The 127,570-nt window shown below is 58.1% G+C and overlaps 6 protein-coding genes across 26 annotated transcripts; 5 read left to right on the top strand and 1 right to left on the bottom strand.

The window, feature by feature from the left end:
- The first annotated feature begins 20,749 nt into the window (after nt 1-20,749).
- LY6D (lymphocyte antigen 6 family member D) lies at nt 20,750-22,372 on the top strand. Its single transcript, XM_017641029.3, has 3 exons — nt 20,750-20,869; nt 21,594-21,692; nt 21,872-22,372. Exons 1-3 carry the CDS (start codon nt 20,818-20,820, stop codon nt 22,102-22,104), a joined length of 384 nt encoding a protein of 127 aa, XP_017496518.3. The 5' UTR covers nt 20,750-20,817; the 3' UTR covers nt 22,105-22,372.
- Nucleotides 22,373-40,816: 18,444 nt separating this feature from the next.
- LOC108389425 (ly-6/neurotoxin-like protein 1) lies at nt 40,817-44,361 on the top strand. Its single transcript, XM_017647906.3, has 4 exons — nt 40,817-40,949; nt 41,784-41,977; nt 42,171-42,272; nt 42,469-44,361. The coding sequence occupies exons 2-4, from the start codon at nt 41,926-41,928 to the stop codon at nt 42,663-42,665; spliced, it is 351 nt and encodes a 116-aa protein (XP_017503395.1). The 5' UTR covers nt 40,817-40,949; nt 41,784-41,925; the 3' UTR covers nt 42,666-44,361.
- A 159-nt stretch (nt 44,362-44,520) lies between these two features.
- Nucleotides 44,521-52,437, top strand: SLURP2 (secreted LY6/PLAUR domain containing 2). The gene is made up of 2 exons (XM_073220591.1): nt 44,521-46,218; nt 50,396-52,437. The coding sequence occupies exons 1-2, from the start codon at nt 45,959-45,961 to the stop codon at nt 50,763-50,765; spliced, it is 630 nt and encodes a 209-aa protein (XP_073076692.1). The 5' UTR covers nt 44,521-45,958; the 3' UTR covers nt 50,766-52,437.
- Nucleotides 52,438-60,699: 8,262 nt separating this feature from the next.
- On the bottom strand, nt 60,700-65,018 carry THEM6 (thioesterase superfamily member 6). 2 transcript variants are annotated; one of them, XM_037023294.2, is made up of 2 exons: nt 64,521-65,018; nt 60,700-62,201 (listed from the first exon to the last, which is right to left on the bottom strand). In XM_037023294.2, exons 1-2 carry the CDS (start codon nt 64,872-64,874, stop codon nt 62,088-62,090), a joined length of 468 nt encoding a protein of 155 aa, XP_036879189.1. In that variant the 5' UTR covers nt 64,875-65,018; the 3' UTR covers nt 60,700-62,087. The 2 variants fall into 2 exon arrangements, with proteins under 2 accessions (XP_036879189.1, XP_017521401.1); XM_017665912.3 differs by having other exon boundaries at nt 64,362-65,018.
- Nucleotides 65,019-65,304: 286 nt separating this feature from the next.
- Nucleotides 65,305-91,008, top strand: JRK (Jrk helix-turn-helix protein). Of its 20 annotated transcripts, XM_073230221.1 has the most exons (6): nt 70,062-70,175; nt 70,378-70,597; nt 72,070-83,967; nt 85,875-86,445; nt 88,835-89,282; nt 90,718-91,008. In XM_073230221.1, the coding sequence occupies exon 3, from the start codon at nt 72,487-72,489 to the stop codon at nt 74,128-74,130; it is 1,644 nt and encodes a 547-aa protein (XP_073086322.1). In that variant the 5' UTR covers nt 70,062-70,175; nt 70,378-70,597; nt 72,070-72,486; the 3' UTR covers nt 74,131-83,967; nt 85,875-86,445; nt 88,835-89,282; nt 90,718-91,008. The 20 variants fall into 20 exon arrangements, 15 of the variants coding, with proteins under 15 accessions (XP_073086329.1, XP_073086328.1, XP_073086322.1 ...); XM_073230225.1 differs by having other exon boundaries at nt 72,070-86,456; nt 88,961-89,282; XM_073230230.1 differs by having other exon boundaries at nt 72,070-86,456; nt 89,170-89,282.
- A 9,006-nt stretch (nt 91,009-100,014) lies between these two features.
- Nucleotides 100,015-103,576, top strand: ARC (activity regulated cytoskeleton associated protein). The gene is made up of 3 exons (XM_037023175.2): nt 100,015-102,099; nt 102,357-102,500; nt 102,745-103,576. The coding sequence occupies exon 1, from the start codon at nt 100,292-100,294 to the stop codon at nt 101,480-101,482; it is 1,191 nt and encodes a 396-aa protein (XP_036879070.2). The 5' UTR covers nt 100,015-100,291; the 3' UTR covers nt 101,483-102,099; nt 102,357-102,500; nt 102,745-103,576.
- Nucleotides 103,577-127,570: the final 23,994 nt, after the last annotated feature.

The following is a 127,570-nucleotide window of genomic DNA, read 5'->3' on the forward strand; positions in this document are numbered from 1 at the left end:
CTCACGGCACTTCCACCCTCCTCAGAGGCCATGATGCCTGTGCAGACACGCAGTCCCTGAGGGTTCTGGGTTCAGGGAATCTGTGATGATGGCCAGACTGATGGGGGCATTTCACACCCTCTTGCTGCTGGGTCCCAGGCTGGCCTTGGAAGCCCCTCTCCTCCAGCTAAAGAGACCAAGGCTCTGAGCCCCAGTGCTGCCCACCGTCTCCCAGCGATGAAGCTGTGCGCCCAGGCCTTGGAGCTGATGCTCTGACCTCGCCAGGGCTCACCTCCCTGCTCCCACAGACACCTCCGGAGACCGGCTCCCTCGGTGGGGAGGCATCTGGCTCAGGGGCCACTCGGGGTCACGCCCCTACACTCGGCGGCCAGGGCACAGCAGACCGCAGTTCCCTGCTTCCCAGGCCATGTGTGGATGGACAGATGCCGGTCTGCTCTCCAAGGGTTTGCAGCCCTCCTGAGGCCGCTGGGACTCCTGGGATAACTACGATCACCACCAGAGCTCCTGGCTGCTGATCAACCACACGCTGGGCACCAGCGGCACTGAGTTTGAGTCCCCGAAACGGGCCTGATGGTGGTTTATTCAGGAGGAGAAGGGTGCCTCTTGGACATGAGGAAAGGGAGGCAGTGTCCAGCCAGCTACACTGCAGGCCGCAGCCCCCTCCTTGGGACCCCTCAGAGCCGTGTGGCCCCCTTGCCTCTGAATCGTCAGGGAGGGAACGTGTGGGCTCCCTGATGCCAGCTGGCATTGTGCAGTCCTCAGGGACTGAGGGGGGCATTAATTCCCCAGCATTCCTGGCCTCCTTGCTGGGGCAGAAATGGGATCCAAGCCAAGAAGTGCCTTATCCACACTGGCAGCTGGGCACGGAGCAAGCTGGCCAACTGGGGGCACAGAGAGACGCCCATCGTACCTGCTGCCACATCTCATTAGGTCTGCACAAGTGCCCTCCAGGGTCGGCATGCAGGGCCCCTGTGGTGAAGTGACAGTGGTGAGTGGGATGCTTGGCCGAGGCCTTGTGGCCAGGAGGGCATAGCCAGGCATAGGAGCCGGGCATTCCTTCCTGCCCCCGGAGCCTGGGGTGCCCTAAATAGCATTTTTCCACTACCTGGAACTGCGGGAGGCACATGCAGAGCCATTCCTTGCCATACAGGCCTGGGCCCTTGTCACTGCTGTGGAAGCCAGTCCCAGCCACAGCCACTCCGAGTGAGGCTGAGCACAGAGACCACGAGTGTCTGTGGGATGAATGGGTGAATGACTTCGCTGTGGGGGGGCCTCTCCCACCATCTCCTGCTGGCAGGTTGACAAGGCCCACTGGGGTCCAGGGGCAGAGGTCAGGCCTCTGCAGCAGAATGAGTAGGCTGTGTCACCCGTGGGGCCTTCCGGCCTCCAGGGACAAGCTGGCTTCTCCAGGCCCCAGGATTGGTCCTGTAAGAGCCACAGTGACACAGGGCCCTCCAGGTGGCAGGCTCCAAGTGAGGCCTTCAGGCACAGAAAGGTGCTTCCTGTTCATAGGGTGACCCCATGGGTGCACACAGCTGGCCAGGAAGCATGGGGTGGAGCACGGGAGCCGGGGCATGGCTGTGTCCCTCAGCTGACTGGGCACCTGAGCTCTCCCACACGGAGCCTTGGGGATGGAGACCCCCAGGGCAGAGCTGGGGGCAGGGCTTTCCCCCTCAAAGCCACCCCAAAGGTTCCCAAGCTAGCGTGGTCTCAGCTGTCCTGCTCTCCTGGGTGCAGGTCGGGGGTGTGGCCCTTGCTGCCCTGCTTTCTGGGGTCCCTTTTCCCACTGCATGGGGCCCTCCCTGCCTCTCTGCTCCTGTCCCTTGCCATCTTCCCAGATGACTTGAAGCAAGCCCCGTGTCTCAGGGGCCCACAAAGCACAAAGCACCACCCTCCCCTTCACTGCAAACATTGTCACCTGTTTCAGGAGTGGCCACTTTCCACACACTCTTCCTTAATTCACAGGACAGCTCTGGGGAGGGGTACCCTTATCACCATCTCACTGACAAAGAATTCAGGTCTGTGGAAGGAGGAGGCCACATAGCCAAGACAGGTCAACCTGTTTGCTGATGCCAGGGAAGGGGCCTCCCTGGCATACACCACTGTGGGGAAGGGGCCAAGCCCCCCAGAGGTCCCCAGGCACTCCTCCCCTCCCAGAACAAGTCTGCCTTCCTCCCGCCCTTCCATGCTGTTTTCAGCCCATGATGTGGGAAGCACCCAGGGCACCCCAGGGCGGCCAGCCCACTGGCCAGGAGAGCTGGGCTTGGAGGTGGTGACCTTGCTGGGTGACACCATGATGTTGGGTCAGGGGCTGCCTGGGCCTGGCTCACAGGGATCAGCGCACATGTGTGTGTGTGCCTGTGCATGTCAGTGGGGGGAGCATGGCCGTGCAGGCTTGTGTGCACTTGGTGTCAGCATATGCATGTGGGCGAGGCAGACGCAGTGTGGGCAGCTCTCAGCAGGGGGCTTCCCATGTGCTGAGTGTGCATCCACTGGGCACCAGTCATGGCGTTGCTGCCTAGGGCCCTTCTGAGACATTGGCCCAGCCCAAGCTGGCTGCTCATGGGGTCATCCAGTACATGGTCTACTCGGCTCCCTGCCTAGAAGGACCCCTGAGGGGCCACAGCCTCAGCTTCAGGAGCAGGTGCTGTTGGGATTGGGGCTCAGGTCCATGCCCACCCTCTGCTCTCAGCTTCCTGCCACCACTCCGCCCAGTGCCCTTCTGAGCTGCCAACCTCAGGCACCAGAGGGAGCTGGGCACAGGGGGTCCCTGGGCAGCGTACTGCACAGACCAGAGCCTAGCCCTTCCCCTACTCCCTCCAGGCTCTGCCCAGCAGTGCCACTCATGCCAGGGTTCTTGTTCACAGAGTCAAAGAATGAACTTAGCAAACACTCACAGTAGGAGAGCAAGTGAGAGGCTTTTATTTAGAGATAAAGTGAGAGGACAGAGCTCCTGGCTCACACCAGGAGAGGACAAGAGAGTCCATGGTGGTGCCTTGTCTAGGGGATTTATAGGTGGTTGAGAGACAAATGGCTGGGGATGCAGACCCACTAAATGGTCCCTAAATGCTTATCTTTGAAGAGAGACTAAGTTTCTTATCAGTCTTCCGGATTATTTGCAGAGTTAACATGATAAATGTACAGCTTTGATTCTTTCCCAGGACAGCAGCTTCTTGGTCTGGGAGCATATCAATCAAGACTGCCTGTCCTCTCCCAAGGTGGGCTGAGTTACTGTCTGTTATGTTAAGAAATCTATTTTTTTGACTTCTTGGATTTTAAAATGCAATCTTATCTTTAAGATGGAGTTTTTCCTATTTTTACTATGTTGTTTGTGACTGGGCTCACTTGCCATATTAATTGCCCAGGTTGTAAATTACTTGATTAGGGGCTCGAGGAAGAAAATGCAGCATCCGGGTAAAGTTAAAGAAAATAAGCTGGGCCTTTGAGCAGGCGAAAGTAAATTTTACAATAACATGATTTAATTGACACAATGAAGACATGGGCTATGCTGATCCCATTTTCTTGTCTGAGGGATGTTCAAACATTCCAGGCCAAGCTACTCCTGGCTTTTTAGTTTTTTGGGGTTTTTTTTGTATCATTAATATGCAGTTACATGAGCATCATTGTGGTTACTAGATCCCCCCATTATCAAGTCCCCACCACATACCCCATTACAGTCACTGTCCATCAGCAGAGTAAGATGCTATAGAGTCACTACTTGCTGACTTTTTAGTTTTAACTAATCTCATTGAAGAATGCTTATAGTCCTAGTTTGATATTTTACTTTAGAGAATTAATGTGACTCTGGCTTTGATTAATTGTTTAACATGGAGTTTTGGTAGGGGTCTTTTTCCAGAGGCCCTCACCCTACTCTGTCTAAACCCACGGTCCCTGACTCACCACAATTCTCACGATATGTGCCACTCCCGTGTGCACACCCTCTTGGCATCTGCCTGTCTGCTGGGTCCCCGCTCTGCCTGGTGAGCTCCATTAACCGTTGCTGGCCCACCTCCAGTACCCCTTCCCTGGGAGGCAGGCTGAGAGGCCCTGCTCACAGCCCAGCCCCACCCTGCGGAGGAAGGCAGGCTGGCCGATGCAGCCTGAAGGATGCTGGCAGCTGGGCACCTGCTCATCTGGTTGCCACCTTCTGGCTCCTGGAAAATACCAGCTGCCCAAGCTCAGGCATCCCCACATCCTGGCTCCTTGCTGCCCAGAAAGCTGGGCCCCAGAGTGCCGTGACTTGTGTGGACGCAGCTACTGGACTATTGGTTGCTTTTCCTGCACATTGTGAAGATGAGCAAACCACCAAGAGGGGCCTAGAGCACCTCTTTGCAGCCTTTGACCAGCCACAGGTGATTTAGAGGGATCAAGGCACCCACTTTACTGGACCTGTGTTACAAGGATGGCTGCAGCAGTTAGGAATGAAGTGGAAATTTCTTGTACCATATAACCCTACCGGGGCAGGCATGATAGAGAGGTACAACTGTTTCTTGACCAATAGTCTACAGGGCTGGTCAGTTCACCTATGGACAGTGCTACAGTGTTTGAATGAGAAGCCCCATAAAGGAGCTTTGGGCCCTGTGGATATACAACTATATGTGCAAACCAAAGGAGAGCTCTTGAAGCCAGGATATGGCCAGCAGAGCAACATCCTGCTGCCAGCCCCAACGGCACTGAACCCTGGAGACACTGCTGAATGGACTTGGCCCTGGACATTTGGACACATGGACCAGTGATGGCTGGCCCTTCTGCACCTTGGGAGAAAGGCCTGGAAGCTGCTTCCTGTGTGTTCTGGAAGTAACAGCAGAGTGGCCCCCAAAGGTCACAGTAATGTACCCAAATGTCCAAGAGGTTATTTTCTCTTATAGTCCTCGTGGTTTGGGCGTGCCCCCTGGCTGTTGCTGCCACGTGATGACTGCTCTGAACCCTCTGCCTCTTCAGCTACTTCCTGCCTATGAAATGGACGAGCTTTGGACTTAATCTGCATAAGACTTTGAACCTGGCTGAATCTTCTGGTTTGAGGATTATCATGATTTTATTGCTGTTCTATTGTTATATCATTAGTCTGGTCACAATGCTCCAGTTTTCTTGCCCAGGGACCATTGTGGAAGAGGGGGAATTAGTAGATTGTAAGGTAAGATTTCTGGGGGGTGGTCTGTGGGTAAAATTGTAATATTTCCAGAATATCTTGCCTGGTTTTAATGCACATGCATATCAACAGGCATTCCTCAGGGGTGGAGGAGTGTTCGTGTCCATATCAATGGGTAATTACCTGGACAACTGAGGCCTTATCTGAACCTGAGAGGTTAGGGGGAATGCTGGTTTGCTTCTGCTGGAGCAGGTAAAGAGAAACGGCCCCAGATGGCAGTTTGTAAGCAATAAACAGATTCTAAACTTTATTTCTCCCTTTGACTGATATTGGTTTTAGAGGCATTTTGCCCTGGGATTTCCTCTCCCTGGAGTTACATGCCTGTAAAACCCCAGACTCTAAACCTTTCAGAGGTCACCTGCACTTTGTAAGTGTGTAACTTTAATAAAACTTTCCCAACCTTTCGGTGCGTTCCTCTCTCTGGGATCACCAGCACTCTCCTTTCTCCAAATGTGCACCTTTTGCCTTAAATAAACTTCTTACTACTCAATTTACAAAGTTTTGTCTCTGAGCTTTTCCAGTGCTAAGTGTCTTTATTACTTTGCTTTGTCATTTTAATCCTCCTGATTTAAGCTCAAACCTTCACTCCCTCTGTCCTATTTCAGATAAGTAGGGAGGGGCTGCTGAGAGCTCAGATCTGGGCCTGCAAATAACCATCACCTGGGTGACCAGGTTGGAACTGCAGCTTATGGTCATGCTTTTTAGTAGCCTGCCTGAAAGTTCCTTTCTTTGTCTCTAAGAAGTTTGCAGAACATAATCTCACCCTGTCCAGTGCTCTGTGGGTCCCCCAAATCCTGGGGTAGTAAGGACTCAGTTCCCACGCAGAGCAGATCCAAGCAGACACTGGATGCCAGGTGACCCTGGCTTAAGGAGTTAGCAGGGGATGTGCCCCAAGCCATGTAGCAGTTCAATGGACGTCCTTTACTATCCTAATCTGTATTCCCTGACACTCCCACTTGAATAATTTCCTTCCTCACCTTGTACACTGACTTCCCTGAGTCTCCGAACAGACTCCCCGCTAACATCTCACCCCTGAGGTTGCCCGCATTTCTAAGTGTGTAATTTTACAACTTTACTCTGCTTCACCACCGTGTCTCTGCCCTTCAGTTCTTTGTTGCTGTGGTGACCAGAAACAAGGAAAATACACAATGCCCCCCAACAATATGGCAAAACCTTGGAAGTTCTAAAAAGAGTTAAAAGAAAAAACGTTCAAATAAAATAGAGTTGACTAATATACCATCAAAACAAACAGAAAAGTCTACTGTGAATTTAGATCCCAGGCTTCTTGGCACTTACACCAGGAGGTGGCTGGGCAAGTGGAGCCCCAGCCCTAGGTGGACACCCTGCGCGGCAGGGGCCCCACGTGAGCACGTGCTTGCAGCCTGTGCACCAGCGCCACCTCCCACCCCACCAACGAACCCCCTGGCCACCCTTGGGCCTAGGGATGAGCACCCAGCAGCTCAGTCCATCCCCCATGAGTGGACAAGGAAGAGGCCCTGCAGGAGACCTGGGAAAGAACGTAGGCTCCAGACAGGGTCATGTGCCCCAGGACCCCAGAGAGGGCTGTCCCCACAGACCACAGTGCCCATGCCTCCTTCCTTCTTCCCAGCCTAATCTGGGCCTCATGAAGACTGCAGGGACAGGGAGGCCAGGGCTCAGGATGGAGGATCAGGCACAGAGGGGCCTCTGGGGCAGTGCAAAGAGGAGCCTCGCAGCGTGAGTCAGGGTGGCTCTGCACTCCCAAGCTCATCTCCAGCTAAATTGCTATGTTCGACCTCAGCCAGGAAGCCACCTGTGGCCATATAAAGGTCCTCGGCGCTGGCTGCCCTGCAGTCCTAGCCAGCGGATGCCAAGTGATGAGGTCACTCCTGCTCTTGCTGCTTCTGGCCGCCCTGTGCACTGATCCGGGTAAGGGATGGGAATAGACAGGTATCGGTGGGGCTGGCTTCCATCTGAGGAGTCAGGGATCCGTCTAGACTGGGGGCTATCAGGAAGGAGCAGGGCCCTGGGGCTGTTCCCTGACCAGCCAGACATGGTTTGTATCTGGCTCTCATGGGGGCAAAAGACCCTGGTGAGGGGCTGAGGCTGCAAAACTTGGGGCCAGGCAGTGGGACCTGGGGTCCAGCCAGGGTGACATAGCATCCTATTTTCCTGGAACAAGGGATTCCTGGGAGGAGGGGCTCTCAGTGCTAAAAACCAGGAAAAATGCTTGGTCACCCACTTCCAGGCCCAACTGTGCCCCTCCCTGATGACCTGGCTGTGACCTTGAACAGAGCGCCTACCGCTTTTGGGGCCACCGGAAACGGGGCCTGCGGATGGGGAGATACAGCCTGTGATTGTCAGCTGACTAATTATCATCTAGGGTAATCGGCCCCACCAGCGTCCCCTGAGCTTGGGGGGTTGAGGTGGAGCCCCAGCTGTCCGGGGCGGCCCCTGTGGGGAAAGGAGGAGGGCCCGCAGCTGGAAGGGGGCACCCTGGGGATCAGTTCCTGCCGGAGGAGGCTGGAAGGACAGATGGGGGCCCTCAGGCAGGAGGCTGGCTTTTGGACTGAAGAGGGTTCACACCAGCCGCAGGCGGGAGCAGGAGCTGAGGGACCCTGGTGAGGAGGGGTGTGGGCCAGGATGCCTCCATCGTCCAGGCCTAGCCTTCCTGGTAGCTGGCGCTGGGACAGCACCTGCTGGGAGCCAGCCTCTGCTCCAGGGACCTAAGGATGTGAGCCATTAACTCTCAGCACAGGAAATGACAGAGGGACTTTCTGAAACTCTGTGAGGGAAACTGGCCCCACTATCACCTGGGACTTAGCTGCAGACGGGGGGTTAGGAATGGCCAGGGCTCACCCCCAGACAGAGGCCTATTCTTCTTGAGGGTCCCAGAAGCCTGACCTGGGAAGCCTGTCCTCTGAGCCGGGCAGGGGTGAGGGTGGGGGTGGGGGTGCTCTGCAGGTCTGGGCTTGACCACCTGGCTGCCTGTCTTGCAGCTACAGTGCCCCCCTCTCTCCACACAGGGGAATGGGCTTGGACATCAGCTGCCCCACATGTGGGAGGTGCTACCATCCCCACCCGCAGGCACTGGCTCGGGTTTGAGTAAGCATGCCTCGCCCAGATATGCTCACTGGAAACCCCCACAGGGCATGCTTCCCAGAACTTCCTTCCCAGGAAAGCCCCTTGTAGGGTGCCCCCACCACACCACAGCCCTCCCCCAAAGGGCTCTCTCTTGTGGCGTAGGACCCCCACCTGACAAGTTGCTCCCGGCTTGCCCCCTGCCCACCTGCCCCACCACAGCTCCTGGGGACTGACAGCTTTTCAGAGCTATCCCCCACCTGCCAGGCGGCTGCTTCTGCTGGAGGTCCTTTCTCCAGCTGACAAATGGAAATCTATCCGTCCATCCAGGCCCAGCTCCAGGGCCACCCACTCCAGGAAGCCTGCCCAGATGGCTCCCACCCTCTGTCAAGACTGTGTTCCGCTCCTCCAGGTGTCCCACACAATGTCCTTTGCACCCTTCAATCCGTCCCACTGGGGCTATGCCCCTGGGTGGCCTGTGGGGTGTCCAAGCCAGGGGTCTTTTCCTGTGTCCCTGTCATTGGGACTTGGGGTCAGTCGCACAGCACACAGGGGTGGCCAGGACCAGAGAATTTTGCTGCAGATGCCCTATCAATGGGCCTGAGTGTTCCTTTCTGTTAACTCAACAGCCCTGAACACCTACTGTGTGAAACAGCCTCACAATCACTGCTGCCCTTGGTGCAGGCAGCAGCCCTAGGCCTGGAGCCCCCAGTGAAGAGAACAGAGCCTGTGTGCATTTTGTTCCCCAGCAGGGCTTGACAGCCTTGAGCTAGTGGTCCCACCTTATAGGTGGGAACACTGCGGCTCAGAGGGGGACAGGGACGGTGGGGAGCAGGACATCTGAAGCCACCCACTATGCATCATGCCCTCTGTCATCCAGGTGGTAGCCTGCAGACTCCCACGCCCCAGCCTGCATGCCCACTCCTGCTCACAGCTGGGATTAACATGTGCAGGGCCAGAGGTGCCTCATGGGGGCAGGCCTGGCAGTGGCCATGTGGCAGGGAGCCCGAGCTCAGCCCGGCCCGGGTCCAGGCCCCCAGGCTGCAGCCCAGACCACGCCTGTGCCTCCTTCCTCCGCCTGGGCCTGCGTGGCCATGCATGCTGTGGCTGTGAGAACTGCACGTCTCTGGTGGAGTCCCCCAGACTGACAAGTACTGTGTGATCCCTTGGGCCAGAGAGCACCCCACCCTGCCCTGCCCGCACACTGGCCCTGCTCTGACCTGGCCCTAGCCTGATCCAGACCCCGCAGGTCCAGCAGGGACCCCCCAGTACAGCCTGTGCTAGGCCACAGGTGGCAGGGACTGACGTGTCCTGCTGCAATACTCATTGATTTGAGTCGGTCAGAAACAGCTCTGCCAGGAACCTGTAACATTATCAGTGTTAAGGCCAAAAAATAGGTTTCCCATTAAATTTGAGTGAGTCTGTGTGAAAGACTGGGGAGGGAGGCAGGGAGCTGGTGGTACACGGATTTGGCAAAACATGGGCACAGAGGGAGGCAGATGCCTGGGCCCCAGCCCTGAGCAGCAGCTGGCCCGTGTGCAGTCCATGGCCCCCTGCAGCCCTGTGACCTCTCCCTCTGACACCGCTCACTGCCTCAGGGGCGCTGCCCTGCCTTTCCCTGCCTCCTCCAGGTGCCCCTGGCTGTTGGCCTCCCCTGCACCCCTGGGGCAGGCCCACTTCTTCCTCCAACCTCCCAGGACCCCCTCTGCAGATCTGGCTCTTCCCTGAGCCTCCTCAGGCTGAGTGGGGCGCAGAGCTCTTGAGTAGGGCCTGATGGTGACAGGGACAGGAAGGCCAGGGGAGGTTACATCGGGGGGTCTGCGCAGGGTGGGGAGGAGCCATGGCAACTTGGGAGTGTGGGGAGCCCGACAGGGCAGCAGGGATGGGGCGGGGCCCTGCAGGGATGAGGGGGCCCTGGAAGCTGCTGCAGAGTCGTCTGCATTCGAGATAGAGGAGGTATGGGGTGGGCGAGACCGGGGCAGTCGGGAGGCCCTAGGCTGGCAGCTGTGTCCGTTTTCCCCCCTGCAGGTTTCTGCCACTGTTGCGGTCATGTCCATGGAGGCCCTGGCAGTGTCCCCCAGGCTCCCCCAGGGAGCTCTGCCATGGAGGGCAGCCAGGCAGCCTCACTGGGGGTAGGGGGCCATCCTCTGGGCCACAGCCCCCTGTAAATCCTGTTGGTGACAAAGGCCCTTCCCCTGGGACCCAGCCTGACCATGGGTAAGGGTGCCCAGGCTGACGAGTGAGGGTGTGCTCCTTGGAGGGGGCTGTGAGCAGAGGCCCCACCAGGGTGGGGAGGGTCCTAGAGCAACTGGGGCACAAGGACCAGGGATCCTGGCCGAGTGCAGGCACGGGAGGATAGCTGGGGGCTGGGGCCAGGGTGGTCGCTTCTTTGCGCTCCTTGGGCCACCCACAGTGCTTCCAGCAGGCCATGGGGCCTCCCTGAGCCCCATCTTGTGTTGGGAGCTGTAAACGCCTGCTGGCTCCCTGCACCAGTCCTGGGGCACAGGCTAGGGGGCGAGGCCTTGGGTCTCAGGCTCTCCCGCTCTGGGCCTCTGTGTACCTGGGGAGCAGGGGGATAAGAGGGCCTCCCTGGGGCATCCTCACAGCAAAGAGCCAACCAGGTCTTGCCTGTGATGAAAATCCACACCAGAGCCTGCTGGGCTCCAGGCCCAGGGCGATGAGCCGCCTTTGGGGTCAACCGTCCAATAGCGCAGCAGGGTATCCCGTTTCTCCGGCCGGGAACCTGGCGCTCTGCACCTAGCCAGAGGAGGAAGCACAGATGACGGATGTCACAGGCTCTGCTGGCGCGTGGGCAGCACCTCTGGTGTTTCATCCACAGCCACTCAGAAAGGCTTTGAAAATACTTCCCCTATTCCGTGCCATCCATGGAAACACAGCCCTTTCAATACCTGAGTGCGGCCATGACTGATCATGCACGTGAATTGAAGAATTCGCTCCTGGAGTGACTGGCATCTGCCCAGATGCCCCAGGCTCAGGAGGGGGGACTGTCAGAGGTGGTTTGCTGGGGCAGGGAGGGAACCGCTGCCCTCAGCCAGTCGACCTTGGCCCCAGGCCCTCGGAGGTCCTGCTGCCCTCTGACCCTCCCAGTCTGGGTGCAGTTTCTCTGTCCCTCTGCTTTGCTAGATCCTTCCCGGCAGTGGCAGCTCTAAGGTTCTAATTGCTGCAGCCATGAACGCTGCTATCTGCCCATGACTGAAACCTGACATTTATTCAATGCTGTTCATTCACTGGACCCCCAGCAATGGGAGATGAAGACATTAGGCACAGAGCCAGGTACCTCCCGGCCCAGCCCTGGGTTTCTGGGTCAGCTTCAAACAAGAGTCGCCTCTGTCAGGGTCATAGCTTCAAGCACAACCTCACGCTGGTGCATCCTGGTCACTATGCCCTGCATCCTGATGTGTCCCAACAGTGCGGGTGGAGGGAAGCTGCTGGTGGTTCCCCAGCATGGTTCACCTCTTTGTTTTTTTTATTAAGGTATCACTGATATACACTCTTGTGAAGGTTTCACAAGAAAAACAATGTGATTATTACATTCACCCTTATTATCAAGTCCTCCCTGATACCCCATTGCAGTCACTGCCCATCAGTGTAGTAAGATGTCACAGAGTCCCTATTTGTCTTCTCTGAGCTACACTGTCTTCCCCGTGACCCCACACATGCCATGTGTGCCAGTCATGATACTCCACAATCCCCTTCTCCCTCCCTCCCCACCTGCCTGGGTTTCTTTGGTAACCACTAGTCCCTTCTCGGAGTCTGTCTGTGGCTGTTTTGTTCCTTCAGTTTTGCTTCATTGTTATACTCCACAAATGAGGGAAATCATTTGGTACTTGTCTTTCTCTGCCTGGCTTGTTTCACTGAGCATAATACACTGTAGCTCCATCCATGTTGCTGCAAATGGTAGGATCAGCATGATTCACTTCTAAGCAGCCTGCACCCCTCCTCTGAGGAATCCTATTAGCCGTCCACACTGTACAGGTGCAGAAGCCAGAGCAAGTGACAGATGAAGGCAGCTGCCCAGTGGCCTGCCACTCCCTGGGGCTCCTGCCAGCCCCTCCTCCCTTTCGAGCGGGCAGCACCGTCTCCCAGCCTCCTTGGGGCACCTTCTGTGTCCCTGAAGGTTTAAAAGCAACTGTGCACGTTGCCCTGTGTCCTTATAATCCCTTGCCTGCCATCTTAGAAGGCTTTCCAGTCCCAGAAAGAGATAAGGAGTGCGTGCAGGGCCTGGCATTTCCTCTGACCCTGAATCTCAGAGCAGAGACGTGCTCCACAGGTCCGTCCGGGGAGAGGGGCCGAGGGTTGGCGGTGGGGAGGTACTGAGTCACTCTGACATCAGATGTCTCAAGGAGCCTGGTTTGAGGGGGAGGCAAGGCTCCCCAGACCCACAGGTGCCAAAGGCAAACCCTGCCAACAGCAGCAGGCCCTGGGGGACACTCTCGAGTTGGCCTCCAAGAACCAGAAGTGGGCTGTGCCAATGAGCTGTGGGCCCCAGGCTGCAGGGCCTCCTACGCTGGCTGGGTGGCGGGGCCTGGAGCAGTCCCCCATGGGGGTCCTCTCTCCACAGCCAGCCCCAGGGGCAGCATGGTCGTGAAGTCCTGCACCCCGATGTGCCTCAACAGCACCGTGTCCTCGATGGCTGTGCCCTCTCTGTGTCCTGCTGCCGGGGCGGCCAGTGCAGCCATAGTGGGACTGCAGGCTTGGTGGGCGGCCACAGGGCCCTGTGGGGCAGTGCCTCGGCCAGCCTGCTGTGGGCCCTGGTGCGGGCAGCCTGGTGAGCCCCTACCAGGGGCGGGCCTGCAGCTTCTGCCGGCTCTTAGCTGGACTCCGGGTGCGTGGAATCATGTGCCCAGCGCCTGCGCCCCCCCCCACCCTGGCAGGAGGAGTCCCTGTGCTGCCTGTCGCTCTTCCCTGCTTCCCAACGGCCCCCCAGCTCTTGTCCCAGGGGCAAGGCTCTCTCCCTGGAGTCTTGGGGGGCCCTGGCCCCTGGGAATGGGAAGAGTGCCTCCAGCCACCCCATTTGGACTCCTGCTGGGACTCTGCACTCAGGCCCCTCCAAGGAGCCCCCTGCGCCCGAGCTGCCAGCAAGGGACAGGTGGGAGGTTTGGGTTTGGGGTTGGGCCAGTCCAGCAGCCATTCCCCATTCATTCCCTCGTTCAGTCCTTCACCCACTGGCCCAGACACATCTTCCCACACATGGCAGCCCCACGGGCTCTGTTGGGTCCAGGCATCCCGAGGAGAGCCAGCCAACACCCACCTCCCAGGCGTCCCCCTGGGGCACAGTGTGCAGACAGTGCCCTCAGTCCAGGGGTACCAGCTCCTGCCAGGGGAAGGCAGGCCTTGCCAGTGGTGCCCTGGCCGGGGTGGGCCAGCTCCCCAGGACTCTGCCTGCCTTGGGATTGGCGCACCCTCCCGCCCCCAGAGGCACTCCCTGCCAGCCCACCCCCAGGGTCCCATGTGAGGGGAATAAAGCGACAAATCCTCGTGCTCTGAGGTGATTAATCTGTGGGGGATGCCTGCCCCCGTAGGTCACAGGCAGGCAGGGCACTTACAGAGGGGTGGGTAAAATTCTTGAGACACAGGCTCAGATGGGAAAAGCACAGTCCTCGTTGTCCCAAAGGTGGCAGAAGAACGCTTTCAGCAGATCCCTCCGGGGAGCCCTTCTGAGCCTCACTGTCCCCATCAGAGGTGGTCAGCCCTGCAGGACGCCCCCAGCCCCTCACCCCCAGTCAGGGCACAGCCAGGTGCCCAGAGCTCTTTCTGCGTGGCAAGGACAGAGGCCCCGGCTCTCTGGTTTTGCCCCTGCATCTCTGCCCAGGGCCCTTCCCCGGAGCCCACCCAAGGCCTCAAGCCCACAGCTCCCTCAGGGGTCGCCCTTCTCGCAGGCTGCGTGGCTCTGCCCTGCCCACATGCCTCCTTTCCCCGCCCCCACTCCTCTGTCCCTCACATGCCTCCCTCAGTGACTAGGACCAACAGGCCGCGTGAATGGGGATGGCGCCGTGTTGCCTGGCAGAACCTGGTGGAACCTGGCTCCCACAGCTCAGGCGTCAGGGCAATGGGGCGTCGTGACCGCCGGGAGGTCCCCTGGCTGGGCATGGGTCTCGGTTCTGATCCAGGGGCAGGCGAGCAAGTCAGAGGCCCAGCCCCGGCTGCCGCCCTGCCTCAGCCTCCACCCCTCCACAGCCCTGCCTCCAGGCGTGCAGGTCCCGGGAAGTTTTCACAAGCGCCCCAAGGAGAAGAGGGCCCTTTCTACTCCCAGCAGCCACCTCTCTGACCTTGCAGGGCCACTGCCCCCCAGCACCTGCATGCCTGACCTGCTGTGGTCCCATGCCTGCAACAGTGCTGTGGTGGCCATTCTGACAGGGGCACCTGGGGGCACAGGGGGCAGCGTTCAGGCCAGTGGGAGGGGCCCCCCATTCATGCACGGCTTCTGCCAGCTGGGTCTGTGCCTTGGGCTGTCTGGAGGACAGGGTGGGCTGAGGGGCCTTGCCTTGAAACAAGCATGTCAGGATTCTCTAGGGGGCCCTCTGAGCCGCCAGCCAGGCTTGCCAGCCTCAGGGGACACAGGAGGAGGTAGGTACGGGATCTGTGCAGGGCGGCCACCCCAGAAGCAAAGATGAGGCTCGGGGTTGGGCTCCCCAGGCAGCCTTGGAAGCGGGCGGGTTCTTTTCTTCAGGAGGCTGGAAATTTCCTCTCTCCACCCTTCTGATGAGTCCCCCTCCAGGGCAGCCCCACCCCTACAGTCCCCGCAAAAGCACCTGGCGCCACACAGTGACCCATAGCCTCCACCTCCTCCATTTAGAAGTCAGGGTGGGGCAAGGGCGTTTCTTGCTTAAGAAGACAATGATTGTCCCTTGCTACATACAGACAAGAAAACCGAGGCACAGACAGGTTTCCTGAGGCCCTCATGGTTTACAGACCACCTGCCACTGAGTCCTGAGTTCTCTCCACCCCTGCCCCACTCCACGGTGTCCCCATAGTCATTAAATCAACGGCAGCGGGCACCTACTGCGTACTAGGGTCATATGGGTGTAGGGATACCCACAGGGACAGAACAGGCACGGGGCCCAGCTAGCAGGCTTATCTGCAATGGCGGCCCAGAGCCTCGGACAGGGGCTGCAGAGGACAGTGGTGGTAGAGGGAGTTGGGGGCCTCTCCGAGGGGAAGGTTAGGGCTGGGAAGGCGGCGGGACAGCAGGTGCAGAAGCCCAGAGGTAGGAAAGCTGGACTCTTAGGAGGTGTGCTGTGGGGACACCAGGGTGGGCAGCAGCAGGCGTGTGGAGTGGGGATCATGCGACGGGGACCTCTTTGACCCCAAGAGCCCCTGACCATTGCTGCCAGTTCAGGCAGGAACGCTTTCGGGTGGTGTGAGGGGGAGACCACCAACCCAGAGCTAAAGCTGGGCCTGTTGCTCATGAACTGCCTGAGGGGGCAGGGAGACCAGAGCTGGGGCTGGGCTGGAGCTGGGGCTGGGGGGTCACACATGCCCTGGGCTCATGCGCAGGGCTGGCTCCTCTGCCCGGGCATGGTGGGGGCACCTGGGCCTCCACGTGTCACATTCCACCCACCCAGAATTCCTTGCTCCCCAAGGCGCCAACCCTTCTGCCTTCTTACATAACTTCCCAGACCGAGATGACGCAGGCCCCTTGGTCCCTAAGCCCTTGTGGTTGCAGCGATGAGCTCCCTGCCAGCCCAGCCTGGGACACACCCTTCCTTGGGGGCCCCAGAGCAGGTGGCAGCAACACACAAACCCCCTGGAGCAGACTGTATCTCAAAGCCACATCCCCAAGGCCTCCAGGCCAAGCAGAGAGTGCCCAGCCAGGCTGCTCCAGCCTCAGAACTCAGGGGCTGCCTGAGGCTCCTTCGGTACCACTAGTCCCCAGACCACTGGCTAATGCGGGTACGGCCGTGCTGCCTCCCATCACCCACAGCCGGAGGTGTCAGGAGGCTTTCCGTAAAGTGCAGGGCTTCGGTAGAGGTCCAGGCCTGAATCTGGGTCCCAGTGGAAGAGTAAAGCCCTTCCTGTGTAGCCACCCTTCTTGGGAGGACCGTCGTCCCAATCCAGAAATGACTGTTTTCTCTTGTCAGGGGCAGGTATTTATGTAAACAGAGGGGGAAGAGGACAGAGGAGAGGGCGAGACATCACCGCAGCTGTGTCCTAGAGGGTATGAGCGGATGAGTGGGTGGGTGGAGGGATAGGTGGAGGGATGATGGATAGGGGGGCGGTGGAGGGATGGGCGGGTAGGTGCTGGGAGCAAGCAGGGCGGAGGAGTGAGGAAGGAACCTGTGCTCGCTGCCCCGGCACCCACACCCGAGCTGTCCTGTGCTGAAGAGTTCACAGCACAAGCTCCAGGCCACAGTGGCAGCAGGTGCCCTGGGTGTGGCTCGGCAGCAGGGCGGGATCCGCGCAGACGCTCTGCCCTCCCCTAGAGCCCTAGAGGGAGCTCATCGGAGGGACACACGGAGAATGAACCCCCCCCACGGAGCCAGGTTTATCAGGCTCTCTGGGGTCCGCAGGCGCGGGTGGCCACACCCTGCGATCCCGTTCTGCTGAGTGCCTGCGGCGTGGGGGCCTCATGCCCCCCGGGTGCGCCCCTGCCCTTCGGCAGCCTCTCTCCCCACACCTTACGGAGGACACAGCTCACACCCTGAGAGCTTTCCCCCCATCTCCCCGTGCCCTGAGTGCCAGCGCTTCCCAGGGACATGCCACAGGGGCCGACAGGCAGGGCCTGTGCCAGGGCTCCGTGGAGCGGTGTCCCAGTGCTGGTCCTGGGTGCCAGTGTGCCTGGGGCGCTGTGGGGCCTCTCTCAGGGGGTCACCTGCCAGGCCAGAGAGCTGCTTTGTCTCTCTTGGCCCTCAGGAGCCCAGGGCTCCAGCCCAGCCCTCCCCAGGGCAGGGAAGGGCTGCCCACGTGGCTGCCCCCTGGGTGTACACCCTGGCAGAGTAGGAAAAATGGCCCTGCACGGATGAGGGGCCAGCACAGAGGGGCAGCACCAGCCCTGAGCCCCAGCTCGTGGCCCAGCCCAGGGGCATGAACTGCACCCAGAAGCCCTGCCCAGCAGTTCCAGGAGGGCAGCTCTGAGACTGGCTGGTGTGGCCAGGTTCCCAGGGGATAATCTCAGGCAGGTGGGGCCAGGTCAGGCCCACGGAAGCACGTGAGAGGCCCACGTGTAGGCCTGCAGTCTGTTGTGTAAAGGTGATTCTCTGGCACCGGGAGGGAGTTGTGAGGAGAGCCCCAGGCCAGGGGGCCAGGCCCAGCGCTGGCTCCCACCCCCTGGCTGGGTGGCCATGGGCAAGGCCCTGCCCTCTCTGCGTCATTCCAGGGAGGCCCTGCCAGCATGTGCACATATGTGGCTGAAGGGGACAGAGCAGCCCGAGGGAGATGCTACATCACTCAGCTGCCTGACTCACTGCGGGGCCGCCCTGCTGCCACCGGGAAGAAGCGAGAGACAGGAAGGAGGGTTGCACGCCCAGCCCACGTCGGGCAGACCCAGGCCCGGACTCCCTGCCACGCTGCCCTCCCCTGCTCCACCCTCTGACCTTCGACTGCTTCCCGGCCCCGTCACACTCACGGCAGTGACAAGGGGTGCACGGCAGAGCCATGCTTGTCTGTCCGTGCCTTCCAGCTAGTCTGGGGTCCCAAGGGTGGGACCCTGCCACTCCTCTTGGTCTTTGCCATGCTTTTGGTGCCTGGCACACAGTGGGTCCTTCTAAAGAGTTGTGACTGAGTGGGTGCAGAGCCCCCGGCATGTGGCACTTCCCCATTGATGGCTGGAAGTTGAAGAAGCCTCATGCCTGGCCCCAAGGTTGGGGGGCCCTCTGTCCAGGCACCTGACTTTGCATAGCCTGGTGCCTACCCTCAGCCCCAGGGCAGGGCTCAGGGAGCCCCCGTGCTGCACTTTGAGAAGGTCCAGAATGGCTTCTGTGCCACACTGAGCCAGGCACTTCCCTCTGTGGGCGACACACGCTTTGTGTGACTCCCACGTCCTGGAGGTCTGGGCCTTGGTTCCTGCCTCTCCCAGCTCCCAGGTGGAGACCCTGGCAGAGGGAGGCACAGGGAGGGGTGAGAGCAGAAGAGCCCCTGCTGCAGGCAGAGGCCTGGGCCTGTTCAGCGCCTGCTTCCTGGCCGGCTGAGCTCAGGGTGCAGGCAGAGCTGGGGGCTGTGCTATTCTCTCTCCACCTCTCCAGCGTGCCAGTCCTGCTGCCAGCATCCTGCAGGTACAGACAGCCAGGACCCAGGCTCTGAAAAGCAGCGTCTTTCTCCTGCTGGAGAGGAGGAGGGGAGAGGGAGCCAGTGGTGAAAGAGGTGCCAGGTTCTGCCCCATGCCCAGAGTGACCTGGTGCCAATCTGGCTTCTCTGGTCCTCATTTCCTCACCAGTAAAAAGATGTTGGAAGGAGGCCGACTTAAGGGGCCATGACAATTTCTCTTTCCCCCGAATCCTGACTCCCAAGACTGGAGTCAGGTCGCTGCTTGCAGGAAGCCCTCCCTGACTGCACTGTCCCATGACTCCCAGTCCTCTGAGAAGGCCTGCTCTCAGAATCACCCACAAATAAACTGCCTGGGCTGTGTTGATGGTTCTGCTAGGAAGCCCCCAGACACCTCACATTCTGGGGGGCAGCCCCTCCCAGGACAAAGGCCTTCTTCCCACAGAACCAGACGGGCAGTGAGCAGAGGCCACATGCTACACTGAGGTGGAGGTGCCCTGTGGATAGGCCAAGCGCAGGGCCCTCTCCAGCCCCAGGTGAGACCTCCACTCCTGGTTTGCACAGTGTCCTTGGACCAGGTCCAGCAGGAAATCCAATCCCTCAAACTTGTTTTTCCAGCAGCTTCCATGCTCTTGGTGCAAGTGAGTCACCTCTGCACAGCCGTCACCCCTACCCCATGCCAGTTACCACCCTGTCCCTGAGCCCTGTGTCCTGTTTCCCAAGGCCTGGGAAGTGTCCTCCCTCTCACCCGCCTCTGAGTGTCCATGCCTGATGGACATGGGGAGGTCTCAGAGCTTGGAGCAACCTTTTCTCTCTGGGTGTGGGCAGGGTGACCACCACATTACTTGCCTCATCAAGCAAGATGCCAGCCGCCCTAAACCAGGCCCCCAGGAGCCTGGGAACAGTTTGCAGGGCTGCGGAAGTGCTGCTGTGGGGCTGGCTGGGGAGCTCCCACACGCACACCCCAGGGTCCCTGGAGGCACTGCCACACCGCCCCTCCGCCTTTGGCCAGGTCCCACCAGGTCCAGTAACTGTGTCTGGGAGGGCAGCACCTCTTTAGACCCTGGCACTGAAATGTGGCCCTGACTTACCCGCATGTGGCAGGGGAGAGGAGTCCGCTTGCCAAGGGGCAGGCTGGAAGGAGGGCCTGGGGATGGGAAGCCCAGATCTGATAGGCCAGAGCCCACTATGCCCCCGAGAGCCTTAGACTAGCCTTGACCCCTGCCCTCCCTCCAGCAAGCGTTGCTCACCCCCTTTCCTCCACCTGCCATCCTCACTGGCACTTCTCCACAGGCAGGGGTGGTGGCTGGGGTAGGCCCAGGGCTGATCTCTGTCTGTGCCCTGGTCTCGTCATCAGTGTAGCCCGCAGGGCAGGGGCAGGACAAGCCTCTGTGGGGCCCACCCATGCCACCAGCAGGGTCCACCTAGCATGGCAGGGCAACAGTAGGGTACCAGGGCCAGCAAGCCGACAGGGAAAACGGGAGAGGGGCACTGTGCCCAAAGGCTCTGGGAGTCCCTCCTGGGAGCAGCACAAGAGGGTGGAGGTGGGAGGGGTCTGCCCAGCAGCCTCCTGCCAGACCCTGCAGGCGGTAGGGCCCCGGGCGCCGGGCCAGGACGAGCTCATGGCCTTGCAGGGACCAGAGCCAGACCCAGAGCAGGAGGAAGGCAGCTGCTCCTCGAGGAGGGCAGGTCCCAGAACGTGTGAAGGGAGCCACTGGATGGGGGTCCTGGGGCCACAGAGGGTGGGAGGCAGGGTTGGGGGGGACTCGAGGGGCACCCGCCCCTCCTCCACTGATGCATCAGCTCCTGCCCTGGCCAGGGCTTCCCTCTCTGCAGGCACACCCAGCGCCTGCCCCTGTCCCAGTACAGATCCCCCTCCACCCCCAATATCCTGACAGGACATTTTGCTTCCCTGGGGATCCTTTTCCCAGGGGTCCACTGGATGGACCCTGCAACCAGAGCCTTCCTCCTGTGTCCCCAGACCTGTGGGCACAGCCCTGGGCCCCCCCCCCAGACACCCACACAGGCTGTGGCTCTGTTCATCCTACCTGAGGGTGGCGGATGCGAGGGAGGGGACAGAACCGCAGAAACAAAGTGATCCAGGGATGGACCCAGGATGGGAGAGGAAGATGCCACCATGAGCTGAGGCCTCTGTCCAAGCCCAGAGGGCAACGTGGCCAGGGGCAGAGGTCCCTCCAGCTGGCAGGGGCAGGTGTGTGCTGGGCTGGTGGGTGAGAGCCGGCCAGGGTGAGGCACATGCGTCCTGGCTGATACCTGCACGAGGCCTGGCTGACTGCCCGCTCACCCCCGCCCCTCCCACCGGCATCCTCCCAGCTATAAGGCCTTTGGAGGGGAGGGGCTGCCACAGCTCCTGGAGACACCCCAAGATGAAGACAGCCCTACTGCTCCTTGTTGCCCTGGCCGAGGCCACTGGGCCAGGTGAGGGGCTGGACCGAGGGGCTGGGGTCGGGGCAGGGGCATGGGTGGCAGCTTTGGCTGCAGGCAGGACGCTGCAGTTGTTAACCTTTGGGCTCAGAAAATCCTGAAATTGTGGGTTGTCAGATTCAGAACTGAAAACAAAGCGAACCTCACCCTTTAACTTAGTAGAGTCAGACTTAGAATTTTCAGCATAAGAGAATTGGTCCATGGGACCAGGCATTCTAAGAGGGAGTGACACTGGGAATCTCCTCGAGATGCCTCCCCCTGGGGAAAGACCATCGCCAAGGTGATCCAGCCCCTCCCCTCCTGTCCCTGGGGCCCTCCCAGGTCAGCCCTCCCACAGGCTCAGCACACCACGCTGACAGTCCCGGGAGGGACAGGGACAGGGGCCTGTCCTGCAAGCTGCCCTCAGCAAGTCCCAGAGCTCGGAGACGTCCCAGGACAAGGGTCTGTCCAGGACACGCTGTACTGGCCCCCTCCTCACTATTCCTCTAGACAATCTGGGGGTCCCTGGGCTCCAGCAGACAGGGACTGTCCCCCCCGCCTCCTGAGGTTGTGCTCTGGATCCAAGCCCTGGCAGGGCCTGGTGGCCTCAGGACTGGCCTGGGGCTAGGCAGGCAGAGGGCTCCGCCCAAGAGGGGTCTTTTCAGGTAGTGATCCCAGGGTCCCGTGTCCCTGGGAGGCCTCCTGGGGGCCAGCTGAGACCCTGACACCCATCCCCCAGCCTGGGCTCTCCACTGTCACATGTGCTCCAGCTCCACCAACTGTAAAAACCCTCAAGCCTGCCCAGCCAGCTCCCGCTTCTGCAGGACCGTGACCAAAGGTGAGCAGCCCGGGGACAGGCAGGACATCCCGGAGCTCGTCCAGGTGCCCCGGGGGGTGGGGACCATCTCCGGGAAGGTCCGTGATGGTGGGGCCAGTGTGGGACTTGGGGTGCTGGGGACGTGCTGGGCGGCCGTGGGTTGGGGGTACTGTCCAGCTTGACCACGCCCCCGTCCCCAGTGGAGCCTCTGCGGGGGAACCTGGTGGAGAAGAGTTGCGAGGAGTCCTGCACGCCCTCGTACCACCTGCAGGGCCAGGTCAGCAGTGGTGCGGCCTCCACACTCTGCTGCCAGGAGGACCTGTGCAACGCGGGCCCCCACAGCCATGCACCCACCCGTGCAGCCACCTGCTCCACGCTGGGCCTGGTGCTGACCCTTGGCCTCATTGCCCTTATCTTAGGGCCTGGCCTGTGACCCTGGCAAGGGCTCCGTCCCTTCCCCGCCCTGCCCCTCTCCCACCATGATGGGGCCTCAGACACCCTGAGCCAGGACTTCCTTGGAAGGTCTGGGGCCAGGCTCTGCAGACGCACAGGACCGATGATTTGGAGCCAGCCCCTCCCTGAGCCGTGGGAGGGCAGGGGACAGATGGCATCCTGACCCCCTTCTGATTTCATATTCATTCTGTTTGGTTTCCTTTATTTCTGCTCAAACCTCTGCATGAAAATAAATGATGGAAAACCAGTGTGGTTGTGTGTGTGCCAGTCCAGGAGTGTGGGGGTGCAGAAGGGTCCATGGCCACATGGCCCCCATGTCCCAGGGCTGGGCACCCAGGGCCAGGCTTGCTGCATTCCTCACCTTGGAGGGGATACGACCCTCTCCCGGCACCCCCTCTGCAGCCCCAGATGAGAAGAGCTCTCCTGGGGGGGCTGAGTAGGAGCTCAGGGTGGAGCCTTCAGTGTCCCTGCAAGGCCAGGCCCCGCCATGGAGGCTGAGGGAAGAAGGGCCGCTAACCGCTCCCCCACCCCGGACACTCCCCCAAGGCTTTGGTCCAGGAGCCTCCAGAGAGGCTGGCTTGGGGCACCCCAGACTGCAGCTGAGCCTCATAACTGTACAGACACTGCCTACCCCAGCCATGGCCAAGGTAAGTCCAGCTACCTGGGATTGACCCCATCCAAGGTGAGCCGTGCAGCCTCCTCGGCCAACCTCATCAAGTTGGAGGGAGACGGTGTGTGAGACTCTGACCATCTGGGCTGGGTGCCCAAGGAAGAGCACAGCCCCCGAGGGCCTGGGCTCTGGGCCCTGCAGCCTGGATCTGAGCAATCTGAACTATTGTGCCTCGGTGGGCACCCAGCACCTAGCAGATGCCCAAGCAAGCAGCATTCCTCCCACCCCCAGGTGGAGCAGAGGCTGCAGGGGCCGTGCCCCCCCCTGAGCCCCACTGCCCCATGGCAGGCACTTCTGTGGTGGCCCCCCAGCAGCAGTGCAGGGCAGTAGCTGGTGAGGAGGGGTGAGTGGTACAGCCTGAGCCCAGGTCCCACAGTCACCCCTTAATCCCATACACAGCAAGGTGAGTCTGCACAGCCCCTGCCCACACTGGGGCCCTGTGGCTGGAAAGGCGTGGCACCCAGAGGAGGGCAGGCCAAACCCCTCCCTGAGCACACGCCCTGTGCGCCCACCCCCACTTCCCAGGGCCAGCTGGGTCCATCTGGTCCTGACCAGGCAACCCTGAGTGGGCACCCCAGTCCCTTGCCTCAGTTTCCTGTGTGTGCTGTGCCCTTGGCTCTGTGCCCCCTGCTCTGATCTGATGACCAGAGCCTGACCCAGTCAAGGAGGATCTGGCCGGGCTCACTGAGCAGGAAGCAAACAGCCCAGAGGCCCTGCGTTGAGTCAGTCACCGCGGATTCTCAGAAGAGCCACACAGACTCTCACTTCCTTTCAGTTCCTAGCAAAGTGGCAGGGATAAAAAGCCCCTAACAGACCACCTGGCTCACTGCGAGTGAACCTAGCAGAGTGGCGCGATGACGGCCTCAGCCTGCAGCGCCCGACTTAAAAAGCTGCCCCCTCTCTGAGCATGCTTTCAATTTGAACTGAAGGCTGTCTCCCCCATCTGCAAACTGCTTTTTTGCAGAAAGTCTCTCCATGATCAAATTTCCTGTTTTCCAGAGGAATTGTCAACAGCACTCACCTGGAAGGCAGCACCCCTCAATGTCACCTACGGGTGAGGACGGCCACCCTCACCCTCTGCGGGGTTGCAGGTCGGTCCTGTGGTGCTCCCAGGGGCTGTGCCAGAACACTCCCAAGGGCAGGTCCTGGGGCCAGTGCGCCCCCTGGTGGCCACCAGAGAGCTCAGCATGGAGAGGATCCTGCCAAGAAGAGAGGATCCTGCCAAGAGGGAACCCTCTTCCCTCACTCAGACCCCTCTGTGTCCCCCTGCCCAGGGCAGGGGGTAGAAAGCCATAATGGAGCATGCGGTACATGGAGGTCGGCAGAGAGCAGAGGGCAGGGTTCACAGGCAGACGCCATCCTGCTGGCGAGGGTGGAAGTCCCACAGCAGGCTGCACGCAGCAGGGCTTTGTGACAGGGAGGTCCCCCCGGAGTGAGGTGTGGTCTGTGCTGGGCCAGCCCAAGACGGGAGGAGAGTGCCTCCAGGGCACTAGACTCTGGAGAGGACCTCCCCCATCCTGGAAGGCCAGGGTGCGGCCAGCAAGCAGCAGGATGGAAGGAGCAGGATTCCCCAGAGTCCCAGTAGGCTCCATGGAGCCTGGCCCCTAAAGGGAAAACAAGGCAAAGTGGGGGAAGCCGGGAGGTGGTCAGCAGCCCTCACATCCCCAGGAGGGCCAGCCGTCTCTGGTCTGAGTGTGTCCTCGAGCGGCAGGACTCCAGATTGAAGGTCCCAGGCGCAGAATGGCCTTGCAGGGAACAGTCATGGCTCCTGGGGTGTCTCTGGCCTCCAAGGTCTCCATCCCATCTCCTGGCCTCTTTGCTGCCTCTCTGTGACCCCACTGGGCTGCCCCACAACCCCTTCAACAGTCCTAGATGGAGAGGCTGGCCACAGGGGTTCACTAGCCACCCCCTGGTTCTTAGCACCCAAGGAAGGGCTCCTTCTGCCAGAGCCCCAAGCCTGCAGCCCGTGTCAGGACCAAGAGGTGCAGGGCTGAGCTCATCACAGGGCCAGTACTGACTCTTCTGGCCCATCTGGAAGACTAAGAGGTGATTTTCTCTTTTCTGTAATAGAAATGTTAAATAGAAATGTTAAAAGCAGTTAAGCACCATTTTCAGACAAAGGTCACTTTTGGGGCATTTTGCAAAAGCAACTGAGGGTGCTTTCTGAGATGGATCACCAGACACCCCCTGCAACCTGCTTCAACGGTTGTCCCCAGCCACTCAGGCCCACATTTCCCACCAGACAGGGAGGGGGTTACCCTGTCGGGTCAGAGGGGCCGACAGGCATATGACCAAGAGCCACAGAGGAGGTCGGAGAGCTGCCCCTGCCTCCTGCTTCTCTGGCCAGCCACCCTGCTCTCTCTGGGCTGTGCATAAGCAGGCCTGGGGAGCAGTTGCCATGGCCCCTTCTCTTGGAGGTCAGCGATGCCCAGCCACCCTGCTCTGGGTGTGGCCAAGGCCAGAAGGGACCGAGATCAGCAACTGCCACTTCTCTCCTTCCAGGCAGCCTCCCACCTGCTGAAGTGGGGAGTCCAGACAGGAAAGGAGAGCAGTAGAGTCCCAGCCTGTGCTGGGGCCCCCAGCCAGTGGGGCCCCCTCCCCCAGAAACACTGCATGCCAGAGTGCCAACATTGTGCCAGGCTTCTGCCAGGGGACCAGTGCAGAGGAAAATGGTGACCACACCCAGCCCTGGAAATTCAATCAAGCAGACTTAAGTGGGGCCTGGGGGGCGGAGGCTCTGTGGGGTGCTTGGCTGAGGGATGGCGGAGGCAAGAGGCCCAGCCAAAGAAGGAAGGCAGGGCCCCACGTGGCCTTCCCAGAGCTGACCTGGTGCCAGCTCGGCCTATGTCTGTGGCTAATTTAGGGGCCTCATGCGGGTGCCATGGTCTGAGGCACCCATATCCTCTCAGCTTTGCCCCCTTGTGGCCGGTGCTTGGAGGCCTGCCCCTATCCTCCCCCCCATAGTTTTTGTCACCATCTAACATACTTTCTTCAGCTTAATCAGACTTAAGTACAACAAACTGTACATATGTAATGTACACAGTGAGAGGAGTCTCAATCCATCATGTGCCTGTGAGATCACTTTGCCCCGGAGCTGCCTGTAGCCCTTTATGCCAGCCCTCCAGCCCTTCCCTGCTCACCCTGCCCCGGGCAACCGCTGCTCTGGTCTGCTCTCAGCAGGGTCACGCAGGATGCCTCAAGCCTGGAGGCACGCTGACACTCACCACATTCTTATCACTCAGCCTGAGTGAGAGATGCATCCCGGTCGTGGTGTTTGTACTGCCCCTTTCTCGAGGCTGCAGTATTCATGGCATGGATGCAGCAGTATTTGTTTATCCACTATTGATGAACTGGGGGTGTTTCCAGGCTCCAGCTCTCGTGGATGACATTGCTGTGGACGCCTGTGAACAAGTCCTTGTGTGGACAGATGTCTCCATTCCGCTTAGATAACCAAGGAGAGAATAAAGATCAGAGAAGAAATAAACAAAATTGAGAAGAATAAAACAATAGAAAAAATCAATGAAACCAAGAGCTGGTTCTTTGAGAAAATAAACAAAATAGATAAGCCTCTAGCCAGACTTATTAAGAGAAAAAGAGAATCAACACACATCAACAGAATCAGAAATGAGAAAGGAAACATCATGACGGACCCAACAGAAATACAAAGAGTTATTAGAGACTACTATGAAAACCTATATGCTAACAAGCCGGAAAACCTAGAAGAAATGGACAACTTCCTAGAAAAACACAACCTTCCAAAACTGACCAAGGAAGAAACACAAAATCTAAACAAACCAATTACCAGCGAAGAAATTGAAGCGGTAATCAAAAAACTACCCAAGAAAAAAAACCCCAGGCCAGATGGATTTACCTCGGAATTTTATCAGACATACAGAGAAGATATAATACCCATTCTCCTTAAAGTTTTCCAAAAAACAGAAGAGGAGATAACCAAGGGGAGGAACGGACAGGGCAAATGGCAGGTGTCCTTTGGTTTCGCAGGACTGGCAGACTTTCCTCCCAAGTGGCTCTCCCTGCTGTGTTCCCACCAGCCGTGTAAGAAAGTTCCAGTTGCTCTACGTCCTCACCAACACCTGGTGTTGTCAGCCTTTAGACGTTCCAGGACGTCTTCTCATGGTTTGCCGTCTGTATATCTCCTCTGACAAGGTGCCTATTCAAACCCCTCTACTCCCTTGATTCCTTTGGGTTGTCTTATCATTTGTAAAAGCTATTCATATATTTTAGACATGACTTAGCAGATGTATGTTATGCAAATATTTGCCCCAGTGTAGCTTGCCTTTTCGTTTTCATAACATCGTTTGGGAGCAAACGTTTTACATTTTGATGAAATCCAGTTTATTGATTTCTCCTTGTATAGTGAGTGGATTTTAAGAAAAGTTTGCCATACTCAAGGTCACTAAGACTTCCTCCTACGTTTTCTTATAGAATGTCTGTAAGTCTAACTCCTATGTTAGGTCTAGGATCCATTTTAAGTTCAGCTTGATGCATGGTGTGACATACAGGTTATGATTCAGTTTCATCTGTTGAGTCCCTTGGTTGAAGAAGTTATGGCCTCCACATTGAAAGGACTTGGTATCTTTGCCAAAAGTCAGCTCACCATGTACATGTGGGCCGTTTCTGGACCCTCTGTTCTGTCTCATTGGTCGTTACATCCATCTTGACACCAGTATCATGCTGTGATTATAAGGCCTAAAATCAGGTGGTGTGAGACCTCTAAATTTTTATCTTGTTGTTTGTAATTGTTTTGGTTATTCTAGGTGTTTTGCATTTCCATATAAATTTTACAATTAGCTTGCCAATTTCTACAAGGAAACATCCCTTGGACTACTGATTGGGATTGCATCTGATTCGTAGACCAGCTTGGGAGAATGTCCATCATAATATTGGATCAGTGAATATGGCATATCTCTTCAGCTTGCCAAAAAAAAAAGGAAATCCCTTTTTTTTTTTTTTTTTTGTTTTTAGGATAAGCATACAATTTGTTGTCCAAACTGGGACACTTTTGTGAGTGAAAAGGACTCTAGTGATAATTACAGTGGGACAATTGAAATCCAGAACTGTCCCAGACAAACTGGGATATGTGTTCACTCTGTATATAACCACAACGTGCCTTAAAATAAACTAAAAGCATAATATGGGACTAACATAATGTGTTCAGGCATATATGCTTTCTGATGCCTGTCATATTATAGGGATAGTTTTTATAGTATATAAAGAATCAGATAAATGACATAGTTTTCAGTCAATTCTTCAAAAACAATTGTTTCTTCTGGCCAGAGCTTTGAAAAGTGAACAATTAATTAAAGATTAGCACATCAGGAGAGCACCTCTATAGAACAATGCAGACTAAAAACAGATTCATATGCTTTAACAACCAGGAATAATGGGTAGAATCTGCATCTTCTATTACTAGAATTGGTAGTCTCTTGTAAAGATATTTTCTAACACTTTAATTCTAGGAAGATTGAAAAAAAGATAATCTCTCATTTATGTGGATGATAATTTGCAGACAAAATGAGAAGGTAGTTTAACTAAGACTTAGTAAAAATGGTGCTTTATGTTTTTTCATTGCAACTTTAGAAAACAACTTAACATTGAATAGACCTTAAAAAGATCAAATATTATCATTTTTATTTGGTATTTCAAGCAATATTAACTACTTTTTTTCTTTCTGAATTTACCTGTCTTTGCATTTAAAGAATGGTTCAGTCTGTTTTTTATCCAAACTGATAATATCTGCTTTTTTTTTTTTTTTTTTTTTTTTTTTGAGAGGGCATCTCTCATATTTATTGATCAAATGGTTGTTAACAACAATAAAATTCAGTATAGGGGGGTCAATGCTCAATGTACAATCATTAATCCATCTCAAGCCTAATTCTCGTCAGTCTCCAATCTTCTGAAGCATAACGAACAAGTTCTTACATGGTGAACGAATTCTTACAGAGTGAATAAATTCTTACATGGTGAACAGTACAAGGGCAGTCATCACAGAAACTTTCGGTTTTGATCATGCAATATGACCTATAAACCATCAGGTCAAATATGAATATTCATTTGATTTTTGTACTTGATTTATATGTTGATCCCACATTTCTCCTATTATTATTATTATTTTTATTTTTAATAAAATGCTGAAGTGGTAGGTAGATGCAAGATAAAGGTAGAAAACATAGTTTAGTGCTGTAAGAAGGCAAATGTAGATGATCAGATGATCAGGTGTGTGCCTATGGACTAAGTATTAATCCAGGCTAGACAAGGGCAGCAAAACATCCACGGATGCAGAAGATTTCTCTCAAAGCAGGGGGGGTGAGGTTCTGAGCCTCACCTCTGTTGATCCCCAAATTCTCACCTGATGGCCCCCCTGCGACTGTGCCTGTCTTAGGTTGTTCCTCCCTTGAGGAATCTTACCCGTCTCTGGCTAACCAGTCATCTTCCGGGGCCATACAGGGAAATGTAAAGTTGGTAAGTGAGAGAGAAGCCATATTGTTTGCAAAGGTTAGCTTTTTACTTCTTTGCAGATTTATGCCCTGTGGCTTCTATGCCCAGCACTTGTCTCGAGGTATCTTTACCACCTGGAGGAATTATGATACTCGGTAAATTCGATATGAGGCACGAATTCTATTTAAGGTTTGTAATTAGGAAGGAAGAAGAAAAGCTATAGATGTAGCATATGAAGGAAACTTGGGAGGATTGATTATTTCTTTGACATATCTTCTTGTATAGTACCTTAAGTATGTATAGGTTTTAAACTACTAACTAATTTGCACACACATATTGACATAATAGGAATACGGTGACATAAACAAAGCAAATCTATAATTACCAGCCATCTCCAGTGAAGCCAAGAAAACCATTTAGGCACCCTAGGCATTTGTGAAAATTTATCTATGATATGATGGATATTTTCCAACTGTACTTGAACCATCAGACAAATTGAAGCAGCCCATTTCTGGGATCTGTTCACATCCCATATGTTCTTTTAACCATAGATAGTCTATAGTCATGAGATTTTGGGGTGCTACAACTTGCACCCCTCCCAACTCCTGGTTGAGTTCCAACAGTACAGATCCAGTCAAATTCGTTGTCTCACTGTATGCACATGCCAGCCTAGACATCTCCCTCCTCCTTCTCATGGCAAGTCCAGGAGATGGTGGGCTGGATGCAGCCACAACCGCAGCATCGTCCGGATCCCTGTGGAGGCTTTTTGATGATCATCCCCCGGCATGAGTCCTCCAGAGAGTGCTGATGCCGGAAGCTCCTCCTCATATCGTATCTTAGTTCATTTTCTGGGTATCCAAGCTAGGCCTTGATCTTCTGCATAGAAACAAACAGACCCTTTGCCCACACTTTGACATGCCCTCTATACCACTGTGCAGAACTCATTGGAGGTCAGCACACAGTAACTGCTTTTTTTTTTTTTTTTTTAATTAAGAGAAAGGAATATTATCAGAAAAGAGTACCTCCATAGCTGATCATCTGACACCCTTTAAGTGATCAACATTAAGGATATTTAAAGCATGCGTTGATCTTTGATTTACCAATAGTTTTATCCTGTTAAGGAGTAATCCCCCTTTTCTTTCTTTCTTTCTTTTTTTTTTTTTTAAATTTTTAATCTACACTTACCTGAAGAATACTATGTTTACTATGCTCTCCCCTATATCAGGTCCCCCCTAACAACCACATTACGGTTACTGTCCATCAGCTTAGCAAAATGTTGTAGAGTCACTACTTGTCCTCTCTGTGTTGTGCAGCCCACCCTCCCCTTTCTCCCTCCCCCCCATGCATGCTAATCTTAATACCCCCCTTCTTCTTCCCCCCCCTTATCCCTCCCTGCCCACCCATCCTCCCCAGTTCCTTTCCCTTTGGTACCTGTTAGTCCATTTTTGGGTTCTGTAATTCTGCTGCTGTTTTGTTCCTTCAGTTTTTCCTTTGTTCCTATACTCCTCAGATGAGTGAAATCATTTGGTATTTCTCTTTCTCCGCTTGGCTTATTTCACTGAGCATAATACTCTCCAGCTCCATCCATGTTGCTGCAAATGGTTGGATTTTTCCACTTCTTATGGCTGAGTAGTATTCCATTGTGTATATGTACCACATCTTCTTTATCCATTCATCTACAGATGGACATTTAGGTTGCTTCCAATTCTTGGCTATTGTAAATAGTGCTGCGATAAACATAGGAGTGCATCTGTCTTTCTCAAACTTGATTGCTGCGTTCTTAGGGTAAATTCCTAGGAGTGGAATTCCTGGGTCAAATGGTAGGTCTGTTTTGAGCATTTTGATGCACCTCCATACTGCTTTCCACAATGGTTGAACTAATTTACATTCCCACCAGCAGTGTAGGAGGGTTCCCCTTTCTCCACAGCCTCGCCAACATTTGTTGTTGTTTGTCTTTTGGATGGCAGCTATCCTTACTGGTGTGAGGTGATACCTCATTGTAGTTTTAATTTGCATTTCTCTGATAATTAGCGATGTGGAGCATCTTTTCATGTGTCTCTTGGCCATCTGTATTTCTTTTTTGGAGAACTGTCTGTTCAGTTCCTCTGCCCATTTTTTAATTGGGTTATTTGTTTTTTGTTTGTTGAGGCGTGTGAGCTCTTTATATATTCTGGACGTCAAGCCTTTATCAGATCTGTCATTTTCAAATATATTCTCCCATACTGTAGGGTTCCTTTTTGTTCTATTGATGGTGTCTTTCGCTGTACAGAAGCTTTTCAGCTTAATGTAGTCCCACTTGCTCATTTTTGCTGTTGTTTTCCTTGCACGGGGAGATATGTTCAAGAAGAGATCACTCATGTTTATGTCTAAGAGGTTTTTGCCTATGTTTTTTTCCAAGAGTTTAATGGTTTCGTGACTTACATTCAGGTCTTTGATCCATTTTGAGTTTACCTTTGTATATGGGGTTAGACAATGGTCCAGTTTCATTCTCCTACATGTAGCTGTCCAGTTTTGCCAGCACCATCTGTTGAAGAGACTGTCATTTTGCCATTGTATGTCCATGGCTCCTTTATCAAATATTAATTGACCATATATGTTTGGGTTAATTTCTGGGGTCTCTAATCTGTTCCACTGGTCTGTGGCTCTGTTCTTGTGCCAGTACCAAATTGTCTTGATTACTATGGCTTTGTAGTAGAGCTTGAAGTTGGGGAGTGAGATCCCCCCTACTTTATTCTTCTTTTTCAGGATTGCTTTGGCTATTCGGGGTCTTTGGTGTTTCCATATGAATTTTTGAATTATTTGTTCCAATTCATTGAAGAATGTTGCTGGTAATTTGAGAGGGATTGCATCAAATTTGTATATTGCTTTTGGCAGGATGGCCATTTTGACGATATTAATTCTTCCTAGCCATGAGCATGGGATGAGTTTCCATTTATTAGTGTCCCCTTTAATTTCTCTTAAGAGTGACTTGTAGTTTTCAGAGTATAAGTCTTTCACTTCCTTGGTTAGGTTTATTCCTAGGTATTTTATTCTTTTTGATGCAATGGTGAATGGAATTGTTTTCCTGATTTCTCTTTCTATTGATTCGTTGTTAGTGTATAGGAAAGCTACAGATTTCTGTGTGTTGATTTTGTATCCTGCAACTTTGCTGTATTCCGATATCAGTTCTAGTAGTTTTGGAGTGGAGTCTTTAGGGTTTTTTATGTACAGTATCATATCATCTGCAAATAGTGACAGTTTAACTTCTTCTTTACCAATCTGGATTCCTTGTATTTCTTTGTTTTGTCTGATTGCCGTGGCTAGGACCTCCAGTACTATGTTAAATAACAGTGGGGAGAGTGGGCATCCCTGTCTGGTTCCCGATCTCAGTGGAAATGCTTTCAGCTTCTCGCTGTTCAGTATAATGCTGGCTGTGGGTTTATCATATATGGCCTTTATTATGTTGAGGTACTTGCCCTCTATTCCCATTTTGCTGAGAGTTTTTATCATGAATGGATGTTGAATTTTGTCAAATGCTTTTTCAGCATCTATGGAGATGATCATGTGGTTTTTGTCTTTCTTTTTGTTGATGTGGTGGATGATGTTGATGGATTTTCGAATGTTGTACCATCCTTGCATCCCTGGGATGAACCCCACTTGGTCATGGTGTATGATCCTTTTGATATACTGTTGAATTCTGTTTGCTAATATTTTATTGAGTATTTTTGCATCTACGTTCATCAGGGATATTGGTCTGTAATTTTCTTTTTTGGTGGGGTCTTTGCCTGGTTTTGGTATTAGGGTGATGTTGGCTTCATAGAATGAGTTTGGGAGTATTCCCTCTTCTTCTATTTTGTGGAACACTTTAAGGAGAATGGGTATTATGTCTTCTCTGTGTGTCTGATAAAATTCCGAGGTAAATCCGTCCGGCCCCGGGGTTTTGTTCTTGGGTAGTTTTTTGATTACTGTTTCAATTTCTTTGCTTGTAATTGGTTTGTTTAACTTTTGTGTTTCTTCCTTGGTCAGTCTTGGGAGGTTGTATTTTTCTAGGAAGTTGTCCATTTCTTCTAGGTTTTCCAGCTTGTTGGCATATAGGTTTTCATAGTAGTCTTTAATAATTCTTTGTATTTCTGTGGAGTCTGTCGTGATTTTTCCATTCTCATTTCTGATTATGTTGATTTGTGTTGACTCTCTTTTTCTCTTAATAAGTTGGGCTAGAGGCTTATCTATTTTGTTTATTTTCTCAAAGAACCAGCTCTTGGTTTCGTTGATTTTTGCTATTGTTTTATTCTTCTCAATTTTGTTTATTTCTTCTCTGATCTTTATTATGTCCCTCCTTCTGCTGACTTTAGGCCTCATTTGTTCTTCTTTTTCCAGTTTTAATAATTGTGATGTTAGACTATTCATTTGGGATTGTTCTTCCTTCTTCAAGTGTGCCTGGATTGCTATATACTTTCCTCTTAAGACTGCTTTCGCTGCATCCCACAGAAGTTGGGGCTTAGTGTTGTTGTTGTCATTTGTTTCTATATATTCCTTGATCTCTATTTTGATTTGTTCATTGATCCATTGATTATTTAGTAGCATGTTGTTAAGCCTCCATGTGTTTGTGAGCCTTTTTGTTTTCTTTGTAGAATTTATTTCTACTTTCATACCTTTGTGGTCTGAAAAATTGGTTGGTAGAATTTCAATGTTTTGGAATTTACTGAGGCTCTTTTTGTGAGCTAGTATGTGGTCTATTCTGGAGAATGTTCCATGTGCACTTGAGAAGAATGTATATCCTGTTGCTTTTGGATGTAGAGTTCTATAGATGTCTATTAGGTCCATCTGTTCTAGTGTGTTGTTCAGTGCCTGTGTGTCTTTACTTATTTTCTGCCCGGTGGATCTATCCTTTGGGGTGAGTGGTGTGTTGAAGTCTCCTACAATGAATGCATTGCAGTCTATTTCCCTCTTTAGTTCTGTTAGTATTTGCTTCACATATGCTGGTGCTCCTGTATTGGGTGCATATATATTTAGAATGGTTATATCCTCTTGTTGGACTAAGCCCTTTATCATTATGTAGTGGCCTTCTTTATCTCTTGTTACTTTCTTTGTTTTGAAGTCTATTTTGTCTGATATTAGTACTGCAACCCCTGCTTTCTTCTCACTGTTGTTTGCCTGAAATATGTTTTTCCATCCCTTGACTTTTAGTCTATGCTTATCTTTGGGTTTAAGGTGAGTTTCTTGTAAGCAGCATATAGATGGGTCTTGCTTTTTTATCCATTCTATTACTCTATGTCTTTTGATTGGTGCATTAAGTCCATTTACATTTAGGGTGACTATTGAAAGATATGTACTTATTGCCATTGCAGGCTTTAGATTCGTGGTTACCAAAGGTTCAAGGTTAGCTTCTTTAGTATCTTACTGCCTAACTTAGCTCGCTTATTGAGCTGTTATATACACTGTCTGGAGAGTCTTTTCTTCTCTCCCTTCTTATTCCTCCTCCTCCATTCTTCATATGTTGTGTGTTTTGTTCTGTGCTCTTTTTAGGGGTGCTCCCATCTAGAGCAGTCCCTGTAGGATGCCCTGTAGAGGTGGTTTGTGGGAAGCAAATTCCCTCAGCTTTTGCTTGTCTGGGAATTGTTTGATCCCACCATCATATTTAAATGATAGTCGTGCTGGATACAGTATCCTTGGTTCAAGGCCCTTCTGTTTCATTGCATTAAGTATATCATGCCATTCTCTTCTGGCCTGTAGGGTTTCTGTTGAGAAGTCTGATGTTAGCCTGATTGGTTTTCCTTTATAGGTGACCTTTTTCTCTCTAGCTGCCTTTAAAACTCTTTCCTTGTCCTTGATCCTTGCCATTTTAATTATTATGTGTCTTGGTGTTGTCCTCCTTGGATCCTTTCTGTTGGGGGTTCTGTATAATTCCATGGTCTGTTCGATTATTTCCTCCCCCAGTTTGGGGAAGTTTTCAGCAATTATTTCTTCAAAGACCCTTTCTATCCCTTTTCCTCTTTCTTCCTCTTCTGGTATCCCTATAATACGAATGTTTTTCCTTTTGTATTGGTCACATATTTCTCTTAGTGTTGTTTCATTCCTGGAGATCCTTTTATCTCTCTCTATGTCAGCTTCTATACGTTCCTGTTCTCTGGCTTCTATTCCTTCAATGGCCTCTTGCATCTTATCCATTCTGCTTATAAATCCTTCCAGGGATTGTTTCACTTCTGTGATCTCTTTCCTGACATCTGTGATCTCCTTCCGGACTTCATCCCACTGCTCTTGCATTTTTCTCTGCATCTCATCCCACTGCTCTTGCATTTTTCTCTGCATCTCATCCCATTGCTCTTGCATTTTTTTCTGCATCTCTGTCAGCATGTTCATGATTTTTATTTTGAATTCTTTTTCAGGAGGACTAGTTAGGTCTGTCTCCTTCTCAGGTGTTGTCTCTGTGATCTTTGTCTGCCTGTAGTTTTGCCTTTTCATGGTGATAGAGATAGTCTGCAGAGCTGGTACAAGTGACCGCTGGAAGAGCTTCCCTTCTTGTTGGTTTGTAGCCTTTTCCTGGGAGAATAGCGACCTCTAGTGGCTTGTGCTGGGCAGCTGTGCGCAGACAGGGCTTCTGCTTCCTGCCCAGTTGCTTTGGGGTTTATCTCCACTGTTGCTGTGGGCTTGGCCTGGCTGGGGCTGTTCCTCCAAAATGGTGGAGCCCCGTTAGAGGGGGAGCAGCCAGGAGACTATTTATCTCCGTAAGGGGCCTCTGTGCTCCCTGCTGCCCAGGGGGTTAGAGTGCCCAGAGATCCCCAGATTCCCTGCTTCTGGTCTAAGTGACCTGTCCTGCCCCTTTAAGATTTCCAAAAAGCACTCTCCAAACCAAAACAACAACAGCAACAATGAGAGAGGGAACAGAAAGGAAAAAAAAAAGAAAAAACACGCGATTTTTTTTTTTTTTCCTCAGGTGCCGGTCCCAGGCACCCGCGCACTGGTCCTGCTGCCCTGTCTCCCTAGCACCAGGGTCCCTGTCCTTTCAAGGCTTCCAAAAAGCACCCACCCACCGGTCCCGCAGGGAAGGAACGCTCAATATTCTTTGTCCTCAGGCACTGGTCCCACGCACCCGCTCACCAGTCCTGCCGCCCTGCCTCCCTAGCACCGGGGTCCCTGTCCCTTCAAGGCTTCCAAAAAGCACTTGGCAAAAAGAGAGAAAAAAAAGGGGAAAAACGCGCGATTTCTTCCGTCCTCAGGTGCTGGTCTCAGGCACCCACCCACCGGTCCCACAGGGAAAAATGCGGGATATTCTTTGTCCTCAGGTGCCGGTCCCAGGCACCCGCTCACCAGTCCCGCCGCCCTGCCTCCCTAGCACCGGGGTCCCTGTCCCTTTTAGGCTTCCAAAAAGCACTCGCAGAAAAGAGAAAAAAAAAAGGGGAAAAACGCGCGATTTCCTCTGTCCTCAAGTGCCGGTCTCAGGCACCCACCCACCGGTCCCGCAGGGAAAAACGGGGGATATTCTTTGTCCTCAGGCGCCGGTCCCAGCCACCCGCTCACCAGTCCTGCCACCGTGCCTCCCTAGCACTGGGGTCCCCGTCCCTTCAAGGCTTCCAAAAAGCGCTTGCCAAAAAGAGAAAAAAAAAAAAAAAAAGGGGAAAAACGCGCGACCTCCTCCGTCCTCAGGCACCAGTCTCAGGCACCCGCCCCCAGGTCTCGCAGGGAGAAACGCGGGATATTCTTTGTCCTCCGGCGCTGTTCCCAGGCACCTCCTCACCGGTCCCGCCACCCTGCCTCCCCAGCAACGGGGGCCCGTCCCTCTAAGGCTTCCAAAAAGCGCTCGCCAAAAAAAAAAACTGCTCCGGTTTCTCTCCACCCGCCGTGAGCCGGGGGGAGGGGCGCTCGGGTCCCGCCGGGCTGGGGCTTGTATCTTACCCCCTTCACAAGGCGCTGGGTTCTTGCAGGTGTGGATGTGGTCTGGATGTTGTCCTGTGTCCTGTGGTCTCTATTTTAGGAAGATTTTTCTTTGTTATATTTTCATAGCTCTATGTGTTTTTGGGAGGAGATTTCCACTGCTCTACTCACGCCGCCATCTTGGCTCCCCAACCAATATCTGCTTTTTAATTGGACTGTTTAGACCATTAATATTTAGTGTAAGTATTGACATAATTGGATTTAAATCTCCCACCTTAGCTTTTGTTTCCTATTTATTGCATCTGTTTCTTCATTTCCTTTTCTTTTCTTGCCTTCTTTTGGATTAATTGAACATTTTTAAGACACTTTTTATCTTCCTTATTGACTTTTTTTGGCTACAACTCTTTGTTATGTCTTTGCCGGGATGGCTGTAGGTTTTACAATATATATGCATCTTTGACTGATCAGTCTCCATTTAAGTAATATTATACCACTTCACATAATGTAATAATCTTACATTTCCCTTCCATTCTTTCCCTTCCCACATATTATTGTTGTCATATATATACTTCTAAATATGCTTTTTTAATTACATTAGAAAACAATTTTATTCTGAAGATAAAAGAGACATGAGAAGATCAAGTTTTACAATTTTTATATAGCATTTCAACCAATATTAACTACTTTCTTTTCTTTTAACCCTTAATTATTGATTTTTGTTTTAAGCAATTATCTTTTGAGAAAAATTTAATAATGAAAAAATTCTTTAAATATCCCACGTATTTTCTTTTTCCACAACTTTGATTCATGTGTTAAGATTGTTCTCATTCTAGTCTTGGAAGGTGATACATAGGTCACCATGTGCAGGCCTTCCTCTTTTCCCAGTATGAGCTTAAGTGCTGCTTTCCTTCTAAATGCAGCTTTAGCTGCGCCCACTAGCTTTGCTATGTTGTGTTTTCATTTTCATTCAACTGGAAATTCTTTGTTTCCTTTTGAATTTCTCCTTGTTTAGAGATATGTTGCTCAGTTTCTAAGTATTTGGGCACCTTATGGACACGCTTCTGTTCTTATTTTATAATTTAATTCCACTGTCGTCCAAGAAAATAATTTGTATCATTTCAAACCTTGTACATTTATTGAGACTCGTTTCATGGCCCAGAATATGGTCTGTCTTGGTAAATGATCTGAATATACTTGAAAAGAAGGCTTCCTTCTGCGGGTTGGAGGGCCCTCCACCCACCAAGCAGGGCACGGGACCGTAGGGGCGCCCCCGTCCAGTAGCCTCCCACCAGTTTTTCAGTGGCGAGAAGTGAAATCTCTGGCTAAAAGGGTGGACTTTCTTTACCGTTTTCAGTTCTGTCAGACTTTTTTTTCATGTAGTTGGAAGCTCAACTGTTAGGTGCATGAACACAGAATCGCCATATCTCAGGGAGGAATCCTTTATGGCTGTGTCATGTCCCTCTTTATTCCTGATTATAGCCTTTGCTCTAAAACCCACTTTGCCTGATATAGACGGAGGCGCCTCTGCCTTCTTTGGGCCAGCGCAGCACATCTTTCCTACGCGTGGACTGTCAGCTTCTCTGCGGTTTTCTATGTGCAGTGCGTTTCCTGAGGATGGCACATACTCGGCTCTTTCTCTTTTTATCCAACCTTTTCTTAAATAACTTCTGCTTTTTAACTGGGGTGTTTGGGGCACTTCGTGGGCTTACTGGTGTAGCTGGGTGAAGTCTCTCAGTCGGCCATGTCCTCTGTCTCACTGTTCTTCCCCTCCTCCCTCTTTCTCTGCATTCTCTTTGATTAGCAGATCAATTTTTCGTGATTTGATCTTATCTCCTCTGTTGCTTTAGTAGGTAGAGCTCTTTCATTTTTTCTTTTTATGTGGTTCCTTTCGTGTTTCTAGTGCACATCTTTAACTTATTCTAGTTTATGTCCAAGAAATACACCATTTCTCATGTTATGTAATACATTTATAACAGCACACTTCTGTTTTCCCTCTGCTGGCCTACCTCTGCTATTATCATCATACAATTTCCTTCTACATTTGCTAGAAATTCCATAATACATTATTATATTGCTTTAAGCAGTCACTACCTTCTGAAGTAATTTACAAAGAAGAAACTCCCTTCTTCCCATTCTAGGTGTCCTTCATTTCTCTGTGAAGGTGTGTGCGTATGGTGCGACCGCCCATGCACCTGCAGGACAATTCAGTTCCTATAGGGCTGGCACCACCGGGGAATCCCTCCGGGCTCTGCATGTCTGAGAAAGTCCCTGTCACCTGCACTTCTCAGGGGTGCTCTTACTGGGCACAGAATTCTTCATTGCTCGTTTGGTCGTGCTTTCTGGCTCTTCAAACCTGGCTTCATGGTACTGGCTGCCTTTTGGCCCTCGATGCCTCCTATCACCTGCTGGTGCCATCTGCCCCTCCCTCTGGCTGTAAAATCAGATCGTAATGCATGCTGGTGCAGTTTTCTTATAGTTCTTGTGCTCAGCCTTTTGGGTTTCTGGATTCTGTGGGTTCACAGTTCTTGCAAACCTGAAAATTCTTGACCATTATTCTTTGAACTGGTTCTTTCCCTTCTCCCTCCCCTCTCCTGGGACTCAGATCTCATGTATGGGTCCACTTGAGGCTGTCCCACAGCAGCCTGAGGCCCTGTCCATGTTTCCAGCCTTTTTCTGTGGCTCCTGTTTCACAGTCACAACACCTGCTTTGCAAGCCCATGATCCTCTATCCGCAGTCTGATCTGCTGCTAGTCCCCACCAGTGAGTTTTTCATCTCAGACCCCTTTTTCATCTTTAGAAGTTCAATTTGTGTCAATTTGTGTCTCCTCTATCTTCTTAAATATATAAAATGTAATATGTTTTAATGCACTTATCTACTCACACTATTGTCTGTGGCACTTGGTTTTTCCTAAAGACTTTTTTCCTTATATTTTCCTGCTTCTGTGCATGCCTGGTGTTTTCAGTTGGTTGTCAGACATTTAGTTGGATGACTTTTACATTGTTGGGAGCTAGATTATTTTTTCTTTTAAATCATTTTTAGTTTTGAGCTAGGATGCGATTAAGTTTCTTGGCAACAACTGGGCTCCTCGAGGCTTGCTTTTACACTTTGTCAGGCGGGATCACGTATGGTCTTTAATCTCCGGCTGAGTTGGCCCCAGGATTGAGGCAAATTCCTTCTGAGCACCCGCCTCTCGCCCACCCTGCCGAGTACTCGGACACTGTCCGAAGGTTTCCCCGCCGCTCAGCGGGTGAGTTGTCCCGGCCCCCGGCGGGCTCTGGGCGCAGATTTGCCGGCTCCTCCCCAGCGGTTCCTCACGAATCCTGGGGCAGGTTCGGCAAACGCCTGTGCGGACGACGCCCGGCTGCGGATCCCGGAGCCTCCGACCTCCGCCGCGGCCCTGCCGGTGAACCCTGGCAGCCTCGCCTCCCGGCCCTGCACTCCGACCCCGCACTCCGGGAGGCGCGGGCTCCCTCGGGGCCCTCCCCACGCCGCGGCCAGGGCTCCTTCGCTCCAGGATCACTGCTCGGTGCTGCCCGCCGGCCTTGTCTGAAAAACGTGGCTTCTTTTTTGCCCCATTTCTTAGTATCCAGTTCCTCTTAATTCACGTAGCTGGCCACCCACGGTGGCGGACGGGCTAGGGTCCCAGCCCAGCAGAGGAGAAAGCCCGTGGGGGGCGGGGCCTGGCGCAGCCGGAGCAGGGGGCGGGGCAGGCCCGGGGCGGGGGCGGGGCCTGCGGTGATCCCAGAGCTCCGAGGCTGCGGAGCTCGCGGTGCGGAGCTGTCACCGCGGGGCTCACCGACAGACGCGCTGTCAGACCCAGGGAGGGGCCGGCGAGCGGCCGCGGGTGAGTCCCGGGCGCAGCGGAGGCTCATTGTGGTGAAGGTCACAGATGAGGTCGCCCCGACACCCTCGCCCGAGCTTGGGACCGCAGTGTTTTGGGCGGGCCTCTCCGGGAGGGGGCGGGTAGTGCCGGAGCCTCAGGCCCGGCCTTACTCAGGCCTTTGGCACCCCGAGGTCGACGACCGGAACGTGGGGCATGGAAGAGGGAGCTGTTGTTCTCAGGAAGGGGGAGCCTCATTTAGCCTCCCCGGGACTGGGACGCGGGCCAAATATCCCCGTGGGGGGCGGGGGTTCCCAGCCTTTCCCCCGAATCCTTTCCCAGAGGGCGGGCACCTCCATTCCGGGCGCCAGATCCCGATCGTGCAGCCCTGCCTGTGGCTGCCCTCGTGTCTGGGGGCTACACGCAAAGGCACGTCCGCGCAAGCTGGACATTGCTGCCCGGAGCGCCCGCGGTGGCGAGGGCTCAGACCTGAGAGCCGGACGGGCCTCTGCAGGTCTCCCTGGCAGAGAGGCCCCCAGCTGGGCCCTGAAAGCAGCAGGAAGTGGGAACCCAGGAGCAAAGGGGAGGGGGCGCAGCTAGGAGAGACCACCCCTCAGGCCCAGTCCTGCCCCAGACTGTCACCCGGTACCACGGCTGGGTGCCAAGCTCGCCTCGCCTCTGCGTGAAGCCCCACCCCCGGCCCACACCTCCTCCCGCACCTACACAGGTCTCCTGCATCTGCACTGTCTGGTTGGAGCGTCCCACCGTGGCTCTCTTCCCTTCCCACATCATGGTCTCCTCTCCCTGATGCCCAGGCTGAGCTGTGTGGCTCCTCTGTCCTTGTCGCCCCCTGTGCAGGGCTGCAGCAGCTCCAGGAGGCCAGGCGCTGTCAGAGGGCAGGGCGTGTCTGAGCCCCTCTGCCCTGCCCCGCCCCAGCCTGAGCTGACTCAAGGACCGGCCGTCCACCACCTACTTCTGCTCTGCCTTCTCGCCTCCAGGCATGGCGCCCCTGCTTGCCCTGTTCCTGGTGGCCCTGGTGGGCCTACCTGTGGGTGAGCTGGATGGAGGAGGGGATACTGATAGACTGTTTGGGTTGAAAGCGGGGAGGAAAGCCTGGAGCTCCCAATGGCCCCCTCCTGCACTGTTCTGCCCTTGAGGGGATGGCACCTGGTCTGACAGGCTGGAGGAGGGGTCTCTTCCTATACTCTGACCCCGTTCCCCTTCTGCCCACCCCATGGCTCCTAGCCCAGGCTCTGGACTGCCACGTGTGTGCCTACAATGGAGAGAACTGTTTCAACCCCATGCGCTGCCCAGCCACGGTCACCTACTGCATGACCACACGCACCTGTGAGTCCATGGGGTGCCCCCAACAGCCTTTACTGAGGAGCATGTGGGGGCACTCTTCCCTGCCCATTGGGGGACAAGAGGGAGGCTCCCATCTGCCCCCAGGAGTCTTTCTGGTTGAGGGGACCCTGCTGGAGGGCATGTGGGGGTTGGGCCAACCCCTGGTCCAGCCCCTCTCAGGGTCCTGGCCCCCCTGCAGACTACACCCCGACCAGGATGAAGGTGAGCAAGTCATGTGTGCCCAGCTGCTTCGAGACGGTGTATGACGGCTACTCCAAGCACGCGTCCACCACATCCTGCTGCCAGTATGACCTCTGTAATGGTGCGGGCCTCTCCATGCTGGGGACCCTGACCCTGGTCCCCATACTTCTGGCTACCCTCTGGGGTCTGCTCTAAGGCCCCACCCACCCACTCAAGGACAAAGCTCTGAGAGGCACAACCCCCACCTGACCCCCTGTCCCCTTGAGATTCCCAAAGCCACACCGAGGACCGTCTGCGAGACTGAACCTCCCCAGCTAACAGGGCCTTTGCTCCCAGGCCAAGATCTTTCATTTTCAAGAGACTGGTGTGTGGCTGCACCTCCCAGAAGTGTCTGGCCTTGATGGGAGAGGTTGGCCCCTCCTCTGTCCATAGATGGGGGCATCTGGGAAAGTGTGGTGTTCATGCGGGGTCCTCAGGCAGTGAAAGAACATGGATCTGAAGGGAGCCTTGGCCCACTTCTGCAAGCCCTGGGAGCAGGGCCCTGCTCCAGTCTGCCCAGTGGGTGTGCTGCAGGGTAAAGGGAGGGGAGGGACCCATGAAGGTGCAGGTAGCCCTGGGAAGGGCTCTCCGGGGCGCTAGGAAGGCTCTCTTTGAGCCTCTGGTTATGGCCAGGAGCTGCCCAGGGCAGGTGGCAAAGAGGGCCCGGTTAGGAAGGTCTTTGTCCCTTCAGCTGTCCAGGGAGCAGTGCCAGGCCCATGTGTCCAGGCAGCCCTTGGCGGGGGAGAGAGGTCTCTTGGCCTAAAGAGGCTCCCAAGGCCTCTCCAGCTGGTTCAGGTCCTGGGAGGGGTCCTTTCTTTCCCCCTTTGCCAAATCCTTTACCTCCCCCAGCCTGCTTTCCCCCCACCCCCCACTGGCACTGGGCTGGGGTGCAGGGCCTGAGGCAGCTGGCAGGCACGTGGGCGCCCGGTAGGCAGGCTGGCTATATTTGGTGGTGCCTGAACACTGACTCCAGGGCTATTTTGGGCTGGGAAGGAAGGGAGCTGAGCGGTGGGCTGACTCGGTCCTGGTCTTCAGCCCCAGCAGGGCCTGGCAGTGGAGCTCGGCCCTTTATGGAGGGAGGCAAGCTGCAGCTCGGTGCCCTAGGGGCTGCACCCATCCAAGTCAGAAGCAGGGTGGGTGGGGGGCTCTATCCTTAAGCCAGAGCCGGTGCCCCTCGTGGACACTAGGGACTGCATTGGCCCACAGGAGGGCAAGGGGAGGCAGAGTCAGGGATAGAGGAGGAGGAGAGGGAAGAGGGTCCTGGGGCAGAGTAGTTGTGGGCAGAGGAAGCCAGATCCACCCTGAGCTCTCATACCCAAAGGACCCTCAGGGGTGGGCATCCTTGGGGAAGTGATTGGACTCCCCTACAGAGCAGGGTTGGGGCCAGTGCAGGCCCTGGCTGGGAGGGAGAGCAGAGGTCGGCACACCTGGGCCTCCAGCCCCAGCTGCCCATGACCTTCAACTCTGGGAAGCAATCATTATACCCTGCTTATATGAGTTCTGTGTTCTGAGTCAGGTGGCATCCTAGGCCAGAGCTGGCAGGAGCCACTGCACCAGGTACTCCCTCCCTCCCACTAGGTGGTGATGGGTTAGAGCTCTGCCTGGCTGCCAGTGGGCTGGGGCCTGGAGCACAGGAAGCCCGGATGGATAGGGAGTTGGGGGTGTGGATGGGGTTGCTTCTCTTCTGTCCCACTTCCAAGGTCTGGGCACTTCTCTGCCCCTGCTGGTGGCTCATGCATGGGAACTGCCCTCAGGCCATAGCCCCTGGCTTGCTCATGTTGCGCTCCTCAGAGGAGCCCCATCAGAGTAATGACGATTCATTACTCATCAAATGAATAAATAGGTGAATAAACCTGTCTGTCCTTCTTTGTCCCCGCCAGCCACCTCAGTCTGCACTCAGCTCTGCCTTTCCAGGCTGGTCGGGCTAGTCTTGGTGGCTCTGTCAGTCCTGAACTGTGTCCACCCTACCTTGCCCAATCTGGACCTCAGAGCCAGCCCTGGCATGGGGCCAGGGGACAGCCATGGGCAGGGAAGAAGCAGGAGAGATAGGAGGCTCCTGAGGCTCACTGGGAGTACCTCGTCCCTCTGAGAGGAGTCCCTGGGGAAGGCTGAGGCAGGCCAGACCCAGGGAAGCCATCCCACCAGCCAAGCTCCTGGCTCCTGACCTGCCTCTGTCTCTCTGCCCAGGAGCAGGGTCTGACTGAGTCCACCCAGCTCCCAGCCCCAAGGACCCCACCAGACAGAGGGGTGGACAAAAGCCACTTGGGCAATCAGAGCAGACACACAGGGGCCCTGGGATGGCAGAGCTGGTCCCCCGAGGGCAGTCACCTGCTCTGATCCTGCAGTGCCCCAGCCCCTGCCAGCTCTGGGTGGATCACTTCTCCTGCATCTGGCTCTGGCTTTCATTTATCCTAGAGCTCCTTTTAGTACTAAGGGCCTTTCTGTTACCCCTGCCCCTGGGAAAGCACCCAGTAGTCCTGGGCCCCAGAGTATGATTACAGTGGTAACCATGACCCCTCGGCCCTCCCAGCAAGGCAGGCAGGTCCCAGCCCCTTCTCAGGGAAGGCCCATTTGTCAGGCAGGATGGCTGAGGGCACATGGGGGCTCTTCAGAGGGCAGCTGGTCATCTGACTGACTCTCGGGGTGTCCTGGAGAAGGTTTCCAGTTCTACCCAGCACTAAGCTTCCTTTGCATGTTTAGGAGTGAGAGGTGGTGTGGATAAAATGAGGGTTCCTGTGGCCAGGATTCTCACCTGGCCCTGGTTGACTAGCTCACTGCACACCTGTGGGCAATCTGACTCTGTATAAAGAGCTCCACCCAGTGCTCTGGGCGTGACACGGTGGCACGGCTGCAAGACTGCAGGAGAGCAGGGCAGAGGCTGGAGTGGTGGCAGCACCGAGGACAGAGGCCCAGAGGACGGCTGTGCAGGACGACTGTGCAGTGAGGCCCAGAGGATGGCTGTGTGGACAGAGGGGCCCAGAGGACGGCTGTGCAGACAGAGGGGCCCAGAGGCAGAGACAGGCTTGCTGCATGCACTCACTCTGAGTGAATGGGATTCTAGTGACTGACCTGCCACCTAGAAATAAAGTTGGGTATAACCCTTTCACCCCCAAGAACGTTTTGCTGTCAATTTCTTTGGTCACATTGAATCCATAGCAAACTTGCCTGGGGCTGAAACCCATTGGCAAGACAGGTGGGTTCATCTGAGGGAGACCAGAGGCTCTGTGCTGAGGGTCTACCCTGAGCGAGCCTACCTTCTGTGATCCCCAGTCCTACAACCTGAGATTGATTATCCCACCTGATGGGCAGGGAACAAGCTTATGGGATTAAACTAGCCTCACCTGAGGGCTCACAGCCATCAAGCCTTGGGAGCCAGCTGGACCCCAGTGCTGCCCAGGCCCCAGCCCAGCTTCTTGGCTGATCTGACCACAGGGTGACTCAGACTGTGGATGGGGCTGGGCGGGAGCAGCAGCAGGTATAAGAGGCAGCTTGGGCTCCCTGGGAGCCTCACCTCTTCTCAGAAGAACATGCAGTGGCTCCTCGGACTCCTGCTGGCTGCTGCCTTGAACCTGGAGCTGGGTGAGTCCAGCGCCTCCTTCCCTGTCCTCCATCACTGCTCTAAGCCCATCCCTCCAGTCTTGGCCACCACTGAGCCCTGGGCTGTGACTCTTGTCTTGCCAATGTCTTGCAAGTTCACTATGGATTCAATGTGACCAAAGAAAATGACAGTAAAATGTTCTTGGGGTGAAAGGGTTTATTACCCGGCTTGTTCTCCCAGCAGTAGGTTGAACACTAGTGTCTCTGCCTCCACCAGGAGTATTGGGCCGAGCTCTCTATATAGTGCAATAATAGCTTATTGCCTACAGATGTGGAAGCAGTAGCTTAGCAACAGGGCCAGTTACGTCATCAAGTGGTTTAAGTTCAGTGAGGATCTTGGCCATAGGAACCCCAACTTCCCCACACTCCACCCCTCCAGGACTCTCACTTTACAATCTACACACTGTCAATCTTCTGCAATGGTCCCTGTGTGAGAAAGCTGGAGCACTGTAACCAGATTCCACAACAGCAACAGAGATTAACAAAAATTTAGAGATAATTAGGAAAATTAACATACAACAAGATTTTGATACAGGTAACAAAAAGTATAATAATCCTTAAGGCAGAGGAGGTCCCTAATCCACAAAGACCTTAGGAGTGATAAAACACATTTTAATGACACCAACATAGGCCAATCTTGTCCATCAGGTAGGATGCATGCAAGAGAGTGGTCCTGGGATAGGACTGTAGCAGGAAGGGGGCCTCGTCCAGGTCTAGCGTACCATACTTTTACTCCTTTCCCTGTGGGGGTTACTGAAGGGTCTATATATAGTGCTACTGGAGGTGCTTGTACTGGCCATAATGATGAAACAAAACTCCCTGGTAAGATGCTCCTACCTTCCTTCTGGCCATTCAGGATATACTACTGTGACCTTTGGGGGCCACTCTGCTATTATTCCAGGAATACTCAGGAGGCCAGCTTCCAGGCCTTGTCCCCAAGGTGCCAGGAGAGCCAGGCATCGTTGTCCATGTGTCAAAAGGTCAAAGGCCATGTCCACTCAATGGAGTCTCCGGGGTTCAGTGCAGTTGGTGCTGGCAGCAAGATGTTATTCTGGTGGCCAAACCTCGGCTTCAGTGATTCTGCCTTGGTTTGTACTTGCAGTTCTACAGGGGAGGCAGCCACATGTGTTAACATGTCTGTGGGGCTCAGGGCTCCCTTTTGGGGTCTCTTGTTCAAACACGATAGCATGGTCCATAAGTGGACTGACCATCCCTGCAGACTATTGGTATCTGACTTTAGTCCGGATTTTAACAAGCCATTGTGCCTCTCTCTCATGCCTGCTGTGGTAGGATTGTATGGCACATGAAACTTCCATTGGATTCCCAGATGTTGCACCCATTCTTGCAGTGTATGTCCAGTAAAATGGGTGCCCTAATCACTCTCAATTACCTGTGGTCGGCCATAGGTGGCAAAGAGACACTCCAGGCCTCTTTTGGTCATCTGCTGGTCTGCACAATGGGTAGGAAGAGCAACCAGAAGTCCAGTAGCTGTGTCCACACAAGTCATGGCATACCGATATCCTCTGACACAGGTAGAGGCCCAATATAGTCTATCTGCCATCTGACGAGGGGTATAGGCCCCTTAGCTATTGTCCCATGTTGCCATGGAACTCAGTGTAAGTCCCTTTTAGAGCATATGACACACCCTTGTCGAGCTCTCCTAACTTCCTCAAAGGCCAAAGCCAAGCCCCACCGACGGGCTACAGCCCACATTGTCTTTTGCCCTGCATGCAACAAGCGCTGATGTAACCATTGGGCTACATGAGAGACAGGCTTTCCTTCTAACCAACACATCTGGGCCAATTTATCGGCTTCATCATTTCCTGGGGATGCCAGTGGCAAATGACCCGTCACATGGTATACTGTAATTATTTGAGTCTGGCCACAGGCCCATAAGTCTTGCCACAATTGTTGCCCCCAAAGGGGTTGGCGACCAACCAGCCAGTTGGCATGGTACCAGATTGGTAGCCACAGGGTCAAGCCCTGATAGACAGCCCAGCTGTCAGTGCAGACAACTCTAGGGGAGGGTCCTGGCTGATCAGAAGCCACACAGCCCACAGCTCTGCCCATTGGCTGCTCTTCCCCTCACCATCTTCCATCTATATTGTCTCAGTCTTAGGATGGAAAGCCATGGCCCTCCACTTTGGGGGCTGCCCACGGCTGGAGCCATCTGTGGACCATGCATCTTCAGGTATAGGGGCTCTTCCCTCCCAATAGGGACTCTCTGCTGCTAATGGTTCAAAAGCAAGTTCTTCCTGCTTTCCACTGGTGTATGTCACCGGCCCCAATAAGCGTTGGAGCTCTTCACTCAAGGGGCTACTAGAGAGGGCAGTACGCTGCTGCAGGTAAGCACCCCACTTGGCCAGTGTGGGCGTTTGTGCCACACCACTCCCTGGCTTTTGGGTCCAATCTCATACCCAACCCAAGATGGGATAGGTGGTTATTACCTTTATAGGGGCCATTCCAGTGACGGGTTCTGTCGCCAGCAAGGCGTGATACAAAGCAGCCAGTTGTTTTTCTATCAAAGTGTGTCATACCTCTGCCCCTTTCCAGAGTTGTGACCAGAATCCAACGGGTTGGCAAGTTCGTTCAAGCCGCTGCCAGAGACCCCAGCCATAACCATCTTCAGTGACATGAACATTCAGCTCACAGGGCCTTGATGGGTCTGTCACACTCAAGGCCTGCACGGCCCTGACTGCCCATTTTGCTGTAATTAAAGGCAGATGCACATGGCTCATCCCAGTCCCACCTGATGCTCTTTCATACCAACCGGTATATGAGCTTCAGAATTTGTGCCAACTGCAGGATAAACACTCTCCAGTAGCCTAGAAGACCCCAAAACTCCTGTAGCAATGCTACAGTTGTAGGGGTAGGAAAGGCCTGGGCTTTGTCTATAACTGCTTCTGTTATAACTTTGGTCTTACCCGAACAGACGACCCCCAAGAATTTTACAGACAAACCAGGTCCCTGAACCTTGGTGCTGTTCACAGCCCATCCTTTCTCCTGTAGATGTTGCAGCAGTCTAGGTGCTGGACCTTCTAGATCTGAAAGAGAATCAGAGGTGAGCCTGAAATCATCAATATAATGGTACAGCCGCACAGTTGGTGGTTTCTCCCATGTAGCCAAGTCCTGGGCTACAAGTCCATGACAGATGGTGGGGCTGTGGAGGTGTCCCTGTGGGAGGATGGTGAAAGTCCACTGCCATCCTTCCCGCGTGAAGGCAAATCGTTCCTGACTTTCCTGCTCAATGTCAATGGAAAAGAAGGCATTAGCAAGATCTACCACAGGGTTGGGCACCACCGGCCGGGCCCCAAGTCCACAAGACTGGAGGAACCAGAGAACTAGAGGGTGGGAGGGAGTTTGATGCAAGAAACAGCAGGGGAGGAAGAGGACAGAAAGGAACAGACACAGAAAGGGACACAGGGACAGGCAGGCAGAACCGGCAGGGCAGAGTGGCTATGGGGCATGGTGCCCTGCCTGTGGCTGGAGGGCAGGGCTGATGGGCAGATCTTTATACAATGAGCTTAGTATTTCAAAAAACACTGAGGTTGTTCTCACAGGAAAAAAAACAAAACAGAAGCTTGCTAGCCTCCCAGAGCCACCCTCCTGGCTCAAGGGTTTCTGTTCCCATGTTTCCCTCCCTGCTGAGGCTCCTCACTCAGCCGCCAGAACTAAGGCCCCTGTGCATCTCAGGACCCCCAGAGGCATGTGGGCATGGCCAGGTCTTGGGGAGCCTCCCACTTCCCCCATCACAAGCTCACCCGAATGCCCTCTGGGTGAGGCCCAGAGCCCAGGCCCCTGCCTCTCTGCTCCGCGGGTGTGGAACCCCATCCTGCCCCACCTGGCCCAGGGCCTACCTGGGCGAAGGGATTCAGACAAGCCAGCTCCTGCCCCTGCAGTGACGTGCTGCGCCCGGGGTGGGTCACCTATATTCTGAGCAGTCCCACGGGACATCCTGAGAGAGAGGATGGCGGAGTCCAGTGTCAGGACCTCACCTGGCCCTTGGCTGAGACTTGGTGCATGGTGACCTTCTCAATCCCATATCTTGGGGGACCTGGAGCAGTCAGGCACTTCGAGATGAGGGACTAGGGCCCCTGAGAATGGGAGTGGGTGCACAGTGATGCAGGAGGTGCTGCAGCTGTGCCCTGTGTCATCCTTCTGTCCCTCTGCCTTGGCTACAGCCCAAGCCTTGCAGTGCCACCAGGGCGAGGGCTTCAGAGGGTGCTTCCACAAGTCCATGTGCCTGCCGGGCTCCAGCCACTGTGTCACCATCACCACCTGTGAGTCAGGGACATGCAGGGTGGGCTGGCCAGCGGAGGAGACCCTGGCTTGGAGGGGCCAGAGCCTGATCCAGACACCCAGCAAGTCAGGAGCAGAGCAGGGACAGTGCCCGCCCCTCGGTCCGGGAGAGAGCCTGAGCAAGGGGCTGGGGGGCGGGCCTCGGCTTGGCGGCTGGGGGCGGGGTATGCAGGCAGCTCAAAGCCTCAGGGAACCTGCAGAGCTTTTCTCCTGTCCACCCCAGAAGTCCACTCCAGCTTCAAGGACCTGTCTCTGGTCACCAAGATGTGCTACAGTGGCTGCCCTGACATCTCCACCCTGGGCCTGGGCCCCAGTACGTCCATCGCCTGCTGCCAGGCCAGCCTCTGCAGCCATGACTGACTGCCTCCTCCACTCCCAGCTGGTCACACTGCCCTGCCTCCCAGAGCCCACAGACCAGCCCTGGACCTCAGGCAGCCTCTGCTCCTGCTGCTCAGAAGGCAGCTGTGCTGGGGCCCTGGGGCTGGGGGCCCACAAGGAGCACCCTAACCCAGGGCAGGGGTCAGGCGGCTGGAGACTTAGGGGCTGCGCAGGAGTGGATCAGAGGAAGGGGACAGGCCCTGGGCAGAGGGAGGGGCCTTTGGGGCATAAGGAGATGGGAGGGCGGCGTGAAGGTGAGCAGACAGGTGAGAGGGTGAGCCTGGAGGCAGCCCCCCACCACATGCAAACACACGCGTACACACGCACATCAGCAAACACTTAGTTGTGGCTCCAGAGAGCCTCGGGCTGCAAGGTGGAGCAGGACCCCAGCAAGGGAGAGCACGCTTCTTCCCCAAGCACGCCGCCTGGCCCTCTCCTTGGCCTTTCTTATTCTCACCTTGGGAACATTCTCATGGAAGAAAACATGAAAAAGACAATGCAATCAGAGAGGTGCCCACCCAGGAGGTGTGCTGTCCCAGCAGAGAATGACCCAGCAGGAGTGGCAGGGAGGGTCCTCGCAGGGGGCGGGGAGGCTGGGGAGGCCCCAGTAGGCCCCCATGGAGCCAGGGCTGCTGACAGCGGCTCCTCACACTGGCAGGGTACACGGAGCCCTGGGAGCGGGCTCGGGGACCACCCCAGGAGATCACAAAGTCGGCTCCCACCTTCCCTCTTGTTGCATGGAGAGGCATTCAAATTGAATCAAAGATTTAGATCCAAAAAGAGATTTTTTAAATGACAGTTCAGATAGAAAAGAAAGACACATTCTTCAAATAATTGAAACAGTTACCAGATTTTGTCGTAGGTGTACCCGAGAGTCAGGACACACGATGTTCACACACTTATTCATGGGTGTCCACAGCCCCACTTTTCATAATAGTCAAAACATGGAAACCATCTAGATGCCCATGAATGAATAAGCTGTGGTCCACCCAAAGCACAGGGTGCCACCCAGCCATGAAAAGGAGCGAAGCCCCAACATGCTTCCACAGGCATGAGGCTGGAAAGCGTGACGCTCAGCGCAAAGAGCCAGGCATGATGACCACATCCTGTGCGCCTCCATGTGTGCAGGGTGCCCAGAGCCAGCAAACCCGCAGAGACAGGAGGTAGGTTAGAGGCAGCAGGGGGCTGGGGTGACAGCCTAAGAGCAGGGGCCTTCCTTTCTGTCCCTGAAACCCAGTGGTGAGGGTGTACGCCTCTGTGGAATCGTACGGCACGTGCGGGACATCAAGAAAGCTGTTACAAACTAAAAAGAAAAAAAGAAGAGCAATTTTTAAAAAGGAAAACAAGACACAAAATCCAGACTGAGAAATATTCATGACTGCATGAAAATGTAAAAGAAGTATGTGAAAAATACTATAAACCAAACTAAAAAATGGAAGGCAAAGTAGAAAATATTTGCCATACATATGAGAAAGGGATGATTCTTTTCCTATATAAAGAATGTTTACAAATCCACGAGCAGGGGCCGGGAGACCCGAGGAGCATAGCTCACTCAGAGCCAGAGGGAAGGCACGATGTTCCCATCCACAAGCAGCCACTAGGCCACGGGGCCAAAGGGCAGGGGCCTGCCCTCGGTGCCTGCTGGGAGACGAGCCACCTGGGGACAAAGTGGCATCATCTGTGAGACTCTAAGACGCCCCCAGAGTTGTGTTGAAGGCTGGCTCCTCAAAATGTCACAGGTGTCCCTGAGAGAGGGCCCCTGGACACACAGCCACGGCCTCCCCACTCCTGGGGCTTGAGAATCTGGTTTAAAGCAGGTCTCCCGAGGGAGGACTTGGTGAGACCTGGGTAAGGACCCTGGTAAAATAGTTGAGGATTTTGAGGCAGGGGTTCTGGGTCTTGGACTGCAAGCTATCATTTTATGGTTTCTGTTGAAGGGTCAATGGGTCTTTAGGGAAATTCCTGCGATGAATGGGATCTTCCTGGAAATCTGGAGGGGCTAAGTGTGGTGATGGAAACTGGGGAAGCCCCCATCTCATGTGCACTGAGCTCAGAGACACACAGGGAGGAGGAGGGAGCGGAAAGGTCACGGCTGAACGGTGTGAACGTGCTCACTGCACCAAGTGCTCATCAGACTGTGAGCAGCCTAGAGGCTGGCTGGCACAGAAGGGGCACTACATTAGGGCACGTCCAGATTGGACCCCTTCAGGAAGGACACAGAAGAAATGGGCTACGGTGGCTGCCTAGGGACACTTTCACACAGTTCGGGCACTTTGATCACAACATATAAACACAGACTTAAAAGCTACCACTCTGCACTGCCACACACCACACAGTGGCATGAGTGAGTGGGAGGCTGGGCAGGGACATTCCTGGCTTTTCTGGGGGGTTTGAAGAGACAGGCAGGCTGGGGAGGAGGCCATGCCTGACATACGGAACCAAAGTAGCAGAGCTCTGACCCTGGTCACATGCTGACCTTGGCCCTGGTCACACCTTGACCCTGGCCACACGCTGATCCTGACCTGGATGCCCCTATAGGAAATGAGGGTGTAGGCCTCTCAGCAGGGAGGCTCCTAGCCCAACCCAGGCCCTGGCTGGGCCACCTTCCTCCTGCCCTAAGTGGAGCTGCAACTTAGCAGAGAGGCTGGGCCTGGGGCACCTGGTGGGCTCAGGCAGAAACCCTAGGAGGAGCGAGTGCCTGGGGCCAACCAGCTGTGTGTTGGAATGGAAAGCATGTGGGGCCCTGGGTCTGAGGACAGAAGGATCTGGGCTGATCTGGGGCAGGCAAAGGAACTGGGCTAGGCCCGCAAGGAGCCTGAGCGTGTGCTAGGTGTCTAATCCAGTTAGTGCATCCAGCACCATGCAGGGTTACAGGGTGGCGGCCGGTGAAGTGTAAAATCAGACAGGCCCGCTGTTGCCCCGCTTTCACCCAGCCCTTGCTAGGTGGCCAGCTGCCAGGTGTCTCTACCTGCAACCAAACATAGTGGGCAGTGTGTCCCTCCAGAGCCGTGGTGAGGACAGCGAGAGCCAGGAGCAGAGCGTGTGACGCACGCTATGCTAGGGGTGACTGAGACGCACCACCCACCTGGGCCCCACCCAGTGCCCGGGGAGACGCAGGCAGGAAGACCAGGTCCAGATGGGGTGGATCCTGCAGGGAAGACAGACGTGTGGAAGGGCCACGGAGAGGCGGTGATGGGAGTCCCCAGCCAGACAATATTACTGCATTCTGGCAGCTGTAGGGCTTGGAAGAGGGGTGACAGGGTCACAGTGGACACACCCTGGGGGGCCAAAGTGGAGGCACCGCTCAGAGTCCCGTCTAAATCATCAGGCAGGATGCCCCTCTGCTGCCGGGCCTTGGCCAGTGCCTCCCTGTCGCTTCCCTGACCTTCACTGGGGCCGAGTGAGGCCTGCCCAAGGGCAGCCCCATTAGCCCTCAGAAATTAAGGTGCATCTGCCTTCCGGCGGGCCCGGGTTAGTGTCTCCAAGGCAGCCCCCGCCCAGGACCTCTCTGTCTTTGCCCCCCGAAGCCTCCCAGCACACTTTGGCTGGCTGTCCCTGCCGCAGCCTCTCGCATCACAATGCCCCACGTGTCCACCCCAGAGGAGCCGCAATCTGGGCACTGGGGGCCTCTGGGGGGATCTGCCCGGGAGATCGAGGAGCCCCAAGGTGGGAGGGGTGCCCAGCAGAGGCAGGAGTGGAGGCCAGAGGGGCCCTGCCCTCCGCTACTCCCTTCCAGCCATCTGGGGGCCATCGGAGCACAGTGGCGGGGGGCCCAGGTGGGGAGGAGGAAGGAGGAGGTGGAGAGCCCCAGGCTAAAGGGAGTATAGAGCGGGGGTACCCCCAAACCTGAGAGGTCACCAGGACACGGGAGGTGGAGCAGGGAGGAAGAGGGCAGGGTGGGGGACGACAGCACTCTGCCAGGGGTGGTCTCCACAGCCCTGCAGCCCACACCCTCAAAAAAGGATTGCTCTGTCTGGCTGACCCGTCGGGTGGCCACACTGAGTGTCCGCTGTCTGGTGAGTGGGGAGTGATGCCTCGGGACTGGACCATGTGGGGGCTGTGGCTGGCCAGCTTGGGTGAGCTCAAAGAGGGGCACAGGTTGGGGGACAGTGCCCAGTGGTGTGGGGCGAGTGGAGGGGAGTGGGAGACAGGGGTGGCCGGTGGGGTGGGGATGGCCCAGAGTGGGCACTGGGGTAGACAGGGCCCCCGGCCCACGTGAGCATGAGGAGGGGTGCGGCATGAAGGGCCCCTGGGGCTGAGACTGGTGGGTAGGCTGCTGTCGGTGGCCAAGGCCCTGGGTGCCAGCTGGGAAAGCATGCTTGGCTGGCCCCGGGCTCCCAGGCAAGGCTCTGAACGGGGGATTATGACCTCAGGATGTCTGCCTTGGCCGGCATGGGGCACAGGGACCCCAGCTCAGAGTTCTGAGTCTCCCTGGAGGTTTGCTTGGTGGTAGCTGGACCCCAGGTGGCATGGCCCCCTCACTCCTGGGCCCCAGGACGTGAGCTGGGAAGGCAGAACTGCCTGACCATGACTACCTCTTCTTACCCGGTGGTGGCCCTGCAATGCTACACCTGCCATGGCCCACTAGCGAGTCCAGCTGCATCCCCATCACTACCGGCAAAGCCAGCGAAGCCATGTGCAAGACCACGTCCCACTCTCTGGGGACAGGTCAGCCAGTGTGGGTGGACAAGCGGGGCCCCTGCCACCACTGGCCAAGCCCGGAGCCCTCTCCTGCTCTCCCTTCCCCTTCCTCCTCTCTCCCTAAGCCCCCTTCCTCTAAAGGGAGCCAGTCCTCAGCCTCACGTGGGCGGCGGGGTCCCCGGAAAGTCATTGCCCATCAGCAAGGAGCCCCAGTGTGTCTCCGTGCATCCCTGCCATGGAGTAGGCACTCTGCCAGTGGTGGGTGGAAGAAGAAGGGGACACAGGATCATGGAGGGACTGTGACCAGGATGGCAACCCCAGAGTGGGCCCATGGGTGGCCCCAGGGCTGGGGCTTGCAGGCTGTGAAGGATGGGACTGCTGGGCCAGCCATGACGAATGGTATACCCGCACCGCACAGTGTACCCCTTCCTGGGGGAGTCCATGGTGACCAAGTCCCGCACTGGCAAGTGTGTCTCGGACATGGACGGCATCGGCCATGCCCGGCTTGCGTCCTGCTCAGCGCTGACCTGTGTGCTGTGGACGGGCCCCCGCTCTGGGTAGCCCCCGCAGCCTGGCCCCCACCCTCATGCTGCAGCCCAGCTCTGAAGGCCTTTGAGAAAGCCACTGCCACCCTCACCAGGCTCCTGGCCCCACTTCCTGGTTGGCCTGCCCCTGAGGCCTGCTGCTGCATTCTGGCTCTGCCAGCCCGGGCCTGTCTGCCAGGCCCCTTTCTCGACCCCTCAATCTCTGGGCCCCTCTGCCCTGCCTGCCTCTGTCAGTCCATCTCTCCTCCATCTGCCTGCGATATGGTCATCATGATGGTCATCAGGCCTGGGACACCCACACAAACCAGGCAGGTGTCCTGAGGGCTACAGGCAGCCTGACTCGGGTTGGGCAGCATTGCATCCCCCAGAGCTGGGTCAGGGCTGGCTCTCTGAGGAGGGGGCATTAGGGACAGGCTTTGAATTATGGGGAGACTGGTTGGGTGGAGGACAGAGCGCAGGCCAGGACTGGGGGTCCAGGAGTGGCCTGGATCTGGGATTGCTCCATGAAGTACCTACTGGCAAGGCCTTACCCCATGGTCAGGCTGCATCATGTGGTGAAGACCAGCAGCCCAGGTGCCCGCACCCACCACCTGCCTTCTTCTGGCTCACCACACCACTCCCTGGGTGCCTGGGGCAGTTGGAACTCCAGTACAGGAGGGCCTTCAAGCCACCTCGGCCTCGGGCTGGCGCCACATTCCCCAGATCATCTTTCCTGCTGCTTTCCCTACAGCTCTCATCCTCGGAGGGCCGCCTGGCCGGCACTGGGCTTGAGATGCAGTGGCCACACGTGCATGCATGGTCCTACGAATGCACAGCAACGGGCCCAGCACTTAAGGGAGGACATGACCCAGTCCTCCTATCCAGCGTGGGGCCCTTCCCTGGGGTCACCTGAGGGAGGAGGGGGCAGGCGAGTGGCAGGAGATGGCATGCCCCCCCCTCTGCCCCCTGCTCCGGCAGCTTCTCCTGGACTGTTGGGTGAGTTGAGAGTCCTGGGAGGGGAGCACAGCACCTCCATCTCCATCTGAGCTGAGATGGGGCTGAGATGGGGCTCTCTGGACCCACAGTGCTGAGCCTAGAGAGCCCTCTCCATCAGCCATCACCCCCTTCAAGGACGTCCTGCTCCTAGATGCAGGGAGGCAGTGGCCAGGGCCTGAAGCAGGATGTCCTGGCGAGTGACTCACGGTCAGGTGCCCTCAGGGACACCCTGTGGTTTGGGAGAAGACACTGGTGGCCTGGAAAACCCCCTCCTGGGGTCCTAGGCGCCCCCTACCTCTGCTTCCTTTGGGCAAGGCCTGCAGTCCTGGGGGCTCAGTGGTCCTGAGCCCGCTCTTGGGGGTGGGACCCCCACAGCCCCATGAGCCCCACCACTGGCTCTTGGACACAGGCCAAACAGTGTGGCCCCCGCCCCCACCTGAGACTTGGGCAGACTTCCAGAGTGGCAGGTGACTAGGAGGCCAGGATCAGTCAGGTGTCATCTTGGATGCCCCTTGGGGCTATAACTCAGCTTTGACTTTGTCAAGGGTTGTGGGGGCTGGACACTGTCCTCAGTCACCTGAGTGTCCCACACAAGTGAGGAACACTTGGCCTCAGAGCCTGGGTTGAGACTCTATAACACACAAATACGGGAAGGCTGTGTGCCCCTCCCGGCTGCCACTCCCACCTGAGCATCCCCCGCTGTCCCCACCTCCGGGGTATCAGGAAGGCCTCTGGCTGAGGAGGACCTCATCGTATGGGCCTCACACCCATTAACCTGAGAGGGGCCTGGCAGCCCCAATCCACGCCCCCTGCTGCCACCCCACACCTCACCAGGCACTCAGCCTCTTCTACTGCTGGCCTGACTCCCCCACTCCAGGCCACCACCCTGGTGGGTACCTACGACAGGTAGACACCAGGTATAGGACGCTGGGAGTGTACAAACTGGCCTTGGCCCTCACTGGGTTTGAGATGGATCCAAGTCCAGGCCAGGGCCTGCAAAACCAGGCTGCAGTTCCTGTGTGGCCTCCCTGTGGGCCGGACCAAGCTGCCAGGTGGGCACTGGGCTGGCTCTAGCAATGAGGGGTCCAGCTACCCGAGGGCCTGTGAGCGATGTGGCCCACCGCCTAGTCCTGCCAGCTGCCTCCACTTCATCCTGTGCCACCCTACTGACTCACATCACCTTGCTGCACCCTGGAGTGGGTGCCCGAGGGCTGGGTATAAATCCCCCGGGGTGCGGCACAGGCTGCCCCGTCTTCCTGCTCCCGAGCACCGAGGAACGGCCCCTTTCCCGGCCCTGATGCCGCTGCACTCGCAGCAGCCTCCAGCTCGCGCTCCCGTGAGTAGGGCAGGGGGCGCTGATGAGGAACCCCATCTGGGCCTGGCCCGGCCCACCTCCTCGGTGCTCCTGAAGGCCCCCCTGGGCTCATCTCCCTTACCCTGAACGAACCCCCAGGGCCCTAGAGCCTGGCTTTGCCCAGGACAGGAGTCATGGCCCCAGTCTCCAGGCAGGGAAACCAAGGCTCAGGTAGAGGGGCGTAGTGTTTGGGCCTGCTGGTCAGAGCCCTGGCCCTTGAAGAGTCTCAGGACGGTGAGCCACCTCTCCCAGGTAGGGGCAGAGGAGAGGCACTCCAGGTGGGCGTGTGGGGAATGGCCCGGAGGCTGGGCATCCATGGCCTCTCCCCCCATCCCCAGGTTGGCTCTGAGGCCTGGTGATGAGGTTCTGCCCCATCCCTTGCCCAGCTGAGACCCTCCAGTGCTTCATGTGTGAACAGCCCATGTCCATCTCTTCATGTAAGAATGTCACCCACTGCACGCCTGAGGACATGGCCTGCAAGACCATGCTGGTGCAGGTGGGGTCAGGTGAGGCCAGACCCCGGCAGTCTGGGGTGCACGGTGGTCATGTCCCCCAAACGGCCTTCAGGGCTGCGGCAGGTCCCCTAACCAGTTCTGTGGTGCTGGGGTGCGGCAGGGCAGAGGTCCCCTAACCAGTTCTGTGGTGCTGGGGTGTGTGTCCCTTAAGTGAGCAGAGACGCCCCAGTGCCACACACACACACACACACACACATACACACACACACACACACACACACACACACTGGGGTGTGTGTCCCTTAAGTGAGCAGAGATGCCCCAGTGTCACACACACACACACACACACACACACACGCTGGGAATGAACCAGACACACACACACACACACACACACGCTGGGAATGAACCAGACACCACACACACACACACACACACACGCTGGGAGTGAACCAGACATACACACACACACACACACACACACACACACACACACACACGCTGGGAATGAACCAGACACACACACACACGCTGGGAATGAACCAGACACACACACACACACGCTGGGAATGAACCAGACACACACACACACACACACGCTGGGAATGAACCAGACACACACACACACACACACACACACACACACACACACGCTGGGAATGAACCAGACACACACACACACACACACACGCTGGGAATGAACCAGACACACACACACACACACACACACGCTGGGAATGAACCAGACACCACACACACACACACACACACACACGCTGGGAGTGAACCATACACACACACACACACACACACACACACACGCTGGGAATGAAACAGACACACACACACACGCTGGGAATGAACCAGACACACACACACACACGGTGGGAATGAACCAGACACACACACACACACACACACGCTGGGAATGAACCAGACACACACACACACACACACACACACACACACACACACGCTGGGAATGAACCAGACACACACACACACACACACACACGCTGGGAATGAACCAGACACACACACACACACACACACACACACACACACACGCTGGGAATGAACCAGACACACACTCACACACACACAAACACACACACACACACACACACACACGCTGGGAATGAACCAGACACACACACACACACACACACGCTGGGAATGAACCAGACACCACACACACACACACACACACACACGCTGGGAGGGAACCATACACACACACACACACACACACACACACACACGGTGGGAATGAGCCAGACACACACACACACGCTGGGAATGAACCAGACACACACACACACACGCTGGGAATGAACCAGACACACACACACACACACACACGCTGGGAATGAACCAGACACACACACACACACACACACACACACACACACACACGCTGGGAATGAACCAGACACACACACACACACACACACACACGCTGGGAATGAACCAGACACACACACACACACACACACACACACACACACACGCTGGGAATGAACCAGACACACACACACACACACACACACACACACACACACACACACACACACACACGCTGGGAATGAACCAGACACACACACACACACACACACACACACACACACACGCTGGGAATGAACCCCCACCCCCCCACACACACACGCGCGCGCGCTGGGAATGAACCAGAAACGATGGGATTGCAAAGTTTAAGGACTGGGGATGAGGAGAGGGCCAGGGGCTGGAAAGGGGTTTGAGCAACTCCTTTCTGGCCTCAGGTCCACATTCTGTGGCAAGGGGACAAGTCCTGCTCTGCCAGAGGGTCCCTAAGTTCACAAGAGCCCAACAAGCCTGAACAGACACCCACACCAGAAAACACCCCAGTGAGCAGCCTGCTGCTTCCCTGGGGGTCCAGAGCTTCAGAAGTGAGGACCTCACCCAGCACATACATGTTTAAAGCCGTTTAATCTTGGGCTTTCTTTAAATAAAACAGAAACATTGCAGCTTTCCCACTGTGGCTATAAGGCAGACAACAGCGTGGAGCAGGCGAGGAATCAGGGGTGTTACCGAGCTCCTAGCCCCAGCTGCTCCGGCCTGACCCCTGTGCAGGAGTGACCCCACGCCCAGGGCCGTGATCCCAGTGTCCCCTGCCAGCCAGGGAGCTAGGCCAGGAGACAGAGCCCCAGGCAGGGTGCACCCAGGGCCCTTGGTGCGCTTGGAGGCTCTGGGCTAGTTCCTGCTTCTCTCAGGCTCCCCTTGTTCCAGCTGAAAGGCAAGGGATTGCGTGGCCTTGGCCAGCATCTCTGCAGCCTGGTGACCCTGTCAGGGAGTCACACAAGCAAAGCCATGGAGCCCCTCCCCAGGGCTAGACCATCAAGGGGGCAGCACAGTAGAAAGGAAAGAATTGACAGAAGGGCAGCATGTGGGAGAAGGTCAGCCCCAGTGGGAGGGCAGACAACTGAGGAACTGTAGGCCCAGAGAGGGCAGCGGTCTTCCCACAGTCACACAGCGTGGCCATGTGGGCATCAAGGGGTGCAGATGGGCAAAAGTGGGAGCAAAGGGTACTCAGGCAGACCCTACTCCCTGCTCCATTCCCTCCTTGGCAGCAGGCCCAACTGGGACACCTCCAGTGACAGGAAGCTTACCCCCTCCACATTTGACCTATGTCATCTGGGCTGACTGGTCCTAGTACGCGTTCTGGCCCTGCCCCCACCCCAGGGGGAGCCCAGGTGCTCTTCCTTCAGTCTGCCCCCTGACTTCCCAGACTCTGCCCCCCTCCCTGGCAGGCAGAGATTTGCCTTAAAATGCTGCGCTGACCCTCCGTGGCTCCTCACTGTACCTGGATCAGGCCCTGACCCACTCCAGGACTGCTCAGGTGCCACCCTGCCATGCCCCCCAAGTAGCTCAGACTCCGGGCTCTGTGCTCAGGATCGCTCTAGCTGACCCCTCTGCTCCAAGCATTCTTGGGACTTGGGCCCATGGAAGCATGGCTTCACCTGCAGGGTGAAGTTGGCCCCCTGACTGCCTCCCCCAACAGCCCACATGCCAAGAGCCCTGGGCCTCCCAATTTGCCCACTGTCCCCATCCTGAGGGCAGAGCTGGGTGGGGCATCTGTGTCACCCCATCCCAAGCCCAGCGTGGGGCCAGGCACAGAGGGGTATCAATAATGGGGTTGGGGGAGGGCCTGAGTGTGTGAAGTGGGCTGGGCTGGTCGAAGGCCAGTATGGCTTGGACAAAGCCCAGCCCGGCCAGCCCATTCTGCACCCGACCCCCTGGCAGGTGGGGATGGGTGGACAACTGCCCCAGGTGGAGGCTGGTGGGCAGGGTGTGGTGGTCACTGGTCCTTGACGACGTCACTGAGCCCACTCTCGGCCCGGAGCAGCTGGCTGCTGGCTTCGTTGTAAGCGATCCAGTGCTGCAGGTCTTCCGGAAGCTCAGGGGGCTCCACCTGCAGGAGGAGGGGTGAGACTCTGTGGGCCCCCTGCTGCCACAGGGGTACAGGGACGGGTGCCCAGCCAGGTTGCCGCCACCACACTGGGCCTCTGCTCAGGCTGTGCCCCAGACCCAGGTGCCCCTTCCCTGATGCCCTCATGGCCCCTCAGCACTTGCACTTCCTCCATCCTAGCTGCCAAGACGCCACCTCCTCTTTACCAGACCTGTGTCCCCCACAGGGATGTGCCTGAACCCTCCGTGTAGCTCCAGAACCCAGGCAAAAGCCCCTGGGGCTGGCTGGTTGGAGAGGGCGGCAGCAGGCAGGAGCCAGGAGGCCCAGGGAGCCAGAGGCCATCAGGGTCCCCAGAGAAGGGGGTGTGGGGCAGGGAGGTGGCCGGCAGGACCGCTCTGCCAGCAAAAGGCTTAGCAGGGACTGTGAGCCCCTCTCCTTCTCAAGTACAGCAGAAAAGCTGGGCTTTTCCCCAGCTCTGCTCCAGGCCTGACCACTGCACTGCCTCCCCTGCCCACTCAGCCACAGCAGCTGTCCCCGGCCTTCTCAGGGCATCAGGACGGTCAGACAAAGGTGCTCCCACCTGGAGCCCTGCCCTTCCCTGCAGATAGGGTAGCTGCCCAAGTCACATGGCCAGTCTGGGCCTAGGCTCTGCTCAATGTCCAGGCCTGGCTCTTGGGAGCCTGTCCTCCCAGCCCAGCTGTAAAAACCAGATCAAGACTCAGCTCCTGCCCAGCTCTACTCCCAAGGCCAGACTGCCCCACACCAGCCTTTCAGCAAACAGGATCCCTGGGCACTGCACTCAGCCTGCCCCATACTATACCTGAAACTCCACTTGCCCACTCCCCACCCCCCAGGCTCAGGCTGCAAACTGGACAGCTCCTGGCCATCAGCCACCCTCCTGCTCACAGCTGGGCATCTGCAGGGTATCCCTGCCATGCGGTGGCATCGGCCTTCTCATCTGTCACGTGGACCTCGCCTGTCCCCCGAGACCCTCCTAGCCCGTGCCTGCCCACATCACTCGCACCTGCCCTTGCAGGAAAGCCTCCCCATTTCTGCTCTCCCCACCTTTTGATCCCAGCTCACAGCCCATCAATTAAAAGCCTTGATGGCCAGCCACTACCTGTGCTGGCCATCCCCTCCTGGGCCACCCCCCTCCTGACACACCAAGGGTCACACAGAACAACCCCCATCCCTATGGGGTAGGAGGAGATCGAGGCCCTTTGGGTAGTTCCTGACTCAATCAGGAAACCAGGGCTGTGTCTGGGGCCCGTCGTGCAGCCTGGGGCAGTCCCATTACCACAGGGAGTTTTCTTTTTAGTTTACCCGCTTCTGATACAAGGGAAAGGCTGGCCTCTCATGATTAGAGAAAGGCTGTGTCCCTCCTCTGCTCAGGAGGTGCCTGTCCAAGGCCAGAGAGGACAGCGCCCTGCCTGAGGGCATCCAGGGATTGGGGCAGGCCCTGGCAACCATCGCAGCAGCGACACCCTGTCTGTCCCCAGGGCCCAGTTGCCATGCTGCAGGAGCCAGCTATGCTGTGCTGTGTTGGTGGGGACCAGGCCCTGAGCAGGGGCCTGGAGCCCAGGCTGGTGCTGCAGTCCTCTTCTCTGCAACCGGAAAAGGCACAAAGCAAGTAGCTCCCCAGGGCTTACTTCCCCAAACTCGGGTGATGGTGGCCCAGCCCCTCAGCTCCAAACTGTGTGCTGTGGGGAGGGGGTGTCTCAGGTCCTTGGGAGCTGCCAGCATCCTCCTCCACTGACAACCCCCATCCTATGCTCAGAACCAAAGACCAGAGAGGGTGGCTCTGAACCCCAAGCCACACAGTGGCACCAGGACTTAAGACTTCTGTAAGAGGCCTGTTCTGGGCTTCCTTGTTCTGAAAAAGCTGGAGGGTAGGGTGTGAAGCCCTGAGGGGTCAAATTAAGAAACGGCAGAAGGGAGCATGCAAAGCCCGTCTATGAGGAGTTAATTCAGGAACCCTGGAACATCCCAGGAAGAATGGAATCAGTCCAGGAGGCCCTGGGTCCCAAGGAAAGGGCTGATGCTCTACTCGGCAGGAAAGGGGCACCCCAAGAGGTGTAGGTAACAGAGCCCTCTCACCCGGGGACAGGGCAGGAGGCCTCGGGATCCCGCGTGGGGCGTGCACCCGGGGACAGGGGTGCTCACCCTGCGTTTGCACAGGTGCTGCACGACGCGCTCCGGGGAGGTGCCCAGCACGTGCTGGCGGGAGCGTAGCAGCGCGCAAACGAAGCCGTCGCGCAGGCTAATGAAGCGCGCCTCCAGGTAGAAGGCTCGGCCATCCCAGCCCAGTAGGCGGGTGCGCACCTCGAAAGGCTCCAGCAGGCGCAGCGAGCGGCGGTAGCGCGCGCACGAAGCCGCCAACACTGCGCGCGCCCCGAGCTCATGGAGCGCCCCAAGCACGCCGCAGCGGGCAAGGTGCGCAGCGCGCGCCACATCAGCCTCGCGCAGGTAGCGCGCGTTGTTCATGTGCAGCAGCAGGTCCAAATCCGAGGGCAGCACACGACCCGCGTAGCTCTGCTCGGCCAGCAGGTCGCGGACGCGCGGCTGCAGCAGGCGCGCGCGCAGCACTGCGCACGGCACGCGCACCAGGTACCATCCGTCCAGCAGTGCGAAATAGGCGAGCGCCAGGGCCAGCAACGCCACGAGCAGCGCCAGCATCGCGGCGGCGGCTGCAGCAGCGGGGAAGGCGGCAGTCCAGATTGCGGAAGAGCACGCGGCGCTGGTGCCTGCGTCCACCGGGTCCGCCTGGAAACCGGCGACAGCAGCGCGGCCGGAACGAACCACCTCGCGAGGCCGGCTCGGGGGACGCGCTGGAGGCCGCAGCCCCGCCCCGCCCCGACCCCTGCGCGCTCAGTGGTTCGTCCCGCCGGCGCGCCTTCGCTTTTCGCCGGCGGGCAGGGCGCGGGCACCACAGCGGCACCTGGCGGGCGTGCCCTGCGCTGCGGGCTCCGGAGTGTCGGGTGGTAGGTGCATCTCACCGCTGGCTGGCAGCGCGATACCCCGCGCCTCTCCCTGGACCTTGAAGACTCGGACTGACCCAGGAGATTCGGTCCCTCATCTGCTCAGAGTCAAAGGCTCCAGCATTTCCGCGCCCAGGCTGCGGGACTTTGCAAGAGAAATGGACACATCCTGCCCCCGCGGCGCTGCTTCCAGACTTACTGAAAACCGACCTTCTGCTCCAGAACTTCCTTGGGTCTGTAGGACAGGATGGAGCCCCAGCCCCTCCCCATTTCTCCTTCTCGCTGTGCCCCGCCCACCTCGCAGGTTCTCTACATTGATATCCATTGTCCTGCTCGCCTCTACTTGGGGGACAGCTGGGGGCAGAGCTCCAGGTGAGTTGTCACCGCGCCCTGGATGCACTGCAAGCTGCCCCAGGGGCGACAAAAGCCCCTTCTTCCTGCTGTAGCCTCCCTTTCTCTTCCACCTGGCCTTCCCTCCTCCCTATCACTGCCCCTTTCTCCTCTGGGCTGGGTCCTCTCTTTGGGTACCCCTGGGACCTCCCTTGATCACCCCCTGGCCGTGGCCTGTGACCAGCCAAGGTCTCAGCTGGCTGCAGGGCCAAGCCAGCAGCCCGCTCGGGGAGGATGACCTTCCTGGTGACAGGCTGGCAGCAGTGGAGCAGGGCAGCGGCACATCATGTCATCTGGCAAGGGGGAGGCTCCACTGCCCACTGCCAACACACGGTCCCCAGGCTGGTGCAGCTGCCCTGCCAGGATGCACCCTCCCCCTCCTTTTGTTCTTTCTGCTTCCTAAAGGCAAAGCCTGCTCAGGGCGGGGGCCACTCTCCCCACCGACAGCCATTTCTCAGATACTCCCAGGGAGAGGCCCCGGGCTGGCTTCTTCCCATCTCAGAGAAGTGTGGCCGGAGGAGGGAGCCCACTTCCTCAAGGTGCATTCAGCCCTCCATCATTCAGCCAAGGTGGAGGGGCTGCCCTCCTGGGCCCGTGGTCCTGAGTGTGTCACAGGCCTTGAACCACTGCAGATGAGAGCAGCAGGCTGCAGAGAGGGTACCTCAGGCAGGGGCCGTGCTGGAGAAGGTTCCTGGAGGGTATGGGCACCAGCAGGCTAGCACACGGGTGTGGCACCTTGGGGTATGTGTGGCCGGGTTGTGGCTTAGCCCTCTCTCCTGACCTTACTGAATCCCTGCCCGTATGGGACTGTTAACTGCAAGTGAGTCAGAAATGCAGTGTCAGCCGCCTCTGTGCCAGGAGGAGGTGAAGGGGGTGGCACTGGGCTGGGCATTCTCCATCTGGACCCCCGACCTGCTCTCCACCCTGTTTGTGTCCTGGGATTCCATAAGGGTCCCCAAAGGGCTTCTGTCAGCCAGGTACCTGAGGGTGAGAGGTTCAGAGGTCAGGCCATCTCTTCTGCTGGGCCACTGTAGCAGTAGCTGTGTTCTTGGTGGTCAGCCTGTAGTAACTGTTCCTTACTCTCCACCCTCCTAACCCAGAGGTCAGCTTCCTATGCTGTTGGCCTGTGGGCAGTTGGTAGTCCCCAGTGTCCCTCTCAGTGTGACCCTCTCTTTGTAAACAGTCTCCCTGTGACCCCTTGGAGTGCCCAGCCAGCTCTGGCGGGTACAGTGTCTCCCCTATGGCCCGGGGCACCTTTCATTTCCTGAGACTGTCCTGGCCCTGTGGAGGGCATCTCTGACCTCAACCTGCTTCTTGCCCTTGATTTACCCCTGGAAAAGGCCCTGGGGGCATGTTGGGTTGGGAGGGTGTTTCAGGAGGGGTGGGCAGTGGGAAATGGGCTCCCTCTCCCAACTCACCTGGGCCGTGGGGGAAGCCAAGGGGCAGATGGGCCCTCCCGGTGGGAGGCAGCCCCCACCATGCATATTGAGCTCTGGATCAACATGACACAGTGGGACCTCCTTGGGACCCACAGCGCCTCTGGGGTCCACCCGGCCAGCCCCTTGGCATCCACCAGGCTGAACTCTTTCCTGTGGAGATTGTCTCTCCTTTGGCAGGTGAGCAGCCTGCGGCCCAGAGAGGGGCAGAACCTTGCTCAAGGTCACAGGGAGATGGTGTGGCATCTCGGCCAGGGGGCCTTCCTTGTCCACTCTGCCTACCTGGAACTTTCTCTCTGAACAGCCCATGCATCCCACAGTCCCATCAGCCCGGTGCCTCAGTGGCTGAATGTCTGGGACGTCACTGTTCCCGTGTGCGGTCGCCTGCCTTTCTGCCCTCCCCAGCTCACTGGGACTGGGGGTGCCCGGGACCAAATCCTCCCTTATCTGTCTTTATATTCAGGGTACCCACCGTGAGCCTGCAATAGTCATTCCTCAACGACTGACAGATTGGTGAGTGGTTGCTGATCCAGTCTGATGCGGTGTGGTTACAGTGAGGTGGTAGTTCTCAAATGCGTGCTCTGTACCCTGCGGGCATTTGCCTGAAGCAGTCCGGTTGTCCAGTGGGGTGACTGTGCTGGGTGGCTACGGAAACCATGCTGTGTCCCAGGGGATGTGGAGGGCAAAGTATTATACCAAACAGGATTGTTCTTGAGCCTGAAGAGCTAATGAAACTGCCTTGCTGCGTGTGGGGCTGCTGAGGACTGCCACCCTTTCTTCCTCCCTGCATCTCCCTGTGGGAATGGGCCCGTCCCACTGCACAGGACTTGCCGGTTTTGCAGGTTCCCGGCTAGAGAGGAGTTGGGTCTCAGATGGCTGTGCCTGGAGCACCCCCAGATCTGATGCAGGCAGTGTTTAGATGAGACTGCTGAAGTAGCTGGGCCTGGGTGTGGCTGCAGCATGGCTTGCCTTAGCCGCCTCCCACTCCTGCTCCTTTAGAAAATTGGTCACCTCCTGGGACTTCAGATTTTTCTATTCTCCCTTGGCTTCCCATCTACCACCTAAAGACCATGGGTCCAAACCATTCGGGTCCCCTGGAGATCCTGTGACTCACACAGCCTGGGGTTTTCCTGGCTTTTGCCAGGATGTGAAGGTGGGGCTGGAAGGGCCAGCAGTGGGAGAGCAGACCCCACCTCGCAGGGCATCCTTGGCAACAGACCATCAAGACATCCTGGGGCTGCCGTGCGGTCCCACACTTGAACAGACATCATTCTGGATGAATTTATTTCATGAAAAATTAATGTAAAAGATATAAAGATGGTGTATTAATTACAAAGCTTAAACTGATTTCACCTTCTATTTTTGTAGAATTTTTCCTTTAGAAAATTGCCTTCATAAATCAGGATGTAATCCAGGCCCTGCCAGATCGCTGAGATGTGGGAGGCATCCTTGGTGCCAGGCTCCCCATTTTGGATTCTCGTGGCTAAGGCCATGTCCTGCAAGCTCCTTGTGTGTGTGTGAGCATGTGCTGGCGTGTGGACATTGTATGTGAGGTGACAGGCTACAGGCAGAGGGACAACATACTCAGTAGGAACTCCTGAGGGCTTGGAGGGGGCAGTGAGCCAGGCTGAGTGGCCTGGTGGGGGCAGGGCTGTGGAGACCAGTGCGAAGGAGTGGTTGGGGGGTGGTGATAGGCTCCGTCCGACTTTCTCCAGCAAGGTGCTGAAGTGGGCAGGCGTGTTCTGGGGCTCAGCCCTGTGGGTTGGGGGACAGTTGAGGGAAGCCCTGTGTCAGGCCCCAGCAGACACCAGAGGATGTTCCTCCTTCTTCCTGCCAGAGTGGACTCTGTCCTTGAGACAAGGCCCAAGGATCCTATAGTGATGGGGAAAGCCTATAGGGGAGCCCCATGCCTGTTCTGGGAGGCGCATGTAATCCTGTGTCCACGAGGTGGCAGCAGAGTGCCACCCACGGAGAGGCCGCTCAGGGAGGAGGGGCCTGGTGTCCAGTACCCCTCACGTGCACGTTACACTCGGTGCCCCAGTCTCCTCTGTCAAACGCGTCTACCTGTAGTATCCCCACATTTCTTAGCCACAGAACCGCAGACAACCAAATGGTTGCCGTTTGAAGCCACAAGTTTAGGGGTGCTCTGTCATGCAGCAGTAGGTGGCTGTTACAGCATCAAGGGCAGAAGCAAAGGGCCGAGGGTTGGGGCCACTGCAAGACCAGAGCTGCTCGGACCAGGAGAGCAGTTAGGGTGTGGAGGGCGGAGCCGAGCTGCTGGTCGGGGTGTGAGGGGTAAGGGACTGAGAGAGTCAGGAATGATTCTGGGTTCGTCAGCCGAGTGAGTGTAAAGTTGGGGAGCCTGACAGGCCTGGAGGAAGGGAAACCAAGCTGTGGGTAGGGCTGTTTCTCCATCTCCAGGGCAAAATGGATTTGGCTGCCTTACCAGCTTCCGGAGGTGCCACCACCCACAGAGCTCCCCACCTGGGCTCCCCTGCCTCCTTTTCTCTGCTTCCCTTGTCATATTGTCCTGGAATCTGTCCCTCCTGCCTGCCTCTTATAAGGACCCTGTGCTGACCCTGGGCTGATCCTACCCCCATCTGTAGCTAGGCTCTTATTCTCATCTGTGAGGCGCCTGTTGCCGTGTGAGGTCACACACTCTCCAGGCGTCCTTGGGGGGCCATTGGTCAGCCCCCACAGTGGGCACTCCAGCTGCCAGAGATTCACATTTGTCTCACGTGCAAAACAGATTCATTCCCCCCTTAGTTTCTTAGTTTCCCTGAAGTCTCCCCCAAAGCCCCTTGCAGCATAAGCTCAAGTGCACGCCGCCCGAGCCTCTCCAAAGTCTCAAAGGGCAAGGCGCAAAGCCTCCACGTGCCTGTGGACAAGGCTCCTAGTAAGCGAGCAGGAAGTAAAAGAGCTGGGCCGGGTGTCGCTGCCCCCCACGGGAAACCATCAAAGCAGATCTGAGGACAGCGGCCTGCCCTCCAGCCGACCCCGGCCCAGGGTTACGAGAGCCCGGTCACAACGAGCCTGCCATCCCCAGCGAGGCCACAGAGAGGCGGGGCCTCCGGGCGGCCTAGAGCGCCCCGGAAGTGACTGGGAGGGCGGCGGGGCGGGCCGGCAGAGGGCAGAGCGGGACATCCGGCCGGTGGTGGCGGCTCCGGGCCGAGGTGAGTGTTCCCGGGAGGGAGTGGGCAGTGTGGCCTTGCGCGGCTGGGCAGCGGCCCCGGGAGCTCGAGGCGTCCGGCCCTCCGCTGTCGCCCCGTGGGGGCCGCCCGCCCTCAGCCTGCAGAAGGGGTTGGCCCCGGGGGCCCCTTCCTCCCGGAAGGAGCCAGGCACAGCCTGACGACCCCTTCGCTTTGGTTTTGGCAGTGGCGCCAGACTGAGCTGTCACCTCGCACGTGGTCCCCGGGATAGAAGCGCCTTTAAAACAGCCCCGGGACGCCCCCCTGCACCACGGAGGCGGCTCTGTGCGACCACCCGCCTGCCCCGAGAGCTGCCGGCGGGGCGCCCCCAGTCTCCGCCCCGCCCAGCGGCCCGTCCCGGCCGCCTCGCCCCTCGCGTCAGACTCCAGCTGTCGTCGGTCTCCAGAGTACGTGTTTTTGAGTATTTACCCCTCATCGTCCCCGACACCTTCCACACTACCGGGGCTTCCATGAAAAGGTAGTTCCTCACTCCCCCGAGTCCCTCTGGCTCTTTCGGAAGTCCGCTTAGTTCCCCTAACACGGTAAGGGGTCGTACTGGTTGGGCGCCTCCTTTCCTCTCCTGCCCACCTCTGTCCCCTTACGCCCTCTCCCAGTTTTTTGTGTGTCCCCTGGGCCTGAGTGTCAGTGCTTAGGCTGGAAACCACCTGCTTTGTTGGGCACGTTAGGGTACCTTTTGGTTTAAGAAGGTGTTTCAGAAGTAATGCCTGAATTTCATTTTTAAAGGAACATATCTCGTGAGCCAGGCTACTGTGTTTTCAGCGGCCTGGAATCAGCCTGCACACACAGCATGTCAAGCACGAGGAAAGGTCCCTGATGAACCCATTTCTGGCGCGGATCCTCCCCCCAGCCATCCCAAGCCCCTCCTCCTCCCTCCTGTTGTGCTGAGAGTCAGTCCCTTTCCAGTTATGGGGGCCGCGTGTTTCCTCCTGGTTTCTAAGGTGTTGCATATTAATTGTCTCCTCAAGGGTGGATTATGGCCTCTACTTCCCCCTGCTCCCCACAGGGCCAAGCAGTACAGAGGCCCTGTTACAGCCAGTAAGTCGGTTGAAAACGGGGTCCGTAAAAACCAGCTGCTGCACTTTGCAGACCAAGAAACTGACTTGGGAGAGCGAAAGGAGGCTATATACCCAGACCTAGCCAGATAGAATTTGAATTTGGGGCTCTTCCTACATTTGAAAAAACTTTATTTTTTCTTGTGTTATAGTCTCAAAGGGCTGCATTTTGTGCTTCATACAGGAGTAATCCTGTGGTCTCCCCACTTGCGTGAAATTGGAAGAGGCAGCCAAAATAAGGGTCTGGGTGGGAGGTGGGTGCAGAGTTCCTGTCTAGTCTGTCTGGGCAGAGGGGTGTGAGAGGGCTGGAGGCCAGTCATGAAGGAAGTGAGGGGACACAGCTGGCTTGGGGGAGAAGCAGGACCGTCAGAGCAAACTGGTGAGGGCAGAAGCTCTGCCCTCCTCACAGGCTGGAGGACGTGTGTCCCCCCTGGCAAAGTGTGGGCAGGGGCGGTGACAGACTACCAGGCCTGTAAGGATGTGTCCACGGTGGCGCAGGAAGGCGTGTGGGTGCTTTGGGAAACTTTCAACGTTTATAGAAGGATGGAATTGTCCGGCTGGGACCATAATGACTCAGGTCACGTGGTAGAAGCAGGAAAGAGTCTGTGCCTAGCAGCCCGGGGGCTGGGTAGGGTTGGGCAGCTGCCCACACACCGAGTCATTTGCTGGCCAGCTCATGTATTGGTCGTCTCTGCAACATTTATTTCTGTTGCAGCTTCTCAGGATGTCTAAAATAATGACATGCTTACTTACAGTGGCCTTGGTACATGCTCTGTAACGGCTTGCTTTCTTCTCCTGTTTTCCAGTTCCTAAAGCACTGTATGTGTGAGGCAGCGTGGTGAAGCCGGGAGGGAGGCGCTGCCGCTCAGACAGTAGAAACTCCATTGCTGGAACCAGCACCAGAGGCCCCTCCACTCTGGTCCGTGCATGAGAGGGTGAGGGGCCACAAGCTCCTGCAGGGAAGGCCAGAGTTCCCGCTGTGGAGAAGTTCAGGGGCGGTGTGAGACTTCCCCTGCCGAGTGGACCAGGAGCCAGCAACGCTGCTGGGAGCCCAGGAGACAAGGGACAGCCGTGGCTGCTGGAGCTGAAGGGTGGAACAAAGGAGGGCTGTGGCTCTTGGTGGCCAGGGTTAGCTGAAGAAACGGTGCAGGCCACGTGGAAGGAGGTGACAAGGGAGCTGCCTGGCTGGGCCTCCCCTGCCACTGCGACAAGCCACCCTCCACATGGCCTCCAAGCCAGCTGCTGGGAAGAGCCCCGGGGAGAAGCGCAAGCGGGTGGTGCTGACCCTGAAGGAGAAGATGGACATCTGTGCACGCCTGGAGAGGGGCGAGAGCAGGCGGGCGCTCATGCAGGAGTACAATGTGGGCATGTCCACCCTATACGACATTAAGGCCCACAAGGCCCAGCTGCTCCGCTTCTTTGCCAATTCCGACTCCAGCAAGGCCCTGGAGCGGCGCCGCACCCTGCACACGCCTAAGCTGGAGCACCTGGACCGCGTCCTGTACGAGTGGTTCCTGGTGAAGCGTGCTGAGGGCGTGCCTGTCTCGGGCCCCATGCTCATCGAGAAGGCCAAGGACTTCTACGAGCAGATGCACTTAACTGAGCCCTGCGTGTTTTCTGGTGGGTGGCTTTGGCGGTTTAAGGCCAGGCATGGGATTAAGAAGCTGGACGCATCCAGTGAAAAGCAGGTGGCTGACCACCAAGCAGCTGAGCAGTTCTGTAGCTTTTTTCGGAGCTTAACTGCTGAGCATGGCCTGTCCCCTGAGCAGGTTTACAATGCCGACGAGACCGGCCTCTTCTGGCGGTGCTTGCCAAACCCCCCTCCAGAAGGTGGGGCGGCACCCGGTGTCAAACAGAACAAGGACAGGCTGACTGTCCTAATGTGCGCCAATGCCACAGGCTCCCATAAAATCAAACCCTTGGTGATTGGAAAATGCAGTGGCCCCAGGGCTTTCAAAGGCATCCAGCACTTGCCAGCGGCATACAAGGCCCAGGGTAACGTGTGGGTGGACAAGGAGATTTTTTCTGACTGGTTCCATCACATTTTTGTCCCTTCGGTGAAGGAGCACTTCAGAACGACAGGTCTGCCTGAAGACAGCAAAGCCATCCTCCTGCTGGACCACTCCCGGGCCCACCCTCAGGAGTCCGAGCTGGTGTCTGACAACATCTTCACCATTTTTCTGCCTGCCAGTGTCACTTCCTTGATCCAGCCCATGGACCAGGGCATTCGAAGGGATTTCATGAGGAATTTCATCAACCCTCCTGTCACGCTGCAGAGCTTCCACCCCCGTTACAACATGAATGATGCCATATTCAATGTGGCCTGTGCCTGGAATGCTGTACCCAGTGACATTTTCAGCAGGGCCTGGAGGAAGCTGTGGCCCGCGGTCCCGTTTGTGGAAGGCTCATCTTCTGAGGAGGAGCTTGAACGCCTCAGAACTAAGCCTCGTGATCCGACTTTCGCGCACATCCTCGAGCTTGGGAGAGAGGCTCCGTACCACCCGAGCAGCAGGCTTCATCGGAGCCTGGCCCCTGAGCATCGCGGGCCCGGCCTGGAGGCTGGAGAGGGGCATGCCGCCACTGCAGGGCTGGCCCCGGCCATGGGGACCTTGGAGCAGGCTGAGAAGGACAGTGAGGAGGCGGCCTGGGAGCAGGCGGCCTTGGCCTTTGATGCTGTGGTGCGCTTCGCAGAGAGGCAGCCTTGCTTCACGGCGCAGGAGGTGGGGCAGCTGCGTGCACTGCGCTCGGTATTCGTGAGGCAGCGGCAGGTGAAGCGGCGGCGCCTGGCACTCAGGGCTGTGGTCAAACTTGAAGCCCCCCAGGAGTGCTCCCCCCTGCCCTGCTCGTCCTTGGTGGGCAACCACTGACGGTGGGCTGCACTCCCCAGGGCTGTGGCTGTGAGGCCAGATCAGGCGCTGGTGGAGAGCCTTACCCAGAGGGTGAGCGCCTGACTTGGTGTCAGTTACTCAGGATAGCCCAGCCTCCGTGTGCAGTTCATAAGCTCTTACCTGTCCCACCACGTGAATGTGAGATGTCCAGAGGGGCCCTCCAGACCTCCGCATACCAGCACTGCCTGTGGCCAGAACCCAGGGTGGCTGGGCAGACTGGCCTTATGTTTGCTGAGCCTTCCTGTGTCTGAGGGTGGAGATATCTCCCCATCCGTCCAGTATGAGAAAGGCCGGTCCTCAGGCTGACCAACAGAAGTCCCTGCTGCCCCTTGACAAGGTTAGCATCTCCTCCTCGGGGCTCAGCCTGCTGGTCTGGTAGCCATCCCTGAGGTAGGTAGGCCCCAAGGGCAGGTGGCAAAGGGCTGGGTCAGTGTTGGACCTCCGTGGCATAGCCCCTGCTCGTGTCCTTACAGGCAACAGGTCACCGCCCTGTTTGTGTGACCTTACTCAGCATGTGGAAAGGTCCTGCATTTTACTGGTAGGTCCCACCCTGTGGGCTGGAATCCCAGCGTGGAGTGGGCCACACGCGGGGTTGGTATGGGAGACTTGCAGCTTGTAACGGTAGGAGTGACCAAGTGGGCCTGCCTGTTGCCTCACTGTAGGGCCACGAGGCTCGGCCTGTGTTTTGCAGCATGGCTCCAAGTCCAGGGTACAGTCTGCTGTCCACATTCCCCAGAGTTCTGTATTTACGGCCTTTATGTTAATAAATGTTGATCAGCCTCTGAGGTCAGCCTTAGATTTGCACATACGTAACAAAAGCAGTAAGGCAGGCTGCACATCCCCTGGTAATGTGCAGGAAGGTTGGCGTACAGGGGGTCACGTGAAAGCTGGTCCTGGGAGCACACGGTTAGTTCCCACATCTCCTGTTCTCGGACTCGTGGCTTCCTGCCGCCCTCCTGGAGCCCTGATTACGCGAAGCCCTTCTTGGCGCCCCTGTGAGTGTCGTGAAACGGCTGTACTTGGTGTTCTCGTCACCGTTTTGCCCTGGGATTCCATCCCCTGCTCTAAGGTCATAGCAGCTGAAGTGGCACTTCGTCTTCGCTCCTGTTTCCTGTGTTTGTGCTGAGAGACCTTTGTCCCTGAGAGCTGTGGGGCTCGTGCATTTGGCCTGTAGGCCACTTCTCTGGCACTTTTACATCCTCCTGAACACTGGTGGTGGTCAGCGCTGACAGGGCCGCATGCTGCGGACCTGTGTGTTGTGCTGTGCGTGTGCATCCGAATGCTAGAAACCAACAGGCCGTGTTCAGAGGCTCGTGGCCAGTTCTCTGGGCCAGGTCGTGTCCTCGCTGTCTTGTCTGCTTCCTTCGCAGGTTGGGGGAGCGTCTGTGCACTTGGGCACTTTTTTGTCACTTCCAGACTCATGTACCCCCGGTGATGTTGAATTGCAGCCGCTTGAGGTGTCGGGAGTCACACAGGAGTCACAGGGGGGCTGACCTTGCACCCAGGGGTGGGTGGCATGGAGGGACCGACGGGCTGGGAAGCAGTCTGACCCTCTGCCCAGTGCGGCAGCAGGTCCTGACTGGGTGGGTAAAGCCAGGGAGGGTGGATGCAGGCGGCGTTGTGGCTGGCTCTCCTGGGTGCCCTGTGGGTGCTCCGTCTCGTCAGACCATAGGCCCAGGCTGTTGACTCTTGTCATGCCCGCATGACCTGTCTGGCCATGTCATGGCCAATCAATAAATGCTTGTCAACGGACCTCCAGAGCACTGTGTGGGAGCACCCAGCCCAGCCTGCACTGGCAGTGTGTGTGTGGCCTTTTGGGGGCTTCTCTGTACGGTTGGCCGAGCCTCCTCCCATCCCTGCACCCCCCTCACAGAGTGGCAGTGTGCCAGGTGCCTTCACTGGGTGAAGGAATGCCTAGTGGCCATCACAGGGGCTGTGCACCTCATGCCCACCTCCCTCCTTGGGGCAGGCAGCACAGTGCGCAGGACTCGGTGGACCTCTTCCTAGGACTATTTGTCCATCTTGACTATCCCCTTCCTTGGCGGTCAGAACAACTTGGCAGACCAAGGCTGGAAAGAAGCTGTGTCCCTAGCTGTGCCACAGTGGGACTCTGCTACTTCTGACTGCTGTGTAAGGGCTTGGGTGCCCCCAGGACTGGCCAGGATGCAGGTGTCAGCTGCCACCTGTTGAACAAATTAGGGGTGTTATTCTTGGGTGTGGCCTGCAGCGCTGGGGCCCAGGGAAAGGAGAACAGTATGGTGGGAGAGTGGGGCTCTCCTGACAGGACGGGCAGCCCCTGGCTGGGAGCTCCGTCCCTGAGCAAGGCCGAGCAGAGCTAGACTGGCAGGCCTGTGCAGGTGGGGCTCTGGCACCCATAGAGGCCAGCCTACAGTACCTGCTTCCAGGTGGGGTCTGCAGGCCACTCTGCACTGCCCTCTGTGGGTGCCCCAGAGGAGACATGGTATCAGCCCTAGGAGGCTGTCCTGGCACATGAGGAGCTGCAGGGGATACCCTCACTGCCAGCGTTTCCCATGGGGCGGGGGGCAGACAGGGCCTGCCCAGGGTGCATCTGGGTGCCATTCAGCGTCGGCACCGTCCCCCACAGTCAGCCATGGTCTGTGGTGGGGTGTGTGAAGGAGACGGGAGCCCCAGCACACATTTGTGGGTGCAGGGTGGTAGGAAGGGACTGGCGTGGGGAATGAAGGGATGAGAAAAGGAACCTGGGAGCTGCAGCCCCCACTAGGACCTCTCCTGGCCCGTCCTACCCGTCTCTGAGGGCAGAGCCCTTGGGGGCAGCTCAGGGCCACTGTAGGCATACGGGCTCCGGGGGGGCCGGGGCCGGGGCAGGCAGCAGAGTTGGGCCAAACAGGACCCACCCATGCTGTCCCTGAAGGCCCGCCTGACTGCACTGGGGAGGAGGCAGCCAGGCCAGCTTCCATGGGGCTTTCCTGGTGCATAAAGGTACTTGTACCTCAACCGCCATTTAGCACAGAGCACAGCATGTATTAAGTACCCAGACGCATTGTGCTCAGTCTGAGGCGAGAGGATGGTCAGGTGAGGCCCCCGTCCTGCCTCCAGTGAACTTGGGTTTTCTGAGAGGGATGAGGGCTGCTGAGGAGGCTGGTGGCTTGCAGCTGGGGTGTTAGTTGATCCGTAAGGGCAGTAAGGAGAACAAAGGTCCCAGCCCGCTTCGGGTCCAGCCAGCAAGTCCGGGAGGTGATCCAGGTGGAACCAGGCTCCTGCCATGTGTCAGTGCGGCTCCCATGTCATTTTTCAAGGCAATTTCTCCATTCCCCACCCCTGACCCCAGTGTTGCACCAGCCTAGTCCAGCCTCCTTTGTTGTGCACATCACTTCTGCTCCATCCCTCGGACAGATCCCAGTTATTGGGGCACTTCCAGCTGCATGGGTGGCCAGACAGTGTACATGTAGTGAATAGAGAGCACACACTGGGGAGTGGGTCACAGCCAAATCCAGGCCAGGTCTCCTGGCTCCCTCCCACCACCACACCCTCGCCAGCAGTCACTTGCCCAGGTCTCGGTCCCTCCTGTGAGGACACAGCCCGGGATGTGGAGGGTGGAGGCGGGCATCAGCACCTGACCATCAGTGGGGCAGAGGATCAATACTGAGGCAGGCCAGGAGACCTGGGGCTGCTGACCCTCAGCAGTAACTCAGCTTCTGAAGCAGGGCTGGCACTCAGAGACATGGCATTGTCCTGTCTCCCAGCACCAGAGCCAAATACTGGAACTTGTAGAGAAAGGCAAGTGGAGATTTACTTACAGGTTGAACTGCAGGCTGGCTCTGGGTCAGGAAAAACATCTCAAAGACTGGTCTCAGGATCTGTTCTTTCAGAGGAGTCAAATTCGGCTGTGTTAGTCTCTGGAGAGGTTCATGCCCAGGGTATCATGTAAAACAATGAAACAGCCGAGAAGTCAGCCAATAGTGGTGGACCTGGGTTGCCAGGGGTGGGCAGGGAGGTTTGCTCAAACCACGGTGCTGCGGGGTGACCGGGCCTGAGGCGCCTCAGCAGAGGCTCAGCTGCGAGGGGAGAGGCACAGCACTGACTGGCCAGCAGATGCCAAGCAGGGTACACAGCAGGTGACAGTAACCACACTGCTACTGCATGTTGCCTACAAAGGGCGGCTTTCCAGTACAGTGTGAACACATGAAGAGACAGAAGTATGGCTCATGCCCTGGAAAAAGCAGACCACGGAACTGCCTGTACACATGAGATGTTGGGTTTAACCAGAGACTTCAAACTGGCTGTTGTAAGTATGGTTAGAGAACTAAAGAAAACCATGGTTAAGTGGGGAAAGGAAGGAAGATACTCTAATACACACCAAATAGAGAATGTCATTCAAAGATAAAACTTGTTTACAAATGAACCAGTGTAAGTTCTGGAGCTAAAATACAGTAAATGCAGTGGAAAACTCACTAGAGGGGCTTAACAGTAGGTGTGAACTGGCAGAAGAGCAATCTGATCAGAGGGTGCACAGTCCAGTGACCAGAGAGTACCAGGAATGAGGAAAAGTGGTCAGCCTTGGAGAGACTGGGACTTCACCACCTGCATAAGGGAGTCCCAGCAGGGGAGGAGAGGGCTGGGCCCAGAACCCAGTCAAAGAAGCAGCAGCCAGAAAATCCTCAGATTTACTGGGAAACGCTAATCTGCAGACATGGCAGGCTCAGTGAATTCCAGTGGGTCAACATAGAGATCTGCAAGCAGAAAATCTTGAAGACAGTAAGAGAAGTGACCATCGCCCTTATAGGGCTGACAGCTGACTTCATGTCACCATCAGCAGAGGCCAGGGTAGGGGGGCCAAGTGCTCAAAGAAAAAGCCACAACCAGAATCCTGTATCCAGCAAAGCTCTTTCAGAATGAGTGCATTGATATAAAAAGTGAGAGAATTTGTTGCCAGCAAGTTCTCAAGCTGAAGCAAGTGACCTTGGATGGTAATTCAAATCTACACACACACAAGCAGCGGTAAAGCAATGGTGCTGTTATGTGAGACCATACACGTGCTATTAACTTATTTAAAAGGCGGTTGTATAAAACAACATGGATATAATATACTGTTGGGCCTGTAACATAGAAATGGGATGTGCTTGCCAATAGCACAATGGAGGTGGGCAGGAGCAAAGTTTGGGCTAGTGAACTAGTTCCAGATAGTGACTCAGATCCATAGAAACAACCAGGAATGATAAATAAGAAAGTTAATTTAACAAGTTATGTATGTATCCCTATCAGCTTCCGTGTCAACCATGTGTTGTCAGATTTGCCTCCTTTATAGATGTGGTTTGTGCCTAATAATACCAGGGAAAGGCTACACCTTTCCAGCTCCAGACGTGAGTGCATGTCGAGTAAATCTGGTTAGAGGCACACTGGCGGCCGAGAGCACCCACTACCGAGGTAGCTCATAGATAGTGACTCGCTACGGAAGTTGCGGCGCTGTTAGAAAATGCTAACCCAAAAGAAGGCAAGCGAGGGGTAGAGGGACAGAAGGGACGCGGGACTCAGCACTTGCTGGCCCTGGGGGACTGTCTGGCCACGACCACCCAGTGGAGGGTGGCAAGTGGTCCCTGACTCAGGTGCGGGATTAAGGCTGGGCAGGGTGTGCGTGGTGTCCCTGAACTGCTCTGCCCCACCTGCAAAGATAAGGGGCAGTTTGATTCCACAGTCCTCAGCCTCCCAGGGGCTCTCTGCCATGCTCACCTCTTCTGATTGGAGGTCTGCCCAAAGTGCGGCCCTGCGAAGGACAGGGCAGGTGGTGCCGCCACCTGGATGTGGGTGACCGCGCAGAGCTGACCTAAGAACTGGGGAGAGCAGGCACGCTCCTCGCAGTGTGAGCACTGGTTTATTTACACTGCCCTTCCTCGGCAGGCTTGCCTTAGAGAACTTGTTCACATTTTGGTGCTAAAGCATGGGTGGTGTGATGGCACGAAACAGCCTGCCCCACGGTGCCCATAGAGAGCCACGTGCACTTCCAGCAGGGGCCCAGGAAGGAGTCCGGCGCCAAGCACCCTGCCTTCCCCCCAGGTCAGCAGACGCTGTCCCCACACAACCTGCAGTGCAGCCCCAGCAGTTTTCCAGTGGCCAGGCAGGCAGAGCAAGATAAGAGGCTATGGCCCCCAGATTGGGAGGGGGTCCCCAGAAAAGAGCTTCAGAGGTGAGGGCCACATCTAGCCGGGGAGGGGTAGGGCAGGGGTGGGGTGGCTCTCCTGCATGCTCTGGGAACCGGGGCAGGCTTGTTTGCCCAGCCCCAACCTGTGATGACTACCACAGTCCCAGGACCCTTGCTGTCCAGACCTGCATCCTTTCATCTGAACTGGGGGTGTCTGGGAGGTCAGGACAGGCTTTTCCTTTCCAGACACCCTGGGCTGGCATGGGGTAATGTTCAGGAAGGCAAGGGTGGGGGCAGCAGTTGTACAACTGAAAAGTTCTACCAAAGCCCAGTGTCTGGTCTTAGTGGGAGTGATGGGCGGAGCCTGGGCCACCCAGTCCTGAGGCTCTGTGGCCCGTGGAGGGGGCCAAGTGGTGCACCCCAGCATTCAGTCCCAGGGCCCTGGGGAGGCAGGAGGGAGACGAGCCGGCTCTAAGGATCGGATGTCAAGCTGCGATCTGAAGCAAGTTCGGGCTGCAGGCAAATGCTCAGAGAAGCAGGACCTGTGTCCCTGCCAGAGCCAGTGTGGGCATGGGGGCCCGTAGGTGCCCGGGACGGTTCCATGTACCCGTGAGGAGAGGTGCCCCTCCACAGTTGTGGGTGTGGGGCTATTCATTTGTTTTTCAGGCCTGAGCAAGGCCTCCCAGATCCCGGGTCTACCCGGCAAGTGGGACAGAGGTGACCAGGGTGTAGTTGCAGAAAGCCCTCCATCTGGCCAGAGACAGGTTGCCCTGAAGCCACTGGCAGAGGGTTGGGACTGCAGGGTAGACCTCTGCAGTGTTCTGTGGGAGAGCAGCCTGGGCAACTGGGAGGGCTTCATGGAGGTGGTACGCTGGGGGCTGGGCCTGAGAGGATGCATAAGAGATCCCCAGTTGGGAAATCAGGAGAAGCCTTAGGCAGATGGAGAGTGCCTGGAGGCTGGGCACCTCCCATGGGGGCTTCTGCACGCTCTGCTCAGGTTGTCCTCCCTGACTGCGCAGGTGTGGGAGGGAGCAGGTCCCTGGGACTGCCCTAGGGCCTCCTGCTGTGCCTCTGCGGCCCTCTATAGCACCCTCTGACACCTTTAAGTAATTTTGCCTCTTTTTATGGGGCCATACATTTTAATAAAGGGCTTTTTCCCCAGAAATCCCTTGGCTCAGAGTGAGGCTCCCTCTTGGCTCAGGTGCCTTCCTGTTGCCAGCTGCCCTAACGAGGACACCTATAAATCTCTGTTATTTGTGGCTCCAAAAATGAGGCCATGGTTCTCATTGTGCCTCATTAGTTAGACAGACATTTTTAAGGTATCAGAGACGGGCCTGGGTGCCAGGTAAGGGAAGATGGCAGAAGGTAGGTGGGCAGCTTCTTGGAGAGAAGAGCCCAGGCCTGGGAGGTCTGTGCAGTTGGGGACGTGCCCCCTCAGAAGTGCTGACCGTCTGCCCCAGGGTCAGCCCAGCCCCTACTCTGCAGGACCCTCGGCCCAGGCTGAGCTCATTCCTATACTTGGCCCCTTGGCCGTCACCGTGGGGCCCAGCCTCATTTTACTTTGGTCCTGAAAGGGAGAGTCCCTATGTCCTGGGAGGCTTTGCAGCATCTCACTGGTTTTCTGTTTGGGGTCCACTGGCACCACTTCAGAGCTCTGCCCACTCAGAGGGGCTCTGTCCACTGCTTTCAAATGAGAGAATTTAAAAAACAAAACACATACTTTACTGCAGCTAAAACAATTAAGTCAATTAAACAGCTTGTTTACTGAACTCAGAGTATTCAAGTAATTGAATTGTAGTCTCCAACTTGCCGTCTGCCGGGTAACGAATGCATGCTGGATGTCTCCGTCATCACTGTTCATGTTTTCAGCCCTGCTCTGAGAGCCCCCGAGGCAGCCATGGGCGACCCTGAGCTACACATGAGGGGCGTGGGGGGCGGGGCAGTGCTAAGCCGTTGTTTTGGAGACAGGCGTGTGACCCTTCGGTCTCAACGCCACTTTGGAAGCTGCAGTGAGGCCCAAGGGCTGGCACATGCCCCTTAACAGGAGAGGGTTTCTGTTTGGAGGAAAGTTCTAGAAGTAGGTGGTGGTGGCTAGTGAGAACATACTCAGTGCCACTGACCTGAAGCCGTGGGTAAAACATGTTAAGTTTGCCACGCTAAAAACAGGTAGAGACAGATAGGCCTTGTTGATCAGGACATAGGGGCCTTAGAGGAGAGGCGAAGCCACTGAGACGAGCACCAGCAGGCAGCCCCAGGTGGACAAGAGTGGGGCAATGTCACCAGCGCCCAGGATGGGCCCCCGAGGACCACACCTGAGGATTCAAGATGAGGGGATGCCTTGGCTTGTCCTGTCCCCTCCTCCCCGTTGCCCTTCAGCAGCCAGGCCTCTGGAAATGCAGGGATGGTGCTCCACAGTGTCCATGGGAAGGGCTACTCCTGGGGGGCCAGTCTCATCCAGTCCTTCAGTCAGGAGACATTTCCTGAGCACCTGCTCTGGGCAGGCATGGCCCTGGCCCATTGCTGGTCCTGGGTGGAGTCAGGCCTGGAGAAGCTGGGAGGAGGTTGCGTCTCCAGGCAGGCAGGGCCTCTGGCCTGTGTCCTCGGCCTGTGGGTGGGGCTGGCCCTCCAGCTCACCCTGACCTGGGTGCTTTGTGCATCTGTACTGCTTTCCTCCACTTCTAGCCTCTGTCATCTCAAGTCTTCAAACATTTACTGAGTGCCTGCCATGTGCCAGGCCTGGGCACTGGGGACACTTGAGGGGCCATGGTTTGAAAGGGATGACAAACGTCACCAACCAATACTGGCACATTTCCACAGCCTTGGGACCTGGGGTGTGTCCTGGACGTCTCTCTGAAAGGCTGTTCGCCAGCAGCAAGGAGGATGGGCTGTCCGGGTGGGGCCCAGCACGGGCAGAGGTGGGGGCTGTTCCTGGTGAGGCAACGGGACGAGTGTGTGTGTGCAAGAAGGCGTGCAAGAAGGGAGACGTGTCTCGTTCACAGCAGCTTCCAGAACCTTGCCCTCCTGCCTGTGTCCTCGGCTGTCTGACCCTTGACTCTGGGGCCACTGACACTCCTAGGCACCTTCTTGACCCCATCCTCCTGCACTCCCAGGGACCTGCCCATCCTGAGGACCTGCCCATCGGGGTGTTAATTCCATCATGTGCTGACAAACCTCCAGTGTCCATCTCCAGCCCAGCATCTCCCCAGACTCCCTGTAGTGGCTCAGATATAAGGCACCAGGACAACCTCTACTGGCCCCAAACCTGGGTGCCCTTTGACCTCTGTATGTCCCAGCCACACCCAGCAGCAGGGAGGTCTTTGGTGTGACACAGCTCATGGCACCTTGTGCATGGGACCAACCCCCTTTCACTCCCCAGGGCCCCAGCTCTCCCTGCCTGCACCCCGCCTCTGTTTGCCATGACAGCCAACATGACCTTGGTGTAAGTCAGTGGGAAAAGAGCTCGCAGTGCCAGCCCCTTTCAGATTCTTGCCTCACCAGTGAAAATCCCAGCCCCAACAGGGTGCCTGCAGATGGGGCCACCCTGCAAGGGGCCCAGGGTGTGGGGCCCTCCCACCCACCTTCAGCTGCCAGGTCCCACACGTTATCAGTCGGGCTTCTCCAGAGAGACAGGCCCAACGGGATGTTTGTATAAGCCTCAGGAGGTCCCCTGAGTTGCTGGTGCGCACCGCCATCAGCAGGTAAGTCCTGAGGTCTGCAGCTGGGGATCTGGGGCCCAGGAAGGGTCAGCGGTTCAGCCCAAGTCCAAGGGCTGGAAAAGACCAGTGTCTGGGCCAGCAGTCAGGCAGGACACGCTTCCTCTTACTCCCGTTTTGTTCACGTCTGCAGCTGACTGGATGAGGCCCACCACACTGGTGAAGGCGACCGGCCCCTACTGAGCCCACATATTCAAAGAGGGATCTCGCCAGAGCCCCTCACAGGCTCACCCTCAGTTCTGGGCAGCCCGAGGTCTGGCAGGCTCACGCCCTTCCCAGAGCACCGGGCATACCATCCGGGGGCCTTCCCAGGCCCTGGGTCTGTTTTCTGCCCCTGACCGGGATGTGGCCGCTGCGTGCAGGTGTCTGCCTACCCTCCTCTTTCTGCTGGAGGTGTGCACTCTGGGGTGAGGGCAACTGATCCTGCCAGTCAGCGTGTGCTTTCTGGTTGAGGACGGGGCTCTGGCCGTGCAGCCAGGCCATATGATCCCCAAGCATAATCTTTGCCTTATTTGGGGTCCAGGCCAAGGAGTTTCCCCCATTTAGTGGTGGAGCCCTCCAGGTAAAGACAGTGAGCAGACAGGACTCCTGGCCTATCGGACATGGAGGCTGGCCTTACGGATCACTGGTCTTTCCCCCCTCTTCCCAGAAGCCCAGCCCTGCACAGGCCCCACCCTGGTGCCCTGTGCCAGAGCACCCACACAGTGCCAGTGGGGGGTGGGTCTTGCCCTGCAGAAGGGACTTCTGCTCGTACCAAGGGGAGAAGCCCAGGAGCAGGGGGTAACAGGCAGAGAACACCCAGAGGTGGGGTTTTATTGTGTGTTGTAGGGACTGTAACTGCCTGGCACACAGTAAATGGTCTGGGGTTCCTACACCTCACCCTCAGCTGCCCAACTGCCATGATGAAGGAAGGGGTGCTGGGCTTCTGTCAGCCCCTCTGGTCCTGGGCACCCAGCCTGCTCTAGGTCCTGTAGTCCAGGCCCTGGGCACCACAGGTCAGCTCTGGGTGCTTGTGGAGTGGCAGGGTAGAAGGAGCCAGCTCCCCTCCTGCTGAGAGACCCTGACCCCTAGGAGGTCAGTGGAAGCCAACGGCCAGGAGTCTCGGTGAGCTGTTGCTATGGTCTGGGGGTCTCTGGGATTGCAGATTCCAGCCCGCCCCTGCCTCCGTTCCCTCTGCCCTGTGCCCTCTGCCCAGTGCCCTCTGTCCCCTCTGCTCTGCCTCGTGGCCTCTGTCCCCTCTGCCCAGTGCCCTCTGTTCCCTCTCTCCCTTCTGCCTGGTACCCTCTGCCCCCTCTGCCCGGTGCCCTCTGCCCCCTCTGCCCCCTCTGCCCGGTGCCCTCGGTGCCCTCTGTCCCCTCTGCCTGGCACCCTCTGTTCCCTCTGCCCCCTCTGCCTGGTGCCCTCTGTCCCCTCTGCCCGGTGCCCTCTGTCCCCTCTGCCTGGTGGCCTCTGCCCCCTCTGCCTGGTGCCCTCTGTCCCCTCTGCCTGGTGGCCTCTGCCCCCTCTGCCTGGTGCCCTCTGTTCCCTCTCTCCCCTCTGCATGGTGGCTTCTGTCCCCTCTTCTCTCTGCCCCTCATTGCCTCTGGAGCATTGGCTGAGCGCCTGCTGTGTGTGCTGCCCTGCAGATGCCCAGCTGGGCCTCCCCCTCTAGCACTCACAGCCCTGGTGGGGGGGGCACGACAGAGGAGCCCAGATGGCGCCATGGCCAGAGTGTGGTGGCCTGGCCGTGATAGGCACACAAATCCCGGCCTCTCCCAGCCTTGCCTTTGCCAGATGACCCAGAAGTGGATATGGGCACTTGGGGACACAGCAAGACCCCCACTGTGCTGAGGGCCAGGGTCCCAGGCAGGCAGTCTCTGACTGTCCATTCCGTTGTCCATCTGTCTCTGCAGCTGCCAGGAGTCATGCTGGCCTGAGGAGGTGGCTCAGCAGTGCCTCTGGGCCCCGTGCAGTGATGCCCCAGGTCAGGCCTCCGCCCCACACAGGCCCAGGATGTCCGCAGGCGCCCTGCCAGTGTGCTCCGGAGCGCTCAGAGGCCTGCGCACAGGCTTCCCCGCACGGCGTCTGCCTCCCCCCTGGTGCTGGCCTGGGAATGAGGGAGGCCCTGGGAGCCCACCCAGGCAGTGCGGGGCCTTCTTCACTTCTGATGAGAAGTCAGCTGTGGAAGGGTTCTGCTTAGTGCCCAGGAGACCTGAGCAGGGTCAGCCTCAGCCTACCAGGGACTTTGCTCAGTTCCCTAATAAGGTGCTTTTCATGCTGGCCTGAGGAGGGGCCGCCCCACCAGGAGCCTCCTGGCGCACCCACCAGCTGCCTGCGCTCAGGATGAGCCCTGCCTCCTCCCCGCTGCACGCCCGGGGGGCAGCTGACTGCAGGACTGGGTGCCACGCGGCTCTGTGATGCACTTTGCTCAGAGACATCAAGGCCTCTTTCCCGGGAGGAGGAGGCCTGGGAGGTGCCTGGGAGGTGCCTGGGAGGTGAGTTGGCAGCTGCAGGGTGAGTAACCTGCTCTGACTCGCTCCTGTCATTCTTCACAGAGAGGGGTCCCCTGACAGGGAAGGAGGGTGGAAAAGGACGGGGAGAGGGGAGAGGGGAGAAGCTGGACTGGGTACTGAGGGGCAGGCCTGGGAGACTCGGGCCTTCAGCCAGCTGGCTGTGGCTCCCCCAGCCCTTTGGAAACAGAAGGGCCTGTCCTCCAAGGTCACAGCTCTGGAGCGCAGTGCCGGCCTGAGGACTGCGGGTCCGGAGCACCCTTGGCTGGGAGGAACGTCAGCCATCTCCACCCTGCCCTGCTCGAGACTGGGGAGCAGGGTGCAGAGGGAGAGGGAGGCCTCCGAAGGGCTCCTGGCACCTGGGTTCCACCGGCTGCCCTCACCCCCCAGGCAGGGAGCAGGCTGTGAGGTGTGGCTGTTTCCCCATCACACTCTCTCCAGGGACAGTCCCCCAGCCTGCAGACAACGGGTGTTTGGGTGTGTACACTGGGGGTCAGCCCACACTGCAGTACCAGGCGCACGCGGAGCCTGACCCCAGCAGACCCACAGGCGGAGCCCAGCCCCAGGCAGAGTGAGCGGCCGCCCAGCTCACAAGCTGGTCCTTGGCGGTGGTCACAGGCTGAGCCTGATGCTGGCCCTTGTGCTCTCTCGGTTTATATGAGGAGGACAAGACCAGGGAGCCCGGAGCCCTGAGTAGGTTCTGCCCTTAAACTGGAGAAGCCAAGAGCCTCTGCTGACCGGTGGCCATCAGTGGGCGGCTCAGCACGATCCCTGGCCACAGGCACGGCCCCTCCCTCTCCTCTGCCAGGACTCCAGCTTCCAGGAGTTCCAAGTCCTCTGGGTGACAGTCAGCAGTCCTGGGGGTGGATGGTAACTGAAGCTGACTCACCAGAGAACTGGGGGAGGTGGGGGCGTCAGAGCTGGGCTCCCCCAGGTTTAGGCTCAAGCTGGTCCGGTGGCTCCTGGGGGAGCATCCTGCTGCGCCTCCCCTGGGGTGAAACAGGCCCAGCTCACCCTACGGACAGGAGCAGGCAGGGATCTGAGCCGAGACGCCTCCACGCCAGCCTCCACCCTCGGACACGGAGGGCTTTGGGGCCCAGCCGCCTCCTGCCTTTGCTCCTCCCCCATCCGTCCTGGGCATTGGCCCTTCCCGGACACCAGCGGGGGCTTCTAATGCGGGGTCGTAGGATTGCAGGGCCCAGCGTGCGAATGAGCTCCGAGAGCCAGCTGCGGACCTCCCGCAGGGGCAGGGCACTCCCTTGTCTCAGCACCTCTCCTCCCTGCCCCCGGGTTCACTGCGGCACTGTGCCCCGGCTGAGCCCCGGCCCAGGCGCAGAGAAGAGGCTGGAGACAAAAGAGCTAAGTGGAGCGCCCGGGGGGGCGGGGCCCACGTCCTAGAGGCGGGGCCGCATCCTGAGGAGGAGGGGCCAATGTCCTGGAGGGGTGGGGCCAGCATCCAGGAGGAGGAGCCTAGTCCCCTGTTGGTTCTCTGTCTCCCCCGCCTTGAGCTGCTGCTTGTAGCCTGGCCAACAGCTAGTGAGAAGCTGAGGCCTCTCGCCGATAGCCAGTTGTGTGAACTGGGGAGCAGATACGTCCTGAGCTCTGGGTGCTGGAGCTGGTCTGGTGTAGTGGGGGTGCCACGGGAGCTGCGTCGGGCCAGGCAGAAGGGTGCCGGCCAGACCCCAGCCCTGCTCCCTGTGAGGTGGCTTGGCCTCCGTGGGTCCTGCTCTTGGGTGTGATGGTGACCATGCTCCTGGAGTGTCAGAGGTGATGGGTGAGTGTGGAGCTGAGTACTGGTGTCAGTCTGGAATGGGTGATGGTGATTGGCACCTGATTTTGGTGGTGAAGAGGGTGTCGGCCAGTTGCTGATGAGAGTGACAGTGGTGACTGGCAGGCTCTGAAGCCCAGAGTGGACTGGGAACTCATTCCAGGACTGGCTCAGCAGGCTGCCCACACAGGGCCTGCCTCGTCCCCACCCCCGCCCGGATGTGGGCTGGCAGGAGAAGCTACTTTCAGTGCCCTCCATTTGTCCTCTGGGAGGCTGGCCCTTCCCCACCTGCCCAGAGAGAGAAGCTGAGGAGCCAGTAGGCACCCCAACTTCCTGTCCCTTGGTCTCCTGTGGGCACTGTGGGAAGTATCCTCGCCTTTTCTGCAGAGCTGGGCAGCTCCTGCCCCATTCCCAGTGTCCCACCTGTCTCAGGCTTCATGCTGGGCGGGTGGCAGGTGAGTAATGAAGACACCGTGGCTTAATGCTCCCACTGTCCAGAAAAGAAAACTGAGGCAGAGCAGGGAACATGACCAGGCTGAGCCAAACCTGGGTCTCCCCTGGGACCTGAGGTGAGCCCTCCTTGTGTGTCCCTCAGCTGAGGAGTCACACCCCTGGGTCCTGCGCCCAGTTCTGCCCCTCCTGTCATCAGGCGCCTCCCGAACCAGCCTCAGCATCCGCCTGCCGCAGGGCTCACACGCTCAGCTGTCTCTGCTTCATCCAGCCCAGGGCCACGTGGAGAAAGGGCGAGAGCTGCAAGGACGGATGCCACTCCAGCAAGCGGCTGGGCTCCCCAGCACCCCGCTGAGGAGGCTCTGCTGCAGCGTCCAGCCGAGTGGGGAGCTGGCCTCCTCGTTTTTTTAGTAAAGCAGCGCAGTAAGGCAGCAGCGCTCCAGGAATGCACCACTCTACTGACGGGTTCTTCCTAATTAGGAATGAGGAGAAAACTGCCCTTGGGAGGCTCACAGGCAGACCGCAGGCTGCCACCCACTGACTGCTGGCGTCTGGGCTGCCCTGCCATCCTGGAGCGTGGGTCCAGCCAGGAGGTGAGGGTGACCCTGGCACTGAGGCTCAGGTGAGGCCAGGTGGGCCTGCTCTCCCCCCACCCGAGACACTGCTGACCTGAGGTTGGCAAAGCAGCTCGGGGGCACAGAGGCGGGTGAGCACTGAAACCCCCTGCCTGCCTCTCTGGAGGAGGCCACGGTGGCCCGCCCACCATGCTCTCAGAGCCCCACAGGCAGCTGTGCCAGGCATGAGTAGTGCATGGTCTCTGTCCTGAGTGGATGGCCAGCCCAGGGGCTAGACACAAGGACAAGGGTCTCCTAGTGTGACAGGCATTTGGGGCGAACCTGGGGGGCACATCTGGGAGTCAGAGGGTGTCCTGTACAAGGGGACCCAGCCCTGGCCCTTGGGGGCAGGCACTGTCACAGCGTCCCCGGAGTGCCTCTGGTGGCCCCTTGCATGCCCTGCGGCCAGCCTGTGGGTACCCATGTGGACCCCTAGGCCACGGGGTCTTCTCAGTAGGACCCCAATCCAGTGGCAGTGTGACTCTCACCCAGCGTTAACCGCAGAAACAGCTGCTGGCGGCTCCCATTTAGTGAGCTGTGCATGCTGGGCCCTGCGCATCTAACCTGCCATGCCCCCAGATAGGCACTGCCGCATTGCCGTAGCTCCGCAGTGCTGGCAGGTTCTCCTTGCTCTGCGGTTTCAAGTGCAGGGGACTGAAGGTCGGATGTCACGACACAAAGTGGGTATTTCAGCAAGTGCTTCAAAGATCCACTAGGCCCCTCAGCTCTGGTGCTTACAGGAAGAGAAATTCTCTTCTTCAGGGGCAGCAGTGCCTCTCCAGCTTGTTGGCAGAAATGGGGGCTTGAGCCCAGTGAGGTCCAGGTCTGCCTCCCTCAGAGCCACACTCATCAGTGAAGTGCATTCCCCGCCAGATGGCAAGCCGGGTCAGGGTGGCTGTGTGGGTGATAAAGGTGGTGAAGACCTTGGTGGCGGTAGCGATCAGACATGCTGGTCACGGGGTTTGCTGTGGCCTAAATGTTTAAAGGTTAAATCCTGTGATCCCAGAGGTGATGGTGTTAGGAGGGGCTTTGGCAGATGATTGGGTTATGGGAGTGGAGCCCTTTGGAAAGAGCCCATTGAGCCCCTTGGCCCTCCATGTGAGAACCAGTGAGGGGTCTGAAGTTTGGCTTCACTGGAGCCCAGCCACGCCAGCCCCGATCTTGGACTTCCAGCCTCCAGAACAGTGAAAAATAACTTTCTGCTGTTTGCAAGCCACCCCATCTGTGGCATTCAGTTGGCACAGTCTGGGTGGACCAGAGCGGGGGTGAGGGTGGGGTGGTGGTAGTGGGCTGGCAGTGCTGGGGTTGATGGTATAGTGGTGAGGAGATTGGCATCAGGGTGCTGTGGGGGAAGGAAGCTGTGGCTTTAATGGTGGGGGTGGTGGGAGCTATGGACTGAACTGTGTGTCCCCAGATTCACATGAAGCCCCACGCCAAGAGCACTGTGTTGGGAGAGAGGCTTTGGGAGGTGATTGCGCTTCAGTGAGGGCAGAGGGGGTCCTGACTGGATAGGACCGTGGCCTTACAAGACCTGCCTCCAATCCCATGTACACAAGCCAAGGAAAGTCCTTGTGAGGACACCAGGAAGACGGCCGTCCACACGCTGAGAAGCCAGCTCCCACCAGAAACCTTATCAGCTGATGCCTCGTCTTGGACTTCCCAGTGCCCGTATCTGGGAGAAATAAAAGCCTGCTGTTGAAGCCGCCCAGACAGTGGTGTTTAATTAAGGCACCTGAGCAGCCTGATAGCGGGCGTGGTGGTGGTGTGGCCGTGCGGGTGGGGCAGGTGTTGTGACAGCGAATATGGCACCTCACGAGTGGGACCCAGGGGGGTCACGCCAGAGTCGGTATGGTGGCGCTCCCTCTTGCCCCCAGGATGGCTGTCTGCCTCCCCCAGGCCCATGCTCATCTCACCAATGGAGATGCTGAGATCCTTGTGGGCTTCTGACATGGCATTTTATTTTTACCTAGAAAAATGCAGCGCCCTCTGGTTCAGGGACTATGGTCCCACTGCGTAGTGGCTAGGCTAGAAATTTATCTTGTGCCCCCGGCCGGCCGAGGCGCACGGGAAATAGGGCCGGGGTGGTCAGTCGCTCAGCCAGCTTGCTCTGGTGCAGACCCGCCTGGGCCTTCCTTCTCTGCCTGGGTGGGCAGGCCAGGGAGGAGGGCCTGGGAGGGACGCGGGCCCAGGCCCAGGAGCCCCTCCTCACCTGTCCCCAGGGCCGCCTCTGGGCCTCAGGTGAGGGAAACCTGACTCCCTGGCCAAGGCCAGTGTCTAGGCATGTCCGACCTCCTCCCTGAGATGCCCCAGATCCCCAGGCTCTGCCCAGACTCAGGTCTGTGGGCTGTGGGGACAGCCCGAGGGCCCTGGGGTGGTGGGGGTGAGGCCATCAGGGCAGAGGGTGAGGAGCACCCCCCAGCGGAGGGCGGCCTGGTTTAGGCCTCTTTGGGCCTCAGTGTCGTCCACCACCCCTCGGGCAGAAGGCAGGTAAGGAGCAAGATGTGAAGGCTGTCACTTTGGCCCAGAAGGTTTAGGAGATGGAGTGGGGTGTCCTGGGCCCTTACAGGAGTGGACCTGGGGGATGCCGAAAGCCTGATGGCAGGTAGGGTCTGTGGGAAGATCTCTGTTCTCCAGCTCAGAGGGGGCATGTCTGTAGGGGTGGGTGTGATGAGGTGAAGCCACGGTGGGTGAGCAGCCTCCAGGAGACACGTCTGGACCCCTGGTCCTTACCTGTGCCTTCTCCTCTCCACTCAGGCCCCTGGTTTGTCCCCCAGCCCCAGCTGCACCTGAGAGGGGCTGGTCTTCTTCTGGGCTGGAGCAAGGGCCACGATCGATGCCAATCCCCAGTCCCTGTGGCCCAGCGCCTGGCCCAGATATGAGCCTCAGGAATAAGGATGCAAAAGGGGATCGTACGTCAGGGGTGAGACCTACTGGTCAGGCATCCTGCTGGCGCAGACCTGCCCTGGGGGCAGTCACCCATCACGGGCCTCCAAGGGCCCCCCATTAATGAAGAGGACAGGCTCAGGGAGTGTCTGGGGTGGCCTGGCCTGGCACTGGACAGCAGGACCAGGGCTGGCTTCAGGGCCAGAGGCTCGGCCATCCAATCCCTAGCTGGGTTTCCTGGGCCTACCCTCTCTGCACTCAATTCTCTCATCTGAGAAATGGGTGACGATGAACGCCCCCAGCTGCCCCACAGGTCAGGGAGATGCTGGGTGTGCAGTGGGCCCCTTCTCCCGTGTGACCTTCTTTCCAGAGAGATCACAGAACAGTGGACTCCTGTCCCCTGGGATTAGGAACGGGGCTCTGGCAGGTGGGCCTGGCTGAATAACTGGTGGGGCCTGCGACAAAACAGAAACACAGGCCTTTGTTCAAAGTTAGCAGGAATTGCACAAGAGCCTGGGGCGGGGAGACAGCCAGGGCCCTGTGGACCACCGCTCGCTGAGGCTCCACTGTGGGCAGCTCCTCATGGCTGGGGGATGTTGAGCTGAGATCTGGGGGACTGGGGCTTTGGCAGGGCTGACACCAGGCCCGAGGGCCCAGAATCATCACGGCTCACACCTGGCACCCTAGAGCCCAGCCGCACACAGGCAGGCACCCATGTGTATAAAAAGGGGAGCATGGGGGAGACACCAGCCTGGACAACCATCGTGCCTGGAGCTGGCAGGGTGACCAGGCCAGTGGCCTGGGATATCTGGGTCAGGAGCCCAGGAGCTGGAGCAGGTGGCCTGTGGAAGTGGACAAGATGGTCTGGGTAGGGAGGCGACTGTGAAGGGCACGGGGCTCAGGCCCCAGCCTCATGGCAGGGAGTGGCCAGCGGAGGAAGGAGGGCAGGACCCTGAGGGGGCCACCACCATTTCCGGGGGTGCTGGGCCGGGTCCCTCCACCCCTCCCGGCAGACACAGCGCAGAGCCTGCCTGCGTGGGGAAGCTCCTCAAGCGTCACACGCACTATTCTCAGCCTCTCTCCTTTTATGGCTCCGGAAGTGTGCCCTGGAAGCTGCCGGGAGAGATCTAAATGCAGATGCAGAGAACAGCGGGAAGGCGTGCCGCCACCCCCTCCCTGGCACGGGCTGTCCTGAACCCCAGCTCCTGGGGCATCTGGACAGTGCCAGCTGGTAGCAAACCCCTGTCCTGGCGGAGGTGCTGGGCACACCTGGGGCTCCTGCTGCATGATCTGGGCCGTCTGGGCATCTGGGGAGGCAGCCTGGCTGGGGGCCCAGTGGAGCAGAGAGGAGGGGGCTGCTGCCTGGCTCCAGGCCCCCCAGGCAGCCCCCCAGCTGTTCCTGAGTTCTTGTCGCACTGCTCCCACACTTGACTGCCAAGGTCACCAAGCAGACACTGGGAGCTTGACTCCCTCTTATCCCTGAACCTCTAAACAGCCCTCAAACGGGCCCCCCACCCACCGTGGGGCAGCCTCCAGCTGGGAGGTGGGCCTGAGCAGCTCCCCATTTGCTTTCCCCTGCGGCCCTCCTCTCTCTGGCCATAGACCCAGATTGGAGGTTGCTTCCCAGCCAAGACGAGGGGGACCCTTTGGACCCACCCCATCCAGTTCCCTTCCCCTCCAGGCCCTGCTGCTGGAGGGGGACTGAACCCAGCTCACTCTGGCTGTCTCTGCCCATGGGGGCCCCTCTGGGCTGCTGGCTCCAGCAGCTGGGGGTGCCAGGCATCCCTGGCCAGAGTCTCCTCAAGGCAGGAACCAGATGGGCCTTGTCCACTCCACGTGCCCAGAGCAAGCTAAGTGGCTGGCACAGTCAGTGAGCAAGATCATAGTAGAAGGACAGATCAGGAAGTCACCCATGGACACACAGACATTAGGCTCTACAGAAGACTCCTCTACAGGAGCCTCCCTGGAAGTGGTGGCACTAGGCCCAGACTTAGACAGTACAGAAAGCCATGCTGAGTCCTTGTGCTCAGGTTTTAAAACTGGGTAGGCCTTTGTCAGCTGAACAAGGGGTGGGGGCAGTTTCACTCCCAGCGGAGGGAATGGCATGGCTGGTGCACACTCCTAGCCACACACCATTGCCACAGCCGCTAAGCTGCCCATTTAGTCCTGCGTGACCACTGTGGGAGGACAACGTGGGGCCAGAGGGCCTAAGGAACTTGTGGGAGGTCACACAGCTAGAGGAGAAGCAGTGTGAGGAGGCAGTGCCCAGTGCCCACCCCTGTCCAGTGCCCTGTGGACACCCAGATGGGCTGGAGGGACAACCACCCAGTGAGCACCTCCCAGCCCATTGCCCTGTCCAGGGCTCCTACCTGAATACCCGCCCCTGGCAGGGGACCCCCCAGCACCTGACCTGCAGTGCCCCCGTGGGCCCCTTCCTCTCCTTGTCCTGGCCTGGGTCTGGGGTCCCAGTCTGGTGTTTTGGAAGCTGAGCCTGGGCCTCTGAGGGAAGGCTCGCCCTGCAGGTGTCGGCAGGTGTGTAGGGCCGCACGCAGACTGCATCCTCTGGGCCTGTGTGGAGTCACGGTGAGGACCCTATTTTGTGGGGCCACCTGTGCCTCCCTGTACCCCATTTTTCTCAGGGCCTGTTAAGTTGGCTCAGGATCTGTTGTTCTGACTGAATGGCTGACTCACCTCATGGTTGAACAGGGGAGTGATGGTTGTGCCCACTTTACGGGTAAGAAAACTGAGGCTGGGAAGGGGTGGGGGCTGCGGGGACTCACCCACCATGTCCGGGATGCCTCCGGGAGCCAGCAGGCATTTCCCGTGCCCTCTCACCATCCTGCCCTCTCACCGGCCTTAGCTTCCCCTCCCCCAGGTCATGGCTGGGGGTTGGGGTGAGGTTCCCCGGAGGCTGGGCTCTCCTCCAGCTGGCCCCGGGCTGCTGGGGTGTGGGCACCTGTGAGGCACAGGGGGCAGCCGGCTTGGGCACCTCCCTGCCACCACTGTTGGAAAAATACAGAACTTCCCTCGGATGGGAGGTGCTGCGGCAGGAGGCAGGAGGCAGGAAGGGGGAGGGTCTGGTGTGTGGGGGCCCAGAAGAACAGGCTGCCGGTTCCGGGGACAGGACACAGCACACAGCACACACACCCTGCCAAGCCCGGAGGGAGAGGAAGCGCGGAAGGAAGGAGGGGCGGGGGCGGAAGGAGGAGCCTCCTGGGACTCTGGCGCTGGGAGCCCCTCTGGGCGCAGCCCCTCTGCTCTTGGGCGCCCCCCCCCCGTCACAGGTCTGACACCAGCACCGAGGGGCCTCCTGAGACCCCTGCCCGGCTTGCCCGGTCTCCTGGGGTCTCTCAGCAGCTGCTCTGGTTGCAGGAGGAGCACCTGGCAGGTGCAGCCCAGGGACCCCACCTGTGGTGGTGGCCTGGGCAGGGCCCCCCACCAGGGTGGGAATGTCCCCTTGAGAAGAGGGGCTGGCCTTGCCCCCGCCCCCCCGCCGGTGTCTCTGCCCTCCACCCCTATCCTCCTGTCCTCTCTGGCCTCTGCCCGGTCAGGGCTCTAGCCCAGTGGGTGTGCCCTGCCCTCAGCCCACCCCTGTGTCTGCCTCTCCGTACACCCCCCAGCTCCACTGAGGGCACCCTCCCAGGAGGGATGGGGGAGCCAGGGGGTGGGAGTGGGGTGGTAGTGGGGGCAGGGCCAGCTGTGAGGCCCAGGTGTCCTCGCAGCTGCCCAGGCTCAGGTCCCCCGCCCTTCTGCCAGCTGCTCCCCCAGGGTGTCTGTCATGGCGGCCTGTGCAGCCAGGGCAGGGGAGCGGGGCCCAGTGCCACCCAGGGGGCACAGAAGGCAGACAAGGAGGAGCCACGGGGTGGTGGGCTCCAACCACACCCCACCTCCCCGGTCCCAGGAATAACAGCCTGACAAGTTGGGGGAGATCCTCCCACCAGGACCAGGTGGGGCACCAGGCCTGGGTACTGCGACCCCATTTTAGAGATGGAAAGTTGAGGCTCAGTTGAGCAACTGCCAAACATCTGACAAAAAAAGGACAGAGAAGGGCCCTTCCTTTTTCCTTTCCATGCCCGGTCCCGAATGCCTGGTCTGGGCCAGGCCCTGTTGCAGGTTCTGGTAAATCAGCTGTGAGCACCCGAACATGGGTGCTGGCCCTAGAGGCACACACAGCCCAGAGAGAAGGGAGAAGCAAGAGAGACGGCCTGGATTCCGGGCAGGAGAGGAGTGGCCTCGTGGGAAACCCCTGCAGAGCCGGGGCAGCAGGCCGGGCAGCACCGGGCACCAAGGCCAGGTGGATGGGGCCCAGGAACAGTCAGGAGCAGGCCTGCGGTGGCCCCGAAGCACAGGGTCGGCCTGGCCCTTCTCTTCCAGCCCCACTAGGTGTGTTAGCGAAGGAAAAGAGGCCACGTGACAAGGATGGCCCCCAGGGCAGCAGGATGGGAAGTAGGCATGGGTGGAGGGTGGGCACTGGGACCACAGCCCAAGCCCAGGAAGAAGGGCCAGGTGGGAGCCAGAGGCAGGCCCCGTCCCCACCACCAGAGCAGGACGGCCTGACTCAGGCACAAGGAGCCCCATCAGCTGGAGTACGTGAGTGTGAGGTGGCCCCCACAGGAGTTTGTGCTCACACCAGGGTGCTAAGTGGTGCGAAATGCCAACACCCTGAGAGAGTCCCCTGTGCAGACACTTTGGGAAGTTTCGGAAGCTTGAGGCTGGTATGAGTCCACATGCTGTGGCTGTGGCACTGCTGGGGAGGGAGGTGAACCTCTGCCCCTCGGCCCCAAGGTCATACTCAGGGCCCCCGAAGGGGAGCAGGGAGTTGCTAGGGGATCCCTGAGGAGCAGGGAGGCTTGGGGTACAGGGGGCCTGTCTCATCTTGCTGAGCAGACCCTGTGGTATATCTGGAGGTCTGGGCAGTGGGGACAGGGAGCCAGCCCCAAGGGGTCCCCAGAGGCAGGTGTGAGCTCCCACGGCCGTGGACCTGGTCACACGGCACCCACAGTAGGGCCGGCGCTTGGGAGGAAGGAGCTGTCGGGACACCCAGGGCTCCAGCTAGGGGCAGGGCTCTCTGAGGCTGTGGATTTGGGAGTGGAGATCCTATCTTGAAATAGGCATGTTAGCATCATCCAGTCGGCACCTGGGCACTGCGAGCCTGGAGCGCTAGGGGCAAAAGGTCAGAATCCCAGAGGGACTGAAGTGGGGGCTGCCTGGGTCCTAGCATTGGGCAAACCCCTGTGGTCTTTGGCCTGCCTCCCCCCAGGAGCAGAAGAGCTTGGCTCTGAGCAGGGTGGGAGCTGGACTGCCCTCCCTCTTTGCGCCTTCGTGCTCTGCGGGGAAGGGGGACTGGGGCCCACACTCTGCACCTTCACCCCTGTTGTTGGGGGAGGGGGCGTGAAAAGCGGGATGGGGGTGGTCGCCCTGTCCCAGGTGCAGGGAGCCACGGCCTTTTTTCTGGAGGCGGAAGAATGGAGCCTGAGGCTCCAGTGCGGGGGTTTGCTGAAGCTTCTGGGGTGATAATTGGGCAGCGATTAAGTGTCCGGGCGCAGTGGCTGTCACCTGTCACCCTGTGAGCTGTGAGCGCAGCCTCTGTGCAGGGCCTGCCCGGGCTCTGCGCCACCTGCCGCGGCATCCGCCCCCACACTGTGCTCAGGCCCACCTCAGGCTGAACTGGCCATGGGAGGGGCACCAAGGGGTCTGGGCCAAGCCCTGCCGGCTGGGCCACCTCGAGATCCCCTCTGCGGCCTGGCTCCCCTGACCAAGGTGATCTGTCACCCACTTTTCAGCCTCCTGCCTTTGCTCAGCCCCTTGCTATCCCCGCCAGCCCCTCTTGTGTTCACGGCTTCTCTCAGCATCTCAACCCCTGGGGACCCTCGGCCCTGGCTGGACCTCTTTCCTCCAGGAGCCCTGCCAGAGTGCTGAAGCCTTGGGTGGGGTGGGGTGGGGGCTGGAGGCCACTGTCGTCCGAGGCCCAGAGCTGGTCAGGGCATCTGGGCCTGCGTGCCTCCCTCAGGACCACTGGTCTCTGTAAACCGCAGTGGGTGGCCCTGGTCACTGGAGTGCTGGCTCTGGCTCTGGCACTTCCACTGCCCAGCTGGCTCATTGGGCACCTTCCCCCACAAGGGCCCTCAGACCCCCAGGCATGGGCACGAGCTCACGGACACAAGCAGCCCGCAGTGACCAGGAGCCACATGCATACATCTCACGGGGTAGGGAAGGCTGCCTCCTCGGGCTCCTGGCTGGGCAGCTCTGGGACTCCTCTTCTGGCAGCTTCTCTGCCTGACTCCCCCTCCCTGCTCTGTGCTGCCCCTCCACCCTCCCTTCTCTGCCCACCCACTTGCCTTTAATTAGAAATGCCAGGAAAGCGATTTTTGGGGAGTTTTTGCCAGAAAGATATCCCCCCACCAGGAGTGGAAGCTCACGGGGGAAGAGAAGCCAGATCGGCTCTGGGTTATGGGGAGGCCTCCCAGGAGAGCAGGGGGAAGGGGCCTGGAGATCCCAAAGTGTGGGCACCTGCATGCTCTCTAGGGTGTGAACAGGAGGGGGGCTGTGGGCCTGTGTGAGGGGTGGGCGTGGGCGGGGGGGATGACTGTGCATGCGAGGGGCTATGAGTGTGCATGCGGGGGGCTATGAGTGTGCATGCGGGGGGCTATGAGTGTGCAGTGTGAGAGTGGGAGAGGGAAGCTGGCAGCAGGCCCTAAGGTCACCCACCTGCTGGTGGCTGTGGGCACTGGTGTGTATTACCTGTGCCCAGAGAACATCAGAGGCCCGGGACCCATAACCATCCATCCTGGGGTAGCCCGGGAAAGGCAGCCCTCCCCCACCGCTGTTGCCAAGGAGGCGGAAGGGGCCTCCCTCCCAGGGGAATCTCAGCTTCCGGAGCCCCATTCCTTATATGGTGCTTTGCTGTTCCCTGCCTCTCCCGACTGCAGAAGTCGGCCAGCACCCCTTCCCTGCCTCCCTCTGCCCTTCCTCTTGGGGGAAGTCTTGGAGCTTCCGACCAGGTGCCCTCAGTGGCCTGGGGGGTTTCAGGGCCCAGCACCCTGCAGTGGGCTGTAGGACCCCTCCATCTCCTCCATAGCCCAACTCCCCCCGCGCCCCCCACCCCCACCAAAGCAGCTTCCAGATTTCTCTGGAGGAGCGAAATGTAAAGTCTTGGGCCTCACTAAAGACCTGGGAGTGGGGCACCAGGCAGCCTTAACCATCGTCACACAAGTGTCCACACATCCACACCAATGCCAGGGGCCCAGGCAGAGCCAAGGCTTGGGTGCGTCCCTCACCAGGCGCAGAGGACCAGCTCAGGGCCTGGATGCCAGGGCGCCGGGCAGGGGGAGGCAGAAGCCGGAGGCCACAGCTGAGAACTCACACCTGACACTGGGGAGGGCTGCCTAGCGCACCTGTGCATAGAAGCGTCCTGAAAGCCTCGGGCTCCAGGGAAGAGGATCTGAATGTCGGGTGGTTGCTAGGGCTCATCCGTGGCTGAACATTCTGAAAAACCGACTGGGCAGGGGCAGGGTAGGGCCAGTGGGGACCCAGGAGAGCAGAGCCCAGCTCCACCCCACCCCCAGTAAGGAGAGAGCGCTGTAAGAGGAGGAATCTGACCCTGGGATCCTGAGGGAGGGGCTTCCTCCTTACCTTTTGGGGGGGGGGCAGCGCGACAACCTGTCTCAGGCCCCCGGGAGCCCGCACCCGCGCCTCCCGGCTCCGCGCTGGAGCGTGGGAGGGTCGCTGGTCCCGCAGGTTGAATGGGCCCGCGGGCGGGGAAGCGCGCATTAGTCACCCCGGCAGCTAGTGCAGGGGGCGGGTCCTCGCCGGCCTGGCGAGGGGGCGCGGGGAGGCGGGGCGCGGGCGCGAGCGGGCGCCTGGGCCAATGGGAGCCGCGCTCGCCTAGGGGCCGCCCACGGGCCCGCGGCGGCATAAAGAGCCCCGGCGGCGCTTGGGCGCAGAGCTCACAGCTCCTCCGCGCTCTGCTGCTTACGCCCTGCTGCCGCCGCGCCGAGGGTCCCAGCGCGCCGCTCCGCCCGACCCACCGCCGCAGGCACCCGCATCTCCGCACAGCCGGCCCCTCAGGACTTCCCGATCCGATCGCCTCGGCTACCGGCGCGCAGATGGAGCTGGAGCACATGAGGAGCGGCGGCCTCCACGCCTACCCGGCGCCGCGGGGCGGCCCGGCGGCCAAGCCCAACGTGATCCTGCAGATCGGTAAGTGCCGGGCCGAGATGCTGGAGCACGTGCGCCGGACTCACCGGCACCTGCTGGCCGAGGTGTCCAAGCAGGTGGAGCGCGAGCTGAAGGGGCTGCACAGGTCGGTGGGCAAGTTGGAGAGCAACCTGGACGGCTACGTGCCCACGGGGGACTCGCAGCGCTGGAAGAAGTCCATCAAGGCCTGCCTGTGCCGCTGCCAGGAGACCATCGCCAGCCTGGAGCGCTGGGTCAAGCGGGAGATGCATGTGTGGCGGGAGGTCTTTTACCGGCTGGAGAGGTGGGCCGACCGGCTGGAGTCCATGGGCGGCAAGTACCCGGTGGGCAGCGAGCCGGCCCCCCACACCGTCTCTGTGGGCGTTGGAGGTCCCGAGGGCTACTGCCATGAGGCTGACCCCTATGACTACACAGTCAGCCCCTACGCCATTACCCCACCACCGGCTGCCGGGGAGGTGCCCGGGCAGGAGCCAGCGGAGGCCCAGCAGTACCCACCCTGGGGGCCTGGTGAGGAAGGGCAGCTGAGTCCCGGGGTGGACACACAGATCTTTGAGGACCCAAGGGAGTTCCTCAGCCACCTGGAGGAGTACCTGCGACAGGTGGGTGGCTCTGAGGAGTACTGGCTGTCACAAATCCAGAACCATATGAACGGGCCAGCCAAGAAGTGGTGGGAGTTCAAGCAGGGCTCCGTGAAGAACTGGGTGCAGTTCAAGAAGGAATTCCTGCAGTACAGCGAGGGCACGCTGTCCCGAGAGGCCATCCAGCGCGAGCTGGACCTGCCGCAGAAGCAGGGAGAGCCGCTGGACCAGTTCCTGTGGCGCAAGCGGGACCTGTACCAGACGCTGTATGTGGACGCCGAGGAGGAGGAGATCATCCAGTATGTGGTGGGCACCCTGCAGCCCAAGCTCAAGCGCTTCCTGCGCCACCCGCTGCCCAAGACCCTGGAGCAGCTCATCCAGAGGGGCATGGAGGTGCAGGACGGCCTGGAGCAGGCGGCCGAGACGGCCAGTCCCCACCCGCCCACCGAGGACGAGGCGGAGGCCCTCACACCAGCCCTCACCAGCGAGTCCATGGCCAGTGACCGAACCCAGCCTGAGTAGAGGGCAGCCCAGGCCCCGGCTTGCCCACCACAGCCCAATGGCCTTTGCCAGCTGGACTTTGGAGCTGGGATGGCTCCTGCAGTGGGGGGCTCTCATCTTCCTCCAGCCGGGCACCCCCCTTGCTCAGCCTCCTAGCCCGACCTGCACACAGACACGTCAGCCAGATGTGGGCAGTATCCCCTAAGCGGCAAAGGAGACCCTCTCCATTGCAGGGCCCCTGCCTGGTCATCCCCCCTCTGTCTGTCTGCCCCAGCCCCGAACCTGCCGGCCTGCGACCCCACCCTCCACACTCTCAGGCTTCCTCATTCTGCTCAATACCTGGGCCCTCTGGGCACTCAGAAACCAAGTGTCCAGGCGGCATGCCCAGAGTGCACCAAGCTCAAGGAACACCCCAGGGCAGAAGCTAAAGGCAGAACCAGTGCTGTGGGAACCTCGGCTTCGGGAAGGCCACCTGCCCCTGGAAGTTGCCATGCAGCTGGATGGCACCCTCGCTGCCACACACACCAGCTGGGGCAGTGTGGCTCCCTCCTCCTCGAGGCCAAGAAGCCATAATAAATGCAGCCGCAGCCACAGCCGCAGCAACAGACCTGGTGTCCTGGTGCCTCCTGGCCCCTCAGGTGAGGCTCTGCCCCTGTGATACCACCGCCAGGGGGTGCTGTCAAGCAGGAAGGGCCCAAAGCCAACTTCTTTTCTGGGGAGCCTCTGGGCTCAAAGCATCCCCAGCAAGTTAGTTTGGGGGTGGGGTGGAGGGCATCGCAGAGGCAGAAAGGAGCAGAGACCCAGGGACCAGAAGGGGGGCTGATGAGGGAGGTGGGGCTGGAGGAGTTGCTGAGCCAGCTCTCTCATGGCCCCTTGTGCTCTCTCTTCCTCCCAGCACCAGTGACTCACGCCAGCCCAGGAAAGGATCGAGCTCCGCTTGATGACTCACCCGCGGCCTGCGAGGGTCCCCCAGGGCCTGGGTCCTCTGACCCGGCTGAGGCAGCAGCCAGAGCCCTCGGAGCCAGGAGAGTGACTCCAGGTAATGGAGCCCCATCCCTCCTCCCTGAAGCCCCGTCCCTCAGCTGTCCTCCAGGGCCTGTGGGCTCCCCACCAGGTTCCCTCCGCCCCACCCCACTCCCTGTCCCATGCTCTCTCCCAGTCCTCTGGGCAAGCTGCCGGGCAGCACACCAGCACCTCAGGGGGACTTCCGCCCTGGGAGGGTTTCCTGCAGCCCCTGCTGGCCTCTGGCCCTGCCCCTCATGGTCCCATTGTCTTCCTTTCAGGTCTGAGGTTCCCACGGAGCCTCTGTGGCTGCACCGGGCAGTGCCCCCTGTCCTCCCCCTACACAGGAGGAGAGGCCTGCAGCCAGCGAGGAGGCTGCAGAGAGGAGGGCCCAGCAGAGAGCCGGTGCTGAAGACGGGCCAGCGTGAGGGCCAGGGCCTGCCACTATGCCCGCCCCGCTGGCCGCCAGCCCGCCCACCCGCCCCCAAGGCTGCTGTGGCTGGAGCTGGGGTCTGCGACCTCCAGCCCTGTCTTGCTCCAGCTCACAACCCCCACCCATGGTGCGGCCATCCTCTCCTGCCAGAGCTTTACACGAGCCCTAGGGCTGAGGCCACAGCCTCTGCCCCTGCTCCATGGCCCCAGCCTCAGGACATCCCAGCAGCCTTTGCTCCTGAGGCTCATGCAGGTTCTCTGCCAGGCCCTGGTTTTGCCCAGGCCTGGACCCCCACTTCCCCCAGCACCAACATGGTGCTGGCTGGCCACTTGTGTCTGCAGTCCAAGCAGGCCCTGGTTGGGGGTTCTCTTTTCTGCCTATCTACTGAGGGTTCCCAAAAATGCAGAGTTGTCTGTAGGTGAATCTGCCCGCCCCTCCATCCTGTGCCCCTGCCAGTCCCTCAGATTTTATTTTTGCACATGGGCCGTAACCCATACCCACAGGCTGGCACAAGCTACAGGAGGCCCTGGGGTCCTCAAGAGAGTGTAGCCACCCCCACTCCTCACACCCCCCTCACAGACCCATTTGTGGATGTCAGGCCAGGCTGTGTACACCCCTGCCACCTTAACCTAAAGACAGACTCTTTTGTAAGATTTTGCTAATAAAACACTGAAACCTCTTGGGAAGTGTGTGCTGCTATTTTTCTGCCGGCTTTGGCTGGCTCACCTGGAGCTGGGTCTAGGGATCCCTACGAGTGCAGACTGGGGGGTCTCTGGGAACTGAGAGAGCACAGCCCTGGCCTCATAGGGCAGTTGGTCAGAGTCCTGGGTTCTCAGGTTAGAGGGACCTAAGAGGGCTGCTGCAGGCCACCTGTCCTGAGGCCACCTGCCATGGGGGGACTGGGAGAAGCCATCATTCACACTGAGCAGAGGACTGACCCCTGCAGATCCTGTCCACTGCCTGCTGGGTGTGCATCCTGGGGGTCCTGAGAGCCCCTCTGCTCCAGTGTTCAGCCTCCACAGAGGCCTGCAGGCCCAGGGGCCCAGCAAGGCAAGATCCCTGCTAGGAGAGCCTGGGCTGTGAGATCATGAACTTGTCTCTATGAACCTCAGTTTTCTCACCTGCAAAATGGGAAGCATCACTCTTACAATCCATGCATGGGCTTAAGAACTCAGAAATGAGGGCCATCCAGCATCCTGTGTGTCGTTGGCCTCATCTGCCTCTGTGGTGCCTGAGAGGGAGAGAGAGATGGTCTGGAGGGGGCTTGGACCCCTGCTCCAGCCAGTGTTCAATGAGAAGCAGGACCGCTGGGAGATGGACTTGTTTCAAGGCACTGGCTCACTCAGCACGGGGCTGGCTAGGGCAGCCCAAAGCCTGGAGGGCAGGCTGGAATGCCCCACTCGACTGGGCTGCTGCCCACAGGCCAGATTTCCTCCTAGGCGAACGTGTGCTGTGCTCAGGCCCTTGAGATGACTGAACCAGGCCCACCCACATTCCCTCTCTAGCCCTCCCTCCTGAAAGTCAGCTGGTTACTAGCCTTAATCACATCTACGCACCTTCAGAGCAACACCTAGACTAGGGCTTACCGGATGCCTGGGCACGGTGCCCCAGCTGCAGCAACTCATGAACTGACTATCACAACCTCCAGGGCCATGTGCAAGAGCTGTCGGCCCCCCAGCACAGGTCCAGCCCTCAGAAGGGGTGCCTTACTGGGTGGGGTGCTGGGCCAGGGGTCGAGGGCCATGAGCAGCCTGGCCCAGCCCGGGGAGGGCTGCCCCTGCTGAAGGGCATGTGTAGGATGGAGCTTGTGGGACAGAGGAGCCCTTGGGAGGCAGGCAATGAGCTGGAACAGAGAGAACCACCTGCCTGCAGGAAATGTCGTCACCCTCCACGCAGAGAGGGCAGGCAGCCCTGGCCTGGCACTCTGTGATGGAAGGGCGGCCTCTGCCTTATTCTTTCCTTTTATTTCTTTTAAATAATGAAAACGCTGACAAGAATGGGAAGGAAACTGACAGGAACAGGAGGCTGAGGCACCATGGTGATGTTTGAGAGGCAGTAATTCCTCCCAGAGAAATACTACTTCTCACATCAAAAGCTGGGAACTGCAGAGGCTTTTTCCTTTACATAAAGTTGCTCCCTGTCATTGGATGACTGTGCAACAGGCTACCCGAGCGCTTCAAGTAATCTGACAGCAGCTCTGTCTTTGTGTCCTGAGAAAAGAGCGGGGTGGGGCGGCATGGGGTGGCATGGCGTGGGGGGCCCGGACCCTCCAGCAGACATCATGAGTCCCACAGCCAACCCCCAGGACAGGGTGTCCCCTGATTCAGCCTCTCTCCCCATTCCCCATCCTGCCCATGCAGATATCACAGACCACACAGTGTCACCTACTCATCTGGGAAACCTAGGTATAGAGGGCATTGGCTCCTGCCTCCCCCTGGGGAGCAGGCCTGGAACTGGGGTCAGATGCTTCCCCACCCTGCAGCCCTGGTTTGGAGGGGGACGTCTAAGCCAGGTGGGCCTTGGCTCAAGTCCCAGGGCTGCCTTTTGTACAAAATCAAGTCTGCCTGTGGAGCTGGCATAAGGGTCATAGGGCAGGGTGCCTGGGCCAGAGCAGGCACGCAGGACGTTCCCCCAGTTCTCAGCTGAGACGGTGTCTCCCAAGCCCCATCAGAGTGCTGTTGAGTGCGAGCCATTACCCCTGGTGGTTAAGAAACTGCATGCAGCACGCTGGAGGTGCCAACGCGAAGCAGCCTCAGCAAGGTGCATCCAGCGGCGTGGGGTCCGGCTGCTGCAACAAAGGGCGCAGCAAACAAAGCTGCTTATCTTCTGTCACATAAGCATGTGGCTGGTGCCTGGGCTCTACCTGTTTATTCAGGACCTTCCCAGTGCCCGGCTGCCCCCAGGCCACTGTCTTCCTCTGCTGGCTGAAGCTTGGGCTCCACTGCCAGACTGCTGGCGGCTGAGGTGAAGAGATGGGATGGCATGCCGCAGCCCCAGGGGCCGGCCCAGCCGAGGGGCCGCCACTGCCACCAACACCCTGCAGGGATCGTCTAACAGCACACGTGTAGGATGCAAGGAGGGAGGGTTTTGGTGGATGGGGGACAGACAGTCACACTGAAAATTGGGGTCATATGAGCCTCACCTTGCCTAACAGGGCCTGGCTCTGCCCCTGGCTCCTAGGAGGCTCCTTTGCATCTCTGTAGCCTCAGGCTGAGCCCATGAGCCAGGGTGAGGACGGCCATCAGGCAGCTAGGGTTCCCCTCGCACCCCAACAGGTGCTGCTATACCCAGCCAAACCACTCCACACCCACCCTGACCCTGCCCCCCGACCAGGTCACCCCAGGCTTCTCCCAGGGGGATGAGAGTGGGGAGGCCTGTGGGTGGGAGCTGAAGCCAAATCACACAACGGCAGGGTGGGGTTAGCTCTCACCAAGCCTCAGCAGGCTGGCCATCCAGGTCTTTTCTTGGCACCAGGTGGCTGCCATCGGTGGGACGCCCACACTCTCTCTGCACTGTGCTCTCTGCAGCCCTGGACCCTCAGCCCTGCCATGCCTCCAGGTCCCCATTTCTTCTGTGGCCCCATGCTGCTATTTCCCCCTCTGCCCACCACACTACCACTCCCTGCACAGGTCCACACAGCTGCCCAGTGGTGCCTGGTGTTCAGCATGGCCACCCTGCATGTCCTCCAGGGCACAGGCCTGCAGTCCTATTCCCTTTCTTACATGACACTGTGTTTTTTCCCAGCGTTCCTACTTGCTCCCTCTTGATCTATTTACCAGCCCCGCAGGCACACTGCCCACTGGGGGCCTCCACGTGGGGCCTCCCCTGGCCTGCTGGGTGTTGGTTTGCTCCTAGAGACCCCCTTACTGGAGTACAAAGATCCTTAAAAAATAAAACCACTGGAGTAAACTTCTGGGCCGAGCCCTCTAAGCCCCTGGATAAGGACTGAATTACAAGCCCATGGTCCAGGGCCCTGCCCAGCACCCCACTTCCTGCTTGTCCCCTGCCTTCGACCCCACCCCTCAGTCCCCACCTCTGCTTCCTGCTCTGTTCAGCCCCCACTGATGCCTCCCCACCCTGCCAGGCATTGTCCTTCCGGAATCCCGCAGGAGCAGACCTCCTCCGTCGCCTCCCCCAGAGGCCCTTGCCAGCTGCTTGGCTCTCGCTGCCTCCTGCAGCCCACTCTGCCCACCCGGCCCTGCTCAGCGTGCCTCCACCCTCTGACCTGCTCTCCTTATGGGATCCCCGACCCTGGGCACGGCTTCCGCTTCAGTGACCTCTGAGCACAGTCTCGCTCAGCCTGGGGTCCACCCGGAGGCCCTTGGCAAGCCCATGGCTGGGCCCAAGCTTGGCCCTGACCCGAGAGAGGGGCTGCAGAGGCTGTGGGCGCTCAGCGGGAGTGGGCAGGGTGAGGGCCACCCTGCACAAAGTGCACTGAGCCACGGCCTAGGGAGCCCACGGGAGGCAAGTCTTGCTCAGAGCTCCTCGCCCTGAGGGTAACCCCTTGGCTCTGGGGTGACAGTGAGACCAGGGACCCTGAGACCCTCTCTGACACCACCTCTGCCTGTCTCTCTGGATGTCCCGCTGGGTGCCAGGAAGCTGCCTGTGACCTCTCCCCTCCACCCTTCTGCAGGGAATGACGCCATGTGCCAACCACCTATTCATCTGTCAAAGCTCTTCTCTTCTCTCCTCTGCAGAGGCTACCCTGCTCCCCGCCCTTGGTGTCACCTCTGTGTGCCCAGCCCACCCTTCGCAGTCTTGGCACCTGCCTGGCACTCCCTGAGGACAGAGACCCCATGCCAGCCCTGCGCTCTTTCCTTGTCCATGCCTGCCGGGCGCCACCCCTCTGGGGATGGCCCTGGGCCCCCGTGCACCTGCTGCTCGCTTGTCTGGCGTCTTCCGTGCCAGGAGTCTGGGCTGTGAAGGGGGCTATTTTTAGACTCTGTTATCCCCAGAATTATCTTGTGTCTGTTTTGCCCTGGTGCTTGATACTGTTTTGCTGGAAAATGTCAGTCTGTCTCTCCACACTCAGGGGAAATGGGGACGAGGGGAACCCGTGCCCTGGAGGGGGAGGGCATCAGTCCAGGATCAGACAACCTCCTCTGATTACCCCTCCCCCAGGGCGCTCTGGGCTGTCCACTGCAGGAGACATTGGCCAGGAGGGCCTCACAGGAAGTTCTGGCGCCTCCCAGCCAGAGGGGCCGCGGCTTGGAGGGTGGCTGGAGTTCCAGACTAGAGGCCCTATTTGTTTTCCCACAGCCCTGGAAGCAGGGCCTGGCCTGGAGGAGATTTATGTAATTCATTCTTGTCACTGAGAGTTCAGACTTGGCCTTAGGGCACAGAAGCACTGCTCCCCTATGATCCCTGGAGGACGCAAGAGCTTGTCGCCCACTCAGCCCCTGCATCTCCTGGAGCCTCTTCCTTGGCAGGAGGGAATCCTGTGTGTTCCTGATGCTTCTGGAAGCCTGTGATGAGGCCCTAACTGGGGTTTGTCCCCTTCAGCACATGCAGGTGAGCCCATTGCTGTGTGGGGCTCCCTGTCAAAAACAGACAGGGTGGGGGCACCTGCATGGTGGGCAGGGGCTGGGCTTCTGAGTCCTTCCCTGGGCTGGAGGTGGTCACCTGTGGGAGGAGTAGACATGGAAAGAGGCTCTAAGCTGGGGCGGGGCCTGAGGATTTGGGGCAGGACCCACCCGGGACTCAGACCACACTGCTCACCAAATCTGAGCCCTTGGCCTGCCTTCAGGGCCCTTTACTGCTCCCTCCCCTCTGCCCTGTGGCAGCCAACACACTGGGGCCCTGAAGCTTCACTTGATCACACATTCCCCCATTAACTTCACCCACAGTTCGAGTGCCCCCATCATGTGCAGACCATGTTTGGGCTGCCTCCTCCAGGAAGCTCCCCATGGTGCTTGGTCTCATCTTGGCTAGCCCTAGCAAGTCAGCCTTGGACAAAAAACCCACATCACACCCCATCCAAGAAACAGGAGGGAGCCCCCCAGGTTGGCACCTGAGGTCCCCCCAAAGCCAGCTAACACCTCCCACCTCTCAGGACACTCCGCCAACACACCCAGCCCACTGCCCCACCACAGACTCAGTCACCTGGTGCAGGCCTGTCCTCTGCTGGCAGTGCCACTCTGCAGCGCGAGCTGGCACCTTTGTGTGAGCAACTGGCAGAGGTTCCCTCAGCCCAGGCTGGTTGCCCTCCCTGGCGATTTCTCCTTGGATGCGCATTTTTGAAGTTGTTGTTCTTTATTTAAATAGTGTCTCTCTGCATTTCTACTCGTCTCCCCTCCCCCACCATCCAGGTGTTGCTATGGGAACCAGGCTGTGGCACCCACAGCCTCCTTGATGGATGAGTTTCAGGGGCACCTGTGTCTGTGTGTGTGTGAATGTGTGTGGCGGGTGTGTGTGTGAATGTGTGGTGTGTATATGTGTGCGTGTATGAATGTGCGTGTGGTAGGGCAATGTGTGCCTATGTGCATGTATGTGTAAATGGCAGGGTGTGTGTGTGTGTGTGTGAATGCATGTGGTTTAGGGTGAGTGTGTCTGTGAATGTGTATGGTGGGGTATGAATGTGTGGTGTGTGTGTGTGTGTGTGTGTGTGTGAGTGTGTGCTGGGGTGTGTGCCTGGTGGGGTGGGCGGGGGCTTGAGGGCGGCTGCCACTAGAAGCCTCCTCCTTGTGTCAGTCTGCATCCCCACTAGGGATGCAGTCCCAGCTCTGGCCCCTCCCCTTCCTCCCCATCCTGGGTTGTCTGCGTGTGGCCCCAGCCGACATCCGCCTAGCCATCCATGTCCAGGAAGGCCCCCTGTAACTGCCCCTCCCCTTGCTCCCCTCTGACAGGGGTCGGGGGCAGAGCGTGCAGCCCTGGCTGGACCCCCTCCTCTACTCACCGGCTTCAGGAGCCACTTCACTGTGTTGGGCCTTGTCTGCCTGCAGTAACAGGACTGCAGCCACGGGCCATGGGCGTAACGGTCAGACTCAGTGCCGAGCAGCTGGCCCAATTCCCCACAGACCCACTGGGTACAAGTCTTTGCCATGCTGTCTGCTGGGCTCGCCTCCTCCCACCGGGTCTCTCTCCCTGCAGGGGCAGCTCCTGGGGTGCTGTCACATTGCCAGAATCCTTCCTGGCAGCTCTCTGGAGAGCAGGGGGGAGGGGAGCCAGGAGAGGGTCTCCTGGGTGGGGGTGGCCCGGCAGGCGGCGGTGCCTCCTAGGCTCTGGGCTCTGTGCCCAGCGCTGGCAGCGCCCACCCATCCGGCTTCCCACCCTGCTGGGAGCTCCACTCGGAGTCCCCAGAGCCGTGGGTGGGAGAGGAGAGCTGCGGCGCCAGGGCCTTCCTGAAGCAGGTGCACTCCGCCCGCCTGCCTCCCGCCCTCCCCGTGGGGCAGGGAGCTTGGGGACGGGAGGCAGGGCAGGGGGTGGCTCACGGAAGCCAGCAAGCGGCGGGGATCTGACCCCAGGGCAGAGCAAGAGGCCCCAGCAGAGCAGCTACCCAGGGAGAGGTATGCCTTCCACCGTGCACAGGGGTCGCGTCTCCTCCAGGCTGTGTACACGGACAAGGGCCATCAGGCTGCACCTACCCAAGGCTGGGACACCGCCTTCACTGGGTAATAACGGGGACATTGGGGATTAAATGAAATGTATGATTAAAATTAATTTCATCTCTTTATTTTTTATCATGGCTAGTAGAAAATTTTAAGTCACTTTTGTGGCTCACTTGATTTATGATACATGGTGCTTTCGGCCATGCCCATGCCCGGGGAGGAGGCCGTGGGACCCCACTGGGCTGAGCTGCCTTCCGAAGGTGGGGATGCGGCAGGAGCCCTGGGGGAAGGGAGGCTTCCTGCTTCCGGCGAGACCACCCCCACCCCAGGCGGCCCCTCCCCCGCTAGGGCTCTCAGCCACCAGGAGGGGGCGTCTCCTGCCCCAGACATCCAGCGACGCCTGTCATGGCCACCTCACCCCTCAGGGCTTGGGTTACAGATGGAGGTTTCCGCGCTTTGCCGGAGAGCTGCCCAACCCGATTGTTTTCAGGGCAGGAGGATGGCACCTGAATTTCTAACAGGCCTTCACATATTAAGGTGGAGCTGATCAGAGCCAAGGCCCTCAGGGGCTGCCCTTTCCCTTCCCTACACAGGGGACCACTGCCCCCTGCGCCCTGGGCCTGCACAGCCTGATGGGTAGTCCAGCTGGGCCCAGGGAAATGGCCTGGGTGTTGTGGCCCTTTTGTTTTCCTGAGGCCTCCCTCTTCGACCAGGAGGGGCTCAACTGCAAATGCCTATAGTGCCCACACCTGAATGGTGGTCCAAGGAGGTTGCCCCCTGCACCTGAATAGGGAGACTCCAGAGAGGGGGTAGGTCCTGCCAGGGGTCTCTGGGCTCAGCCCACAGAACAGACCTCTGCTCATGGCATCCTTTGGCCCCCAGCCTTTGACACCAGGGCTTGGTAATGCTGGTGCCCAGAGGTCTGTATGGGGGCTCTGCCACCTGTCCTGTGGGGGATTTCCTAACCCAGATCTTCCCCCAAGATGCTTGCCTGTCTCATCCCAGACTCCCTGTTCAGAGCACCCAGCCACAGGCCACCATGTCCACTGTCCCTGGCCCCAGCACACAAGTCCTGTCTTCCTGCCACAGGGACCACCTTCCACTGAACCAGAGAGGGATTTCTACCCTTCCAGGTCCTCTGTCTTCCCACAACTGGGAGCTATTTGTCAACTCTGCTGGCTGCCGAAACAAGCACACGCTGCAGCAAAGAATCCTTGTCCACAGAGTGCACATTCCGTACAGTTAGTGTCGGCTGCTCCACCTGCCTGTAAGCTTGCTTCAGCATGTCTGCATGGTTCCCCGAGTTTTCCTTTGAACTGGTTCCAACACTTCGCCAGCTCGCTCCTCAATGAGGTAAATACCAGCTCTGGCACGCATGCAGTTTGGAGTTGGCCAGAGCGCCAGAGCAAGTGCTTCCCTGCCTGCCGATTCCCATGAAGCCCCTTGCTTTTGCCCCTTTGCACCCGCTGGCACTCACCGTCAGGGTTGGGCATGGGACTCGGCACCCCCACCAGACTGCAGCTCTGGGATCAGCCAGGCCCTCCTAGCCTTGCACGCAGCCCCACACCAGTATTTCCCCCTGCTGTGCTCCCTCGGCTTCCCCCTTTCTCCAAAGGGCCTTTACTTCCATTACACACCTCCGAGGACACCTGTGCCCAATTGGCACTGCTGTTGTGTTATGTTGTTCACTCTCTTTCCTTGGCTCAGTCCTGCACCTCCTGCCACTTTATTTTATGAAGCTAGTGTTACCCTAATAACTAACAAAGCTAGACAGAGACAGTCCAAAAGGAAAGAAAATAGAAGAAAGCTATAGACCAATGCTTATTATGAACATAGGTGTTGTAGAAGTCCCTAACAAAACAGTAGCAAATAGAAATCAGTAGCATATAAAAATAAATGATTATATACTGCGCCCGAGTGATGCAAGCCTGGCTCAGTAGTTGCAGAATCAAGCAATGTAATTCATCATATTAACAGACTAGAGAAGAAAAATCACACAATCCTATCAATCGATGCTGAAAAAACATTTGAGGAAATTCAACACTCAACTCATGACAAAGCTCTCAGAAAAATAGGAATAGAGGGGAGCTCTGTTAATGCGATCGAGAGCATCTACCAAACACTTGAAGGTAGCATCGTACCACGATGACATGATTGTCTTGGTGTAAAATCCCAAGAAATCTACCCCCAACCCCCCTGGAGCTAATAAGTGAGTTCAAAAAGGTTGCAGGACACAAGATCAACACACAAAAATCAACTGTGTATTTCTTTATAGTAGCAATGATCACATGGAAACAGTAATTGAGATATAATACCACTTATAATGCTGGAAAAAGTGGAAATACTAGGGTGTAAATTTAATACAACATGTTCAGGACTCATATACTGTAACTGCAAAAGACTGATGGCATAAAAGAAGCTCTTACGTAAATGGAGAGACATACCATATTCATGGATTGGACAGTTCAACATTGTAAAGATGCCAATTCTCCTCAAATTTTATATAGGTTTAAGGAAATTCCTATCAAAATCCCAGCAAGAGTTTTTGTAGATATAGACAATATTACTCTAAAATTTATATGGAAGCGCAAAGGAACTAGAATTGCTAAAATGTTTTTGAAAAAGAATAAAGTGGGAGGAATCAATCTACCCAATTTCAAAGCTTCTCGAATGCTGCAGTAATCAAGATTGTGCAGTATCGGTAGCAAGATGGATGAAAAGATTAGGGGAACAGAAGGGAATCCAGGCAGAGACCCCCATGCAGTCCAGCTTGGTTCTGTCTGGCTGTCAAGGGGAAAGACCAGTGGGCACCCCACGCAGCTGGAATCCTCCCCTGTGCCCCACTTTCAGGAACCCATGACCCCAAGAATTCCACAGCCCTCTCCTGTACAGGCAGCCCCTCCTGCAGTCCCCTATCCTTGGTTGAATGCCTTGGGGGAGAGGGTGGGGAGGACGGGAATGGGGCAGGCATGGAGGCAGGGTTCTGCCGCACATGCATGATGCCCGCTGATGAGGGAGTGGGTCTGTAGTTCACGTTTTCCCACCATTGCTGCATTTGAATTTGAACAGACTTCCTTCCGAATCCCTCTCTTGGGTTAACCTGGGGGACTGTCATCCTTGCTGAGCACACCTTCCTTTCCAATGTCTTCTCTGGGCTAGTGGGTCCCTTTTCTGGAGGCTCAGGTAGGGCTCCCCATGCCCACCCCAACTCTACTCAGGGAAGGGTCTCAGAAAGGTGTGTCTTCAAAACTTCTACTGCTTTGGGGAGGGTGGGATGTCTTTCACTGCTGCTGCTCTTCATGGGTAATCTGGAATTTTGAATGACCCATAGCCTGCCTTCCTCCCTGCCCCAGATATGCCTGATGAGATAATGAGGTCCGCAGCCCTGGAGGTAACCAACCAGAGGCTGGATGGCTCTGGGCCAGGGGTGCTGTGGAAGGGACTTTTGTCAGGGAGGCGAGGCAGTGCCTTGAAAGTCCTCTCTGGGCCTGGGGTTTAGCCTCTGCCAAAGTGAGCCGGTCCTTTCTAGGCACCTGCTGATAGGTGGGGATAATTCCCCTGCAGAGAGGTGGCCAAGCAGGAGGCGAAGGACTCATCAAGTGACTTTCAAACCCTGGGAGATGAAGGGTATGGGAGTCTTCCCCCAGAGGAAAAATCCATTTCCTCACCCACCACTTCCTCCTACAGCTGTGACCATGGCCGTCCTTGACGGAGCAACGCAACCTCTGCGATCGGAGCTGCCACAGGCAAGACTTGTGAATTATTCATGGGGAAGCAATGAAACATAACTGCCCTGATACACTGTTCATGTTAACAACATCCCTACATTGGTGTCTGGGGTGTCCACTTGTCTGTTGCTGAGGCTTAGGTGGGCAGAGGCCAACAATGGCTCCCAGAAGTCTGAGGAATTGCTCTCTGGTGTTACCTGGCCTACAGAGAGCTCGCATATGGGTGGTCCCTGTGTGCCACCAGTGTCTGTGTAGGTGGTGGGGGCCCAAAGGTAACCAGAGGGGCTCACCATCAAATGGGCGGACTGGCCATGCTGGCCAGCATGGCGTGTGGGAGGTGTTCAGCGGTCACTGGATGCAGTGCTTGGGGGGCAAGTGAGGAAGGTGGTCAGGCAGTGAAGTGGAGAAAAGAGGGGTCCCTGAGGAATCCTCGAAGAGCCAGTCCCCCTGTACAGTCCCCACCAGCTGCCTGCTCAGCACCCATGTCTCCCATCTTCCTCGCTGAAGCACTGATGTCTGAGGTGGTCCTTCCCAGAATCTCTAGCTGTGCGGCCCATTTCTTGCCAATGAGGACTAACAGGTCCCTGGGGTGAGGCTTCCAGGAAACTGCTTGGTTTCAGCTGACACAGACTCTTTCACCCTTTTCACTGCCTGTAGTGGTGATGTGATGGTCGAAGGCAAAGCGGCCACCTTGGAGGCGAGAGGAATTTTAAAGAAATCCCCTATTAAGAAAGCAGAAGGAGGCAGGATCCTTGGTGGACCGTGGAGTTTCCAAACCAGCTCTGGGCTGCCCACTCCAGACTTCTGATTATAAGAGAAGGTACCCACTTATTTGAGCACTACGACTGGGTCGGGGGTAGCTTCAGCTGGGTGGAACTTTAACTGGAGCAGAGAGAGTCGGTGCCCCTTGCGGCACCCTCTCCGCCACGTCTGAACTGCTGCAGCGACAGTCAACCTCCCTCTTTCTTCCTTGCTCAGGGCAGCCTCCAAAGGACAGGGCCGGACCTGCTGGGGTGGCTTGGAAGTATGAAGGAGTCAAGGCCCCCAGGGATGGCTCCCAGCCAGCCACGTCCCTGAGTGCCCTGGCTGTCCCGGCCGGGCCGCCAGCTCCTGTCCTCCTGTGGGCTCTTTCTCTGTACCTGACAGGAGCCGGCTCAGGGTGCCAAGTCTCCTTCTGGGGGGATGGCCAGCGGCTGGCCAGCAGCCAAGAGGCAAGGCCTGCCCCAAGGCCTGCTCTGATGTGTGGCCAGTGGGCCCCAAGGAAGAACGGGCTGAGGCCGAGGCCGGCAGGGCTGGCAGGGGAGGTGGAGATCCCGAGGGGGAAGGGATGGGCGGTCTTGGCAGGGGTGGGGGGGCTTTAGCACGAGTTTCCTGGGGGTGCTTATGGCAGAGGCAGACTTGGAGGGTGGTGGTCTGAGGGCAGCCCAGGGGCCCAGAGGAGGCCAGCTCCTGCCTCTCTGACTTGGCCAGGCAAGGACGCCCACATCTTCTGAGGCAAATGCCAGGTCTGAGCCCATCGAGGGAAGTGCTTAGGCGGCCTGTGTCCTGCTCCACCTCTTGGGCGCACAGATCTGAGGCTGGGACTCCCCCTCACAGAGGCAGCAGGGTGGAAGGGTCACCTCAGAGCGAGGAGAAAACTGGCTGGGCGTGCGCTGGATTGGGGGGCGCCCCACACGCACGCACGCCACACACAGGGCTCTCACAGTGTCCTGCCCAACTCTCCTTCCAAGTCTGACCCTGCAGGTTGATTACTTCCCCGCCTGGCTGCCCTCCCCCCATGGAGGAAGGAGTCCGGGTTTGCTGACAGTCAAGCTGCTACCACTCTGCTGTGGCCACAGGCATCTGCAGCCACACGGGACAGGAGGCAGGGAGCTCAGGCTGGGTCCAGCCCCTCTATGCTTCCTCCTGGGAGTGGGGTCTCTCTGCTTCCTCAATGAGCTGCTTCTCTCCATCAGCACACTGAGGGGGACCCAGCGAACCCCTTTGTGCAGGTGACGTGCAGGCTGTGGCGGCTCCTGCAACTAGCCTCTGGGGCGTTGGTTGAGGTCTCCCTGGCCCACCCAGGTCCCCGGGCTCTGAGAGGCAATAGGGAGGCAAGGCCTGGCCCTGGGTGCGTGCTAGAGGCCTGTGCCAAGCTGGAGGACAGGTGGACAGGGCAGGCTCGGCGGTGGGGGCCGGGGGCTCCGGGGTGGAGGGCCCAGGGCCATCCATGTCCCCTCCCTGAGCCAAACTGGGTCCTGAGTGTCCTCCTAGGCATCAGACCTGGGCCCCAGCCATCCATGCGCAGACCAGCTTCCCCTCCTTCTCATCCACCATGCACTCATTCACTCAATCCAGTGCCACCCTGAGCCAGAAAAGGAAGCCGAAGGCCGTCTCAGGCCAGGCTTCTCAAACTCCATTGTGAGACACTGTGAAATGAAGCGGGACTATGCAGAATGGACATGTGGCCATGTGGGCGATGAAGTCAAAGTGGGGGACCCAGCCCAGCTGCCACCACCAGGGACATTTTCTGAGGTTGCCTGTGCAGCCGGACCCCAGTCCTTCCTGCCCTTACTTGCTCCAGGTGCCAGGCCCTCATGTCAATCATTCCACAGATGCTGAGCCCCACCCCACCCCACCCGGCACTGTCCTGTCAGCCCTGGTGATGGGGCCAGGCCAGCATCCTCTCATTTGGCTCCACCAGCTCCTGTGCTGCCCGATGGCCAGTGAAGACACAGGCTGGTGGCGGGTGCTGCTCAGGGCTCCCTGGTCCCAGGCGACTGAGCTGCCCCCTCCTCGGACTCCCTCTCCCTCCTGGGGTTGGGCCCTGCTTCCTTCCTGCCAGCACCCCTAGGACAGCATCTGGGGGGCCGTCCTCTGCCTGCTGCAGGGAATGGTCCCACCAGTGCGTTGCTCACTTCACCGAGCACCTGCCGCATGCCAGGCCCTCCCGGGTGTGCCCGGCCACATGCCATGCAGCTCCCGTGTCCCGGATCCCCTTTTCCAGGAACAGGCACAGAGGCTGCTGCATGCGGGTCATCAGCTGGTGAGCCTTGGGACCAGCCCAGGCTGTCCCCAGCATCCAGCCCCAGAGCCAGGTGGGGCTCTTTCCAATGGGCTCCGGTTGTTAGATAGGCTGCACAGGGGCCCTGGGGGACAGTAGAAGTGTGTCTCTGGGTGTGGGGACACCGGTGAGGAGGCCTGTACCATCCTGCTCCCCTCGGCCCGGCGCCCAGCCTTCAAGCCGGCAACCTATGTTCCCCACCTGCGGCCAGCTCACCCCTTTGCTTTTCCTGCCCTGTCTTTGGCCAGGTTCCCCCTCTTTTTCTACTAGACTCTGGTCCCATCGTTTGGTGTGTGGTGGGGGCCCGCTGGGACCCTGCAAATGGCAGGGAATGGCACCAACAGGGAGGTGCTGTGGCCCATTTTCAGGGTGTACGCCCCAGACCAGCCAGAGGTGGTCGGCTGGGGGCTCCCTGAGACCATGGCCATCGGCTTTTGGCAGTGTGACCAGAAGCCTGGCTCTGCTGCCTTGGCGAGAGTCCTGGGCCATTGTGGCAGCCGGACTGTGAGCTCCTCGAGGCAGCTATACCCCTTTGACCACTGTGCTTTGCGTGCCCCACCCTGGGCCCAGTCTGTGTTGGGGGCATATTTTATATTTTTTAAGGGAAGGAAGGGAGGGAGGGAGGAAAAGCTGGTGGTGTTGCCCCTGCCTAGACCCCGCCCTGACACTCCTTGGTGCTGAGGCCAAGACCGGCACCCCGAGGCCTGGCCTTGGCTGGCCAGCCCTCCCTCCTGCCTCCCGGGCTGCTGGCCTTCACCCAGCTCCTGAAGGCCCCAGGCCCCTGTGACCCCCAGAGCTATGCCCCCACGGTTCTTCCTGCCGGGAATTCCTCCCTCCCTGTGCACACCCTGCTTCTTCCTGCTTCCGTCCAAATGTCACCATCTCAGACACCACTTTCCCCGGTGCCCAGTCTGAGGACAGTGGCCTGCGTCATCCCACAGCCCCTCCCGGCCCCCAAGCCTCACAGTCCAGGGTAATGCTGGGCATCTCTCCTTCTCATTTCTGTCTGAGTCTCTGCACCCTGTACCGGGTGCTGTCCAGGCGCATCACAGTCACACGCAGCAGGTGCCGTTTTACAGGTGGGGAAACTGAGTCACACAGGGGCTCAGCCATCGCCCACAGCCCACAATGCATGGTGGAGGAGCGGATGTGAGCCCGAGCTCCAAGCAGGAGGGGCCTGTGGGGTTTAGCCGCCATTGGGCTGATGACAGGAGCAGCCTGACTCAGGGTCGCTTGGCTGTGGGCGACTTGAAGTCTCTGACCTCCATCCCCCACGTCCCTCTGGGCCGTGGCCCACTATCAGCCCGAGTCTCCCCACAAGCCCTGCCCTCCCGGGCCCCACTGCTAGGCTGCAGGCCTAGCCCTGATGTGTTTGGGAGGGGTGACGGGAGGCCCAGGAAGAATGGGGTGGAGGAAACTGCAGGAGGGCAAGGGGAGAGGTGGGGAGCTTCCTAGCTCTGTGGACACTGGCGCGGGAGCAGTGAACATGTGGGACAGAAGACCGGACGGGAGGGGACACTGTCTGGCCAAGCTGCCAGGGGGCTCTGGCGGAGCCTGAAACTCAGTGGGTACACGGTCTCAGGGGCCCTAACATGACCCCAGGGGCTGTCTTCTTGTGGCTGAGACCCTGCTCCCAGCCTGGACCCCACCAGTGACCGCTGATGACCGGCTGGAGGAAGTGAGCGCCATAGGCTTCAGCCCGCTTGGCCTCCCTTAGCCTCCCGGTGGCCAGGCGTCCCAGTGCACCAGCCTTCCCAGCCCCAGCCCACTGGCCTCTGCACTGCCCGGGCACATCAGAGGGCAGTCTGCTGCCAGGTCAAACCTGTGCCCCAAGCCCTGCATTTCCAAAGCACACCAACCCACCTCCCCTGCCACATGGTGCCCCCAGGGCAATCTGGATGCACACATACCCACCCCTGCTGGCCCATGCGGCCACACATGCCCTGAGAACCGCGGCCTCTCAGTTCCACGTGCTGGGATGCTGTTCTCTTGGCTGTGACGCCTTTTATTTTCTCACCATCTGGAAAACACCCATCCAGGCTCCATGGCCCAGCTCCGATGGCCCTTCCTCCAGGAGGCCTGCCCTGATTCTCCCAGGCAGAAACTGTTTCCACTGGGCATGTGCTTTTTGAATGGCCAATGCTTTGTGAGTCTGTCTCCCTGCCAGGCCGTGGGCCCCTGGGGACACAGACCACCATGGCCCCATTGTTTCCCCCGTTCCCAAGCTGACAGGGGACAGTACATTCTGGGCGCTCAGTGATCATATGGTGAATAAGTGGATGAGTCAGATGGTGGCAGGCTGTCGTGGGGAGCCGTGGGCTGTCAGAAGAGCCTGTATCTTTCCCATCCTGTCTCTCCCCAAGATGGGATCCATCTGAAACTCAAGTTCTTTGCGCCTCCACCACCCTGCCCTCCTGGCTCCAGTCCCCTGCGTGGACCTCGGGTAGGTAGCAGGGGGCAAAGGAATCATGGGAACGTTCTGGCCGAGACCCAGGTTGGTGGCAGGGCCTGCACTGTCCGAGGCCTTCCTTGGCCCAGGGACGCTGGAGATAGGGTCCTGCCCCTGCTCTGCTCTCCAAAGGGAAATCCGAGTCTGCATGTCCGATTCTGGGTTCCCAACCCTGGTGGTGATGGTACATGCATGGGAACCCAGAATAAAATTTGGGGTGAGCCGAAGGGCGGTGGGCTGTCTGGGGGCTGCCCTCTTCAGCCTGTCTTTGCACCCCTCCCAACTTGTCCCCCAGGGAATGCTGGCACCTCACCCTGGGCCCCTCAGCCCCTGCCATCTGCCCTGGCCCCTCACAAGCATCTTGACCTGGGCAGGCTGTGGCACGGCTTGTCCCCACCCCTCAGGCTGGTGTCCTGCCATGCCATGTTCACGCTGTCTGCCCACCCCCCTGCCATCTGAGCGGCAGGGCTTCTGGAATCCACCCCTAACGCCACCCTGCTGGGAGCTCACCCAACCAGCTTCCTGCATCCACAAAGCCTCATTGCCGAGGTGTGAGCGGGGTTTCTTTCCCTAGCTCCCTCCTCCCGCCATGGGCCCATCTCCCATTGTTAATTCTACCCCCAGGGAACCACCCTTGGCCCCTCCTATCACACCTCTCCCCTGAGAACACCCAGAGTCCTCCGTCCCTCTCCTGCCTCCTCCAGGAAGCCTTCCTAGACTGTGCCTGGCCGTGTGCTTGCCCCATGGCAAGGACTGTCCCTCAGCTTCCCAGAACTTAGGATCCTTTATCTGGGCCCCAAACCAGAGCGCGTTGGTCACACAACAGGTACCTGTCTTAAGAACCAGCCTTATGCCCTGGCAGGGTCTCGCATCTGACCCCACTGGAGGCGGACTCGCCTGCTGCATCCCCAGTGTCCCCTGGGCCTCCCGACTCCTGCGGAAACAGGCCTGCCCGCCTGCAGCCCAGACCTTCCCCAGCCCCACTCAGGCCTAGATTCCCCTGCTCCCCTTTCACCCTCCCTCTGAAGAGCTGTAGCTGGTAGGGCCTGGCCTTCCCCTCACCCTCCACCTCTCAGCCTTGGGTGGGGACTGCAGCCTGCCGGATTGGGGGCAGGGTGGGGATGAGGCAGTGGGGCACCCCCTGGCTGCTGCCAGCCCCCCTGCTCAGCGCCTGGATCGTGCCCCTTGGTACAGACCCCCGCTGCTGCACTGGTCCAGCCCCTGGGCAACTGGCTTTGCCCTTGAAGTGGCTGCCCCCTTAGGCCTGGCTCACCCATGGCCCTGTGCTCAGAGCTTCAGAGCAGAGGTCACCTGTGTATCCCCAGGAGGCCATCCATCACCATGGAAACTGCACTTGCCTCCAGGAGGCCCAGGGACTGAGGCCCCAGTTCAGGTTTGGGGCCATGGCTCCTCCAAGGTCACATCACCCCAGTGTGGCCTGGGGTCCAGCTCCGCTCCACTGGGCTCTGTGCAGTGTTGAGAGTCTTTAGCAAGTCCCCCCTGACACATCCCCAGGGCCAATTCTGGCCCCTCTTTTGGTGGCAAACCTGTGCTGCTGTGTCTGAAGGGTGTGCAAGGAGTGGGAAAACCCCTTGTGTGGCTTTACGGTGCCCCAGAGCCCGGGCTGGGCTGCATTGGGTCCTCTGCCCTACCCCCACCCACCGCCCGGTCCCCCGCTCCCCTCCAAACACCCTCTCCAGGTCAGGGAGTGGAGGGGCAGCAAGCCTGACCTTGGACACCTGTGGGAATGCCACGACCGGGGCCTTCTGACCCAGGAGCCTGGCCCACGGTCCCCTGCCTCCAGAGCCCAGGACCCCTCTTCAGGGGCACTGTTGGCCGGGGGTGCTTGTGACTTTTTGGGGTACACCCCTAGGTTCCTCGGGCCCAAATCCTTGCTGGTGGTTGTGGGGCCCAGGGTGGCCTGACCCACTCTCCTCTTGGCCTCCCTGCTGACCAGCCTCTCGGGGGAGCCCCCTTGCTCTCTGGGCCTCACCCCGAGTTTGTCCACAGCAGGAGGGGACCCTCCTTTATCTCCACACTTTGCAGCACCATGATCTCCTCTGTGTCAAGGAACAGAGAGCCAGAGCCACCAGACGGGCCCCAAAGCCGCCCAGCTGCCATAGGACCTTGACTCTCCCCTTCAGTGGAGCTCTTCCCACAGCCGAGGAGAAAATCTCCAAACAAAACTCAACTGTCAGGGAGCAGAGGGTGGCAGCTAGACCCTGCTGGCGGGGCTGCGGGGCCAGGTGAAGCTCTCCAAGGCTGGGGGCGGGGGGACCCTGGCCTGCCCAGGCTGGAGATGGCTTCGGCTCACAGAGCTCCTGGTCTGGGAGAGGATTTGCCTTGGGGTGGGGGCTCAGTTTCCCCAGAGGCCCCTCCGAGAGGGGGCAGTGGGCCTAGATGGCAGTTGGTTCCGCTGGCCATGAATGGCCCTCTGGTGACTGTAACTTGTGAGGGAGGATGCCTGGGCGGGTGGTGGCAGGCCTGGGGGAGTTGCCTCCCTGTGGCTGGACCTTCCCTATTTTATTCTCTGGGCTCACAGGACGTGGCCAGGGCAGCAGGAGCCAGGCAGAGCTGCCCTGGGTTGTGAATACACAACCCAGTGAGTGCGAACCGAGGGAATGAGCTCAGGAGGGCAGCCTGGTGGCGGTACTGGGGAAGCACAGCCTCTCTGGCAACACACACCCGCTCAAGGGACACACGCCCCAAGGGGCTCCTGGTGGCAGGAGCTGTGAGGCCTGGCCGGTGGCCCGAGGCTGCCTTCCCGGTGGCCGCAGGTCCTGCCCTTTGACTGCTGCACAGGCCAGGGTGTTACTGAAAACCGGTCCTGGAAGTCAAATCCCAAAATCACAAAACACAATGACAAGGTTTTGGGGGAAGGAAAGGAAGATTAATTTGCCTGCATATGAGGGAGCGGCAGGCTGTCCTCCCCACGCACCAGCAGGTGGGGCTTTTCTGGGGGAAACCAAGGCAGAGGCTGCGGTGTTCATGACCACAGGCACATACAGTCGCCGCCTGCTAGGATCCGAGCCCATTCTTGGGTGATTCAATTGCTTTTTGCTTTTCTTTTTGCTTCTGGGACAGGATGTTCTGGGTTCTACAAAAATGGCTTTCTGTGGTATCTCTCACCCTGACTCAGAAAACAGGGAAAACAAAGAGGGGCTGCCCCCGGTTAGTGGTTACCAGGTTTGGGGGCTACTTGAGTTCATTCTCCGTTAACATTAGTGTTGGGTTGTAAACCCAGGGATTTCAGTATTCCTCTGTTACCAGGTGGCACTGTCTCTGGGCCTGTCTGGGTTGGGGGCCCAGGAGGCGAAGTAGACACGGGGGCTTTCTCGCCACATTGCAGACTGGGGTCCTTCCCGGCCTCAGACAGCCGAAGTCACGGCCATGCTTGCCCGGAAGCCCCCACCGCCCTTAGCGTCGGTTGGAGGATGGAATTCCAAAGACTGTGGACTCGCTTCCCCAGGAGTCAAGGTCCCAGGGATCCCAGGCCACGGACTGGCTTCACAGGGGTCTCTGAGGAGGTATTCACCCCTGGGGGAGCCGGGCACACCACAGGCCCTCCAAGATGCTCCCCAGATGGCGGGGGGCTGCCCCTGCAGACCACTGGCCATCCCTCTGGACTGATTTGCTCACACAAGGATGCCTCCCCAGGGCCCGGTGGCCCCCACCCTGCCTCCCTGCGGCTCTGGGCCTCTCCCGACTTCCAAACCACATTGGGAAGAGCACACGCATGACAGGTCTGGCAGGCATGGACTCCCACTGGACCTGCTCCACTGTCCCTGGGCTGGGGGCAGTGAGGGCCTATGCTCCCAACCCTATGAACCCTCACAATCTTTCTGGGTGTAGCTGTTCATTGCCAGGGCTTTCTCAGAGAATAATTCTTTGCTGTCCTCTGGCGGCCAGCATCAGGTGGGACTGTCCAGGGCCTTGCGGCATCCAGGCCAGCCTGAGGAGCCCCTGGGTGACCAGCACGGGACACTGAGTGAGTGTGCCCACAGACCCACAGGGGTGGGGTCCTGCCCCCACACTGGCCCTTCCGCGGCCAGACCAGAGCCCCCCGGCCCCAGAGTTCCTGATCCCTCCCTGTCTTCTCCTCAGGCCCCCCAAGGCCACCAGGCCCTCTGGACCCCGGAACCAGGCAGAGTCCCTTGCCAGTTCCTGCTCCGTGATCGGCCCTGCCCACGCCAGGGTCCAAGGCAGGTGTGTTGACTTACCCACCTCATCTTTGGCTTTAAATGGCTTTTTTTTTTCTGATAAGGCAAGTCCAAGCTCACTGCAGATAAGCTGGAAATTTTTGAAAAAGGTACGGGAAAAAAAATCACCCTAAATCCAGCATCTGGATATACTCTCAATTTTAATTTAGAATTATATGACTTTTCATTCCATGTGGGATCCTGAGTGATTTCCTGAGTCATTAAACAGCCTTCAGAAACATGATCTTTGACCACTGTCTGCTCTTTGAACGGTGTGGCTGTTTTAAACCTGTGAAGATTCTTGAGTAGTGTGTTTTTATGCATTTCTCATTTTCCTGTAGATCAAATTCCCAGAAGTCGGATTCCTGGTCAACTAGTGTGCAATGCTGGGGGTCTTAGTGGAGGTTCCCGGGGGGGCTGCTAATCTAGAACCTTCTACACAGTCTGATCTTTACGTGTTACACGATTTCTCTGATTAGCCTGGCGCTCACTTGAGTTGACTTTCGGCATCATTCTCCGGGTACCTGCCCCATGTTGAGGGAGGCGGGGAGCCCGGGGGCAGGGCTGGGAGGGCCCCAAATAGCAGCCAGGTCAGGAACTCCTCTTCTCCTTCCTGGGGCCCGGTGGGTGGGGTGGCGACTGGCCGAGGGGGTGGTCTGCCCCCTCTGGCCTCTGCTGGCGATCCTGCCTCTGTCCCCATCCTGGGGCCTGTCCTCCCAGAGGCGCCTGTCTCCATGGTAGCTGCACCTGGTGGTGGCTGCCAGCGTCCCCACTGGAGGTCCACCTGCCTGTTGCCCAGCCAGGAGCAAGAGATGGACCCTGGTGAGCAGGGTGAGCCAGGGAACCCCGGAGGGGGTGTGGGGCAGGGCCTCCTCAGTGGCCCGCCAGGCTGGCTCTGGGCTGCTCCGCCTTTGTGTTCCATCACGGTTTGTGGGGGCACCCCTTTCATTCTCCTCTTCTGGGACCCTCTCCTGACACTGCATGGAGGGGCAGGCAGTCAGAAACTTCTGGAAGGGCTTCAGTGATCCACCGCAAACTGGAGCTGTGCCTCTGGAGCCTTCTAGAGCGGGCAAGGTTTGCTTGGAAGCCCCGCTCTCCCCCATCCACCTTGCAGCACGATGGGGCCACAGCCATCCCTGCACCCAAGAAGAAATGGGGGTGCCCAGCAGTGAGGCCCTGGCATCCTCCCTCTGCACGACCCTTCCTGGTGGCCCGGGGCCTCCAGCCCCTGTGGGGACAGGGAGGGCCCCCATCTCCCATCTTGCTCTGGGGGCACAGACCCCCTGGAGAGCATCATAAACAGGCATTTTGAGCCCAGTGCGGCTCAGCCACCATGAGCGAATACATGCTGGGTGGGTGGGCGGGGTCATGCGGGCAGCGAGGCCGAGTAACCAGCCGCCTGGAGCCTGGGCTTCACACCAGCTTGGTGACGTGCCTCTGGGCGCGTCAGCTGGGGGCTTCTGGGGCAGAACCTGATGTTGCTGTTGGGGCTCGGGCGGGGCCGTGCTGCCCTGACCCAGACCCCTGACCTTGTTTCCATTCGCACAGGACACTGGCTTCCCAGCCTGGTTTTTTTTCCTGCTCAATTAAGTATTGATTCTCTTGTTGGGGAGGGAAAATTTTCCTTTGACTTTCAAGGCTCTTCCAGCTGACACAGATCGACAGGAGAAAAAACCAGAGAGTTTGATTGCATGCACACGGAGGCCCAGTAACAAAACTGACACCCCCATATAAATGACCAGGGCAGGCAGTTTTTGTACATTTTTGACAAGGAGACAATAAATCTGTGAGGAATCGATTGGACAAAGAAAACTTCTGTTCAGGAGCTTCAGTTAGCAAGGAGTTCTCAACAGCATTTGGGCTGGGGTGTAAAAGTAACAAGGTTTGTCTATGCAGCCTTCTCGGCTCTGAATTCTGGGGAGGAGGGCGTTAGCTCCCCGTGCAGGGAGGACCCTGCTTTCTGGAGACACAGCGGTGACAGTGTTCTTGCACTGGCTGTCTCTTAAGTAACTTTAATTAAAAATAATCAGTATGCTCCAGTGGTGCATTTCGGGGTGGCCTGCCCTGGGCCCCTACACTTGATAAATGTGTCCGGCAGCTCGGAGAACCGTATTGGCTACCTTCATGAAGCTTCCTTCTCCTGCTCATGAGTGAGGAGCCCTGCTACCTAAATGGTTCGGAACATGCTTTTTATTTACACTGAGACCTGCTGGCGAATTATTTTTCAAAGAGGGCGAATCCCTGCAGCCAGCAGCCCGCAGTGCCTTCCTTCCCACTCCTGGTCATCCTTGTCCACTGAGTGAAAACTCCCTTCCCTGCCGTGTCAGGGTTTGCTCATTGCTGGTGACGTGGCCATCTTTTCATTTACTTAGTGGCCCTGGGACTGCTTAGGGGGGAGCCTCTCCACTCTCTGCCTGTGGGGTGCAGGCCCTTCCTGACTTCTGTGTGTGAACACTGACGCTTTGTGCTGGATGTTACAAATATGTTTTCAGTGTTCACTGTTTGATGATTTGCAGGGATCGCTCGGGCCCCAAGTCCATGTCACTGACCCCAAATGTGAGTTTTCCTTTGTTTTCTCTTTGTGCCATATTTAGAAAGCTCTTTTCCACCCTGGAACTTGCAGATCATAAACCCAGTCTGCTGGGTTGCAGCTTGGGCATTCAAATGTGGGACTCTATCTACTTACTTTGGTTCAAGGAGTAGGGTAGGGACCCAGATTAATTTTTTACCCCAAATGATGAGCAATTCCCTCAGCACCCCATCCTCCTCTTGGGCCGATGTTTCCCGACCAGGCACTTCCCCTTCCTGGGCTGGGTCTGGCAGGTGACGCACTCTGGACTATGTCCAGCACCCGGTGCAGTGGGCCTGTCTCCTGCTCTGCATCGCCAGTTTCCCAGTTACTTTTACCCTTTCTCCTGCAGATGCATCGTAAAGACATGACTCTGGGCCAGGGTGATGTGGGGCCTGGCCTGGCAAGAGCCAAAGGATCTGGGGCTTCTGCTGGGCACCCCCAGCACAGGGTTGCAGGGGCCTTCTGCTTCTCTGTCCTCTGCAGAGCACCCAGATGGGGTGATCTTGGGTGAGTCCCCAAGTCACAGCTCCCCATGGGAGGAAGTGCTGGTAAGCAAGATCAGAGACATGTTAGCCTTGGAGAAGAGCCTGGTGCTGGAGGCAGTCCACCACTGCATCCAGGAGCACAGCCAGGTAGGACCTGAGAGACCCTTGTGCCACTACCCTCTGCCACTCCGGGGCTCCCCTGCCCAGGCTGACCCTTGGCTCCCTCTGGCATCTGCAGTCCTGGAAGCTCTGACCTTCTGGCTTGTGTGCCCAGAGGTGCCAGCAGGCAGGCAGGAGTCCAGGCACAAGTTGGGAGGCCAGCCAGCACACAGCACCTGCTACTTGGTACACAGTGATCACTATGGGTGCCCTGCAGCCAGGCGTGTGTCTGGGAGCATGACACACCTGGCCCCACTGGGCCTCAGGGCCTCTAGAGGACAGGGTGGTGTCTGGTCCACCCCTGTGCTCAGGGACCTCCGACTACAGGGTGCAGGAGGCTCCCAGCTCACCCTCCTGGGTTCTTCCCAGACTGGCCCAGCTCTTCCCTCATGCCCCACATGCTCAGGCCCTCTGTCCAGTGTGAGGGCCTGAGCCACCACAGGAGGTGGTAGAGGTCCCAGGGGGGACAAGGGCTGTACCAACCCCTCTCCT

Source organism: Manis javanica, chromosome 2 (assembly GCF_040802235.1).
Source record: "Manis javanica isolate MJ-LG chromosome 2, MJ_LKY, whole genome shotgun sequence".
Taxonomy (NCBI): Eukaryota; Metazoa; Chordata; class Mammalia; order Pholidota; family Manidae; genus Manis; species Manis javanica.

Bases quoted from the DNA above. Each gene is read 5' to 3' on its own strand.
- LY6D (XM_017641029.3), top strand. From the start codon at position 20,818: ATGAAGACAGCCCTACTGCTCCTTGTTGCCCTGGCCGAGGCCACTGGG. The intron at 20,870-21,593 runs GTGAGGGGCTGG...CCCATCCCCCAG, and splicing joins GGCCGAGGCCACTGGGCCAG to CCTGGGCTCTCCACTGTCAC. The intron at 21,693-21,871 runs GTGAGCAGCCCG...CCCCGTCCCCAG, and splicing joins CTGCAGGACCGTGACCAAAG to TGGAGCCTCTGCGGGGGAAC.
- LOC108389425 (XM_017647906.3), top strand. From the start codon at position 41,926: ATGGCGCCCCTGCTTGCCCTGTTCCTGGTGGCCCTGGTGGGCCTACCT. The intron at 41,978-42,170 runs GTGAGCTGGATG...CATGGCTCCTAG, and splicing joins CCTGGTGGGCCTACCTGTGG to CCCAGGCTCTGGACTGCCAC. The intron at 42,273-42,468 runs GTGAGTCCATGG...GCCCCCCTGCAG, and splicing joins CTGCATGACCACACGCACCT to ACTACACCCCGACCAGGATG.
- SLURP2 (XM_073220591.1), top strand. From the start codon at position 45,959: ATGGGGCTGGGCGGGAGCAGCAGCAGGTATAAGAGGCAGCTTGGGCTC. The intron at 46,219-50,395 runs GTGACCAAAGAA...CCTGTGAGTCAG, and splicing joins AAGTTCACTATGGATTCAAT to GGACATGCAGGGTGGGCTGG.
- THEM6 (XM_017665912.3), bottom strand. From the start codon at position 64,874: ATGCTGGCGCTGCTCGTGGCGTTGCTGGCCCTGGCGCTCGCCTATTTC. The intron at 62,202-64,361 runs GTGAGCACCCCT...CTCCTCCTGCAG, and splicing joins AGCACCTGTGCAAACGCAGG to GTGGAGCCCCCTGAGCTTCC.
- JRK (XM_073230228.1), top strand. From the start codon at position 72,487: ATGGCCTCCAAGCCAGCTGCTGGGAAGAGCCCCGGGGAGAAGCGCAAG.
- ARC (XM_037023175.2), top strand. From the start codon at position 100,292: ATGGAGCTGGAGCACATGAGGAGCGGCGGCCTCCACGCCTACCCGGCG.